At 33.1% G+C, this 144,179-nt stretch overlaps 1 protein-coding gene across 1 annotated transcript; it reads right to left on the bottom strand.

The window, feature by feature from the left end:
- Positions 1–38,065: 38,065 nt before the first annotated feature.
- svp (COUP transcription factor 2) lies at positions 38,066–141,086 on the bottom strand. The gene is made up of 3 exons (XM_068766290.1): positions 140,985–141,086; positions 109,744–110,289; positions 38,066–40,055 (listed from the first exon to the last, which is right to left on the bottom strand). Exons 1-3 carry the CDS (start codon positions 141,001–141,003, stop codon positions 39,781–39,783), a joined length of 840 nt encoding a protein of 279 aa, XP_068622391.1. The 5' UTR covers positions 141,004–141,086; the 3' UTR covers positions 38,066–39,780.
- Positions 141,087–144,179: the final 3,093 nt, after the last annotated feature.

The raw sequence follows: 144,179 nt of genomic DNA, 5'->3' as shown, positions 1-144,179 counted from the left end.
GGGAGGAATGCAAAGGTTTTCAATATTTAAGTGATGTAAATCTTGACAATATTTTAGTACATTTCGTATTGTCTCCGCAACAATAACGTGGGAACGGGGAAGTAAGAACAGTTTAGTTCGTTTTTAAAAGTTTAAATTGACCGCAGGGGTTGTCGGTTACTTTATAACACGGTATTTAAAGTGCTATTGATGTCATACAGCGTTGTACACTTCTTGAGCTCTTTAGATAATTAAATAATCCTTTAAAAAAAGTTACAATCATTATTTTCATAAAAATATTATTGATCTTTTACGTTTAATTACATTTTTAAAAGTACACGAAACAACACGATAATACTGTCTCATATCACGACTCTTACAAACTACATCGATTAAAAGTAATATCATATAGTAATAATATGGTTTAGTCACTGATTTACTAATGAAAGTTACCTAAATTACACATTGTGCAATGGTGGATTAAATGCTTTATAAGCATTCGTCTGTCAAGCTAGAGTGGTGCAGAGATAACAGATAGCCAGGTTTGTAATTCTACTGTAATTTTATAATTTTCTTTCAACGATTTACCCTGATGCAATCTTTTGAATATTGATTATTGCATAAAATTATAATAATAATTGAATCTCTTTCTTTTGTATCGTAGATAGTTTGTAGTTATTAATATTGGGTTTCCATCTTAAAGCAAAACTCGAAACATAGCCCTCTCCATCGCTCGTGCAGCCGTCGGCGGCTGGGACAGAAAGAGTTCTAAACACGGCGTGGGTATGCCCTTCGACAAGTGAACCGATGATATTATTAAGATCGTGGGAAGTCCCTGGTTGCGGGCAGCCTTAGACCGATCATCGCGACGACAATTGTGGAGGCCTATCTTGCAGTAGGCGTCTATTGGTTGAAAAGAAAAAGGAGAGCAAATTGCTATTAATTATTAAATATTGATATAGTTACTATGTTTCTAGTGATTATTTTCTCTTAAGTTATTTACTAATCTCGTAAGTTTAAGTTCATTTATAAACGGATCAATTGCATTTAAACTGTTTTGTTTGTGGTTATTTTTATTATATATGGTCTGTAAATGTTGGTAACCTGCAACTCGTCAATTAACTTGGTAGGCGTACTCGAAATTCCATTACCCGTATTATCTTTGTGTTATTTTATTTTTTAAGACTTACATAAACATTACAGTAAATATTACAATTTGCAGTGTATATGTAAATGACTATTGTAATATTATCTCAATTAAAACTACAAGAATAACAAAAAATAAAGTCAATAATAAAATAATTAATACGGTAAATTAATAATAGTAAATTAATTTACCTCTGAAAACCAAGATCTCCCTCGTACAGACTCTCCTTTTCCCCATTCTTGACTACGCTGACGCGTGCTACCTGGATGCCACTGAGAAGCTTCTAAACAAACTAGAGCGTCTCCAAAATGTATGTATTAGATTTATTTTCGGTTTACGTAAGTACGATCATATTTCCCAGTTCCGATCGCAACTCAAGTGGCTTCCAATTCGTCACCGCAGGAACGCTCATGTTCTTTCTACTCTCTATAACATCCTATACAATCCCTCTGCTCCTTCTTATCTCCGTAACCTCTTCCACTTCTCCCGGGCCCAGGACAAACCTTGTCGTACGAACGTAAGGACGTCACTGGCCATCCCCGCCCATCACTCTGATTTCTTTTCCTATTCCTTCACTGTCCATGCTGCAAGATTATGGAACGCTCTCCCCTACGAAGTACGTGATTGTCCATCATTACCTGTATTTAAAAAGCGAGTCAAAGAGCACTATTTATCGCTAGTTGTCTAGTATATATAATATTTTTAGTTATATATGTTATATATGTATTTATGCTTATATTATGTATATATATTATTTATTATGCTTATTTATGTAAGTTTATAATATGTAAGTATACATTTATGTTCATGTTAAGTATATAATTATGGTCAAAAGTCGTATCTATTGTAAATATTTCAATTTAATTATTGTGCACGTTGTGTCTGCCTTACTTTTTATGAATCTCCTTCCGTAGGCCTACTGGAAGAAATTTCTGGTTAGAAATAAGTAGTGCCTGTTGTGTCAGTTATATTTGTATTGTTACTTTAGTGTTTTTATTGTGTACAATAAACTGTTAAATAAAAAAAAAAAAATAAATAGCAGCAATTTAATAGAAACGAGTTATTTTGTAACAAACGGTGTTTTGCTATCTATAGTGATGAATAATTTAATATATAAAATGCAAGTACCAAAAGCATGCAGTCGTCATACACTGCGCGGGCGCCGGCTGCGGACACTCGACGAATCATTGTTTACTGAGTCAGATGATGCTGTGATATATCGCTGTAAACATGACGGACCGCTATTGTGAGCGCGGCACTGCAAGAGCTCGTGAAGACTGTAACGGCGGTCTCTTAGTTGATCATGGAGTAGTATTGTTGATACATAGAATGATGCAATGTTCTTGTTAAAGCTTATACTTGTTATCAAAAATGTGAAGTACGATTGTTAAGGATTTTTATACGAAAGAAAGATATAAAAAGAGAAAATAGAACAGTTCACTTTCCTTATTCAACTCATTCTTTCATTTCGCATTTGCTGTAAAACCACTTATAGGTTCCGGTTACAGATATGATTGTATCGTTTCGCCTTTCTCTCATAGATTTTTGTGATTTTTTTTTGATTCGAAAATAATGCGAAAATGAGTCAGAAATGAGATCCGCAGAAGAACTATGGCCACCGGTGTAGTTCCAAAAATGAAGTGATAGTGAGTGGCACTGATACCTTGTGCAACTGACGGCCGTTACGACCAGAAGGTTTTCGAGGGAAGATCACGAGCAGGCAGACGAGGCGTGGGTGGACCCCCACTAGGTGAACTGATGACATAGTCCAGGTCACGGGAAATCTCTAGATGTGTGCGGCGCAAAATTGGGTGGCTATTGGCTGAATGGTAAATTTAAATACAGAATATCTTCTTTCAAGCCGGCATTTACATGAGCTTTCGAATCGTCGATTATTTTAACATTATAAGCCGTAAGCTACCACTGGCTCGTAATGCTGATCTGTTGGCAAGCCGGCCAGAAACTCAACAGTTGATCTTTTAAATGAATTAAACAATTTTTCTTGTGTACATTATAATATCAATCATGTAAATGAGCCAATAAGTTCCACACATTGCGATCCACTAAAAACTCTTGAATGCTATAGTAAGACTTACTTAAATATATACTTTTTAATTTTTTATTTACACCTCAGGTCTGAAATATCTCATGGAACTATATATGTGTGTACAATCAGACCCATGAAGGATTTGTTGAAGCCTTTTTTTAGGCTTTAACGAATTTATTTTCATTTCTTGTATTTATCATGTATCTGTTACCACTTTTCATATAAGATTTTGAATTATGTCACATAAACAACTTATTACTTAAAATGTAATGAGAAGCAATAAGAAATTAATGTAGGAATATATGTATAATTGTGGAGGAACACGGTATTACAAGGACACTGACTGCTTCGAAAATTGATATTATTTCCAGCATCGCATGAAACAAGAAAAGCTACTTCTGTCTTACCTTACTGGCATTTTGAAATTTGAGGCGTCAGAGCGCAAATTGTGTTTTGTCTAAACTTAGTTTTTAGTATCAGCTCGAGAGCTTTCGTGAAAGTCTTGGCATGAACCATTCCATAGAGTTATTGTCGGTTTGGTGGGCCATCGAGCTCGTGGATCGATTAAGCGGATACTCAAGGAATCCAGGAACAAGTCATAAGGACTCATCGTGGACTCTCACTCGGATAGCATTTAGCACTAATTGATGCTGTCAAGTCGAACCTAAGCTCGATCGATTAATATTATCGGATTATCGCAAAGAACAGGGAACCAATATGGCTGTGTTCTTCTGTGGTAACTTACTTTATAAAGCAAGAAGACATTACATTTGTACAAACAGAACGGGAGTAATTACTCAGACATAAGATCAAAATTCAGCGAGGTGAATGGGAGCCGTTTGTGAAGAGGGAGCAGGAGTCATTGATGGCAATCGCGTGACGCGCTCGTGTTTTTCATTACCTTCCCTTCCGCGTCCCCTGTTCAAGCAACAAAACCAACGCGCCTTTTGTCTCTTAACCATCCTGCGGTGGGACGCACTCGAGGTACTGACGACGCAATTAAACCTTTAATTTATTTTTCTAATCAGTAACGTTTCAATTTATTATGATGTAAGTTAAACTTCATTTTGAGATATAAAATGACGCATAACAATCACTGCTATTGTTATATCGAGAGATGAGTACCGAAACATACCATAACTTTTAATATCCTAGTAATTACTTTAAAATGTATATGTGTTAACTTATATATTAATTATTTTCCGTACGTCACTTTTATAGTGAAAGAGGATTGTACTTAAATATTGTGCTCTACGATAGACGGTGGTGCCAGTTCTACCGAAACTAATTTACTGCGTCTTGTAAAACCGCAGCGAGGCGGGGGCCCAGGAAAAAAAACCATGAACGTTGTCCGAATTTATATATTTACTAAATCTGTCTGTTACTGTTAAACTTAACACCTTTTACAGCTTCATTTAGAACGGAGCAGATAGATTTAAGATTTTTAAAGACGAAGTATTTGAAAAGTCATTATTGTCATTAAAATCATTATATGATAATACTTTTTATGGCATATAAAGATTTCGTGGATTTAAGATAGCTGGGCCCAATGGGCGCCTAGCTTAAGGAATCTTTTAAAGTAGCGAAGGTTCTACATACTACTATTTGGCTGGATTAGAATATATTTATACGCTCGATAATTAGAGTATGAAATATAATAAAAATGACGTCGGACAAATGCGATGACATTAACGGAAGTGACTCGAGAGGAAAATAAAGTTTTCCCCGCGATTAGGAAGGAGTTCAAAGTAAGAGTTTTGTCATCGAGGCATTGTGCCGTGATGGGTTCTTTAATAACGCGCGTTTTGTCCCTCTTCTCGTCTCAGCCGATGAATATTGTCCGCCGTATTAATAGCAAGTACCTTCTGTTACGCGAATTGATGTTAGCTACACGTACATTGCAGTACAGCAGTGGTAGTCCAGCGGTAGAGGATTGAGACTTGCTAACGTGGGTCGCGGGTTTGATTCCGGTAATGCTATTTTAACTTATTAATAATTATATAGCATTGCCATTGCTCACAAAAAAATTTCCAAAGTTCCAAGTTTAAGGTGAGGATGCTCTGGGAATATGATAAAAAACGAGGAGTTCTAAAAGATAGTGCGAAACCAGTACGTTAACGTTACCGGTGCGAGAAGGAAGAAAGATGCTTCATGTGTACCTTTAAATATTTTTTTATAGAAAAATGATAAATGCCCTTATTACCTGCAAATGCATATTAATGTATAATATATGTGAATATATTATTCCTACTTACATAACGTTGCCTTATCTTAATTATATACTATTAAATGTGGATGATATTTTTTTTTTCCAATTAGGTATGTCATTTTAATAATTTTAGAATTTTTTTATCAGAACTCGCTTACAATCTGGTTGATATTTAATATATCATCCAGAGTCGAGGCTCCGAAGAGAGTTTTCGATCTAAAAGTATAAGTTGAGTAAAGATGTTTTAGGCAAAGCATCTTTAGACCTCTATTACTTCATGGTTAAGCTGTAAATTTCAGAAATGATATTTGTTAATAAAAAAATGATAAGTTTTTTCCTTGGTCACTCAAATTGTGTATTTTAATTTAACATAGATTCTTAGCGGAAGTTATGAAGAAATAATAGAATATGTGTAAATAATAATACACGTATTTACCGGTCGCAGAAAACGTAGTACTGCGGTACGCTGGTGCTGGTACCCGAAGGGGGAAAGAGGCTTTCAATTAATGCTCGGAAAAAGCCATCTGATGGATCACGTCCGAACCGGCGGTAATTAATGGCTTTTGTTTGTCCCAAAACACTTCGCCACCTATGGCTGGACTAAATATAAATGCTTTTATAATTTATTAAAAAATTAATATTACTAATAAAAGGAAAGATTCGTTAAACAATCAGATTACAAAAACAGTTTAGATTATTTTTCGGTTCAGAAATCAATCAAAGCGAGGTGATTTCGCACTAGATTTTGATTACAAGAAAAATAAACGTTTCAATAGTTTCAACAGTAGTATCTTCTCACACTCTACTTCACTTTGAAAGACGTCCAATACTGGACAAAGGCCTTGCCTGTAGATTTCCCATAAGACCGGTGATAAGTGACATGCATTCAGCGTATTCCGACGACTTCAACAAGGTAACCTTTTGACTTAAGATCTATAGGTACTGCCCGTTTAGACATTAAAAATGTTTTAAATATCTTCGAGTTCCAAATTTGAATCAATTCGTCCGCCTACATAATTTTAAAAGCGCAGAATACTAATCAACCTACCTTACGTTTTCAAAAGCTTCAATTCGACCTAATTATACTTTGTTCGGGAATAGGCAACGTTATCTTTGAACTTGCTTGCTTTCAGAGGATTTGCGTTGATCCTCTGATATTTCCATACGAAAACATTCACATCGTACTCCAGATATGATCTTTATTACAGCGGAATAAAATCGAGATTCGCGCGACGAGAGTAATATCTAGGTACATATTTTCATGTCAGCCAACCCTCCTTGGGTAGCATTAATAAGGAGAATTAAGATTAAAATGATATTAAATTTTGATATTGTGTTGTGTTCGGATTATTCTCAAGGAAATTTTAATATGGCCGTCTTTTTCTCTTTGAGTTTTCAGCGCTTTGAAGTGATAGTGTACTTTTGGTTTAGCATGTATGTTATGCCTTAGTTGTCTAGACAACTTAGAAGCTTTGAGAAACACTATCAAAATTTAATAGAAGTTCCAAGTTTCGATTTATTTTATGCCTTTATTATTATTATATTTTATTACATGTGGTTCGCGGCTGATTTTTTCTTCTCCTCGCACTGTATCCCTCACTACTGAGGACCGTGATCGTTCTTGTAAAGTTTTTCATAGTTTTCTTCACAGCCATCTGTTTCCATCTTTGGCTATGTATATTGCTTCGGCTACTTTGGTATTAAGTATGGTTTAGACCTGATCAGATCATTTTTGCAGTAATCAAAAGTTGTCTGTGTGATAGAAATTTCAAAAACCGTTTTGTACACAAAGTAGAAAGGAGAGTGGATAAATTACGATACACACAAGGCGTTCAATTGCTCTTTGCTACTATAACTATCTTTTTTTTGAACTAACTGTCACTGTTACCTTTATGTCATTTGCAAATTTCGCAGTTGTGGTGGCAGCTCTTTTAAAGTAGCGAAGTTCAGGGACTTCCGGAGGAGCCTCGGCACTGGTCGCTAAATACTACTATTTTACTGGATCGGGTGACCGCCTAACTCTTATATCGCTCTACTGGCACTCGAGGGAACCACGGCCTAGCGTATCATGCATTGGTAATACGCGCTTCGCTTTCCGATACAAGGGTGCTTGAGGCCGAAGCTTGGCTTGATCGGTTGCTATAGATAAATAGTCTGGCTAATAATATTACTATACGATCCGGTCGATGTGATCACGACCCATGTATAAAAATTTTCTGAGTACTATACTTTGTATATAACTTCTAAAAATGTGATAGTGAATGGTAGTGATAGTGTGGTAGTAAAAGACGTCACTCCTGTCTTCAAATGTAAGACAGCAGTGACGTTCCGTAGGCTGGACATTTTCGGTTAGTGAACCTTTTAGTAGGTGTAGAAATAAATGAATTCAGGTAAGTGAAATAAATAACAGAAAATGATTTAACACATCATCATTTTAGCAGTAGGACGATTACAGCTGGACTTGAGCCTTGCTCATAGATTTTCCAAAGGAGGGTGGACGACCTGCACTGCCTTTACCGGTAGGCGATGTGCAATTCAGAGCCTTAAGGATATAGCGGACATTTGTTTGCGCTATGTTGCTTCCAACTGCCACATTTACTCTTCAATTCGCTGGGCTGAGTCGATTTCTTTCGTTCGTTTACAGGCTTCCTCATTCTAGGTTCGTTATAATAATATTATGCTTTATTATTCAGTAAAAAAATTCTCAGAAACTAAATTATAATTGTAATTATCGATATTACATTATTGATGGAGGCAAAATTGTAATTGCACACAAACTTTAAAAAACACTACTACATGTAATCACGATAAATATTTCTCCGACATATTTAAATGCTGAAGGTACATGTTACATGATGAACTTATTATGTAAACTTTTTATAATTATGGTAAATTGATTTGTTTTTATTACCATCACTGTACAAAATAATTTAAATGCGACCGATATTTGCATGCAATGTCCGTGTTTTATTCCATTCACGAAAACTGGATCAGTAACAACAAATGATCGCAAACAATATCCTTAACAAGACGGCTTGCCGAAAACTCGAGTTTTTCCAACTCTCGCGTCCGGTGACGTATTTTGAATAATTAATAATGGGGAAGGGTCAACGCCCCCGCCACCCGCGTTTCAATCATCTCTAATAAACTCCTATTGAGACGCTGCGTTTTTTTAAAAAGCGCCGAGCTCTTGGGACATTGTTGGACGACTGTACTTTGATTATACAGGGTGATAGGTTATAGTTATAAAAGCTTAAAATGGGTGAAGGAATGCCATAATTTCTATCCATAATAACGTAGTGATAATATGTTAAGAAAAATAGTTTTTAAAATTTGCATCACTGCATATATTAAATTGCCAGAGGTTATTGGGATATCGCATTTCAATAAAGTTCTAGAGTAATCATTTCATACTGGGGGATTTGAAAATAGGTGTAAAAACTTATATACTTTTATATATATATATATATATAAATATATAGATAGATATACACACACATATATATTATGTATGTATGTATATGTACAATTATTAATGTATTTTAATTGTATGCCAAATATAAAAAATTGTGTCTTCTCGTCTTGTATGCTATTTTTAATTTATTTACTTAGAAATAAATAAATTACCAAAATATATGAAATCAATTTTGGTTTTTAATTCTTTATTTATTTGCATAAGACCAGTTAAAATGACCACTTGTATACGCCATAAGGTGAAGTCCAATTTAATAGAAATTAGAATCAGATTGTGCGATTTTAGGAGTGGCAACAACTTAAAACTACGAGGGAACCCTCTGGTCTAATATGAGTTCATATTAAACCTAGGCGGCATCTTGGAGTCATTTTTACAATATCCTTAATAGTAGAGTAATTCATTTCTAACCTTGATATCATTAAAAAATCCTTAACACTATAGTAGAAAATACATATTTTTTTATTTAATGTTATAATTTTATGAAAAGTAAAAAAAGTATAACAAGTTTATCTTTATTTATAGTACTAATCTTATTAACATAGTTATTCTTTACAAATTTATCACATAGTAATTTAGAGATATTAATTGGGATTGTATTGTAATACCGTACATAGTGACCCACAAAAAGAGTTGGTTATATTTTATTAAGCCTGGACAAAATTGCATCATGTGATAAGACCGCCCATTGCAGTTTTTTCTAGCGTAGACAATAAAGGATATTAACTAAGTAAGGTTTAACAGTCTTATCTTCATTTCTAGTGCTAGCTAATTTTCTAAATATATTAATGTTCCTGTGCATTTAGATCACATAGTCATAAATATATATAATATTAAAACCATTGCCCATTTATGTATATATGTCGATAATGTACTGTAGTAATATTTTCTTAACCTTTCTCCGAGAGCATCTCTATCTCTTGTATTACATTGTAACGCCGTACACAGTTGTCCTCAAACTTACAAAAAGTATAACAAAGAAATAACAATTAAAAAACGAACCATTTAAAAGTTACAGCTAGTAGAATATTTTAAAATGTAATCATCACAAAATAATAGAACGAGTTAAAATAAAACAACAAATAAGAACAATCGAGAAGCTCTCATAAAGTTAAAAACAGTTAGCCCTGCCAGACGACTGATTAAACTCAACCCTTTTGTTTCAAAAAAACTTTGATGACGAGACAATAGCAAATAAAGCGGATCCGCTGTGAGAACACAAAAAACTGTCTCCACGGCCGCCGACAGCATCCATCTCAATCAATTCTGCACTCCCGGAGGGACAACCCTTCGGTCCCGTGAGGTACAACCCTTCGCGGTCATAACCCAATTAATGGTGAGAGGGTATGCTGCGCCGGAGCAACCGGACTCCCTGCAAAAATCAAATTGAAATGTTAAATTAATAAGCACATAGTGTTACAATATATGCAAGCGCATTGGATTTTTTTATTGCACAAGAATTTCAACTATCGGAAACTACTACTTACTATCATAATTATTGTCAATACTGTCCGCCTACAACAGGTAAATACATTTAAATTTATGCAATATTACAATAAAGCAATAAAAAATATGCAATAATATTATAATAAAGGAATTCTATTGTAACTTGTTTACACTTTTAATCGACAAAGATAAATTATTCTTATATTACTTTGTAAATTTTAATATATGTATACGGAGATGCATTAAATATGGACTCAAATGCACGACAAGCTTGTGAAGAATGAAAGGAAACATAGTTTTGATAGCATTTATATCTCAGGACCTTCTTTCGCGTTCTTATTCAATTTAAATTTCTAATACTGGCCAGAAATAAAAGTAAAAGAATTAAGAATTGGGTCATCTTCAACTAGAAAAAAATAGATTATATTTATTTTTTAAATAGACAACCGTTAAATGTAAAATGAAGGCAGCCGAGGTTATCTAAGATTATGAAATGTTCTATAAATCGATTTAGTGTATATAATTTGAAGCAAGGACTTTAATTATCAATCAATCTTCAATATACAAGTTTTTAATGGTTTTTTAATTGTATGTCGCCAGTTCCAGTGTTAGAAAACCATTTATTTATTTACGACTTGAAAATAGAACTTGCATAGTATTTCTAATATTATTATAAGAAACAATAGGTTTTTGATAAAACTTATTCTTATTTATTAAGGTTTTAATTTATGATTCTTAGCTAGGACAATGCTTTGTCCTAGCTAAGAATCATAAATTAAAGTCTGTAAGGTGAGCTAGTTATTTGTACAATGTCATCATAATGTATTTCATTCATATATCGGTCTTATATCTGTCTTTTCCGGTCTCTCAGTTACAACAGCTTTCATAAATATTTCAAATAAATATAAGTTGAAATTTTGTTTTTTATTTGATATTATTAATTTTTGCAAGGTTTTTTAACATCAAAACATTTGACAAAAAACATTGTTTTTGTCAGACAGTTTATTAAAAACAAAAAATAAAAATTTGACAATGGAAGGCAAACGCGAAGTAAACTAAAACGCATAATAAAACAGATTAGAACATAACCGGCGTTAACTCGTAAAGTGGTTACTTTGAAACGAGCGAATAAATAAGTGCGTCGATTAATAGCGCGGGCGACACCGTGTCACTTCTCGCAACATGAAAAAAAAAACTCATCCATTTATACCGCAACCATCGCTGCTTTTAGCAGAAGCGCATGACTTGGCATCTTTGGTGAGCAGAAATGTAAGTGCGGCGGTGTAATAAATCGGTTTGTAAAGGTGTCGGATATATGAATTATCGCGTCGGAGTCGCTACGAGTGTGGTCGAGTGAAACGACACTCGGCTTTCAATCGATAACGATTAATGGCCGCCTGGTTTAGGTTGGATTTAAATTTAACAGAATAGGTGTTTTACTTGATGATATAAACTTAGCTGTTATCTAACCATTACGAATTGACCTAATATATTTATAGAAGTGTCTATGTTTTTCTTTTAGGTTACAAAATTTTAAATCTTGAACGAGACATCGTTCTTTGAGTACTCTCTCGGTAGCGTGAAGGGTATAAACTATTATACAAGCGTTGCTGGAGTTTCCTCCGCCACTTCAAATAGCGCTAATGCTTTCCAAAGTGGTAGTAACGATATTAGCCAGGCAAATCAACCAACCGAAGTGAGATTCGGCCATCTCAGGCGCCTTTGAGTCGTGATATTTAATGCGTAGTATCGTCGATTGACGGTCCAAGCCCAGGTCGTCTCACAGAGGCATGGACCAGATTACTCAATGGAAAGTCCATATAAGCGATATACTAGCTCAGCGGTCTCTAGTAATAAAGTAGTATGTAGCGGCCAGAGCTGGGGTTTCTGATGGAGCCTTCGAGCTTGCCTACCTAAAAGAGGGTCTAGGTTCAAATGCCATTTGCCATCCTGCCTTATCAAACTTATGGAATCTGAAAATGCCAAAAGAGCAACAGAGACTATCCGTCCTAAAAATAATAAAATGCTTATTTCTAGTCACCATATATTAGACCGAATATATGAATGTATACACATATAGCTAAAGTTGCATAGTAAACTATTATGGAAAACACTTTTGTATCGAAAAATTAGCTTGATGCAAACTAAAGAGTTAGATGAATCATTAAATTAGTTGTTATTGTTAATTAATCTATTAATAAATTGAAGTCGTTTCCATTACTTCATAGCCTACTAGAAATAAAATATTCATGAATTTACAATGCCCGCTGACCGCATTTTTATTTTATATTTATCATATTATTATCATAAAAAGAGACATTGCCTAATTTTTTTTTTCAAATAAATATTATCTTATTCAAATTAAAAAATAATAATACATTATATTAAAATTTTAACCAAGTAAGCTGATACTTGCGATCATAGGTCGCGAGGTTTTCCGGGATACAATCTTATATAATTCACACTTTATGCATTAATTATACAGGATTGCCACTACTCACAATCAGGTTTTCAGATTATGGGTAGCAGTGTCATCTGTGTACTAAATACCATACTACGATCACCAACCTACCTTCCAAGTGTGGCAATTATGAATTCCCCCATAAATATGTTTGGGGGAGACATATGTCTTGCAGTGGGCGTCTATCGGCTGAAAAAAAAAGAAGAAATATAGTATATGGTATAGTATAGTATAATAATAGTATATATAGTATAGTAAGCTATCATAGGTTCCGAATGCTGATCTGTTGAGATGAGCCGACCGGAAATTCAACAGTTTCTATTTTAAACAATTTAAAGTATAATATAATATCAGTCATGTATGTGAGTTAACAAACCAAGAGTCAAACATTTCGATCAATCAAAATCTCGTCAATGCTATAGCATTATAATACGGTTTATTTAATATCATAGTATACTTTTAACTTCAGATTTAAAATAAACAGGAAGGTGAAAGGAAGATCTTAGATATCTTGTGGAACTTTATTAAAATTTATTAACTTTTTGAAGACGAAATTTGGGCGTTATGAGCTTATTTTTATTTCTCGTATTTATCATATACATAGCGTATTATATTTATTAATATACATTGTGTAGTTACTGAAAAGCAGGTCCTATTTTTAAAATGTACTATAATAATATAAGAAAACATTCCTCCGTGTCTATCGAAACATACGTCTGGACATTACAATGGCGTATCGTACTGCGAATTGTAAGTTATTGAACTAAGCTAAAATTATTAATTTCAAGTCGATATTTATTTCACAAACTCGCCCGCTAAGCCACCAAAGTACGCTCGCTGTTGGTTCTAATAACGTTAATTTGATTTTGACACGCGAATCAGAAATAAATAATCAAGTTCCAGTAGCGTGATAAATAATAAATATTGTCATTTTTTGACTTAAAATTACCATTGAAACTGTAGTATAACATTAGTAAAATGCCATCTTTAATGTCTTCTTTTATGTAATATAATAGAAAATAAAATTACATGTACGTCACAGCAATAAAAATAAATGATAATATATAACGTAAATTAAGAAACTATTTTGTGTATAATCATGTAATAATTTTCAGAAGCTTATTATTCGAAACTTGTTAATAAATCCCGTTACATCGTAATTTTTTTAAGTTATAATAACTATAAGTTATTCTGAATAATCTAATGTTTAAATTAAAAACAATTGCACTAAATTTATGATCATGAAATAGTAATCACGTGTAAGACCACGGGGGACTTGGGTACAATGATCGATGATTTTATTGGAGTCTCTCGACAAATAGACCTTAAAATAAATATAGATACGGTGTACCTACTCAAAGAGTTGTCAAAAAAAACGCTCGAATTAGGAGACGATTATATTGGTAAATAATATAGGATAAACCATCCAGCTGGGTAAGTCCAACAATGAGAAAGAGACCACTCGCCGAATTCAACTGAGATGGGCAGCGTTCGGAAAGTTCCGAAACGAAATTTTCTTCTAAAATATCTGAAGAGGACGCTCTTTGACCAATATGTGTAGCCAGTAACATACGGATTGGACACATAATTGCTTACGATGGGCGTACATAAGAAGGCCCAATGTCAGAGAGTAAAGGAGAGGGCTATGCTCTGAGTTCTCCGAGATCGAATTAAAAATAAGAAGACCTGATGAAGAATCAAGATTATGATTGATTGATGATGTAGCTCGAAGAGTTGCTCGTCTAATGTGACGGGGCACTTTGCTTGTGCAACTGGTGGCTGTTTATTCCGAAAGATTCTAGATTGGCAACCACTAACCTGCAGGCATTGGTAGACTCTCTAGGTGTACCGATGACATATTGAAGGTTGCAGGAAGTCGCTGGATGAGGTCATCGAGGCGATCTTTGAAAAGAAGAAAAAGAAATAGTAACCCATTTACCAACACCGCTTGTTATACATTGATATTTATTGAATTATTTTTTAGACTAACAAAGATTTCAAAATTTCTTCTATGATGCCTTACCATGCTGGGTCCACTATTTTATTTTCACCTTCTTAATTTGTGAAAATAATGCAATAAACATTAGAAAAAAAAAGTTTTTGATATGATGACATCACATAAGTATGAAATAAATATTTGTATTGCGTTAGAAGGCTTGATTTAAAATGTTATTAATTTATTTAAATAATTACGGATTTTAAGTTTTAGGCAATCCTGACAATGTTTTTCATCGTTGTTTATGAACAGAGGTGATGTAATATAATAATTCGTATGCTGCTGGGAATTAAATTTGCTATCTATGATATTAGTAATCACAGTCCACCTTTCGGTTGCCGGTGATTTTATTGTAGTAGTCCAGTGAAATAAAATATATTTCATTTGATTGACAATTGGATATTTCGTATTTCGACGTAAGTTGAAGTCTACATGCGACGCTAGATAAAGTGACACGGTAACTAAGTATAACTAAAATTCCGCATAAACAGCTTGTGCAATCTTGATCACGCTTCCCTTTCATCGTATCTCGCTTGCACGAACTGTTTACGAGCGACTATTATTAATATTTCCGTGACTATTGCTCTTTTTGTTTGCACGTACGCAACCTTTCCTCTTTGAGACTGACGATGAATATGAAATTTATCTATAACGTTCGACATGGTTACTTGTTGCAGATGGTAGTAGAAGTCAGATAGATTGTCGATAACCTGAGATAATCCCCGGATAGAATGCGATTTGCTTTAACGTCGGCAGCATGAAATTTTTGATCTTGTTGGGAGCTGAATCAATATTGCTCCAGCCTTTCTTGGCTTTCACGTATATTGATTCAATGGATAGACGGTGGGCTATTGTAATCTTTCAATCGGTTATTGGTTATACTCCTATATTCTATATTTTTAGTCGATATTTTATACCTGTTAAAAAAACAATAATTATATTTAAATATTTGCTTATTGTTGCCTTATTAAACCCGTTATTAATAAAATCGATTTTAAGCACAATAAAAAATTATATTATTTGAAATGTCGTTTTGTAAAACATATGTAAGAATTTTCAATTTTTGTGGTCTCTTACTCCGGACCATACTGGCAAGGTTACACTCGATCGAGGAGTAACGAAATGTGACCTAAAGAACGTTTTTAGTAATTTAAGTTTCTATCTGAATGTATCGGTGTGATCGGAAATAAGTTTTAAAAGCTTCAAAGAGATGAATGTATATCTCATTTGCTTTTAAATAATGTATTACATATTATGCAAAAAAATGGTTTTAGAATTGAAACTTGTCGAATTGATATATAGAAATAAAGTTTTCAAAATTCGGATTTCTGCCTATTGAAATTAATAATCGGTTTCTGTCTGTCCCTGCAGACCAGAAGTTAATGGCATGTCGCATTCTAATAGATAAAAAATCATCTTCTACTTTTTAGCAGATAGATGCCTACTGCCAGATATAGCCATCCTCTGTCGTCAGATCACCAGTGATGAGTTTAGCCTTTCCGAGTCTCCAGATTCGTGGTCGCCACTCGAACACCTTTGGTCCTCAATGGGAATCGGCTGCACGATCTACGTCTGCAATCTTGGTTCATTTGCAAATATCCTCAGATATGATTCGATCTTGAATGAATCTTGAAACACGGAGCGTAACCTTCTCCACTGTTCTTTGGCTGACTTTGGGCTTTTGAAGCCCATGGGTAGCCATTACGTCTCAAATCAGTATGTCATCACTGGCAACACACTTTGGTCAAAGACCTAAAAAATAATCAAAATAATTTAACGAACACAACTATTAAATAATTTAAATCGTTTGATTAGAAATAGGTGTAACAGCTTTAATGGCATTTAAATCTTTTAAATCTATAGCCAATTATTATTTACAAATAAATATTTCATTAAAAATAAGTGAATGTTCGTATGTAATTTGATGTGAATTTTCGAAGGTTATAAACAATAGTTGAGAGTAATTAAAATGAATTTTAAATAACTATCTTTAACTAATATCCAATATGAAATGTTGAAAGACTCACAGAATCGACCTGCAGAAATTTTGTATAATAGTTTCATTAGGAGACATCGCGAGGAAGATGCGCCGACGGCATCATTTGTCACTGTTGCATCCCAGAATAGGCGGCCATTGATACTCTTTAGTTGATTGAATATATTTGACTAATTCTGAAAAGGCCACAGATTGCCCGACTAAGATTAAGGGAGTTGTACCAAAATAAATAAATTTTAATTGGAAATAGAATATGCCTGAGTTGACACGTATATAATAACTACTGGTAGAGGTCAGTTTGGTGGAAATGCAGGATGAAGCAGGTCCCTTCATCCTGCATTTCAGTCCAGGTGCTCTTAGCGCCCTGACCCCTCGCACTCGCGGAACTTGTAAATGCCATCGAATCAGCAGTGCAAGACAGCTTAAAAAAACTGGTAGGTTAGTAAATATATAAACAACTATCCTTGAATTATTTTATATTAATATGACTTAATAAATCAAATAAAATAATATAAATCGGAGTTTAGCTTGCACAAGCAAACATTGTTTAAAAGTGATCGTTGCAAGTAGTAAAAAATATCAAAATTAAATAAAAAGTACACAATATTTATCCGCTGTAATAATGTTATGTATGTATATAAACGTATTAACTTACTAAGAGTATAAATACGTTTAGTCATTATATTATAATGCATTAATTAAACTAATAATATCATTGAAGTACGTTTAATTTTAATGTTTTTTTTTTAATTTTTGACAGAGGATCTAAATATGAAAAAGTATTTTATTGTCTATACTTTGATTTTAGACAAAAGACCGAGAATCGATACAATGATATATGTTTCATAACAGCGTTTTATTTTTTAAAAAAATTAAAATAATTAGATATGTACAGTTTTTAACATAATTATTAATTAGTGCGTTGATATTTAATTCTCAACGTTCTTACACTATTAAAGCGGATTAGCCGTCGAGAAACAAAAAAAAAAAAACATCAAAGTCAGAACTTTTCCAATTTCCCGCCAAAACCCTCAAAAGGATTTGCATGCGGTCCAAACAAAGAGACCTTGTATTTTGCAATATTTTCAATAACGCCGCGTGAGTCCGTTCAAGTTAGGGGTCTCTCCTTTGTCCCCGGGTTTTAATATCTGTGGGAATGGACATACCGACTCCATTTAGGTAATTTATCATTCTTAAACGATTGAAGACTATCGGGTATTATACTTGTAGACTTTCTAGTCTCGAAAGGGCGAACACTACGCCCTTTGTCCGTGCATGTTCAAATTAATGGCGGACTCTACCCTAACGGGTTCCGTTCATATTGATTTTGAGCACCGGACAGCGGTGCGATGTTCGAGTCTTATGAATTATTAGCTTCTCGGGTTCCCATAAAATCTTCTGTTCGGTAATCCTGTTGCGTTACCTTTGACTTGACCCCGAGGTATAAAAAAATAACGATATTTTACACTGATGATTAGTCGGTTTAAAATGTCTTATTTTTTCAAATTTTACGCGTATATATACGTGAAACATTTTTCGATCTTTAGGTTTATGAAAATGTGTGTATGTGAATACATATTTTTCCTTTTTGAAGTAAATAGTAATTGATAGGTGAGGTTTATGTCAAACAGTGGACCATCTACAGCTGTAATCACAATAATGATGATGAATATATACACACACACACACACATATGTATATATGTATAGAGTTAAAATAGTGTGATTATTGAACACATATTTTATAAGTCATGATTGTTTAAATTTTTATTAAGGGTGTACTAAAATAAAATATACGTTGTGTATAATATAGTATATATAAATACACTTAAAAGGACTGCGACGGCACTAAGAATGGTTATTTGAATTTTCGGATCTCTCAAAACGTTACGCTGTTAGTCAAATACAAAAACATTCTCTATCAATCAATCTATATGTGCTATTAATCTTTAAATAAACATATAAACTAAAGATTACTTCTTTTAAAAAACACACACACATCACGATTTTACTTTATAAACTCACCGATAAAACACGATACAAGCGCATTGTTGTAAATATTTACATAAAGAAATTCATAGGCGCGTGTGTTGTGTCAAATTTACATCACAATTTGTTGCGTTGTTGACCAAGATACATGCGCAGCTTCCCTCGAGGTGGCAGAGGTCAGTATTAACAACTTTATAAGCCACGAGTCCAACACGCGCTTATTTTATATTGAATCATTTATAAAGACGAGGGATGAATTAAAAAAAAATCTTATTCATTCATCTTGAATTTAAAAAGAGATACACATTTGTAAAGTTTTTAAGTACATTTTTGGCTTACATTATTACAAAACAAATGCATCAGTCGACTTTTTAAAAAGAGAATTTATTAACTTAAACTTAGAATATAATATCTAATTACACATCAAATCTATTTAAAAATAGAATATGCAACTTGTGTGTAACGTTAAGGTTTAACTTATAATTTACGTCTGACTGATTTAAAGCCAACTTATCACTATTATTTCACAATTTTGCTTTTATTTTTATGCCATTACATAACTAAGTACATAAGTATCTTATTATAATAACAAAGAGTATATGACGTTGGAATACATAAGGTAAATGACCATGTAATTACTTGAGAAGCATATTAAATGGATTATCTCATATTATTCTTAATTAATATAACTGTATTTATTTTACACCGGGTTTAAAGTGATAAAAAGTTTAATGCGTGTAAGCCTGGACTACTTAACACTACGTGATCTTTAAGAGTCTTAAACCAGTGGATGTTCCGTTGAATTAGAAGACCGGACTCTCCAAGCAGAGACTGGAAATGCAAGCCTTGAGATGAGAGCATGGCCGAGCAAAAGCCTTCTATTGAACAAAAGTATTTAAAATACAACAATTCTTAAAGATAACTTTCTATAAAAATCTTTTTCGAAATTCGGATTGTTATAATTATTGTTTATTATTTGTGAAGTTCTGACAGAAGATGTCTGTGACCTGTCGAAAAAATAAATTGATGTAACATTTTTAATAGTTATTATTTATATAGTAATTGCAAATAAGTATAAAAGCTTTAAAGGTTTTTGCCGACAAATGAGCTATACATTCATCCTTTAAATCTTTTTTATACACCTTAGTAAGTGTAGAATTTTAATAAATAAAATGTGTATATATAACCACATATGATATATCAACCGCCTGTTGCAGTGCCATTAAGTTTTGAAATACAAAATCCTGGACATCGCATTGATGCTTGTCTATTCAATAGTAAAATGCACTTACCTAATCTCGCTATAACGAATTTATTTTTATTCAATAATCATTCTATGAGAAGTATTGCCCAAGTTAAGGGTAATTTATTCACATCGACTCAGTTGTAAATGTTTGGATTACTTTCCAAATAAATAATCGAACGCCTGCAGCTTGTAAATTACACGATATTTATAGGCGCTGTATGAATATGATACGAAGCTGAAGTTATTAGACGATATCTATGCTAATGGTGATGACAAAACTAATTTTATAAAACTCGTGACATCTACATTTTGTGTCGCTCCGATATCCCGACAAGAATTTTAAGAAATTCATGGTAATCCCTTTATTTGTATAAAACGTGAACCAGCCACTATCAATTTATTGTATATTTATCAAAACTTGTCAAATTTTGTATGCAGCGCCGTATTTAATCTGTGAAAGAAGTTAATAGAAAGCTGGAATTAAATAAACATTTATTATTATTTAAATCGATATCGATGAATTATTATCAATAGAATTAAAATGAATTTTAAACGTAAAATAAAATCACGAGTCCTATACGCATTAAGCAGTTGGTTGGAAACTACCACCCTACTACCACTAGCCCGCGTATTTGCTTCTCTAAATTGGCCCAAATGCAAAGACGAAGGTAACGTTACTGACAACGTCTGAATTCAAATCTTCGTTCGAATTTGAATTCAAATGCGCAAGAATTATTTTGAATAAAGAATTGTGGCGGTAGTGGCCAGTGATACGAAGCGTTTTTAATAGAAAACTACTATCCCAGAGTTATGAATCGCTTTGAAATCCTAAATTCGGTAGTCCCTATCCTGGAGAACTAATGTCTTCGAAAGTTGATTGTCAGAATTCAAATAAGTTGTAATAAGTGAAACATTTTGTTAATTAGTAATTCATAATAATTCATCTAAGTTATTTTTACTTTAAAACAAGCTACTCCGACAGACTTTGGTCATCAGAGTTATTGGTCTGTGAAAACTTTATTTTTTGTTTTAATTTTATTATAATTATCCTTTCCAGTAATACATTTTCATTATGATACTTTATGCTGTACCTTTAACCATGCCAATTTTGGTTCGGTTTTTGATACCAAAAGTTTAATAGCTAGTAATAGGTTAAGCTATTAATATATTCTATGATTTGTATGGAAAGAGAAAAAAAATATTTTCAAAAAAGCTCCGAATTTTTTATGCCTTAATGAAACATGTCAAAAATTTCTAAATTCATAGTGTCGTTTACAAGTATTTTTCATAATAAGAACCTGTCAGAAAAGAACAGTTTTCATTTATTTATTCTCTCTTGTTAGAACTTTTGTAATTGCAGATTTAATGCCTTATATAGAATATATATTCTCTACTTGTAAACTCAAGGCGATGGTCTTATAACTAGTAGTTAGGTGTGTAAATGTTATGTATATACTATTTCCCTCATTTAACTGTACTTGACTTATCGACAATATTACAAAAAAATTCCGAACGCAATGTACCGATTTCGAGTTTTGCGTTCAGCAATACATTAGACGAACATTTTTAATTTGTTTAGAAGATATTACTTCCGTAATCAATACGTAATAAAATTAATAAAAATGAAGATCCTTTTTTAATAGATGTAAAATTGAAATTTGGAGTTAAAATTAAATTTTAATAACAAATAATTGGTGCGGCTCGTCGGAAACTATCCGGTGTAAGCTCATTATTGCCGGCTCAGTATGATATAACACCTGAACGACGACGATTAAGCATAATGAGTACAAAACCCTTTGTTGCCATTCAACCACCGATGTTAATAAAAAGGGATGGTGACTAGGCCCCTTTGTATCTACTTGTTTACTGGCTGGAATGACATGAATGCTTAGAGAAAAAAAAAAAACCCTAGACAGGGAGATGTAACGGATTCCAACGACAAACTTCTTCGTGCGACTCGCATAGATTTTTTAACACGTTTCGCCTTGTCATTATGGCTGTTTTTTCTTTGTTATTCATGTTAAATATTCTTGTGTTGATGTGGTGTTTGGAGATGATCGGTGACCTCTGGCTTCTAGTTGTGTGGTTTGTTTGATTGACATTTGTTAGACTCTCGCTGCGAGAGACAAATTTTACGGGATCATGGATTTTACGATATAGTTGAAAGATTTTAAGACATTTTATGTTTTATTTATTAATGCAAAATATTTACGTCAATTATGGCAAGCTCACAACGAGGTATAAAGAGGGCTATTCTTAGGATTTTTCCGGGCGAGTCTTAGGAGAAGAAGAAGGTAGCCATAGTTTTAGGCAAGCAAATTGGCAAAGTTGAAAGCAATTGACCGCTGGGGCCTTAATGTCTTGAGGTAACCACAGATCGACAAGCATAGGATGCCCATCTAGAAAGTAAATGGCGACCATTTTAACGTTCCCTGCCGTTCTTATTGAAAATCTACTGGATCGACCTATGTCCAACAATGAACATCTTACAGCTGAAATAATTACGAAGGCAATGATCATAGCATGCAGAATATATACGCCATGTTATGTTTCTATAATTTCTTTTAATATCCTCATTACTATGACACTTTAAATGTGCAAATTGAATTCCGGTTTTTAATACGATGTTTTTTAAGCTTTTTATTTACTCTTATCACGTTATATTACTTACAGTGTTTGTCTGTATAAAATCGTACCAACTTTCTGTGGCCATAAAATCTATTTTAGGCACATCACTGTCTAAATTAGGTGGATATAATTTATTATATCTCTCATGGTGAGGTGGAGAATTTTAAATCTATACTTCATAAATTATTATAAAAAAATTAATAATATTACGTAAAATGACTGTTTCAAATATATTGCGCAATTGTTAAATTGTTTTAATATCTCTGTATTATATGTAGATATTATCATAATTAAAGTATTTAAATTTAAACACATGCATTACGTACAGTAACCAGTAGGTTATTTAAAAAAAAAAGCTGGACATGTAGTTCAGCTCCCGCATGCACAAAAGGCAGCACAAAAAAGAACAAAGCTTTCGAATGGGGCACAAAGGTGACAATACTGACAATAGAAACTATGGGAAGCGCACAAAAGTCTTCCATATTTATGCATTGTTTGTTTAACTACAGAGAGGTGACGGCAGAAAACAAATAGCACTTCTTTATAACCTACACCCTACTTAAGACGACCGATATAATTTGCTACCTTAAAACATGCGTACACGGTTGAAAATAATTGTTATAAAAGCTCTTCTTACACTGGTTTTCACGGATTTAATTGCTTATTATAATGATACTTGATACTTGCTCGGGTAAATCTAATAAAGGTTATATACAGTGCGATAAAATTTAGGTAATTTTAAAAAAAAAACTGGTCTTTAAAATTTGTTACCAAAAGTCATTGTACTTTTATTTTTGATACTTGTAAGCTGAGATAAGAAAGACTTTGACATAGTCGATCAAGATTAATAAACGTCATACGAGAGGTGAAAAGAAAAATGCATGTAAACATTAATGACATTTGTATTTGAGTTGAGATAAAATCTTAACTGGAAATATATTACGGAGACGCGTTAACAAGAAAAACGACGATTTGAAATATCGTACCGATCAATCTTTTAATGAAATTAACGTGTTTCGAATTAAAAATGATTGCAATAAACGTGATGGTATTAATCATTTTCGCGCCACCGCGGATCGAATCGTAGGATAAAAACTAAAACTATTTAATAGACTCTCGCAACTGGCCAGGACCGGTCTAACGGACTGTGCGGATGATTCATCTATGACATTAATAAACCTTTTTACGGGCAACACCTTTGTTTAACCCTTTTGTTAGCGAGCTTTAAAATTATGCATGGACCGCCGATTAACTTCTTGAGTCCGCCATTGTGATTTTTGCCTATGCTAATCTGTGTCACGGAAGTCCCGGACTGTGACTGATTAGTTCGAAAAAGTTTCTCATGGCACCGCCGCGGGAAGTATGGACATCTAATGATGCCTGAACACGGGAAGAAGCATTTGCATAATATTATATACCTAATCCGTTTTTTTTTATTAAAGTGATATGCACTTTTTAGCAACAGATAATAACTTCGATGTTGGTAGCATATGTTGTTCGTTTTGATTTTTTTATTATATATAAAAATATCCATATTTCACAGAAATTATTGCTCACGTATTGCATGTGCAACTATTTTGAACTAGATTAAACTAAACTATTTTTTAACACGCTTTAATAAATTTAATTACATTTTGATTTTAATAACTCCAATTTTCAAGTTAAAAAGTTTTCATCTACATGATGATTTGTTATAGGAGTAAAAGCTTTGAAGGATTGAAAGTATATCTACACCTAACATATTTCTAATTACTGTATTTATTTTATCGTACAATACAATACATTAGAAATAAAAAGATGAAAAATGTTTTACAAAAAAATGATTAAGAGAGAGATCATGGATAACTTCTCTTATTTTAAACTTCCCTTTAATATTTATAAACAAAATTTCATGTCATTACTTTTATTATTTAAGCTATTCTGTTAAAGGTATTTTTTAAAAAAAATCATATCTTTAATTAATTTTAGTTTCAACAGTAAGAAAACTACTATATATATATTTGAGGTGATTACTTTTAAAAACTGGACATTTATTAAAAATATTATTGATAGCTTTAGCGTATGACTCTGCATTATAACTTTACTAATAAATATTTATGAGAATAAGTTAATTTTAACACTTTTATTATATAAATTAATCTTTTGAATGATCTTTTTGTACAATTCTTTCGTTTCGAGTTATTTTTCATTTCATATGACTTTGTGTATTTTCAGAAAAAAATGTAACTTAATGTTGTTAAACAATGTCAAGCATTGTAATTAAAGTTGAAATTTTTACAAAGGTTTATCGTATTTAGAGAGAAATAACTTTCGCAGTCGAAGCTTGTGTAAAATTCAGTAAAATAAAGCTTTGCAGATCCAAAACAAGAAATGTAGAAAATACAAAGCTGAGCTGTTGAGAGACGTCTAGTTCAATAAAATGCAGATGTGATGTTCAAAACTGTGCAGTTAAGTAAAAAAGACCTGTGCAGTTTAAACCAGTGTTGATTATCAAAACAAAAAAACCGAGTACCACTATTATAGTACAAATAAAAAAACTGTAGTTAAATAAAAATCAACTTTGTAGTTTAAAATGTGTAGTTCAGTAACACATAGATGTGCTATTCACCATCGTCATCGCCAAATCAGCTATTAAGGTTCACTAAAAAGCATAGGACCTCAAGGATCGCCTTGATGACTGCTCTTGCTTTGTTTGCATCTAGCGATGCAAAGATGTATAGTTCAACAAAACTCTAACAACATTCACTGCACCTACACAACTATGCAATACTACACAGGTCGTCGCGTTTTACACAACAGAACAAAAAAACACCCACCACGCCACAACACCCGTTTTTAGTTTGCGGCCGCCCGCTCCCTAACCGCAAATAGTGTGGGCAGACTGTGGTTGGATCCGGATCCCTCTTCGGCTTGCCTTTGGTCCACGTCAAAGTTCTACCGCGAAGAGCCTTAACAACGTGCAACTGGTAGGCGCCCCACTAGCTTTTAATTTTTAAATCAAGTTCACGGACCCTTCCGCTCCGTGAAGTCAGTACCGATGAAGCTGTAAAAGCCTTAGGGCTAACAGCATTAACATCTTCAGAAACAATACAACAAAACTGCATGTTTCAGTAAAAATGTGATTTACAGTTCAAAAATGAGTAGTTCAGTAAAAATGAGGTTTACTGTACTACTACTGTATGTGTAGTTCAGTAAAAATGAGTTGTGCTATTTAAATATAAAAGTGTTCTACATATAAATGTGTAATGGGTTAATCTGTCCCAACCCTTGCCCGCGGTGCTTCAATAATGCATCCGCCATTAGCCATGCGGACGCCTCGTCTTCGGCTAATTCTAATTGCACGGAATGGCTCCGAAAGGATTACTCAAGAGATTCGCACGCCCGTGTTTTCACTTCCATCCGAACCTTCGTTTCATGTGAAAATTAATTATGAAGGGTTGTCTTATGTCCTCATACTTATTTATGCTTTTATTAACATTTAAAGTACTACAAGAGTAAAACATGTATTTCACACACATCATAGTAAATATGTCATATCACATTATAGTAAATATGTCCATCAAATTGCTGTCTAGATGAATTTACTTTTTGTGGTAAGACAGCTGAGCTCAAAGACGTTCACCGCTGAACTGGCCAATGCCTCTAAATAAGACTTCTAATAGGATTGGTGCGGACCACTTGGTCTACCAATACCACTTCAATTGCCAATCAATGGACTATGTTAGTCACTTTCGTTCGTCTATTGATCTCCTAATTTCTACCTATAGGCAAATACATGTGTATTTCAGAACATTTTTGATTTGTATATGATTTGTGTACAAATAAAAAGTGAAAGAAACCGGTCTACATAAAACGAGAGAGTTTCGTTATTACAAAGGCATTAAGTGGTCCGAAAATCACTTTTTCGCAAAGCCAGGGACATGACGTAATTAATTTTTGACGATGCGCCGCAAAGTGGCTTTTTTAAAGTCGTGGAGTCACAGGAGGTGCCCGGGCGCAGATGGGCCAGGGCGACGTTAATCTCCACCGCACTTGTTAAATATTAACGCACTCTAATTACACCACCCTCCCGCCCCGGCGGCCCTCTCTAATGGCTTTTAAAACTGATTCCCGCCCTCAGGCGATGCGTATTTGATGACAACTTTCGTTCCTCTCCTCAGTATGAGCGACAGGAATATCTTGCACGTGGTCCTTTGCACTTTAATCTCGCCGTTACCTCTGCGTACATTTCCGTTTTGGTTCCCTCTATTATAAATGGTTACAATGAAACCGGCAGTGGAATGCGATGCGGCAATAAATTTGCTTAAACAGCTTGAAGTAATAGCTTTGTAAGAATTTAAGGCTTTTAACATATGTGACTTGTTTCGGAACACTGACAGCGTTTGCAATTTTTACTTTACTCTTAAACATAAGATTTGCTTATAAAATATTTTTGGAATGCAAGCGTAAAAAATAAAATGTGTATTAAGAAGATAAAAATGAAATTTATACATTTATTCGGCTTTGGAACTTTTTACAGAAATCTTAATGATCGTCAACTTATTATTATTTTTATTCTATTTTATTATATATATAGTTGTGGAGAAGAAGCAGGAAGAAACTCCACAATAACACGTCTTTTAATAAAGTTCAACAAAGATTTATACATATACAGTTTATCAGATATTTCCTAAATGAAATCAAAATAATCAAGCGACATCAATGCCTGCCCTTGAATAATTTCATTATTATTTTATTAAATAATAAACTTTTTTTGTTAATTAATTTTAATATGCTCTTACCATTTACAAAATTCAAGCAGATTATTTTGCGGTATTTGATTAAAAAAAATGTAATCTCGATTATTACAAATGAATTAGACACTTTTTACAGTCGAAACTTTGGCACAGCTACCTTTTAAATTTATTGTAAACGTACAAAATATTATCATAAATATATCGAAGGTCTAAAAATATTGACTCCCTTAAACCATTTTCTCAATGATATTCGCGGCAATAAGCCGTAAATAGCTTCCTATGTAATATATCCGAGCTACCGTGTAATGAATTTAAGAAGTTTATTTCATAAAAACTTCGGCGTGAAGTATTTTTAAATGATTATTAAGCTTGGGCGTCACTTGCTCTATTAGCGTATAAAGAATGTTGTAAAAGTTACCACAAAAAATTCGCTTGAGTTTGTTGTAGGTTCTTCCCAGAACAGGGTTCTCCTCGTATATTTAAGCTGAAGTAATTAGTTACAAGGAAATTCAACCTAATTATAGTTCCTATTGAATTGAGCTTTTCCTAATTCTTACAACGTACGCTGTTGATGATTCTATGTGGGTAATAATAAAAATAAAAGAATAATAGCTTCTTCTTAGAGAGAAGTTTAGGTCATTGGTTTCGGTTTTTAGCTTCTATAATTTGCCCTTTGACTATGTTTTAATTTAACGTTTGGAAACTTTGTGATACATGCTTTTCACATAGAATTTAAAGATGAGAAGCGGCTTCCATTTAGCGACTTTTGACATTAACAGGGTCGATTGTCCCTCCTTTGATAACATGCCAACCTTATTATTCTTAATTTGATCATCTAAAGAAATCCCAAGCATTTCTGCGTGGCTTGTTGAATGACTGAACTGACCAATGAGGGTTGAAAGATCACGTTTCACACTTAAGACATAGTATCAAATTGTGTGCAAGCCATGTGAGAATGGATAGAATACGGAATGTAATTAATGATGTAGTGACAGATTATTTGTGCAACTGGCCGTTTAGGGTTCCGCAAACAGGTCATTCTAAAGCAGAAGGGACCGTTTAACGGTATTATACATCGTTAATGGTGGACGACAATTATTCTGCACCATTAGAAATATCATTAGCGATACGGTTTTGTTTGTTTTCTTAGCACACAGGACGATCCGGCCGTCTCAATTCATTTATCATTCGCTCCAAAAGACGTTCGCCTGTCAAAAGTTTTTTGATTGTAAAAATATGGGAATTCCGATCTGGTAGCGGGTTGTGGGATCGTCTTTGTGTGTGAAGGTTTTGGTTTAATTAATGATATGAGGAGTAGGCATGTTTGGTGTATCCTTGTGATGTTACAGGAAATTTACTCCCCCATGTGTGAAATGATCCATTTAGTAAATTTTATAGAATACGTTTGTTGCTCGTCTTGGAGATTGGTGTTTATATTTTTAATGATAATACTAATTACGGGTTGATCAAATTTTAAAATATTTGACATATAAAGTTAACCGTCTTTGAATTTTTTTATTTATTTTAACTTATTATGGTGAAATAAGAAATACTTAGGGAACTAATTGACGAATGTTTAACACAACTTTTTGAAATTATGAACAGTTTTTAGGCTGTTGAAAGTAAATTGTGCTACAGCAGCCTTTTGAAAACCAATCGACATCGTTAGAACTAGGGACGGTTCCAGTATCGCAGTGATTGCGAGCCCTCGATTAGCTCTAGATAAGCGTTTTCGAAATATCCTTTGTTACCTTTTTTCCCAGCGTTTAAGCTTTCTAAAGTGGTAGTGATGTTAGCGTGTTGGGTGTCCTTAAGTCTTAATATTAAACTGGTGTTGTTGATGGCAATGACAAGCAGAGGTTTCCCTGAAGAGATTTTAGAGCCTAGTTACTCCATGGAGCGATTGCTGAAGCTAGTTAAGACTACAGCGGCCTCCCAAGCTGATGAAATAGTAGTACATAGTGGGCCGAGCCGAGGGTCCCCGAGCGGATCTCTAGTTTCGGTACCTAGGTATGTTTTTGGCTTAGCACCGTCTGTACCTTACACACTCGAATCCGAATCTTCCAATGTCACTTTCAGCAATTTAAACCTAGAAAACAAATTTTTGCTAATATTCGAAGTAAAAAAGTACGCAAAATCACATAACTCAATTAACGCTAATACAATAAATGTTTAATATACATTTCTAAAGTAGAATAGTTTTAAAATGATACATTTAATTATTTTCCAAGAAATCTTTTTTTAAAAAAATGAGTGGGTTGTTTTTTCTGTGATAATTTAAAACAAGCCTGTGTATAATTATGTAGATAACTCTAAAAATTTTCGTCGACGTCATTCTGATATTTTGACAGCACAATAAGCCTTGAACTTTTTTATTGTCCAACAGAAAAGTGTAGAGAAACGAGTCGCGTTCGGGTGCGTTCACTTGTCTTACGCTCGTGGTACTTCCTCGTGACATCTGTCAAGTCGGGACATGTCTTATCTTCAAGGGGGAATAAAAAAATCCCTCCGGGGTGACTTTTCACCCCACGGACGCCGGCGTGGAGGCAGCAAAATGTATTTATGACTATGTAAATTGGTGCAATTTCATTCAGATTTTGAAATTCACGAAAAGTACGCACTTTTGACAGATGTTTTGTGACAGCGTTTTTATTTTTTCTTAGGTTGACAGTTCGATGCTTTAAGTTGACTCATTGTTATTTTTGGGATATTAACTTAGTGTTCTATGGTATATAAAGCGCATAATTGTCTGATTTAATTTTTGTACTACTGTGTAAAGATTTATGTGCCATCATTAAACGTATAATGCATAATATTCTTTTATACTTACAGATTTAAATGGAAATTAAAACTTTAATGTATCTGCGTTGCAACCACTGGTTAAACACAAATAAAGTATAAAAATAGATATCTTCGAAATAATGATATTTATAGTTATCCGTATTCAACTATCGTAAGATTCTCGTAATATCAAGTAATTTGCTTCATATATTGTCTATTATAAAAACTCAATTTTAAACACAAAAATTGAATTGATGATTAACATAATTGATAGAAATGAAAGCCGTTCACAAATGTGAAATGTTTATTTTTTCTATGTTTGTAAATGTGTGTTGTGTTGTCTTCTATGTATGGAAGAGTGTACTTTATTTCCTATAGTGCACTTTGAAAAAAAATTAAAAAAAAAATTATGCGTGTTAGGTTAAAGCAAACATTAAAACATTTTTGTAAAATTATTTTTAATAGTTGAGATGGAACTTATGATTTGGATTTATATTTAAAATAACAGAAAAACAAACTATTCGATTTTTAAATTCCTATTAAGGATATTCGGCGCTCTATATCATTTGAAACAAATAGTCTGTGGCAAAAGTGAAACAAAATAGTGATAGTTTCAGTTTAATTTGAAGGACAAAAGTGCGTCAAATGACGTGCTTAGTGGACAAGACAAGTGGGTGAGGTGACATTGCCGTGAAATGTATAGGTAACTGAAGTATCGGCCGCCACTTGGGTTTTTTTACGTCGTATTGACGTCGAAAGACGCACACGCTATTACTATGTCAAAGTTCTGTTCTATAACCTCACATTATCTATTAACAATTTAAGATTATTATTTATGAATCCAATTACAAATATATGAGAGTGTATCTTTGTTTACAAGTGGATGTCCATCGATTGGAGTGACGATGATGATGGTTTATAATGTCTTATATTTTATTGACCACATTCATTCCTGTATGATTTAGTACAGAATAAAAATATAATATACTACAAGTATTTGTGCAGTTTTTAAATTTTCAAACTTAATTATTACTTATTCAAAAATCCAATGTTTAAGTAATCTGAAATTAAAAATTAAGAAAAGGACTAATATATAGCTACATACACATACATGCTACATAGCGGAAGTAGATATATAATAGTCCTTTTCTTACTTAGGATGGACTTCCGCAAAGCAACGCCTGAATCTATTTTAAATATGAAATTAAAAAGTTTTCAATATTTTCCATATAAGTTTACATTATTTTCTATATAATTCAAGATCAAAAGTAGTAAGTAGCTTAGATAAATATTTGTAGAAAAACAAAATATTGTTTTATGAATTTGTCTTCGGATTTGTCTTGAACAACAGCTCTCGTGTATAGCAGGAGGTCATAAATTTCATTAGGGTCGGTATTTCAGTGGCAGGCGTTAAAACAATGTGCGGAGCGGGCGATACTTTTAGATAAATTGTCCACCGCCAGCGAGCCTGTCAAGGGACTTGCTTTTTTATCTATTTTATTCGCCGGGAAAACTATTGGCACTGTTAACAGGGCCGGACTGAAACACCACCAGCTTTTAACGGCTGCTATGGAACTTTGGTACGGCCCTGTTACGTGTTTTGTTGTCTCTAGTTTTTATGTTTTTGATTCAACTATCTCGTCTTTTAATATTTTTATCTAATGTTATGTTTTATTTTTTTATATTAGACCTTAAGTTACTCATTGGCGTGAGTAGAAATTTACGTGCTTTAACTGCACTGTTTTCTTTTTATGTCTAACACTTCTCCTTCCTCCCTCTCTATACTTGCAACTCCTTAATTAACACTGCAAGATACGGTTATTAAATAATCTTATAATAATATATCAAAAAAGTGTTTGTGTTCTTCTTACAAAGTTCGAGTTCCTGTAGGGACGATGTATAGATCGTCTAGGAGTCTATTTTGAAAATCATCTATAAATTGATACTCATTTCAAATTTTAGTATTCCAAAAACTTTTAATGTCACCGCTCGTAGTTTTTATTGTTATATCAAGCATGTGTACTAGCCCTTAAATGTAATAAAAAAACATGAACAAATAGTAAAATGTTGAGAATTATGATCAAAGCAGATAGGGGCCATCAAAATCTTTTCATACAACGCAACATTTATTCTCACTCGTAGCTGTCAAGCGCTCCATACATTACCCCATCACCGCCGACACGTCTAAGAAGGCCCAGGCCGCAACGAGGAATCTTCGGGACACCCAACTCTAGTTAGCGAACCATTCACCACAACACCGTGAACCACGACTATCCCTATCACAGCACGTTCATTGCTGCATAATAATTAAAGTGGTGAATTTGAAGACCTTATGAAAGAGTAATGGATAAGGTGTTGGGAGGAATAAAAGAGTTCGGCGGGTATATACGTGGCGCTTTGACGTGCGACTGTCAATCACAATCAAGCATGACCACCCGCGCGATTAGTCGGTGCTCCAGCCTACAGAAATATATGGAGTTATCATTGTTAATTAAAAATTAATTATTAAAAGGTATAATAATAATTTCATACAATAATTAATTTAAACTAAATTAACACTTACAAGTCATGCAAATATCGTGAATTAAATTTTTTCCATGACATGCTACTTGCTCCTTATTGATACTTCATCTTCAATGGTGGTTTTGACAAAACAATTTATATAGATTACATAATAAGTATATCTTCTGTTAGACATGACTTTCATCAAATAAAATTCAAACAAACTTTAAATTTAAACAAATTTTAACAAAATACTAAAACAAGTGACTGGTCAAGTTAGCAATAACGTTTGAATAATAAGATCATAGTATAAATATAAGCATTGTAAATTAGAAAGTCGCGTTCATATTGACCGGTTGAAGAAAGCTCTAAGAAAATAATTTTGCCAATTTTAAAGACTAATCAATTATTTGTTAAAGTGTGTGGTTAGTCTAAGTGACAGCATTGATTTATAATTTCACTATAATTGCAGAAGGTACAAATATATAAATTAAAATAATATGTCTATCGACTCCATTCGTTTCACTGTTCTACGAGCTCTGCTACGGTACGAGCATGGTCGTTTACTAGATACCGTTTGTGCGTCCGTTTTATCGCTCAGATCTCGTGCCGCACGGGAAAAGTTCCTTAAATTGTGGCCATTAATGCAGCCGCGGCTTGCACTCCCATTAAAGAAAGTGCCCATTGCATCTCCCACCTCTTACTTGTCACCAGCTTATTGCATGATTTAAGTAGACGTATAGCTACAATTATTGTAATATTTGGACATTCGTATTTGCCGCTTCATCAGGTTTGAGTTGACACAGTTCTGATTACGTTTAATCATCATCACCGTGTTCGCCGATGGACACCCACTGCATGGCAATTTTTTAATTCTCTTCTTTCTCCTTCACATTTTCTGCTTTTTTTTTCATTCTTCACATTATCTCTCACTCCAGACTTATATCTACATGCCGTTCGCCACATATCTCACAATATTACATTAAACTCTCATTGTATTTTGTTTACTTTTATTGATTGTTCATTAACTCCACTTAGGCCCTGCGCTGTGTTTGCTGATACGTAACCTTAAGACATCAGCGGCCATCGGCCTTGCGCACAATGATCACTTTTTTTGTATATGACCCTTCTTGGAGACCTTTCTTTCCTTTCATTTTTTGGGTCAGGGACTTTGATTTGACTAAGTTTTTGAGTATATTTTTTTTATTCTTTCGTCCGTCACAATATCTGGCAATCTATCTTCTTTCTTACTTCATTTTCTTTCATTCTCATTGCTTTTATTGTCATACCTTCTATCCGTCGCCTTCCATCTTTTGCCACATTTTTTACTACGTTACATGTTTCTTAAATCCTTTGCATTTTCTTTTACAATTCCCACTTGATTTTCCTTTAAAAGCAATTCAATTAACTATTCAAATTTTTGAATTTTTATTCCTTCAATATCACAGTTATTTTTATACCTGTTTAACTCTTTGCACGCTACTAATTTTTATTTATTTTTATAATCTCCTTTGTTTTTTTTTTGCATATTGCAAGAAAGTGTGGCGGTGTGCTATTTCTACTAGCCTCTTTAACTGCTGTTCACCTATTTTGAAACATTTTGTGTAATGAGGAGATTACTCGGCGTTTGTTTGCGTGACATGAGGTTAATGGCTGTTATCCTGTGTCTTCCGACGACTTTAAAAAAAAAACAAGTCCAGAACCGTATGTTCTGTGAGCTACGTGACCTTCCCACTGATACTTCAACTTGCCAATCCGATGACCTGTTATAGTTACTTTCGTTCCTCTATTGAATAGATATCTACGATCAAACTCGACAAATACTGGTTGTAAATAAAACTCAAGATAAGCTACAAAGAACATTGTTAATTGTGAATGTTTCAGTTTTATTATGAACGATGTTTTCTTTGTTAGTTATTCAGTTAATTATATGGTTGCGTGTAACATTGGTTTTCGAACAGCGCAAGGCAGGGGCGGTAAACTTTAGGCGCGGATCAATGGTGTCGTTTGCGGAGGAGCCAGCTCACCTCTGTACGTGAGCAGCCCGCGGGGTCGGGGTTCACGACCTCCGACCTCATTGGGCGACCTCTGCCACGCCTACCGCCCTTTACCTAACTTAAATTTCTACGTCAAAATATATATTGACATATTTGCGGAAACAATGATCCTACGGCGTTAGACAAAGGATCTAAAAGATTGAAGAAAGATTTGACACTATAAATTTTCCATCGCCATGTTCTTCTGTATTCTGTATAGAATCAAAAAGTCCAAAGTATAAATACTACACTAAAGTGTTACGCCATTTGTATCCTGCAGTTTGTACAAATGATGTAACTTATGAAGGTCCTATCCGCGTTTTATGAAGTGTCGCAATGAATATACTGTATTTAATGACAGTTTAATTTCACAATTGCATACTAAGTACCTTGATTTTTATGTCCATTAGAAAAGCTATTGGATTTTTATTAGCAATTAGCACAGTGCATTGATTAATGAAATAAAAATTTTGATAATGGTGATAATGATACATAAGAAAATCTTTTGATAATACTTGCTGCATATTTTGTAATATTTCAAAACTACAGTTTTTACGGAAAAAATAGTTTCAATTAAATTTTTTTGATACTTAACCTATAAGTCGACAATTACAGTAGCATTTGTGTTCACAAACTCATAATTGGAACAATTTAGAGGTTTTATCAATGCAGATCTTTATAGTATGCGTATTTGTCTATATACAGGATGGTTATAAATGTAAGAGATTTGTTGTGAATGTGCAGCTCATTTGCTGTCAATTTATATTTCACACCCTATACAAAAATCGATGGTCTCTGAAATTAAAAATATCGTAATTACAACATAATAAGAAAAAGCATTCCCATAGCAAAAAAATAATTAATGTAACATATTTCAGAGATGATTTGAATAAGCTGTAAAAGCTTTAAAAGTTTTTGATGACCAATGAGATACATTTTCACGACTTTAAAGATAATAATAACCAATCATCCCGTATACTTTATGTTTTAGTTTCATGTTTGTAATAATGATAGGAATGAAGACAGCAACAGTATGAAATACCAAAGAGCGATGAAGTTGCTTCATAACTTCAGCCAATTTTATACATTTCCATAAAATGATGGGATGTGTTTTTATTGTTACAATATCTGTAGGAAATATTTTTGTAATGTTGAATGAAACTTCAATTTCCAGATTGGTATAATGGAATTTATAGAAGTTCTCCCAATGTAATAACAGAGATCATTCAAGCCACAATTAAAAGACAGCGGTAAACGCAATACGAGTGACAGCCGTAGTCGAGATCCTCTTTCCGGAGCTCTTATGCCTATTCATTTCATAAACACTGCACAATTTTACCACCTAAAAGTAATATGACTCAAATTTGTTTTTTTATTTGTGCTATTTTTTGCGGTTTTATAAAAATTTCATATCACAAATTGCAAAAAATTAACAAAGTTATCAATAACATTAATTTGTTAGTACATGTGATCTTACATATACTTCCTGGACATATACAAGCGTCTAATGAAACAACTGTGGTCGCAAAAACTGGTCAACTATAAAAAGTCAACTCTGAACCAATTGACGAAAGCGTTTTAAACCAGATTGTCACAAGAAAGTTTGCGTATTGTTAGATTAAGCAGGATAACGGTTATAAGTTTGATCTATCCTTAGTTATTTTGTAAGGTTATAAGTTATTTTCTATTTTATTGTGAGACATTTTTGTGCTGTCCCTACTCACCGTATTCAAAATTTTTAACTGTGTTGAGGAAACTATTTTCTTTAGTCTATTCATTGTCTTTTGCGAGTCGGTATACGATCTCCACTAGGTGGACGAATACCTAGATAAAGTCGCTGGAAGTTACTAAATGCGAGCAGTGTAAGACCGGTCATCATGTCGATATTTGGTGGAGACCTGTGCCTTGAAGTGTGAGTCCATCGGCTGATGACGACAAAAGACTTTTGCGATTTTTGTGCTGTACCTATTAACCGCACAAAAACAGGTTCTAGTGTAATAATATTCTATATCAGTGTTAGTCTAATAAAATTTGGGACACACGGAGGCGCGTGGGAGCGGCGACATAGCGTGCGGATAGTAACACTTCACACGCGAACTGAGATTCGTCTTCACAACACGTGGGAACAACACAACATGCACCAGTTATAACACTGTATAATAACAGGTTTGCGTTCAAATTACACGTTTCGATAGCGTCAACACATGTTTATTTAATATCAAGTAATCTTGAGAAGCATTTCTATCAGAAACTATATACATATCATCAAACCCATCATCTTCAACAAGGTTGTCTGTCGATATTGTGGGTAACATTCCATGTTACACTTGCTCCTATGTGGTCTCAACTCTAGGACGTTAAGGCTTCGGTAGCTGTTCTACGTGCTACGTAGCCTGCCTGCTCTTACTTTAATTTACCAATTCTTTGGGTTATGCCATTTACTTTTCTTATCTACGAATCTTTTCACTTCTGATGTCTTGGATAAATCCCAAGTACAGTGTGGACTGTTGATCGATTGTGAGCTTGCGATATCGTAAAGGCCTAATACGCCTTTTGCAAAGTCATCCACTTTAGCTTTCACAAGTTAAATAGAGCCTAATTTGACATGACTTTATTAAAACAATTGTTATATCAATAATTGAATTATCATTTGGTTTTGTTACATGTTAAAATTGCAAAATTAGCGCAGTGCCGCTTGGCAGAAATCAGCTAGCAGAGACAAGACAAACCATGACAAGTTATAATGTTTGATTGCAATATTATTGTTACTGTCATTAATAGTTCTAAGTAAATGATAGTCGAAATCTGGATTGAATACATCGTCAAGTGTTGACTACAAGTGTAATATATTTTTTTGTAACGTATCAGCAATGGATAGACCACATGGCGATCGGTTCATGTGGCTACTGGGTTCAACAGGTGCTGAAGTGAAGACCATAAATCGGCAAGCGCAACATAAGTTAGCAGGCGAGTTTTTTAATGACATTTGAAGACACTAGATGCAGGCTGTTTCCAATTGGTTTAGGAAATCTATTGAGAAGCCTATGTCCAACAGTGAACATCAGAAATAATGATGATGAATATTTTTGCTGTTAATACATTGCTTTGTGATAATACAACTACGCCTGATTAATGTTATATATAAATTTCCAAGCAATATTTTTCTTTATCTAGTTGTGATCATATAATTCGCATAAAAATTTTGCATTAGTCCGAATTTAAATCTGTCGTCTTATTAAAGTTTAAATATGTAAATTTGTCAATGTGAATTGTCAAACCATCTCTCCTTCGTAATATACATTGGACAAGAGGGCTGCTATTTATTCAGCTACACCAATTCCAGAGGAAATATAGTTTCATTTACGTTTAATTTTAAGGATGAAAAAAAAAAATAATTTTATTCAAAGAGACTTTTTTATTGTTCAAGTTTACGCGTCATCATACAACAGCGCAGTCCCTTATCGTACACACCCACTCTATAATTACACCCATCACTGTACAATTATTGCAAATAAATACATTGCTTCTATAGATTTGGCAGGAGAAGTTTTATTTTGTGACAATAAATTGATAAGGAGGTTTTATATAAACTTCTGATGGTTACTATTCTTAGTGCCGGGTAGCTTTTATTAAAAAGTCGATGTTCGTATTTTGAAATTGACATTTAAAATGCATTTTTTTTAAATTACACTAAGACTGTATTTCACCAAGATTTTTTAAATTTAACAAATGTTTATTTTGTTAATCATAATGCTATTTATTTTCTTTCACAGTTTAGATATAATTTAGATATTTTTGATAATCAAATTGACAAATGTAGTTATAAATAGTAACCATCAAAAACATCACCTCCACATTTCATCTAAAACAATACATAATTTCGCAAAATTAAATTTACACGACACACCTAAAACAATAGCTTTTAAAAATTAAAATTCATTTTATTTTTGTTGTATTATAATAATATAAAAATATAAAAGTATCTAAAGAATTGAAAAAAAAAAAATTCTAAATGCTTGCACGGAATTATAAAATTTGTACATAAGTCTAAAACAATGATAAACAAAAAAATATATTAAATTTTAAAAAACTTACAGAGCACCTTCAAACAAAAATTGGCGATGGATTCTATGGTAATAAAAAAAGCAAAATACATCCAGTGTGAATTTAAAACAAATACATTTGCAATTTAATGTCAAAACATTTTTACCATTTAAAATTAGAAACAAATTTCGTAATGTTGTCATATTAAAATTAAAAACGAATATCGAGAATTCGTCTCTAACCCTGTCTTAATTCACACTAAACGTATTTTAATTATTAACATAGATTTTCTATTCAGTTTTCTTAAATTTTTCGTACAAAAAAATTGGTTTTAAAAACTTCGAAAATCACCATTATACCTAAAATATACATAACTGCACACCAAGATTGCACGACCGTTGTGTATTATTGTTATAACAAATTTGTTTCGAGCTAAAAACATCACCGCGACCTAACTAGGCCGGGAACATCGTTTACTGTACCTCGAATCAGGAGAAGGGAACGTGTTGTAGAGTCAAGCGTTCGCCCTCTTATAGAAACATCTCTTGTGCCCTATCACAATTATTATACATTAGGTACTTAGGTAAATTTACAATAATAAAACATTTTATTTACATTATTAAATATTATAACTAATCTATTTATTTTTTACAGAGGAACAAAATGAACTAATAAACACTACTGACCCACTGAACTAGGTTCACTTAATGTCCGGCAAGGAACAGGAGTCCTGACTCCTGAGGTTCAACAGGCTGTCAATCATCATCGAAGTCTTCTGGCTTTTAGAGTCCGTGGACGCCTCGAACGCGTCCGACTCGTTGGGCTTCGGCGCGTAGAACGCGGATATCGGGTCGAAGGTGCACGGGTCGGCTCTCTCGCCGTCTCTGCTCCTGTAGAACTCCTCCGAGGTCTGCTCCGCTTCGGGGAACTCGCTGGGTGACGTCACAGTGTCCTCTGGAGCGTCACGCTGGTACCTCTGGAAGGGGTCGAACCGCTGGCTCGGCAGATACGGCGGGAAGCCGTAAGGCGCGGATCACGCCGCTGCCAGCTGTCTCCACATCGTATGTCACATGGTCGCCATGTACGGCCACGAGAAGGAGCTCCCCGATAGTAACATATCCCTTATTAGAGTCTCGATGGGCGTCTTGCCAACCAGCCGCACGAAGAACAGCTGCTCGATCACTTGCGAGCTAACAGTCCGCAGCGAAGGCAACCGGAGCAGTAGCTTCCCAAACCTCGTAGGTTGGTTAGGGTACTGGCTCCTGCAGTATTCCTCCAGCGCGCACTGCGATTTCTCTTGTAAACTTTCTATGTGCGGTACGTCTGACAAGCCGCAGGCATCTGCAAAAAGAAAATGAATATCGTTAGATTATAATGTTACACACTGGTCGGAGTGGCGACCACGGATTGACAGACGTCCTTGTTGAGCAAGACGCTAGATGCAGGCCGATTCGTACCGGTCCTATTGGAATCAATGCTTTAATGGTAGAAGAGTCTGTAAATACCTTTCTAAATAAAAAAAAAACTACAAAAAAGTTCTTTATTTTAATTGTATTTTGTTAGGTTTTTAGTAGGTATATAACTATATCTCTAGCTGTTTATTTGTATATAGCTTATCCCGAGCGGCTTCCGCGGCTTAGCCCGAGAAACTTCGTTTCGCTTAATAGAACAGAGTTCCATTTGAAAAAAATAGCTTATAACATTTACCACGTTTATAGATAAATCTGACAATAAATTTCAGGAAAGATAATGGTTTGTATCGTTTCCCATTAGGAAAGAAAAAATAAAACAATATTTATTATTCGGTGGAGCAATAAATATTTTCGCTACATTTAATTCCTTTAAACTGTTTTTCGTTTTGATATCTTTTGTTTACGTATATTTGATGATGTTATTAAGCCGTGTATACAAATTGATGCAAAACGTTTGCTATATAAGCTAGCACACAAATAATATAACGAGGCTATGAAGACGTGATAATTATTTAATGTTCCGATTCCATTGCCTACATATTCCGTTTTTGTAATAAACACGTCAATGAATATATTATCGCAGTATTGTATGCTTAACATAAATTTGTTAACATTTAAAACTGTATCAAACGCTCTTCGCTCTTTTTGAAAACAAAGTTACTCTTTTCTTATTTTATCTCGTAATCTTTTTAAATCATTGCGCGTTAGGAACCTTGGTCGCTGTCTGTTTTAAATTAAAGTAAGTCATTATAAATAGTTCAGTTTGATTTTAGTTCTTTACTTTATCAAATTGGGTTCTCCTGCAAATGTTCTCATCACGAAAATGATATACCAGTGATACCAAATTTAATTATAATTGTAATGAATAGTAATCATCACCGTGTCAGGCTTTAGACGTCCACTGCAAGGCACAGGGTTCCTCCAAAGATCGCCAGGATGACCTGTCTTTTTCTGGCCGCATCCAGAAACTTCCAACGACTTCAAAATTTTTGATTTAATCAGACAAATCTTGCCTTCCACCAGTATAAATTATTAATATGTATATAGTCTTAAAAAATAAAAATGATTGTAAATCTCTTTTAAACATTTATGATTATAACCTAATATTTTATCGCCTATTATGCTTTTCAAATGCATTAATATCCTATATGGCGGTTTTAAAGAAAGCAAAAGATATCTACCCATACAAAAGATTAAAATTTGACGTGTTACCCTTTTCTCTATAAATGAATAAACGGAAACCAAGAAAGACTGCCGCAGTAATCCTTTCCAACGCGCCAGTACCCGAAATAAAAACGTATAAACATAATAGCCCGTGAACGTCCGCAGACCGTCTTAATGCGATTAGCATCCCCTCGGTACAGTCGCCGACACTGTACACAAAGTGACATTAATATTTTTTATTGTCACACAGAAGGAAGAAATGACGCGGTAAACAAAAGGGTCATTAGGTTCCCGGGCAGATGTCGCTCGGATCATTGGCGGAGTGCGTTATATCTCATAATTACTACAACACGGCTTGGGTCACGTACTCACGAAGATGGCTTCTGTCTTATGAGAAAACTATTGTTATGATCGTAACAAATAACATGTTATGGCTCTATATTTCTGTGAAATGAGATGTATGTATTAGCACTAATTATTAATTAAGTATTAGGGCACAGATACACGACCACAGCCAGGTATAGGCTTCTCCCAACGGTCATCGCGATAATTTATCTTGCGCTGACCGTATCGCTTTGCCGTGACCTTGTCGTTCGGAATATTTTCTGTATGCTTTAGCCTAAACCTCGACTATGAGGCTGCCAAACACGGACCTCCAGAAGAGACCTCAGCTTCGGCTGTCACTCAATACACATTTAATATTAAGAATTAAGAGCGCCCGAGAGGGCCGAATCCCGACTTAATCGATTGCCATTGCCTGGTTAACAATAATAGTGTAAAAATATCTTAAGATGAAACAGTAATAACATACTGGCGACAATTTTTCATTTAAATTGAGATCTAAGCTTTGATGGGTTTTGTATTTCGTAAGATTAGTAAATATACCATAACTATCATATAAACATCTTGCATGTTTCTATATAATATTAAGAAAAGAATAAAATTGATATCTTTTGAAAAAACACGGTACATCTGTGTCTTTTAAAATTCTATTTTTGTTTTATGAACTGTTTAAAGCATATACAATTAATAATAGAAATTTAAACAGTAACTTAAGTTCTGCGTTATGGAGTAAATTTATAAAAAGTTTTTAAAAAATATAAATATTTATTTTACACCACAAACACACATATGTACATAACGATTACAAAAAAAGAACTGAAAAAAATAGTTACATTTAAACAGAATGTGAAAAAATATAATAATTGATGTGTGTCGCAGTAGTGTGAAATAGATAATGATTCAGTGACAAGAATCACTCAGTAAGAATAAAAGTAAAAAGAATCTGTATTTTAAATTGAAACTGCAAAGTTAAATAATTATATAAGAGTGTTCGAGACAAACTAAGTGAACTTCAAGGCCTCACAGCTAATTAAAATTGCTTCAATCGGGCCTCTGTAAACATCGCTTCGGCCAGCCAACACGGCACTACATATAATAGAAACACGCCAGTTGCGATGGTTCTTTAGTAAAAAAACATATTTTTATTATTTTTAGATTTATAAAGATATTTTGCAAAAGAGATTATGGCAGGATAGAATTATCAAACAGCTGAAGACCGAGACCTTTATGATGTTTAAATGTAATGACCAAAGATGTGATGGATAATCAGTACTAGAGGGGAAGTGAAGCTGATCACCCTCCGGACGGTGAAAACAACGAGAATCTCGAATCTCAAGGAGTAACTCATCTTTTTATCTACTACAAGGCCTTGAGTATTTTGGTCAAGTTAAAAAGACAGAAAACCTCGTCAAAAGACCACGATGAAAGCCTATTGCGTGTGAAGACTAAAAGACCATAAATGATGTTGGAAACCGCAACCCATAGCCTAGGATCGTACAAAAATTTATCTAAAAAGAGAGTCGTGGCCGTCAGCAATAAAGGATACAATGTAAAGAGAGAGGAAAATTTTAACCCTGAAATTGATATTTATTAAATACGAACGCTACTGTCAAAAAATTGACATAGATGGCGTTGTGAAAGAACGATAAAAGTCTATAAAACCTTTTTATGATTATTCGGCACTAGTTCAGCGTGCCGAATGAACATATTAAATAACTTTCTTAGCAGCAAGAGTTGTTTAAGTATATTCTGGGGTTTGGATCGTCAAATACTAACACGTTTTGATAAAATGGTGTAACATGTTAAATAACCATCGAAAAAATACATTTTTATTTGTGATTAACCTCAAAATTTCAGTATTAAAATTAATACTTTTATGGAATTTATTAAAGATATTATATTCAGTCAATTGCTTACGGTCCGTTGTTTGGTAAAAATTTGAGTCAAAATGGTGGTAAAAGATATGGCATCTATATTCGTGATCGGTTTTATTTTTCATTACTGTTAAATCAATAATACAAAGTTGAGTATTTTTTTTAATTTTTTATATTTGTATTAATTTCCATATATAAATAATAAGTTTTATTTCTTATTATATATTAAGATTTTTTGTGCTTTCCCTACTGCTTTGAGAAGTATGGCCAATTATCTTAGCACCCCTGGCCTAGAGCGACCCAAGTTTTCATTTACGCGACTATCAATTCTAATATAAGGACCACGCCTTCCCCGAGGAACGGGTGACGCAATGGTAATTGCGCTCACTTGCATTAATTGCTCCGCCGCTCTTAACAACTGACAGCTGCTTTTGATAAAACATGTAATTGGTGCGGGGAACGCGGAATCGACCTTATTGCGTATGAAGGAACATTGCTTGCGATTCGGATTTTGTTTGTATCTCATTGAGCGCTTGCAATGTTTTACGTTTAATTGATGACGTCATCGGTTTTAGATTCGTGTTTCCTTGATTAGGGCCCCGACGTCATAAGATCTTACATATACATTCACATATATACACATTAAATTGATTCTAACATTGTTTCATAAAAGACAATTATATATTTTAGAAAACAGAATTATAAATTTTAAATGTGATCTTTAGAAAGTATTTAAAATTGTAATATATTTATAGTTTAAAACCAGAATTTTTAAAAGTGAAATGGATTTTGATTTCGCGAAATTTTCTAACATGGTTCAAAATCAAACGCTGTCGATTACTGAAAGTATCTTCATAAATATGTCTTGAGAATATGAAATTTGTTTCGACGTGAGATCGTACCGCATACCATTTGTAAAAAAGGCAATTAGAAATAAGCTAATCAAATTATTATTATGTTATACATAACTATTTTAATATATCTGTTTTATAATATATTACAAGTAGTATACACATAAAATAGTCCAGCGGATTGGCAAGTTTAATTGACATTAGCAATAGAAGGGCAAACAGCGCGCAGAGCAAGTCATTTTGGTGGGTCCTGGGGCAAAGGTTTGCCGTGAACACCACGGACCAGCAAACGTATAGAACATCCATCCACAATGTGGACAGACCACATCGTCGGAAGATACTAAATGCAGGCTATTTCATTTCAGCCCCTACACCCCCACTGCAACGTATATGCCCCTCCCAAAGATATCTATGGGGAGATATATCATAATCGCCCTGCTTGGAGACGGGTTGGCGATCGCAGTGTGGTTTTATGTTACGTAGAGGACAATGCTGCTCATCTTCTGGAATTTATTTTTTGTGATCAGAGGCAATCCTGTTATATAAGACTGTGTCCCGGAAATCGAACCTGAAACCTACGATTCCATATCTTAGTCTTCTATCTCAAGGCTACCACTGCTCTAGATAATGATAACATTACTAGAATTTAAAATGATTAAAATCATTTTAGCGCGTAGTTGGTTGTGGATCTTATAGTAAATCAGTATTCCATATTCTTGTTTTAAATTGCAAGAACTTCATTCAAACTTAATTTAATAAATAAAATGAAATATTGAATGAAAGTCAGAAATTTACGTCGTAAATAGCGCGCGTCGTTTATTGGTTAGAGAATGATTTTCAATTTGCACGCGCCGACTGACAATATACTCATTTTATAAGGTACTAACAGAACACTGCCTGCTTCGCGAATTTAACGAAAGCACTCCTAAATCACTTTTTTTGGTAGAATTTTATAAAATCCATTCTTAACTGATCTTTACTTAGTAATATAAATGTTTTCGCCAAATTTTAAAAACCTAAGCTTTATGGTTCCAGAAAAATCGTGATGAGTCAGTATATAGGTGGAAATCTCTAATATATGTAGATGACGCCAGTAGGAACACAGACAAATAGATGGAAAGGTGTACAACAATATTTTTCGAGACCAAAGATCAGTGTAGACGGTCCAACGTTATTAACCCTGTACTTCGGTCGGCTGTAACAATGTAATATAGTTTAATTGAAACGACCCGTTGGTGCCCCGCAAGCGTACTGCAGCGACAGTCAATGACGAGAATACTGAATGAAATACACTGACACAATTAGGCAAAGGAAATCTTCGTACACGATCCACAGAAAAAAATACGTAATATGTAAACTTTTTTATTGAATTATATTGCATAGCTACTCATATTTATTTAAGGTAATTTATAACTTTTTGTGACTTTATTATTATTTGTTTTATATTTTGTTACGTTTCTAATATTTCGTTGTTCCTAATTTAAACAAAGATATGCTATGATTAACGTATGTATCCATTTAAGATTTACTATAATGATCTTGTTTATAGGTAGCTTGGTTATAACAGCTTTTACAACAGCTTTAACGGGGTGAAAGTATAGCTTATTTGTGAGCTAAACGCTTTATAGTTTTTACATATATTTCCAGTTGCCTAATAAAAATAAATTGATCATGTTTTATTTTTCTATCGGAATATGATACGTTAATAACACTTGGCAGTAGTCTGTAGGGACAGAGAGTAAACGATAGTTAATTATAATATGTAATGATAACAATAAATCTCTCTAACTAGGTAACTCAATCTTATTTCAAAAGTTAATGGGTAATTATTAAACTTTACATAACTTTTGTTGTGGAAGTTTCAGACTGTAGACGCATATTGGAAGACGTATGCTTCGCCAAAAGATATCTTTATAGGGATACTAGCTGATCCCGCAAACGTTGTTTTGCAAAAAAAAATTAAAGTTTTTAATTAACAAATGTAAGATAAGGGTTTATCGTAGAGGGGTGAAAATTTAGGTTTTTATGTATTTTTGTATGCTGTATCATAATAAAATAAAAACCAAAAAAACTTGTCTAAAAAATTAAAAATAAAATTTAGGGGTGGACCACCCTTATCACTTAGGGGTATGGAAAATAGATAGTAGCCGATTCTCAGACATACTGAATACGCATGTAAAATTTGGTAAAAATCGGTCAAGCCGTTTCGGAGGAGTTCAAGTTCGAACACCTCCATAAACGCGTGCAATGTATTATGGTCAGCAAAGAACGCTGCTGCCTGTTATATAATTAATGCACAAAGTGTTAATTATATAAGAACCTATCCTGGGAATGGAACCAGCGACCTGCGTCGATCTATTAATATTTTTTATTTATTATTATCAGAATGCTATCTATACGTTCTAAAACATTTTGTTCGAATGTTAACAATATGTAATATATATTTTCTAGTTCCGTTGTACCTGGTAAAGTTTATGTATACTCTTAATGAATATACATACATATATTGTATTCAATAGATTACGAAACTATGTTTACAATTATAATTAATTGAAGTATTTATTGTAAATGCGTTATATAATAATGGTTTGACGAATCAGGACCTATAAAGCACAATGTTTAGTAGCTTAAATAGTATTGATGGTAATGTCAACAGATTTGACCCGGTAAATCAATGTTCCATCAGTTGTAATGAACGCTTATGATGCGATGCCGGCGCGTTGGCGCCTGTGCTGGTCGCCGACTTCACGGCCCTAACGAATTGGGCGAACAATACAAAACGGAACCAAAAAGTTATTCACATCACAATTCGTTAAGACCTTTGCTTACCTAATTACTGGCCAGTAATTTATTTGTTTAAAATTTCAGGATATATTATTTCAGTGCGTAAAAAAGTTACTTCTTACATAGTCAAGGTTGCGTGATCGCGCTTTCCGCGGGCAGTGCAGACCTAGTCATTATGATGATCTTTTGGGGAAGCCTTGCATTGGGTTTCTGATCATCATGATAATGATGACGTCATTAGCAGTTGTTTTAGTTATAGTGTTACATCTGACAGTGTACTTAAGAATATAACAATAAACATTCAAACGTGTAGAACGTTAAACAACAAGAAAATAAAACACAAGTTAAAAATTGCTCGTAGAATGTGTTTTAAAAGGAGTAAATTTAAATAAAATAAAAATATATTTTTAATAAAAATAACGATGGGCAGAAACGTCATTCATATGATAAATGAACTAATCATTTTTTTTATATTCACTAAGAACTTTATATACATTATCGCTGGCCAGTTAAATGTTTTTAAGATTTAATCAACAACATATTTTTTTATTAAACGTAGTCTGTGGGCACGAATGCATTTCAATCTTTTTGTATTAAATCAAGATGTAGAATTTCTATATCAAGTAATGTAATTTTTTTTTACAATTTTGGCAAAGGAAAAAATTAAAAACAATTCTTAATAAAAAATAAAAAAATTTAAAATGAATTTTCCTTAATAATATTTTTAGTTTTTAATGTTGAGTTTAATATTATAAGATGTTTACTAATCGAAATATTCACGATAAATAATATCGATTTTATTTCGATTAATCGAACACAAATCGATTCTCCCGCAGATTTTAGTGAGCATGACGTATTTGATTACAAGTTATTGAACACAGTAAAGGGTGATGGCGGCCCGCATTATCGCGGTCTGTATTTATCTTATATAAAAATAAAATAATTGCCACTTATTAATGCTATAATGCGGGTGCTGTATGGTAGACTTATATCAGAGAGTTTTAAACGCTTTCGTTTTTTCCTTGTTGTATATTATCATGTTGTAGCCTTACGTGAACTGAATGTTATGTTTTGTGTTTGGTATGCTACATGTGGCGATCTATGGGGGAAGCCTGTGCCTTAAAGTGGGCATATATCGGCCGACATAATGATGATAATGGTGATGCTATATTGGATTATAAAACGAGTCACCAGGTCTGTCTTTTGTTCGTGTTACTATCCACATAGGATTATTTACAGTGAGTTGCGTACATCATAAGAATAGAGAAAAGCCTATTTTGATAGAGAATTGAATCAGATTCAACTAACCTATGCTGGCAAACTAACTTAATGATACGAGGATTTCAACGCTACCCGAAAAGAGCTCTCAATAAACTCAGACGGATTTTTTTGTGGTAACTTTTACAATATCCTTAATATAGAAGTTGGAGTAATTTATCTTTTAGCATTTTTTTATTTTAAAATCTATCATACTGCAATAAGATTAAAAAAAAATAACTTTTTAATTTTAGCAATAGTAATTAAAACATGGGAGTAATTTCATGACAGACGAAACTGTCACAGACCCACAAGCAGTATCGATCGTTTATACTTGCGCAACGAGTTACTGATTTTATGAAGCCTAACGAAAGATATGACATGCTTATATTTAATTCGATTGGAATATATAGAGACTATGTGCGAACAAAATATCTAATCTCTAACTTGCATATTAAGTTATGTATTATCTTTAAAACCATTGATTTTTGGATGAGGTATACTATCGAAAAAAAGCAAATGAACTTAAATGTACCTCTATAAAGCTTTCATACCTTTTATACCAATCATCACGTAGATTGCAAAGTCTATACGTAAGAAATTATACAGATGATGAAATATTGCATAAAATTAAAAAGGTAAGTTTTAATATTTCTGTTAGCAAACGGTAAAATTTTTTTTTTAAAATTAACGACATAAAAGATGCACAGATAACCCAACGACCGTTGGAGCTCGATGGAAATTCTATGAAATAAAATTCCATTTTATATCTACCACGTCGTTAATTATTAAAGCATAGTTTTTAAAGTCTCATCATAGTCTAAAGCTATGATTAGGCCGCATTATTCACAGATTATAAATCAGCGTTCAATCGGAGGTACAGATAACAAACAGGCCCGGCTCACGGAGCGAGAGGCGTCTCGCGTACCGTGGGCGGGGAGCAGATGTTTACACAACGCGCCAAAGAATCAACGCTAGGCGAACAATGAACGAACGGACATAATGGCGCTCTATTCGTCCGAATCTTATTATAACTGACGCGAACACGAGTATCGGGAAAGACATTTTTGATTTGTTTTTTTTTTGTCTTCACCGAATGTCGCTTGCACATTTTTCAGACTCATTGACTCATTGAATTCGTTTTTATATTCGCTTCACTACTCGCATCGTCAACTGATGGTAAGCAGCTAGATAGGATTCTTCCCAGTGCCGGCTTATATAGTAGCAACTCATTAAGATGGCATGTCGAAAAAGGCGTCTAGATTATATCAAGATAGAGATCTACTTCAAAAGCTTCGATTGAGTTAGGCTAGGTAACCATGACAAGATTAAATTGACTTTAATTATAAATTTCATAGCCGGTGGAGCCTTAAGGTTCTGTAGTGGAGACCACAGACAGCCTGTAGAGTGAACAGACCCTGTTACGGTCGTTGGAAGAAGCTGGAGACAGGCCGCTTGTAACCGGCCCTTTTGGAAATTTATGGGGTAAATCGATATTCAGTTGTGGACTTCTTATGGCTAAAATTAGGATGAGGATAATATATAACATCAGAATTACTTTTTGTTACCATCAATTTTTTTTCTCAATTGTATCTATAGCTCATTTCTTCGACGTTCAATTTCAGTACAGTACCTTATTTCTAGGTTGAATAGGCAATATAAAATTTGAAATTCAAGTTTTCTAGAAATATAACAGAAAATCAAAATTTCTACGAAATCTGGTAATAGAGTATAAAGTTAATGCATTTATTTTGTTTTAACATTAAATTAAGATACATACAAGTATAATTTTAAACAACACCTTTTAATAAATTTCTTTTACTACTTATTCTTTTGGAAAGAATAAAAAAAAGGTAACAATTCATGTGTACAAAATGTTTTTTTAATTTTTAATGTATATGTATGTAATTATTTAGATGCAAAATAAGTTAAATCTGCTAATAGCGTGTTAATCAAAGTAAACAGTAGGGCAAACAGTAGCACGTTGTATAGAGCGATCTGTTTCTGCGACAATGGCGCCTTTACAATCGTAAAATAATCTCGTAAGGAGATCGGAAATAGCGAAACAAATTTAGCGCCCACAATGGCTCCCCGATGTTTGTCACTGAGATTCCAATCTTCAGAATAAGACCCCCGCGTTTATCGGCGCTAGAGATGTTTGTTTGTGTCAATTATGCGAAGCAGTACTCTACTGAAATTTGTATTAGGATAACGACAACGACGACTAATTCTGAACGATTTATTTTCTATCCAGATACATTAGGACATTCTAGGTTATAAAGATCGCAATGTTAAAGTTCGCGAACTTGCTCGACGTCAGCGATACACGAGCAGACTTTCTCATTCCATACAGCAGTAGTGAATTATAAGTGAAAAAAATAACTATATTGCCTATATTTAGGAAATTTTTCGTTAAAAATGGAAAAGCTTTAGGGATGTGAATGTAAAGCTCATTTATGGTGTACTAGTTGAAAACAAATGAACAACACTTAATCCAAAATCTTTTTATAATAATTACGTAGTGATAATACAGCAAGGAAAAAGCATTTTTAAAATTCTAATTACAGATATATTTATTAATTATTTTTAAAATCACATAAATATATAACTTAAATGTATACAATGTTTCTGTAGTTCGCAGTATTCCTTTGGATAAAATTCAGTATGGCGCTTTAATTAGTAAATATATTAAAATTATATATTTATCGTTTCGAGTGAAATGTACAGTTATATTTTGTCTCACATACATTTTTACAACTTGGTACCTTTTATATAGTGCTGTTTGTATAAAAACTTGAAAGGTTCGTGAATATAAATGCGATAACATTGAAAAGTAATAAATTCCGAATGCTAACAAAGAGTCAATAGTCCCAAATTGGACGCCATAAACACGTGTTTGTAAAAGAAAGGACTGTAACAAAAAGCCGAAGGCAAAGCTGTTCACTCGATGTCTGGGTTCAGTACATATTTAATCAGTCAAAAAAGTTATAATTTTATACGAATAGTTATTTTAATTAATGTATTGAATAATAGAATTTTTTTTTCATAATTATTAAATATAGAAAAATTTTTTCAATATATTAGCGCTTTTTTTCACTGGGCTCACACTGCTATCTAAATAGCATTTTAATATTCAGCGAGCTCAGGGGGGCAGAGTAAAGAGGGCGTTTAGCTAAAACCTTTTTTTAGTTAATGAATTGAGAAGGCTTTCGGGGGAGCTACATATATATAAGTAAATACAAAACCGTTGTAAATTTTTCTTTCGTGGTTGCCCATAGTAAACAGAGTAGTTTTAAAATTCGTTAAATTGTAATAAAAAATTTTGAAAAATAAATTTTTAACAATGAACCCCAAAATGATAAGTGAAAAATATTGAGTGACAAAATTTTATAGGAATCAAAAATGAACTTTATCGCTTTGGTTTAAGCCACAAATTTTAATACACATACTCATATTGATATTTGAAAAGAATGCGATGCGTTCTAATGATTTGAAATAGCATTAAATGGCGCGAAATAAAAGATGGCGCTGTTATTGTATAGCGGAATTTTAAATAAACACCTTTTGAGTAGGCGGGTGAGCGATTATTTGTAAATAGGTTTTATTATATTTCGACAATGATTTTGTACAACAGGCCGCATTTATAGAATTTAAGGCATTATGGCGACATTTCTTTTCTACTTCGTAGCGGTTACAGTGTAAAAAAATATTTAGTTAAACCAATATTTTCTATCCAATTCGGATAATAATAATAAGATTCAGAGAGCATATGTAAAGGTCAATCTAGGAAGATACAAGTTCACCGCACAAGTGATTGATGTTTTTAGAAAGGATTTGAGATATGTTTTCAGGCATTTAAAAGGCACTTTGAAAGACTTTTTCTAAATTCAAGCGCCTAAGCAAAACGTACATTTTCCATATCAGTGGCTCTATTTAGAACAGTCTTCGTTCAACATTCCAGGTTCTATATAAATTCTTATTTATACAGATTGGTCATAGGTAATAAGTGTTAAAAGAACATGAATGTTTAGCTCACTTGTCAGAAAAGATTTAAGGCGTTTGCACATATTAACAATCACCCTGTATAAATCAATTACGCTGAAATGTAACAATTATATATTTTAAAGGAATGCGACAGACCAAAAACTTCCGGCAGTACAAAATCTGCAATGGCAGATAGTAAACAATAATTTATTTTAGTATGCAGCAATCGCTTTTAACGTTTTACTTTGTTTATTACATTTGACAAATATAAATTTTTGATAGGGTGTTCCATATTTAACCAAACACACTGTATATGTTGTATTGTTAACATAACATATTTAACGAAATTCATAAATTTTACAACCTAATCTATTCGTAATTTAAATATACCATCACAAAAGGATAATTAAATAGCTCTATTAATTTTAATTCACGTAGATTTCCAAGCTATAATTTTCTCACTTAGTATAATAGATGTTGTTTTGACAACGATGTCTTGCTAAATGCTCAATATTGTTATACATTTGAATTTAGAACAATAAAAAAAGTTGTTAATGTTCTTGAATTTGAAATATAATAGGAATACTGGTTGTGTAAAATGCTCTAAAGTAATTTATAAAAACAAATACGGATAAGGAAGTCGGCTCGAAAAGGCGCGAAGCTGAATTATAAAGGCGCGTACACACAATACGATCGGCTGGTATCATGCGATCGTATGACATAAATATCGCGACGGGAGGCGATGGTGTACACAACCCGTTAGTTTACGACTACAAAAAACATTTTCTCGGCTACTGTCGAGATAATTTTTACACGCGAAAGCTTACACACGATTTGGAATTAAGATAATTTATTTATTTAATATACCGCGATAAAGTAACAAAAGTACAGTATAGGCCATTAAGTTACGCGGATTTTAGAAATCATAGAAAAAAACTGCATGGCTTAGAAATGAAAATTTATAATTTAGCAAATATACGAGCAGTTGTAGCCAAGCGGTAAGGGATGAGACTTGCGATCGTAGGTCGCGGTTTCGATTCTCGAGATACACACTTTATGCGTTAATTACATAGGATTGGTACTGTTCACTAACAAGTTTCCAGAAGATGGGCAGCAACGTTAACGCCAAGGCATATGTCAAGTGTGGCGATTATGGCATAACCCCTATAGATGTCTTGGGGGAGGGAGGGGGGGGGGGGGTTTGAAGCGAACAAAACGCACGAGAATTTTATTTTTTAAAAATTGCATCATAGACGTGTCTGCCATCTAAACGAACACACCTCGAATCTGGATCGCAAATTCTTATGACATATCGCTCGTTGGATAGCGGACATTTCTTAGTGAATGTTGTTTTTAAACCGGCAATTGTTGTCTGTTTATGATGGAATGTTCCGTCGACATGATATCAGTTTTCTAGTAAACATTTCACTAAAACCGCTAAATACTCTTTGGATGTATAAAGACTTTAAAATTATGCATTTCTTGTAAGAAAAAGTAACTTAAAACTTTTAAGTTCACGGACCTTTCCACTCCGTGAACTCAGTCCAGATGAAACTGTAAGCCTTCGGGCTAACATCACGTACTTCTAGAGAGAATAAGCAAGAAGTAACTTAAAACTGATTGCCTCATATTTATGGCCCACGCTGTATTTTAGCTTACATACTTATTAAGATAGGTAAAAACTGTTTAAAACAATGCAAATAGTACGCCAATATGTAAAAAATGTACATTAAATCTTATACTTTGCATACTATGTTAAGTCAAACGGTATATGTTCATATTATAGCTTTAAAAATGGCGCCCGCAATGTCCACAGCAAACCATTTCACTTGACAAAAGAACAATGCGAGGCAGCTTTCAGAACTGGGTCAGAGTGTCGCGACACAAGAGCGTGGTGTCAAGAGTGTCGCAGATAGTGCCGGGGTACGTGAAGTTCACCGCATAACGGCTTGTCAGGTGTTACGTCTTATCTGTCGTGCGGCTGGCGCGTGAACGTACTGGCAATTATATATTTTTTTAAACCGTTTATAACTTTTGATTTACTTTTTTTTAAACCATATTTTACTGGTGAATGTCTAGCTTATTTTCTGTAAATTAAAGTATGATACACCCCGTCTAAAAATAAAGCGTAATAATTAGAAAATTATAACAAAAAAGATTTACAGTTTTTAATAATACTTATTTATTTATGAGGCTTATTATATAAAATTTAATAACTATTTATTATAGTCAAAAGTTTTACAGTTTTACCGGATTTGATTTGGCACAGAGCTAAAACAGCTTAGCATTAACTTTTTATTTAGTATCTAAGCTAGGATGCATTTCACTGGATTACAAAGCTCTTAGCTTGCTTAGATGAACGCTCTATAAAAGCACAAGGCATAAGGAACGAGCGGAAAACCTCGGCTGAGCTGTTTCTCGAATCGTTTTACGAATTTATAATCGAGTTTAACCATGAGAGACGAACCTGATTTGCAGTTCTATTAAAAAAAAAAAAAACTTAAAAGTTAGGGAAGTTCAATTCAGCTTAGTAAACATGTAAGGCGTAACATTACAGTAGATTTAAAAAGGCGATATCTCGCGATAGAAGCACAAACAAACGCTATGCAAGCGACCGGACGATAAAGTGCGGAACTATCGAAATCGCATAAACACCGGCTCGACTCACTCGCAAACCATCGATACGTGCTCCGACCCTCCAGGGTTGTCACACGCGAAAAAATGTATCGATATATAATTAACAATTTCATCATCATTATTAAATGTATGCATAAAAATCAAAGACTATGTATCTAACAAAAAACATATTAAAACATACTACATATAAACAGTCAAGGTGAGTCATAGAGAGGACGATGCTAGAAATTGCTCCAGCAGAGAGAAACAATAATGAGTAGATCAGTAATTAAATAAAGATAACAGGTATAGGCTAGCGGATTAGCAAAAGAAATACATAACAGATGGCCACTGGGGCCTTATGCTCTGGCGTGGAGACCAAGGACCTGGAAGCGCAGCTTATGACGTCCTCCCATAAGGACGATTCTACTAATAAAATGATGATCATGACTGTATTATAAAAATGTCCAAAATGAAAAAAAATATGTAAAAAATATGTATCAACTAGTTATAACGAGTATTGCATATAATAAAAATTAATCTCTAATTAACATTTATAAAATATAAATGTGTCCATATAATATAATTGGGTAAAACAACCATCAATAACGTGAGCTAATCACTGGCATGTTCTATATCGTCGGAACGAATTCCACAAATAAATCCAGTCCCGACAACTTAATATTACCATCGTCGGTCCGTTAACAAAAAGAACGATGTGTATTTATCGGTATTAATTAATTAAATTAACATTATTCAACCCTGTGGCGGACTGCGACGGTCGTACGGGCCATCCTTGTGATAACATTAATGACGTCGTAAAGTAGCCGTCGGTGCGAGCGAGAAGGAGAATAGATAGGCGAAGAACGCGGAAGAATTAACTTAGTCTAACGACGGAGTAAATCACCTGTACCAGGCTCTATCTGTGTGGTGAGATTGTAGTGCGTACTCCTATATCAAAATGATTTCAATAACCTGGAAACGCTGTACTCGTTTCTCCAATCAGGGGACATTTTTAATTGTTGTTCCCGGATGTTCTTAATTTAAATTTTCACACATAAATACTTTAAATTTATCGTATGTTAGGTCGGAAAAAAAAAGTTTTCAGTATATTACAAAAAATACTGTTGCCACTGTTTATATCTGACCGGTTAAGATGGCACACATAAATATATAAATAAATAATATTTCTAGTTGTAAAAATCATAAATTAATGCGATGTTTTGTTTTTTTCTTCTTTTTAAAGTTATATTTGTGACGCGACATGTTTGAAAATTCATTCTCGATTGTCATCATACAAGCGTCGCGTCTGTGGGATAGGCCTATGTCCAACAGTGGACGTTTTACGGCTGAAATGATGACGATGACGATGGTCGCATCATCACTTATAGATTGCACTGACATTATTAGCATTTCACAAATCCATAATAAATAATATCTCTTTATTTTTACGTTAATTATCCTTATAGAATTATAATTAATAATCGTGTTTAATAATATGACCTTTACGGAATTAAAATTTTTATGTGTTAATATGTTAAACAGTTCGTAGTTTACAATTGGCTATTTTAAACATTTTATACTTGGCTTCATTTAGTGAATCATATCACATCATGTCTTAAAGATATTAAACAAAAACTCGTAAGCGATTTATTAAGTGATAATAATGCTTGGTAATTAATTTTTGTGATTACTCTAGTTATGGATATTTGTGAAAGTGATTACAATAAAAAACTTTTGAGTTTATTGTGCGTTCTTCTAAGATAATGGCGGGGAATTTTGTTTTTTATGACTGGACGTCTTTTAAAGTATTGAAGTACAAGGGCGCCCGGGGGAGACTCAGTACGGGTCGCTTTGTACTACTATTTTATCGGATTAGGAGGCCGCTGTGCTCTTAGATCGCTGCGGTGAACGCTCCATGAAGTGACTAAGGCGAAGCACCCCCCCGTGGGGAACTCGGCTAGAGCTGTCGCTCGTCGATAATAGCCATTTAGCATTCTGCTATAAGGGTGCCTGAGACGACTTGGCTGGTTGCTATACCACTTCGAAAGGGTTAGCGCTGGTAGAAGAAATGGCAGAAGAAATGACAGAAGAAACTCTAGCAACGCTTCTATCTTGTATGAAGAATTCAGGTAGTTTTATAGTGAAGCACAATTTGATTATTGTTTATATTAAATTGCGTTCTCGTGCCATTCTTCTCATGATAATAATATTAATAAATGAATGTATTTTGATATATTTTAAAATAGATATATACATTTCGTGTTAGCAGCGTAAAATGTCTATGTTTGTTATGCGGGCGTAGTTGTTTCCATTTTAATAACGAAGGTAACAATGAAGCGCTTTTTAAAAACCACCGGCTAATTATTCACCTCCCGTAGCCAGATGGGCAGGTCCCCATTTGAATAACAAAAGAGCGCTGACCGATGCGTGCAGCGGAAAAAGGAAAGACTGACACACTCCCGGACGGGGGGCCAGGCACGCCTAAAATGGAGATGAGCTTTAGGATAAGTGTTTAAAGAGCTGATTGGATTTTAAATTCACAATTTTATCATGCGACGTGTGAAGGGTTGCGTTCGATCGTGAATGGATCGTGTTAAATGATTTCATTCAATCATTTCTATTCGTCGAGTTTCAATTTCGTGTAAGCAAATTGAATTTCATGTTTATATTGAAACATTATTTAAAATTATGTATAGACGTTTAATAATGCGATTATGAAAGATAATTGCAATACAATTATTTCACAGCTGGAACATTGATCTCGCTCACAAATTTTCAATAAGACCGCTTGGTAATTCTGAATAAAGAGTCTTCCGATGATCTTAATAAAGTATTTTGTCCTTGTGGCTAGATGACGTTACAAAGGTTGGCGAGTTTCAAATAATTTGTAATGTAACTTGCTTCGTATTTCACTTTTATTGTGCATGTTGTGTTAACTTCTCATGCCATTGGTAAAGTTCTATTTCTAAAACATTCCTTTTCAATTTATTGTTTTTGTCTTTTTTAATCGAAGTGTCTATAATCTATTAGAATAAAAATCGTAAATACTAAAAGCGTCAAATATCACCGAAAATGTTAGAGATTAATTAGTACAACTCAACAAACGCAGAGCTAAACGGAAAGTGTAAACGCGCTTTATAGATAGCTCATAGATATAACCAGCCGATAGCAAGCATTTAACAGCTAGCTAGTTACTAACCTTCATAGCTAACATATAGTCTGCTTATAGCTAGCTAATAGCTATCCTAAATGTAATCAGCTTATATGAAAGCTTATCATCAGCTGATATTCAATATATTGTTAACTAATAGCTGGAATATAGCCAGCTTATAGCTATAATATAGTTATAAGTATAGTTTATAGCAAACGTATAGGCAGATTGTTTTATAATTATATATAGTCAGCTTATGGGCCTACAGCGTATGCAATATGTAGATAAATATCCGTTAAAGAAAATCAGTGACGGAACATACAAAACAATATAGATTCGTTCGTCCACACCCGCGAGTTTTAATATGAAAGCTTCGCGTCGCGCCACACGCGCCGGCAGCGGTTTTTTGATGAATGAACACATCACGGAGGGAAGCGTTGAGCGATGGGAGAGACAAGAGCGCGGAGTGTCCTACAACAAAAGGGCCGATCTTTGCACTTTGACATTTAGCGATTTAATCACGTACTACAGCCGGCATCGCGCCTCTTGACATCGACGATGCCTCTCCACGGAGTCACTTCGCTCGGATCTCGGCCATTGTCTGCGCTGAAGCCTCTTTTTTTACAGTTTTAGGGTTAATGGGTGTGAGCTGATTGGATCGATGGTCTTTTGTGCGATCTTTAGTTAACGTAAAGTAATATATTTCGAACTATGACTTTTATTTTTTTTTTTAATTTTTTTTGTCGTGATATCGTCCACTGCAAGGTCAAAGATCGCAACCATGCCCAACCTCCCTCTGCCCGCATCCAGAGACTTCCAGCGACCTTAACTATATAGACGTTCTACCCATTGGTCGGCTTTTGTAAACCTTTAGCAACCGTGATATCAATAGACTAATTATCTGATGAAATATAATATAAGTGATGGCGAAAATAGAGTTCTTTGTACACTTTACGGGTCATGGGTAAGCCCCCTACCAGGTGATGGTGACAATGATCAACATGTCAGCGGATAGGTGATAATGATGACCACGCATATTTGGTTTAAATTACTTCTGGATTCTCCCTGTTCATCACAATTACATTTTTTTATTAATGTTTTAACAGAGATTTACACCTTTCGAACTAATATTACAGGAATAAATTCAACTATCATTGAACGCCTGTCTGTTGAAGCGATCTAGGCTTCCAGTGGTAATATTGATATATAAAAAATGCCCGAGTCGCGGTTCCCGAAGTAGCTCTGAAACTTTGTTATGTAAACAAAATTTAGGCTAGCTACCGTTTGCGCTCTGTTCACTCAAGTCTGCAGAATCTCTTAAAGTCATGAGACATGGTAAAATATAGAACGTTATTTATTAATTAAGTAAAGACCAGAAATGTTTGGTGACATGTTCTTATAAATTGAGCCTATAAAGTAAAGTAGAAGGAGTTAGAAAGAGACTTATAAAGAGTTGAATATTAATTGTAACTTCAGGGTTGTCAACATATAACATATTCATAATTATATAGATAGTTAAATATTGTTATATTTTAAATGATTTAGTAATTATATTTCAATTTTATAATTATGAAATTATTATTGTGAACAAATATAGTTTCTATTGTGAATCGATATAAAATATTCAGTGTATAAAGAAGTAAATTGTTATCAAGTGTTCATCCCTAATCCAGCAATAGAGGGAAATAGAGCCTGAACGTCATGGACGACTGGATTGAAAACATTTCAGTTCAAAAAGCCACGGCTACGGCCGCTGGCAAAAAGTCGCCATTGTCGTGTATGCCAGTGATATATGTACGAGGGAATTTTTTTTCACAGACTAAAAACTGTCTCCGTCGAACTAGAGACATTTGCCACAGAACATAAAGCTAAAATCAGATAGCAAAATATAAAAAAATATTTAACCTTTATTATCGAATTAAATTACGCATATTGGTTGAAAAATATAGTAGTTTCAGCCCATAGAAGCAAACTGTAATGCAACTTCCTCCAAAGGAGTAAGTTTATGGGGGATATACTATAGTCGTCGTGATCGGCAAGCAGGTTGGCGATTGGAATATAATGGTTGGCAGAAGACACTGCTGCCCATCTTCTAGAAACTTGTATATATATATAAATTCCGGGAAACACCCGACGACCTACGATCGCAAGTTACAGTTCTCTACTGCTGAGTTAGTTCTGCTCGAATATCGGTATATGATTTATTCTGTATGCGTAGATATAGATAAAACTAGATAAAGTGGAGGATTTTCTTATTAAAAGTGTTTTCAAATAGTGGCATTTTAAAGTTATTTAAGGTAAGTTATTGTTCTTTTGTCGAGCAAAATTAAGTAAATTATTGATTCGTTTTTGTGTTTTGTGTTTATATTAAATAAAATATGATTGTATCGTGTTGTTTGAGGTTTGTAATTAATTGACTTTTGGTCAACTCGTGTTGGCGGTTGGTGATCACTCTGTGTTTGGCACTAATCGGTGTAACATAACTCCTGAAGATGCCTAAAGATGGGTGAAACACGTGTTGAGTGATTTAACGCAATGTAATTCGCATTGTTTGCCGCATTCGCATTTATCAGTGGGCTGGCGGGCGGTGCAGATTGTTGCACGACTACCACTGCATGTGCGGAAGTGGCTAAATATTGGTCCTTTTCTTACTTAGGATGGACTTCCGCAAGGTAACGCCTGATTCCATTAAATAATTGACTTTTTTATTCATTTCCCATTTCTGTTTCAAAGTATACTTCTTTAATAAGTTATATCATCATCATCGTAATTATTATGATGCCAGTTGATAGACGGCCAGCGCAAGGCATTGGCTAAGTGAGTTATATGCCAGGGGTTGCCAACCAACCGCGACTCGCGACTAAACATGCGACTGTGAAGGATTTTTTGTGGCTCTAGATAAATCTACCCGAGTTTCCTTTTTATTTTTGTGTCATTATTTTAAAAAAATGTTTTATCCTGATAATCAAGAACTGGCCAGTAATCACTAACCAGCGTTCGAAAGAATTAAACAAAATTCCAGTCACCAATTATTCAATAAATTTTAAAGTATAAGCATGAAATTTAAATAAACGTGTGATTATTTTGTACCGCTTTTTATAATTTTTTCAATAAATATTTAAAATATTTTTCTGTAATTTTTTTGACTATTTTGAATACCTTACGTATTTAAACCGTATTTAAATGCTCTCGATTGGAAAATAGCTCGTCCTATCAATGAGCTTGACCCTTTTATTTAATAACAATAACATTTATAATAATATTAATAAAAGAAGTTGCGGAAATCAGGTCGTTGTGAAAAAAATATGTATTTATTTACTTATTTAAAACTAAACGCTAGAAAAAATATATATAATTGCAAAATGGTAAATATATAAGTTCAATAGTCGGTCTTATCACAGGAGGCAATTTCTTACAGACAACTGTAATATAGAAATAGTAGAGTGATAAATAACGAGTAGTAAACATGTACATATAGGTAAAACGTGCATATATACACGTCCGTACAGATGTACATATTTATTTGTATGTACTTATAAATAAAACAATAAACTAACATGGACAACACTTGCCTCAGAAACAATAAAGAAACAGAGAGGGAGAAAAAGGTAAATTAAAGTATAAATAATCAATGGTCTAGTAAATATTTCTTAAACATTTACTTAAAAATAGGTAAGTGATCTAGTTAACAAGTTATGTTCAGTGGTAACATATTCCACAATTAAACGGCCTTTATGGTGAAAGATTTTGACATGATTGATGTAATATAAAAATATTTTTAATCATAAAGTAACATATTCAAATATAGGAAGAATATTAAACTATTTTTGTTATATTAGCAAATCTAAAATGTATGTCTATTACCACACATATTTCAATAAAATATAATACTTTATATCTGATTATAAGTTTCATCCTAACCAACAATCACGGTGGCGTTCATAAAGCGATGTAATGATAGATAATCGATGGATTGTTCAAACGGGGGTCCGAACAAAGCCCCGGCCTGCGGGATTCAAAAACCGAATTTTTTTTCGACGCGTGCCGTAATCTGACACCGTAACGACACCCTCATTAAGGGTTGTATGCGTTTAGTTAATGTATTTACTATAAAATAATCTAATATATAAAATTCTCGTGTCACGGTGTTCGAACTTGAACTCCTCTGAAACGACTTGACTGATTTTTACCAAATTTAATATGCGTATTCAGTAGGTCTGAGAATCGGCTACTATCTATTTTCTATACCCCTAAGTGATTAAGGTTGTTCACTCAAATTTTTTTATTTTTTTAACGAAATTTTTTTTTATGATACAGCATACAAGAATACATACAACCATAAATTTTCACCCCTCTACGATCAACCTTGATTTTTTAATTGTTAATTAAAAACATTTTTTGCAAAGCAACGTTTGCGGAATTAGCTAGTTTATTTATAAAATTATAAATAACACAAGACCTCAGAACATTTTGGATACAGGCTGCTTCCAAACAGTCCTATCGGGAATCGATGGAGTAGGTCTACGTCCAGCTGTGGAGATTGGGGCTGAGACGATAATCATAAAACTATTCAGTTAACACGTCTTTTAATGACCTCGATAAGGTCGTCTGGCTACATCGTGGGCTGGCGTCTGGTCCATATCTCTACTCCAAAACCTGAAAGCTATAGTAGCCATATATATGTCTGTATATATACTACATATATGACGTTCCTTCGTTTACAGTTTTTCTCATTCCCGATTTGATGTTATAGAATCTCATTTGTTTAGGATTTTTTTGTAATTCTGACAGTCGAGAAAAACATTTTATATTATTATTCACTGAGGTTTATTTTAATTAAATCTAGCTCTTTTTTGAAACAATAAAAATAATCTTTGTAATTTTAAAGCTATTAACAATATGCTATTTACATTGTACTACAATAAATAAATTTTAAACATAGAACTACAATTCGAAAATCAAACCATAAGTGTTCAATAATCGTGATTGATATAACAAAAAAGAGCATAGATTAATAAGAAACTGGATTTAATTTTTAATAATCATCATTGGAATTAATAAAAACGTCAGGCGTAACGAAGCGTTATGGCTGTATTGGCCGCCATGCGGGCTCCGGGACTAAAAAGCGTAATAGAATTGCGACACCGTGAAAAAAGAAGATGGCGTCTCACCCTCGCTGCCGGGGCGTCGAGTCAGCGCTTTAGCAGCGAGCTCGAACGCTGAAAACCCAATTTGACGGGCCGATTAACACGCTCGTTTCCGAAAACACGTCACCTGATTGATTTAGTCGCAGTACACTATACTCATATAAATCGGCTTACTTTCGATATTGCTGCAAAAACGAAAATGTCAACTAGAAAGAATAAATATATGTCAAGATACGGACTTGTAGTATAATATATAATATATATATAACATATATATATATATATATATAACATATATATATATATATATATATATATATATATATATAACATATATATATATATATCTTTTTACACATGCCAATACTATAAGTATAGCACACGTAAATGAATCTATTCACATATGTTTTTTTCTGCATTATTTATCATTGTTTATAGATACGTTTGCAGTTACCTGTATAAAGTAGATTCTGTTTATACCATATACCTTCGCGCCATTTATACTACAATACATATATATATATATATATATATATACAATACATATATATACAATACATATATATACAATATATATATATATATATATATATATATATATAGTTGTATCTATTAAAGCTGATTATATAAAAGATTCGTAATTCCATACATTTGTTTATATGTAGTAAAGTGTATAAAAACAGCTATGTGTAGATTCCTACACGGGGTAATTGTATCTATTTTAACATGTACATTTATAAAAAATAACTGCATATAGATGCGTGTGTGTTGTTATCTATGTCTTAAATAACTGCATGTAGGCGTGTATAGGTATGTATGTGTGCTTGTGCCTAATAAGGCTGAATATAAATTCGTGTATTTGTATATATCCTTAACTGTTTGCATTTATTCCCGGCAAAACAGTCGGCTCGTATATCTGGGCGCATCAATCCGCCGACACGGCGCGTTGTCCGCCATCCCGGGCGCGTGTAAGTCGTGCCCGGGCAGCCCATTGTGCTCAATTCGGGCCCGGAGTTAATTGTTTTTAATTCGCGGGCCCTGTAGGTTTTAATTACGCCCACGGCGGCTCGCTAATGGTGCCATCGTGAGCGTACGCGCCGATCGCGATGTACTTCAGATCGACTGTACACTTGAGTGCGTAATTACTTAGCGTTGTTGTCAAATTAATACAAGGAAACTAGAATAGTCTATTTACTTTCGAGAAGTTTTTACTGTATGTATGTATATATTTGTGAGGCACCGTTTAAATATAATTAGAACGAAAGTTTAAGAAAAGATCGATTCAATTTACGCATAATTTATCTCAGTATTCATCAAATTATTTCACCATCATCATCATATTAGCTGATAGACTCCCTTTACTAAGTTGGTACTCCTAGCGAGAGCCTATCAACGTAGCGTCCGACTGGATTGTGTTCGCCACATGAGAATTTATCAGTTCCAACGGCAATCTGCCACACCCACTCCACTTCAGACGAGCAATTCTTCGAGCTCAGTGACCTAGGTTTTTTGCTGATCTCCTCATTTTTGGTTCGATCTCTTTTTCCATTGCTCTTTGGGTGACCTTGAGCTTTCTTATGGGGCCTGTCGTAAGTGACCACGTCTTGGATCTCGAAGTTATCACCGGCAACACACACTGTTCAAAAACCTTCGTCTAAATTATTTTCAATATATATAAGAAAAAATAGTAGGAAGTAATGCTAAATACATTGCTTCTTTTGATAAGCACGGTCTTTTTAATTTAAAAAATGCATATCACGTGTACGGTCTCCGCAATAAAAGAGACCAAAAGGTCCACCAAAAGCAGACCAAGTGGAGGTGCATGAAACAGAAGAAGAATATTTAGTCAAAAAACTCTGTACGTTATATATTTTATATTGAGAACGGCGTAAAATATTTTATAAAATATATTGTAATATGCTAACGACTGTACCGAATGTGCAGGTAGGCAAGTACAGTCGGAGACCGGGCTCATTTGGTTAATTCAGTCTCTGTTCAGAACCTCAATTAAACAGGGACAAAAGAAAAACTTTGCGTCGAGTGCGCATGATATCACGACCGCCTCAAATTAACGGATTCGCACAACTTTTTAATGAGCTCAATACCATGCTCGAATTGAAAACATAAGCGTTTTCTACTCCTTGTTCTATTAGTTTCTATAATTATCATTTAAAATAATACATGCAACAAAGGCATAAAAGTTATTATCAACTTTGAAACATATGTGTACTTTATAATCATCTAATATATAAAATTCTCGTGTCACGGTGTTCGAACTTGAACTCCTCTGAAACGGCTTGACCGATTTTTAACCAAATTTTATATGCGTATTTAGTAGGTCTGAGAATCGGCTACTATCTATTTTTCATACCTCTAAGTGATAAGGGTTGTTCACCCTTAAAATCTTTTTTTATTTTTTTGACGAAATTTCTTGTTTTTATTTTCTATGATACAACATACAAAAATACATACAACCCTAAATTTTCACCCCTCTACGATCAACCCTTATTTTTAAATTGAAAATTATAAATATTTTTTTGCAAAACAACGTTTGCGGGATCAGCTAGTTTATATATAATTACAGTATCCAAAAGGTATGTACCATGAGCAAATAAGTACATTAAATAAAACTTTATTTTGTAAAATTAAAAAAAAAAATAATAATCATCATAGCTTGCTTGTTTTAGCCCGGGGACTTTTACAGCTTCATCAAACGCGTTCACGGATTGAACGGGTCCGTGAACTTCAAAATGTAACAGAAGCTGGACGTATTCCAATTGTACGATGACGTTCGCAGGAAATAAGCCGCTATATCCGAGTAGAGCTATGTAGTGTTTATGTTATATAGTGGCTTGAGACGGTAGCATTGATCACAGGCGAGCCAAGGAGGGATCCGGATTCAACCTCGGTTTGCCCACGCTGTTCGCGGTTAGAGAATGGGTGGCCGTTTGCAAAGAAAATCGTCATTATCACCTTTTCATCTGTACGACATTCACATAAGCCTCTTTCAGTTTTTTCCAGGATCCTTAACGAAGTTGTCTGTCCAACTTGTGAACGAACATCCTGTGCTGCTTTGCCAGTCCGTGGTCATCACTTCGGAACCTTCAGACCCTAGTGACTATCTGTTCTGCGCGCTATGTGCACAGCCACAATAATTTGTCAATATGCTGGACTATGTCCAGTTACTTCCGGTCGTCTAAGGATCTTTATATTTTATATGTATCTAGTTTAAATGCTTACATTGCTACTCCGTCAATGTTTAAACTTACATAGAAACTTTTATACAAAAATTTGGTTACTGATAATGTTGTTAAAGATGAGATATCACCAAAATAAAATAAGTTTATTAACAAACATTAAAACAGAAACACTTTTAATATAAAAAAGTAGCACTTTAAAATGGAAGAAAAGGGTTTTTTCTAAGTTTAAATATTTCACGAGCACCCGTCATCGGTTAAGTTAAGCAAAGCAATCCGATAAGCAATCTGTGACAAACGCGAAGGGCGCGGGGGTTACCCTAATCCGGTCCGGACCGCAATCTCCTAACAACCGCGACTTTTGGCTTCACGCAACCCTCCGCTCTGATTGGGCACAAAAGAGCTATCTTGCCACAGATAAGTCCGAAGATAAATGAATGCGGTATTTAAATTCATAATTAGTTTCAACTGCAGTAAAGGTTTCTTGACTTCCGCTGTAAACAAATATTATTAATATTGCGCTATAACATATTTTAAGTTATTTTTTCGGTGTTAATTATTTTGGTATACCTAATTAGTTTATAACACTAACTACAAATAAAAAGTGCACATAACCAAACTAGATGTACGACTTTCTAGAACTAAACACCACATGCAATAAAAAGTAAAATTCAATAATCGAGCAGTGGCAGCCAAACGGTAGAGGAACGTGACTTGTGATCATACGTCGCTGGTTCGATTCGCGGAATCTTGTTAATCACACTTTGTGTGTTAATTATACAGGAATGCCACTGCTCGTAAATAAGTTTGAAGAGCATGAGCAGCAGCGTCCTCTGCGTACCATAATAACACACTGCGATCACTATACCGACTGCCAAGCATGGCGATTATGTTATTTACCCCCATAGATACTTTCGGGGGAGGTGTCTATGGGTTGAAACGATGACGACCAAAAACTGAAATTAGACGGGAAAACTTTACCGAAAATTTAAGAAAATTAAATCTTAGTCTCAGTAAAATATAAACATTATCTTTAATATATAGATGCTTATGACTACGTATTTACTATCATTATCTTAGTAATAGGATGTCCAGTGCTGGACCAGCTTGAAGCGGCCTGCATCCAACATCCTCCGGCAACTTTAACAAGGTTGTCTGTCACTTTGTATGTGTTGACGACTGTTGCTTGATTTATACTCTAGTCAGGCACTAACTAAAAAGTTATTAATTAAAAAAAATAAACAAATGGTAATTAAATATTTTTTACTAATTTCATGCCGTCATATATTTTTTGTCATTTCTAATTGACACGATTTTCTGTCGAGACTTCTTTCAATTGTCGACAATCGCACACTAACATAAAATTGAATCGTCAGATTTATCCGAACAATGTATGTCATGTGCGTCAGTCGCAGCATCGCCGAGGGCCGGGATAATCGTATCAGCACACACGTCACATTTCAAGCGCATTCAGTTGACACCCCCGCTTCTGACCACTAATAAATACCCCGCAAAAAACGTCAGCGCACTCATTTCAAGTTATTGAAATGAAAATTGCATGCTGCAGTATATTTAGGGGCCAAGGTAACTTATAACCATAACAAAAACCGCGAAACCTGCTATCTGTAACCCGACACTAAACATATCCTACCACCGTCAAAATTACTACGTGTATTAAATTATAACATATGAAATTTAATGATATTGTTCTCATGTGTAATTTGTTTTATTAACTTTACATACACGATGGCTGGTTGTAGGTGTTAAAAGGGTGAATGCATGAACAAATAGGTAATTTACACTAACGTAAATATGATTAAATTCTACATCATGGATAAAGCAAGAAAGTGTCTTAGTTATAAGATTAGCGGTATATTAATTTTAATCTAAATACTTTCAAAATACTTGTTACAAAGTTTGAATAGTACAACGTGATTGGTAAAGTGTCTGCAAAAAGATTTAAATCTTTACACCAATTTTCCAATAAATATGTATAAAGTGTTCACTTTAAAACTAGTGGAATGCGATAGACTAATAATTTCCGGTGGTACTAAGTCTAGAACAGCAAGTAGCTAGTAGAAAACACCTTTACTTACTAAACATTATTATTACATCATTAATTTCTGAAACCATCGACTTTTAGATAGAAATTATCGTGTATTAATAAATAATAAATCAGCTATATATTCGCCCCTTTATAGCTTTAACACTTGACCAAACACTGTATAACGCGTAAAATTTTTTAATGTCGTAAAGAGTTTCAAAATGATTTTGTTTCTATTTTTATTTTTTATAAATAATAATTATACATTATAGCTATTGAACCTATATTTATTTTTGTCTTAAATGTAATCTATTTACAAATTTTTATATCTTGTCTTTTCTTAAGTAATATTTATGATCAATAATATTAATGAACCTTCGCTCTAAAATCAATTATGTTAACAGTATCGCATTATCATTATCACTTCTACCACAAGTCGTCCACAGCTGGACGATGTCGTCGCTGTTTCACCCATAGACGCCTTGCAAGGCGTAGACCGCCCCTAAAGATAACTATGGGAGGATATTCAATAATCGCCTTGCTTGGCAATTCTCTGGAAACTTATTTGTGGGCAGTGCCAATCTTAAATAATTAATTGATCTAAGATCTTGACTTGAGCAGTAGACGTACTATAGGACTGGCAGGTGGTGCCTGTATCCAGAGTGTTCCAACAATATAAGTAACATTTTTATATAAAAAAGAAAGGAGATACTTTGATTAGATAGATTAAATACCCTTAAATAGTTACAAAGTTTAAACATAAATGATTATGAAATGTTACGTTGAACGCGCATCACGTGTCGAGTGTCAACGAAAATGAATCCGTTGTATCGAAGCGCAGGACGTTGAATATTCATCTGGTCACAGCTCGTTAGGTCGTCGCCGGTCAGTATTAACAATCTGTCGACGGCGAGGGTTCAAACAGAGATTCGGTAATATTTAAATATACAATTCAAAATTCTTTTAATAGATAAATACAAATTTTGAAACACATTTTCTTACATGTTTTGATAGATTATAAAATTGTTTAAAATAGACTATATCATTCTTTTAATGTAGCATTTCATAGAACGTACATCTTAACTATGCACCTACAAGGGACACGACAATAAGGATCGTCAAAAGACACAGTATGAAGGCTGCTTTCAACCCTATTAAAAGTCCTGTTGAAAGTCTATAAGTCTGAAATAATATCGATGAATAATAATCTATTTTAATATATAGTAATCTAAATTTTGAAAATGTTTTTGCTCAGTATCTTATATATATAGTTTGCTGAGTATATTATATCTTTACATGATTATTACTTTTGAAACCATTGATTTTTCAACAGGAAACGAATGTATAGAACATTCATTTCGTTAAAAATTTTAAAGCTTTATATCATCGATAACAGAAAATAATACACAAGAAGGCTTTTTAATATGCTAAAACTATTAAAAAGAAATTCTTTATAAGGCTTTATATACGTGTTAGCGTTCGTATATATAAGTACAAACGGTTTATACTCCCGATGTTGCTCCCTTCGTATCTCACTAATGAGCAAACAGGCAAGCTCAAACACAGGATCTACGGAACTGTTCCGCTTTGTCGTCTTGTATGCATTCGGCTTCCACTTTGATATTTACTACATATGTACCATGTCTCTATTATCCAATAGTTATTAAAAAGATTATCTGAAATATGTTACAGTTTTTCATTTACAGACGTTCATAATTATAATCTTTGTGAAATAGGAAACTATTATTGATAATTGCAATTTTTGTCATAATATGAATATGGCCTTTACTTCATTTAGAAAGTGTGTCTCCTGAACAGATCCTTTTAAGGTAGTCGAAAGACGCTAGAGGTAGGCAACTTGCAACTAGACCAGTAGGAAATCTATGGGAAGATCTTCGTCTAGCAGGTGTCCAATGACTAAAATCATGATTATGACGTTTTTAAAAATTGTATAATTAATGAAAAAAATTATAATTGTCGGAAATATTTTGAAAACATCTAACTGTTAAAGTGTAATTGAGCGAGGAAGAATATATGTAAAATTCGTCATTGCATAGTTGGTGGATATAAATCCTTTATATATATACTATCACCGTAAAGATGAGTTGCCTTATTGATGTTTAGGATATTGTTTGGACATAATATGAGACGATTCACCAACACTATGTTATATTGGAAGTGTGTAGTATCCAAAATAATGCTAAGAATGCCATCGTTGCTCACATCACACTTTGTAAACTTTTTATAATTTTTCTAAGTACTGTAATTCATCGTAATGCATCGGATATAATAGAATTATCGATATTTTATATTACATAGAGTACATTTACAACCTATTAATAATTATAATTTTCAAGTTAATTCATGCATAATTAAGAATAATATTTATTATGTTTCAATAGCTCCGAATTGTCAAAGATTTCAGAATTTTAGAAACCATATGCTTTGAGCATCAATTATTCTTTAACATCTCTCAAGATTAAAACAAAGTAGTAAACAATTTTTACTCGTGAGTATTTTTAAAAAGCATGTTAATAATGTATAGAATTACATTTCATACTTTTATGTTATTTAAAATATATTTTACGGAGATAAAAGAGTAACTCTGAACTTATATGTTATTACAGAGTTATAAAATTGATTCATTCAAACTTTATAATATCGTTAAAAGCAAATGAATTAAACATTGTAATGTTTTTAATTATGACGCCACCGTCTTCATCCCGTTGAAATTAATTAGTTATTCTCTACCCCGAGATATCAAGGAATATAAAATTATGGAGTCTTGTTTTGATAAGTATCATTAAATCAACATGATCACAAAAAGATTAAATGATGTTTTATTATTATTACCGAGCACAATGACAAACTTATTTTTTTATTCGATATTTAAAATAAACATTAGAAACAAAAAGATTTTATTATATTTTGGAATATTCAAGGGTAAAAATGGATTTTAAATGAATAAAAAAAAAAAAAAAATTTGATTGGTGGTTTTGAAATATAACATCGGTTGCAAAATTTAAAATGAAAATGGGAGTAAATTGTTTTGAGAGATGGACAAGAAAAGATTAATAAAAAAGAAAAATTAGGAATATCATGTGTCAAAAATAGTAATTAATACGCGTCAAATCCGTGGCCATCACACGAGGCAACTCGATACGAAATAATTATAAGCGGTGATCCCTCGACTGTTGGACAAACAGGCCCCCTCGAGGGTGACGTCTTTTTATCGGGGACCGCAAATTTCTATTTGCATATCTCTGCTCTCATAAATCTCTGTTTCACTTATTAGCCCCTTTTCCCTAACCTCGGGACGAAAGGACCCGCGTTTGGTTAGTAGTGAGGTTATAAAATTTGTTTACAACTTTCAACAGACGAATATATATTACATTCATTAAATATTTTCCTTATTTTGATGTTTAGTCTGAATATAATAAACTTAATCAAACAAACATAATTTTTATTTACTATTTCAAATATGTCATTTCTAATTCCCGCCATTTTAAAGCATTTGGCGGGAAATCAAAATCTGTTAATGTCAAGACACATGCATTGATATTATGTTAACAATAATACTAATATATTGCAAAAGAAAGTGAATGTTAAAAATGCGTGAGAAAATAAATGAAAACAATATAAAATACTTACATTTTGGAAGCAGGTGGGTGGACCCCGTCGACATACGCCATTGCTCGATGATTAGTGACAACAAAATGAGGTTAAGTGGTCGTTACTTTGGAGGAAAATTTGCTCAGAAAAAGAAATGAAAGGTTAGTAATGTGAAAAAAGATCGTGACACCAATAGTAACCTCCACCGTGACCCAAGAAAAAACATGCAAGCACAGATAACAAATCATGCAATATATATTTAAAGGCATGCGTAAATACAGCACTTAAAGTAAAAAATAGCTTCAATATTGATATCGAAAGTAATGGAACGGAGAAACCAATAATTATGAAGTGTTTATATTTTTTTTCTGCATATGTAAAGTTGACAGTGTTAACCTCGATTTTTCATATCAGAACAATAAATGTAGTGTGCCAGTATTGTAAAACAACAGAACAAAAATAATATTAATGATGTCAAGACTGAACGTATTCTGTCTTGGCATTTGGAAAATAATTTAGGAAACAAGTGTGCACGGAAGAGCTAGTCACCGTTTGAGATGAGGCTATGAGACGAGCGGGTGTGATTGACAAGACGCACATGAGACATACTATCACTATCTTTTGTTTATCTTTACACTTTAACATTGTGAAATGTAAATTATTTTAATTTTAAATCTTTATATACACGCAAAGGCAGACATAATAAAGATTAAAAATATAAATTTCTCTTTAACAAGGCGACTATGTGCGCCTGAATATAACTACCGAGATGGGGAAGAAGACAAACGTCAAGATATCCGTTCTTAAATATCTCGTGTGCGTCTTGTTAGTTACATAAGAAGGTGACTAGCACTTGCGCTCACAACTATATTCATTTATTCAATATCCATAATCTTTTTTTTCTTTAAATTGTGGTAAATAAATACGGCCCATGTATAATAAGGACTGCAGATGTACTGTTTAGATTTTTGTCTAACAAAAATTCAAAAATGGCACCTCTCCAGCTTGAAATATGTGAGAACATATGCCTGCTAGTCTAGTAGGAATAAAAGTAGGTTTATATTGAGAATATTAATCGATAACCATAATAATAATAATAATGAAAACACAAAATGATGAAAAATTGAGTCTTAATTGGGAATTAATTTTGAAATACAAACCTTCCGACTGATCTCGAAGCTTGGACAATATAATCAAGATATAACAATTAAACATTTCATACATACTATACAATAACTTATTTAAGTTCATAAATCTACTAGTCCTTATTTTAAAGGCCTTATATAAAATTTAATAAAACCTTACGCTTAAGAACACGGTCTCCAAAATTGATAGATGAATATATTACATTACATTCGTCAATAAATGTACTCGTAATTATCCTTAATAAATTATTGTACTTAATTTTACAGATAACATATACATATATAAAATTAATATTTTTTTTTCGAAAAATTAAATATTTAACATAAATTTATTGTTTCGCATAATTCATTGTAACTTACAAATGACCTCAACCTGTTGACCCGAAAAAAAAAAATCGTGCCAAGCGACTGACGAACCAAAAAACACAAACGACAATTAATAAAACCTTAATAAGCACTAATATAACACATAACTGAGAAAACTGCTAAATTGATATCTTTTTACCTATGTTATTGGTTTTGAAATAAAAAAAACGTATACTTTAGTAAAAGACAAATATATGTACATCAAATTTCGAAACTTTTTAGTGGTTTCAAAAAATAATATTTAATAAGACGTCGTAGTGAGGGCTACAAATTTTTAATGCCTTTTTTAATTTAAATTAAGTGTAAATGATTTTGAAGTACGTGTTTCTGATCTAGTTAACCCTTAGAAGCCTGATTTACGAAAGTGTTTTTTTTAATATTACTGTGTTTGCTTGAGGATCTAGATGAAGGGAAAAATAGATTTTTTTTAAATTTCGTTGGAATGAATATTATACAGTAAAATACGTACAGCCAACCTATAAAAAAACTAGTAATGTGAACATTCGGTTTAAAATAAGGGTTAATATATGGACGTCTAGTTTGAAATGATGACGACGGTTATATCGCTTAATCTCTTTATATTAATTACTAGCGTTGTATGTATTATCTGATATCTATGTAAACAGGAATTTTATTTATAACGAAATAAACTCAATCGATAATTTACGCATTACAGTCGCACGCAAAAGTCATTTTTTATTTTTTATTTTCAAATACACCCCGTATTCAAATACGGGGTGTATTTGACAACACAATGTAACAAATGTGTATTCTGTCGAAAAGACTTTGCTAAACGCCTTTGAATAATCCATACATATTAATATAATGTTCATTTAAACAGTATTTTATATTATCAGGCCATTTTTTATAAGCTACTGCTACCGATTTCGGAATGTTATGTGGAGAACATGCGCAAATATGTCGACCACTCGATATCAATTTGTCAAAAAAATCAAGGTATCACAGAATAGGTAATTAATTCGATGGTATCGGTCCCGTGTCGTATATCCGCGGCTACGCCCTCGGCGCCGCCTACGCCGTGTTCGCCGATTTATCTACCGATAATCTAGCGTGCGACAAACGCGGCCATCGGAACGTAACAGCTACGAAATATTTCAAGATGACATGACGGCTAATAATTCCTTATGCTTCCATTTATGCAGACTTTTTTAAGATTTGACAAAACGTTGTCATTTCAGAATTCCCTAAAAGAAAATTTGTTGTGTGAGATTGGAACTACTGCACTATATTATAATTGAAGATGTTTCAAGATGTTTGTGTTTAACTCTGTTTTCATTTATGACCTCATTGTTTATTTATATGTTTTAGAAGTAGTAGTAGTAGTAAGTAGTTTTAAAAGTAGTGAAATTTATTTAAAACGTAACTACAGCAATCCATGGATTCACCATGCGGGTGTCAAGTCCATTGTTGAAGTGGGACCGAGTGCGGTGTTTGCAGCAGGTTTAGGAAGGTTCTCTTGTAATGCATTGGGGTTTATCTGTATTAATCAGATTCCTCTCCTTATCTAACCAAATTTTAAATAATTTCACCAATCCTGCTTTAAAATCACGTTCCAGAAACGAGCTGCTATTCGTTTGTGACAAATCTATTTAGACGAGAGAAATCTTTTAATTTCCTTCATCGGGTCATGGTGAAATTACAATGTTATATGAAAACCTGCACCGCATACAAATTTAGTGTAAATTAAATTAATTATAAAAAAGAAGATTAGACGTTTTAACAATATATAATATTAGTGAAATTCAACATTAATTAAATAATGTTAATTATCTATGTCAAATAAATCTTTTCCAATACTGAAGTAGTCTTGAAACAACTTCTTACTGAGATACGTTGAGCTAGTACCGCGATCTGTCCACTCACACTATTTAAAAAGTTACAAATAAAAAAAAAGTTATTGTTAACTTATAATGTACTAGAAAAATTATATTATCAATGAAATTACATAATATTGACTATATACAAACTCTTTCGACATAAATATAAACTTATTTATTCTATTCCTCTACACACATTCGCAGTGTCATCAGTCAAAGCTAAAACCGCTCAAACAAAATGCACACAAACATTTTAGTTTCCTCAAAAGGTTTCATCACTCGAGTGCCTCTATTCCCTTTTTTTACTTTCATAAAATTGGACATCCCCCACACGCTTTCACACTAATAATATATCTCAAGCAATTGGAACCAGGCGACAAGAGGCCAGAAAATAAAACGCTTCGGACCAGAAGCTGAAAGCTATTACTCCAAAATAAAAAGACCTCTCTTGCACATATCATATATTCAATCGTCAGTACTTTAATATGTTCGACGGTAATTCCGGAGGTCGATGTTAGCTGGACGTTAGTTACGACGCCAAATAACGTATACAGTCGTCGTTGAATAAAATGAACTTTATCGCGTTGTAATAAAAAATGTGCGTGTGTTTATAGAAGTTTGTAAACAGTTAATGTATATCAATTTCAGCAATAGGTGCGGCGACATGCGGGGGCGAACGTGACGTGAATGTCTATTGGTGGACCTCCGTATTGTTATTGAGTGACCGCGGCTAAACGTAGGCATGGGACCATTCAATTATCGATACTTCAACAAATAAATACTTATGTATCACGTTAAAAAATGAAACAGTTCTAAATTGAAGATATTTTTGTTTATGTAATCAAATAATACAAGATATAATATTTCAATTTTTAATCGTATCATAATAAAAGCTTTTCAAAGTTTCTTCAACCAAAACAAACATCGTAAATTTTAGTGCTTAGAAATATGCAAAGAGTTCAGTATTCTTTATAAGGAAAGATATTTTTCATTTTTTTTAAAACTGTGCAACGGGAAAGAGATAAATTATTTTATTTTATATTATATATAGAACTTTATCGATAAATGTATCAAAATTGTATTCCTGACTTGTTAATTCTAAAGGTCGTCCTATTTGCAGACCGTCTAGTTTTAAATTTTCGTCCATTTCGTCATTTCCTGATATGTATCAGGAAATGAACGAAATGCTTACGTCATCATTATTGTTTCAGCTGTAAGACGTCCATTGTTGGACATAGGCCTCCTGAATATCTAGAGTCAGTCGACGATCTTAACAAGATGTGTCCAGATTTTTGGTGCACATCCTACGCTGAGCTTTGCTAGTCAATAGAACCTCCACTCTAAAACCTAAAAGTCCCGACAGCCATCTGTTCTGCGTGCTATATGGCCTATTCATTATCACATCAATTTCCCAAACACATTCATCCTCAGATCTTCTTATACCTACTTCGCTCTAGTAAAGAAATCCCTGAGTATTGCCTTAACAATTTTTAATTGATTTTCTGTAAGCTTGCCATCGAAACCTGTGATGAGACACCACATTTCAGTATCATAAGTCATCACAAACATAGATTAGTCACAGAGCTTCGTCTTAAGATACTGAAAAATTTTAGACGGAAAGTTTCGTAATGCATATATAGTCGATAATAACTATATACACATCCCTTCGTACCGATTATATTATAGCAAGTATCGATACATCGTGCATCACTCATTGTAATATAAAAACAATTGAAATGGAATGAAATACATAATGTATGTAAATATACATGAATTTATGTGCCCACGGAGGTAGCTGAGGACGTTGTACTTTGATTTCTAGAAAATGTATTCAATGTAAATGAATTAAACGAATGAACAATGTATACGGTATATTTGATTGGACAGTACATATAACATTAAGGTGAAATTCTAAAATTGTAATTCAAAATCTTTTCTTAAAACAATGCTCGTTACAAGGTGGGAGGAAGCATAAAGTGTTTTATTATAATTTTGACGCAGTTTAGCGGCAAAATATATCCAACAAGACAAGGAAAGAGTACTTAAATAAAGAATAGAGAATCTTTTTTAACTTATTCAATGTATTTCAAATTATTATTAATGCATTATATAAATGTTCTAAATAAAATTATATTAAATAATTGGCTTTGGCTTTTAATGATCTTGTCTTTTTATTAGTAAAATCCCTTTTAAAATGATTCTTTAAATGATAATAAAATTTGATATAATTTAACAGAAATAATGATATTCAAAAAACGTTCATAAAAAAGTCTAAGTTTGTTGTGGACTACGTTGGGAATGTTTGTTGCTTTTATTAGATTCTTGTTCCATCAAAATGAGCTGTTCTTCAATTATGCTCTTCGCGTATTGAACTGACAATATAATGAACATATGAATAAATAAGTAGAGTCACTAATTCTTATTTTCACAATTCGTGTTTTAACGCCATAGTTACAGTGTCATATTTTAAATATAAAAAAAAAACCATTCAACTTTAAAAAAGTATTCACTATAATCGATTTCAGACTGGTAAGTTAATAAATAAAAATTACTACAATTTTGTGTTTAAATCTATGACGTATACGTATATGTTTAAATTTCGAACTTTATTTGGCGGGAGAAAGTTTGAAGTCTTATAATTTATAAAATAATACACACAAGCGTTCAAGCTAACGTAAAAAGTGAACAACCGAATCTAGTAGATTAATTGGGCAATAAAAAATCAGTCCATACATTAAATGGGAGATGTAAGGAGACGACGAATGGGGAACAGGGCAACACTTCATTTCACGCGTTTTATACGAAAAGGGCCCGCGCAGTAAGTGAAGGCACTCGATAAATCTTCCGAAGGAAACATTTTTTTGTACGACCAAAATAGTTTCCTCTTGTTTAGGGTGGAATAGTTACGGGGGTGGCCGCGGTTGCTGCAGGGTCTGTAATGTTTTCAGTTATTAATCTTTTGCTTTAAGGAATTTCGTTTACAATATATCATCGGAGTCGACAACTGTAATGTATTTGTAATTGCTTCGCGATTTTTTATCGCATAAACACAAAGAACAATGTTAGCCAGTAGAACTAACATTGTAAGTCTTTCATAAAATTTATTTTTAATGTAAAATTAATTATCAAATATTTTAATTACAAATTTATTTTTAAAATACAAGATACGGCGTCAACGAGGAAGACGTAGGATAAAGGTCCTATTGAAAAACTATGAGGAGGTCTATGTCCAGCAGTGGGCGACCTTTGGCTGAAAAGAGGACACTGATGACATGACATAATTAATCTACAGATAGTGCGAAGTATTAAACAGTGAAAAAATGTGATCTAAAATATGTTTAATTGTACAGGGTGATTAGTTACGAGTGTCAAAGCTTTCAAAGAATGAATGTACAGCTCATTTAGCAAATATATTTAAAGGTGGAAATATGTAACTTTTTTTTTCTATTGCGACTGGCCAATAACTCTTTTCAGTACTAAGTCAGCCGGGACAAATAATATATATAATCAGAATAGCATCGATCGATTTACATTTTACGTAAAATTAGACATCTTTGAAGAAAATATTCCCTCTTCAGTGTGGTGTCATCTAAATATAATTAGAATAAGATTAATGAAAGAGACTAATAAAGACTATTAGAGAAATAAATGAGCAACTGGGTTGTATATGTTCTACACAGACGACCACCGTGGCTTCTAATAGTGCCAATACGATAAGACCATTCTTTTCATCGTTTCAGCTTATAGACGCCTACTGCAAGAAATAGGTCCCCCCCAAAGATATCTATGGTGGATATACAATAATTGTCACCCTTGGCAAGTGGGATGGCGATCGCAGTGTTGTATTATCGTACGCACAGGACGCTGCGGCCCATCTTCTGGAGTCATTTTTATGAGCAGCAGTATCAATCCCCAGTTATTAATGTACAAAGCGTGAATTATATGAGATTGTATCCCGTAAATCGAATCCGCGACCTCCGATCGCATGTCCCAGTCCTTCTCTGACTATAGACTATACTATTTTTCGCCTCTTCATGCTTTGTAAGTTTTGTGTTTAACATTGTTGATTTCATCTAAATTATCATAAACATTTTGTGTTATTAAGAAAGTGAAACAGACTTAGTTCATAACTAATGTAGAATTTAGTGAAAAATTTAATACAGGCAGTGTAGGTGACATGTTTAAAGAAAAACGCAATATAAAAGAAAAAACTATACTGAATCTACCACTTCTCCTACCAAAAAACAAAGATAAATGGGCAGTTTATAACGGTGGTACTTTATTCATGCCAGGGGTTGGACCAAATAAATCAGATGCATGTCTGTAACAATTCAGACATCGATCTGGTCAATACGTAAAAATATTCATCTAAACTTTGCAATGAAAAATCTGTAATAATTACATATACAAAAATGAATGTGTAGCCGTGAATTTTTTTTATTAGTTTGTTTGAGGCATCAAAACTGTGTATTCAGATTATTACACGCATAACTCAGCATCGTTTGAACCCTTACATCCAGAATAAAATAAAGAATTGATGTGACAGCAGAATACTAGTATACTTTTAATGTGATCTCTTTACTTCTTACAGATGTAAATTCTTTCGGAGAAAAAATAACGACGAAGGTATTATGACTTATGACTACGGTATACAGTCGATATTTGTGTGAATATATATATATATATATATATATATATATATATATATATACCATATACCATAGATACAATTTCTTGTCGGCATGCGTGTACATGACATATATGCGTGTACGGTATTAAAATATACACATTAGTAATGTCTCTAAATTAAATTAAACAAAAACTTGAACAAAATCCTATTATCGCGTGAAGGATTTTTAAGGGGACAAAAAAGATTAGAAATGATTTGCTTATTGTCGTATTAACGACGATAAGCCCTATCTGAGTTAATTCAGGGGTTGCGTCCAGTCACTCTACAGGTAGAGCGTTCGACTAGACTTTTTTAGAGCTAGTCGATGACCTAATTAAGCGAAATGTATAAAAATATTACATTAAATCCTCTATAAGAGGCGGGCCAACCTGCGGCTTTGGAACGAGAATAAAGTTGCCGTAACAATTACCACAATAAAACACGTCTAAGTTTGTTTTAGGCTCTTCCCAGACCAGGGCGCGTTTGGAACCCTCCAAGGTTTAAAGTTAATTATACCATCGGCAAGTTTAATTCAAGTTAAATTCAATATAAGTATCTAGTTTCAAACAATAATTAATTTTAATAACTTTTAATTTGAATTATGAAAACGCATTTTCTTATTATATTATCGATACCTTATTTATTATCGCTAAAACCATTGATTATACTAAATAAGTTGTATATTCACACCTTAAAATTTAAGTTTTTACTCTTGTAACCAACAATACTATGTAATGTAAATAAAATAAAATAACTTTTTATAAAACTTGATAATACACAAATTTATAGTTAAATGGACTGTAAAAACAAAAGCTCTAAAAATCAATTAAATAAAGTCAAAATATATCTGAGTGAGAGGTCAGCTTATAATGGTATATAACTGCATACTGGTTGTTAAATTACTTAATGACTTTAAAACGATATATAAGTTATGAAAAATAACTTAATGATAATCTCCAACTGTTCATTGAATAATTTAACGGTTTAAATTAATTGATTGGACCACATTTTTATGTAAATACATATCTCTATTGATTTATATTGGACCAAGACGCTAAACAGATAAATATTGATGTTATATTTTAATCTGTTATATTAATATTTATTTAAATTGCTACTAACCGTGTTGAATAAATCACATTTTATAAAGATGTCATTAAATAATGTTAATGTGGAAGCATTTTTCTAAAATAAACAAGAAAAATATTAGCCTTAAAATTTCTGAAAGATAGAATCAATCACAATACATAAACAATTGATATAATGAAGTATTTAATTTAAAAAAAAATCCCCGTTCATCTATAGACAGAGTAATATGGTAACGTAAAAGATAAATCAGAACCAAAAAAATTAAACGTGATTGGTGAATTAAAAGCTATAAAGTGTATGAATAGTTAATTAGTCATAAAAAATCTTATACACCCACTTTTCCAATCATTCTGTATAAATTGATCATTCTGAAAAAGTTACAATGATTATTTTCTATTAAAATAAAATAGGCAAGTGACATCTAGCGGTACAAAGTAAGTTTAGTTTCAGAAACATTTATATTTAAGAAACTACAAATTTGATTGCGAATGAGTTATATATTTAAATCTGTAAAGATTTTACATCTATTATCAATCATCCTATACATAAAAAAATGCATTGCTTAATTTGTTGCCAAGCTTAAAACATAAAAACGGCTTCATCAATTCAATGTTATTTTATATTTATAATTCGGAACGTAAACAATTCGTACGGGAAGAAAAAAATTAATAAATACGAAAATAGAAAAAAAAGACCTTTCCATGAATATCAATCTCTAGGTAGACATATTAGGATGTAATCAAACAAAACCATTACAATGAATAGCATTATAACTAAAGTTTTGAAGCGTATGATATAGAAAACTTATTTTTCTAGTCATATTTATCGGGATACTTAGTATTATAATACATTACTTATATATTTAAAGTTACAACATGTAATTCTAGTAAGTCGTTGGCAGTTACACCGTCATCGTCCTTCTCCTCCAAAAAGTTACATAAAAACAACCTAAAAAATTAAACTCAAGTTAAAAATTGTCTTATCACACTCGTCCATGCAATCATGTTAGCTGATATACGCCCACTATAACTTGTAGGCCTCTCCCAAAAACATCTATGGCGGATATACTATAATTGCCACGTTTTAGTCGAGTTGGCGATAGCAATTTGGTATTATAGTGCGCAGAGGACGCCACTGCCCATCCTCTCGAAACTTGTGAGCAGTGCAATCTTATAAAATAAATGCACAAAGTGTGAATTATATAAGACTGTATCCGCGGAATTGAACCCGGGACCTATAATCGCGAGTTTCAGTTCTCTACAGCTGAGCTACCATTGCTTTAACTAGAATGTGTTATCTAATATATAAAATTCTCGTGTCACGGTGTTCGAACTTGAACTCCTCTGAAACGGCTTGACTGATTTTTACCAAATTTAATATGCGTATTTAGTAGGTCTGAGAATCGGCTACTATCTATTTTCTATACCCCTAAGTGATAAAGGTTGTTCGCACTTAAAAAAATTTTTTATTTTTTTAACGAAATTTTTTGTTTTTAATTTTTTATAATACAGCATACAAGAATACATACAACCATAAATTTTCACCCCTCTACGAACAACCCTTATTTTTTATTTGTAAATTAATATATCAATTTTTTTTGCAAAACAACGTTTGCGGGATCAGCTAGTTATAACATAAAAATGACGTAGTTAAAATCCAATTGTCTTTTAAAATACATCTAACCTTTTAGAATTTACATAAGGATTTCTTTTTTTAAATCTGGCGATTTATTACGTTTTTTATAGAATGTTGTTGCGGCCGCCCCTCACACCGAAGCACAATAAATAACAAGAATCTAGCAAAGTGAAACGCCCGCGATACCGCACGTACGAACTCGCGGTAAGCGTCAAGGGTGAATAAGAAATAAGCTCTTGAGTGCGTTTTCACACAACATCCATAACTAATACAAAACTATAAATCTGCGTTACGAGCATTTATCCAATTTAGCGAGTCGTATTTCTTGTTTTAGCCGAAGCAATATTTTATACTACCTGGCCTTTATATCACCGATTGGGAATGTGATAATCATCATTTCAGTCGCCGAACGTCCACCATTTCTTCACCCCAGCGCTAACACTCTCGGAAGTTGTATTAGTGATATTAGTCAGGCAATAGCAACCGCCCAAGGTTCAGCCCTTAGGCGCCCTTGCGTCGGAATGCTAAGGAGTTATTATCGACACGTAACAGCCAGAGCCGAGGTCCCCTCGTAGGGTCCCTTGACCTTAGGCACCCTATAGAACCTTCACCGAAGAGATCTAAGAGCTCGGCGGCCTCGCAATCTAAAATATAGCGGCCCGAGGAGAGGATTCCCCGCGAGCACTCGAAATTCATTACTTTAGAAGTGGTCTTAGACTACGCACAATCTGCGTCTTACCACAGCGAGGGTCCATAAAAAAACATCCACTAGTCGATATTGAACACGTCTATAGATTTCCCAAAGTACCGGCCGGAAGCGCCCTACATTTAGTGTCTTCTGTCGACATTAACAAGGCTGTCTATCCTCGTGTGATCACATTGTACAGACTTTTACTATATACGAGGTACATATTCCCCCTTCAAGGTTTTTACACTAGTCAAGCAACTTGCTATGATAAAAAAGATATTAGACTTGTTATTCGTCACCAAAACGTAAATATAGTGACGAGTCTATGAACCTTTCAACCTTATGTCCTGACACAATAAATTAAAAGTTTTTAATGTTTCTAATCATTGTAATATTGTTCGTCATATATGTCAATAAATTTAAAATGAATCGAAGTTTATTTATGGTTTATAAAAAAACTTTCGTATCCATTGACTTCAGATGTAAATTTCGCCTTTTTGTGGCAATAAATTATTTATATATGAAACGTGCAATGTATTAGTAAGGCAAGCAATATAGCCGTTTATTCGTATTGTTTCATACTCTATTAGGTGAGTATGAAACGCCGCACCATGTTAGCTAGCCGACACAAATTTATAGGTAAAAGTTCGCGACCGAACCAACCGGTCTACTATCTACTGTTTTGAAATAATCCCGCCTTTAACTGTTTGGAATAAAATCCTTTTTCCCGTATCACATTCTAAAGCTTATCAGATACTTTCTTAATTGTACTTTTAAACACTTGGTATGGGAATATTGTCCTTATTACAGTGTGTTAGATTTTATTTTCAATTGAGGCGTTTTCTCGGCCTTGCCGATGGTGGATTGCTCTCACCTCTGGGTTCACGTGTGAATCTACAATAACCTGCTATATTAAGCTGTTGAGTCAGGTGTACCGTGCGCTTTCTTTGTTGATGACTTTTTTAATTGGCGGTGTTAAGAGATGTCGTGGTGAAGGTACAGGGCGTGAGGCATCTAATTCTATAACGTTCATTTACTGTTGTTCGTACTGGGTCATGCCTCGTGTTTTATGGCCATTTCTTGTTTTTAATTAATTATCTATGAACTTTACTAGACAGATATAAATCTATGCTGTTGTTTTAAATATCTTCATTAACATGAAACGAGTTTTTTACTTAATTCAATAATTGATAACTGGTATCAGACGAAAATAACTTTATGAACCATTTGATTATCGAGTAATAAGTTTATTTATTGTTTATAATACAAAATATACGATTATGTACAAGATGACCAATTTTAGGAACAAAAGCCTTAAAGATTTGAACTTATAGCTCATTTGCTTTCAAGTAATGTATAGTATATCTTGTCCAAAAATATTAAAAACGCAATGAAAATGTAGTAACAAAGTGTTTTCAAAAACTGAATAACCATAAGTAAATAATTAATTATTTTACACTATTCATAGACTGTATTGCCGGAAGTAATAAGCATGTCGTAATAGAAAAAATAAAATGCTTTTTGTTTACAAATGAGCTATAACTTTACTCCTTTACAGCTTTTACAGTCTTAACCAGTTTTCTATTTTTAAAAAGGTCCCTTTTTACACCGATTTATCACCTATGTATCACAATAAATACTATTTAAATTTAGAATATAATTCACAAAAGTACAGTTAAGTTACAAATAGAGATATTATTAAATGTGAGAACTAAAAAGGTCAGTTTGTCCTATAACAGTGCAAGCGAACATATACAAGAACATTGCTTAGTCAGATATCAGTCGAGATATTGCATCAGAGCATACGTGATACTCCTCTCTCTCTACACCTGTCAACACTGACTGAGGTACGGACGCAGGAACAAGTTTCAAGATATCGACGAACGTTATCAGCTATATCGAGCGAACGAAGTACAAATTTAACGGTAGTTAAACACGCGATTATCTTGCTTGAGCAAGTATCACACTTTCGATACATTCGTAAATAAATCGGTGCTTGCACGTACCTTTTTAATCACTATCACACAAATGATTCATTCTATAATAAATCAGAATTTAATTATAAAAGTTGTCATATTTAAATTACGTAATGAATTATTAAGTATAAATTTTATGAAAGCTAATGAGTTTATAAAATGAAGAGTTAAAAATAATAGATAAATTACGAAAATAAAAAAAACACAAAAATAATTTTCAATTTATATCTTCGTCTATAACATATGGTTATACCAAAAAATATTGATGGTGTAACAATTTAAATATTAAAATTATGAATTAAAACTCGCTTCCGCTAATGAATTGCGCCAGCGGTGAGAGTAAAACTCAAGACACTGGCACCGTATGCTGATCGAGATGAGATAAAAAACGTTTTGAGTAATTAAGTGTACGTTATCTTACGTTTTGTAACACTATCAAACGTGTCAGCCGAACAAAAGCTCGATTTGTTTTGTAATTAACGCAAAAGAGAGACCGTAGTTCTACAAATATAGAATAAGCGTACGTTAAGGAAAGCGTACGAATTATTTCTTTCCTCAACTGCACAATTTTAATATCTGCTGCGGCTTGGCGACCTCTATTTTTATATTAAAAAATGCCCATGTGCCTACAATAATAATAAACTATTAATAAATGTTCTTTACTAAGCTTTGTAGTTTTTTTTTTCTACAAATGATCCCTTCCGTATATTCCACGCATACCAATTCTTACGCATAGAGTGGTCGTCCATTATGGGCAGAGCTAAATATATACAAATGTTTACGTTGAACATTATTGTAATTCCAGTTCATCGAACTATGTCAACTATTAGTTGAAATACAATTAGTTAGATCTGTTTACAAGCGCATTAAATAAATACCTGAATGGCCGACTTGCAACGTGTAACCAATTTCCTACATTATTATTGGATTAAAAACCATTCCTGACATAACAGCTACATAACTTTACTATTTTTAATCTCTGTTCGATTTATGTACATATTTCTTAAAATATTTAATGGCGCTAAGTAGCCAGTACTTTTCAGTTTTTTTTTCTTTTTGATATAACTCTTTTGATCAGTTATATGTGTCCCATAAATCAAAGTCAAGTATAAATCGGGTAACAGGTCAGATGGTTAATAACTCCATAAAAAAAATAAAAAAAAACAGTAGTATATTTTTACAGTCAGATTAAGGATGTAGGAATTGTTTTAAAGGCTGAGCTTTAAATAAAATGAGGCGAAAAAAAAGAGACTTACTCTTTTAAACGGCATTAATTTTTTAAAATAATTTGCATATATTTGTTTGATTATTTTATGGAATTTGCAATCAGCACCTGCCCTATCACACGATTTATCTATCATCTTGGCTATGGGCGGGATACATCGCTCGTGGAACTAACGGCCGTTTAGGCCGAAAGGTTGTCGAGTGACCACCAGCCGGTAGATGCTGCATGGGCATGTGCCTCGCACTAGTTGGACTGACCACATAGTCAAGATTGCGGTAAGTCACTGGATGAAGACAGCGCAAGACAAGTCATTGTCACGACCTATAGGTGGGGCCTATGACTTGTAATGGCATCTATCAGCTGATATGTATGTATCTATCATTGCTAGTAAATTATTGATATTTTTTCTGTAACGTTTTTTCTTGGTATAGTAGATTCGTTCAAGAAACTCACACCGAGTAAATCTAATATATAAAATTCTCGTGTCACGGTGTTCGAACTTGAACTCTTCCGAAACGGCTTGACCGATTTTTACCAAATTTTACATGCGTATTCAGTATGTCTGAGAATCGGCTACTATCTATTTTCCATACCACTAAGTGATAAGGGTGGTCCACCCCTAAATTTTATTTTTAATTTTTTCGACAATTTTTTTTGGTTTTTATTTTATTATGATACAGCATACAAAAATACATACAAACCTAAATTTTCACCCCTCTACGATCAACCCTTATCTTACATTTGTTAATTAAAAACTTAAATTTTTTTGCAAAACAACGTTTGCGGGATCAGCTAGTATCTTATAATCGTATATTTGTTTATAGAATAACTTAAATTAAAAAATAGTATAAAACTAAAAATAAGAGATAATAAATGCTTAGATAAGAGTAAAGAAAATCTTATAGAGGATCAATAATATTGATATAAATACGTCTCAAACCAAAAAGGCAGTAGACAAAGCCTACCGCTTCACAAATCGAGCGGTTCATGAAACGTTTGAACTTAAACAATGCATAACTGTTATCGTGTCGGTATCTTCGAACAAAGGTAAAGATCTAAACCGCCCTTTATATCTGCGGTGATACAGTATCGATATTTCTCTCTCTTTGAAGCATTTCTACTAATATAGTATTAATACGCATACCAATCTTATTTGACCAATAAACATGAGTTATTGTTACAAAATTTTGCATCAACATATTTCCAGTACTAAAAAGTCCATTGCTGTGCTAAAGAGACCCTCATCCAGCGTCTTCTGACGACCTTCATCAGGTTTCTTAAGCCCACCTTGTCAAGTGGACTTAAGAAATAAAGAAACAAGATAAAAAAAGCTTTATTATTACAATTTGTTTTATTAAACTTTTAACTGTAATTACGTATTTGCATTGCATTAATATTTAAAGAATTCGTAGAATTTATCCTTAGAATATATTACATATATTCACAGATAATAATTATTAAGGTATTTTTATTACAATAGTATTATCTGTTAAACGTTTGAAAATAAAAATTATCAAATTATTTAAAAACTTAACATTACATCGAAACTACATCTGAACATTTGACTCTTTACTCGTAGTTATATACGGTTTAAGCAAATTATAAAATTTGAAATATCTTAGTAAAGGCAATAGATTTCTTGTATCCGTTTCACTGTGTATGTTTTACTGAGATACAAAGATATCAATCTAATCGACCGATTCGTATTTATCGTGATCATTGAATATGCCTGCCTATCGATTTTTTATTTATTGCGCGTATATAGTACTAATATAGAATTATTTAAGTAGATCGCAAGTATATTACGTCATGATAAATAAAATAATAGATTAAATAAATAAAAAATATTAATACATCTATTCATTTACGGTTTTCATTTTAATTGTTAATTATATTTTAATAGACAAATATAATAAACGCTTTCTCGGTCCAAAGACCTAACTAAATATTCGCTTGACGAACATGGTGTCTGTCCGCCATAGGTAACGCCATCTACTCATAACAACATTATCTTGGAACTAAGAATTTACTTGCTACGTATGCCTGCAACTGCATTTACAAGGGAGGTAGTCAATTCACACATTCAATTCACGAGGGAGGTAGACGAATATAAATCTGTCTGAAATATCTCCTGTGCGTCCTATCGTTCGCTTCTTCACTGTAACCTTGAACTTCCGCGGACACATACGAGTTCACACCAAGTTGAAAAATAATATTTATCACCCGCTACCGATGAGAGATAGAAAATCATCACTATTTTATCTGTAAAACGTCTACAGCCTTACACAGACCTTGCCCTCAGATTTACAAAAGGAAGGTATAAAGCAGCCTACGCCTTTGCAGTTAGATAGCCAGAACCTTAAGGTCCCAGCGGCTTTGAGATAGAAATTAGCATGGTGACATCTTCCATGATGGACTACTAAGCCGAGCTACGAATCAAAGAGCTAAACGCTGGTCGAATAAATCTATACTAAGGTCCTCTTACGGTTTGTCGATAGGGTCGCCTAATTGACCCTAGAGGTTGAGGCCCCCCAGTGAAATAAATAATGTAACAATTGGAGCCGAGGCTTTCAAGAGAGACCTCTATGTTAACGCATTTTTACATCAAACCCAATAAGGCAAAAATAATTTCATGGAAATTACGAACATATTAAACAGTTTTCCATTAATCACCAAAACATTTGCTGTTCAACTTTGTTAGTCTTAAATATAAGACATACTTCACCGTGCGAAACTGTTCTGCATTGATAAGAAGTTAATTTGAATAATTACAAAATGCGGAGTTTCAAAGATGAATGGGCCTGAAATAAGGACGAGTTCCGATCCCCCTTTGCTCGTAGGAACGACTTCGTTTTTAAAACATATAATTTTAAAATATACCTTTTAGATTGATGTAGATAGAAAGATTCATTGTTAATTGTCTATGTACATAAGAATAATTATAGGTTTAGGAAAAATAGTCATCAATGCACGTAAGGTGAGTACTAGAAATAAAGATAACCTTGTTAAACCTAGAGTAACTGGTTTTTATAAAATTGGAATCTTTTTTGTGCAACTAAACTATGTACAGTATTTCCCACACTGTATACACTTCCATGTCGACATCGTAATTAAAACCATAATCGCTACTCTTGGCAAGTGTACTTTGGCGATCGCAGTGTGGTATAATGGTACGCAGAGGACGCTGCTGCCCATCCTCTGAAAACTTGTTTTTGACCAGTGACAATCCTATGTAATTAATGCAGAAAGTGTGGATTATATTAGATTGTATCTCGAAAAAGGAATCCGCGACCTACGATTGCAACTCTCAAGTCCTCTACCGCAAGGCTACTATTTCTCTCTTGGAATGTTCTTGAATTATCTCGTAATAAATTAAAGAGGTTCATAAGACAAAAATTTGTAAAAGAATCTAATATTTTAAGTAATAATAAAGCTTAGGATTTTTATGACAGTATTAAGGATATTTTAAAGTCACCATTGAAAAGAAATTCATTGAGTTAATTGTAGATGAGGGTGCTTTGGGAACCTTCTTATCTCTTCTCTTTTTTATGACAGGACTTCCACTCTGGCCGAATGACATTTGCAGATTTTTGTGGATAGGTTTATTTATGATAGGACTCTTAGTTCTTCTCTTATTTCTATCAATTGGAATTTTCTGGCATTCTTCTTATAATGTATTTAAAGTGGTCAATTTAAATGATCTATGTGGATAACAACAGTAATATTTTTTTTAGATTCTATTGGACTAATCTCTAATATATTTTCGTCTTAGACAATGTAATACTTTAGTTCTTCTCCTGTATTACTAAAAATATACCTTAGTACAATTAAAAAAAATTTAATATCAACAGCTCTGTTTTCACTATGATTATTTCGAAAAAAGATCCAACATAGCTCCGGAGATCGGCAAGTTTAAGTAGCAGTGTGCATCATGTCTTAAAGGTGTAGAGTGGAAACCAAAATGTGGACAGACGACTCTGTTATAATTGTTCGAAAACACTCAATGGCCGCTTCAAACTGGTCTCGATCCGAGTCTTTGTATCTAGTGGTGAACATCCTACGGCTGAGGTAATGATGATGAAATAAGAAAGCCGTGTATACATTAACCAGTTTAAGTAAGTATATATAACAGCTGTCCCTAGTTTAAAGCGAATGCACTATTTTAAAGATTAATGTAACGAGCAAACATTGAATGGGTTGGAAGTGGCAATTCCCGACACTCGACGCGGCAATCTTAAGATGTATCTACAAATTGATGCAGTATGTATACGGCAGCACGAGTGGGGACATTAAAATTCATCCCGACGTCACTAAGGGCCGGCTTAAACATCGCCTAACGCCGAGATCCCGCCGATAACCATTAGGATCCCTTAATTTGTTCACCAGGCCCTTCACCTATCCCTTCCGTATCCCTTTACAAATCGTTAAACGTTGAATTAACGACACTAGATGTGGCTTTCGAGTTAGAAATAACATTGTTTGTTTTAGTATACCATATATTTGTTTTTTTTTCCACACCATTTTATATATTAATTGTTATGGAAAGCTAAGTCAAGTCCGCATATTTAAAACACTTTATTGTATACAGATAAAACTCAATGACATGTAATAAACAACTTGTATATAGATATATTTAAATAAATAAAATGTTATTTTATTACCACTGCGATGTAATTGATCAATTGATCAATAATTTTTTTTTAAATATTTCACTGACCAAATTTTTTTTATTTTTTATGTTTTTTTTACGCCGATTGTTGGAAAGATCAATCATCATCACCATATCAGCTAATAGAAGTCTACTGCAAGTCATAAGCAAGATCGGTTTCTTGGCAATCTTTGGGGGAGAAAAATTGCCAAGAAATCGGTCTAGGCATTGTTCGCATCCAGCGACTTCTTTCAATCTTCCTTCTCTTCACGTGCGGTGATCTCCGCCTACTGCCAATTCAGACTGGCAATGACACGAGCTACATCGAAGGTGTAATATATTTAAGCTATATCACACGCTATTTTCTAATTTAAGTTCATCGTGATAAAAACGTGTACGTGAAAATAATTGCGCATAAATAATAGTGGATGCAAAATAAAAATCATAATTTTAACTTAAATACAGTTGACGCATCCAGTATGTGTTAATCTATAAATTTTCAAGGCCGTAATGTCACTAAGCCCTTTAGTTTGCGGCGTATCAGATGCGATATTCTAATGTTATTGTGGCCCTTACCACCGAGATTGAATATCTCGCCTGATTTGTGTGTTTCCTTGTTTACGTGTTTCCTCATGTTGTAATAACCGAGCCCATCTTGTTGTTAATCGTCGATTATGAAATCATACATATCCTCTCCAATAGATTTACTATGACTACGTCTTTTATCGACCTTAACAAGTATGTTTGACTACCTTGTCGTGTTCTTCATTCCAGAACTCACAGGTCCCAGCGAGCATCAGTTCTGGCTTGCTCATTGCCACTTGCCAAACCGCTGGACAATGTCAGTTACTTAAGTTTGTCTATAGATTTACTTCTTCCTCGTAGAAAAATCCATAGTATAATGGTGAATATGACGTAATATAAAATACTAGACATTTCTACTTTGTTAGAGGCGATCTATAAGAAATGAGGAATTCCGCAGAAGAATTAAGATCACCAATGAGCTTAAAGAATTGCTCGTCTGAAGTGGCAGTGGGCGGGGCACATCGCTCGTGCAATCAATAGCCGTCGGGGCTGAAAGGGTTTCGAGCGGCGACCACGCACCGGTAGACGCAGCGTGGATATGCCCCCCTTTGGGTTGACAGAAGACATTATTAAAGTCGCGGGAAGTCATTGGTTGCGGGTAGCTTGTGACCGGTCGTGACAATCTTTGGGAGAGACCTATCTCTTGCACTAGATGTATATCGCCGGAAAAGGAGATGTAGAACCACTTCATAGGAAATTGTACTGTTTTGACTTGACCTTTAAGGTACTATAGTTACTATCTATACTTTAAGGTACCAAAGGTACTATCTTGTTTGTGTGTTTGCCTAACTTCACCGGGTAGCATAAAATAGTGCGCTGTAGATAATTAGCCTAGACTTGTTTACAGAAGCTAATAGAGGTGACTAGCATTTACGGGAGAACTTAGCCTTGAGAGCTTCCGGAACCTCGATTCGGACCATTGTATTACTTATATCATGGGATTACTAAGATAAAGTTAAGGTTGTTTATGTGGAGTAACTGAACGCTAGAGCCCCGAGAGCGGTCTTAGGAGGATGTCACACGATAGGCTTTTATTTTAATCCATGAGAGAACCGAACCGCTATGTAAACTTTTACGTAATCCACTAATAGTAAAATAAAACAATCTTGTATTTTTAATGTTCTTTTTGGCAAAATTGACATAAATTTAATAACTTTCTGTATTCAATTTTAATTCTGTCAAATCTCTGTTGCAGAGGACTATCTAACTTTGAACCGTTCTGGCAATTTCTATCCCTCGAAGTCGGTTCTTCGTGACTTGGTGTGAAGGACGCTATAGATAATCAAATTGCTTGGCTAATATTACATATCTTCTTAAGTCATCTCAAGCATTGGTTTTGAGCTGATGTTATTTCTATTTCACAAGCAATTCTATTACTATACTGTAAATATTGGCCGTCAATAAAAGTAATATCTATCAATACATAACGGAACTTTTTTAAAAAGCACAGATAAAGTATGTTTTAAGCCAACCAGTTATCAACTCACAGCAACAAGCTTTTTAGATAAAGAACATTCCAGATGAAAAATCGTTGACGTGTTTAAGTTAATTCAAAATAAAAAAAACTAAACAACTTATCATAAACAAAACTAAGTAATATTAGTAATAATAGATAAAGATCTTTAAAAAGCAATTTGCGTCTTATTCGCAATAGAATAATTATGTTAAAATTATGCAAGTGGCCAGACACATTAATTAGTGTTTTTAAAAATGAAAAATATAATAAAACAGCATCTTCAAGGATATAACGAAACTGGAATAAACACAATAATTTACCATCTAATTACTGTTTACCAATCTTTAATGTTGATAGTTATTTAATTATCATAAAGTAATAGTTGGCCGAGGTGTACGGAGGCACGAATCTAAGGGTCAGCTAAATAGGGATCCTCGACCTGTGCTAACAGAACAGCGGTAAACAATAGCGCTGAGTTGTGCAACAATCGACAAACAATAGGGCTGCACCGGTTTGGTTTATTTAAATCGATAAATAATTAATTTAAATCGATTCCATTCAACCAACTGACACTATTTTTAACCATAAATATCAGTTCGATTTAAATTCTTAAAATACTTGTTGACTTTAACGACATCGTCACCATCATCCATAAGACGTTCACTGATGGTCATAGACCTCTCCCTGAGACTTCCAATAGAACCAGATAGAAGTGGTCTGCGCTGCGCGTTTTTGACGACCCCAAAAAGGTCATCTGTCCACATTATGGGAGTTGCTCTCGCTTATCTTTGGTCTCCAAAAGAGGAGAGGCCTGTGTTCAGCTGTGGGCATCTTGAAATGATTATGATGATAATAATGAGTCACTAAGCAAATTAGAAATACTCTGTACTATACTTTATTAGAATCTATATTCAGGTAGACATTAGCCTCCGTGCCTTTGTTTTTACAATAACGTTTAATGTTTCCGAATATTTTTTTTACTTGCGTTTTTGCTTGTTAGAGTTTTAAGTCTTAAACTATTTAGTAACTTATATCGTAAACTATTTAAAACTAAGTTGAAGACAACTTATTATTTTGATTATATTTTTTTCAAGTTTTTGGTGCTTGTTTGTTTTTAATGACGCCCTTAGAATGACCAGTTTTTAAAAATACTGTTCATACGACTACTTTCTCATCCCTACTCTTATTTAAAAAAAATAAACGGTATTAATCTCATGTCGTCGTTTCCATTTCATTATGTAATATAATATAATATAGTGAAATAGAAACGACGGACAACACTAATTTCACCATTTTAACATGACCTCTATCGTACAGAGTTTGGTTAATAATTTTGTTTTACTAAGGGTAAACCGCCGGTTAATCTGGGGTCTTGTTAGTGGTCATTAAATGTTTACAACTGATAATAATATCGATGTTAATGTAAGTCGCTCCGGGGCGCCGTCAGCACTTATGTTATCCGCACAATACAGACGTTTAATACACATTGATTTAAGGTAAATAAAATGACGTTACTTGTTACTTTACAAATGTTATGTTGTTTATGGAACGGAGATATCGATTTTGATTATATATACGTTCTTTAAGCTAAACATTTTTTCGAGTTAATCGATCGATTTAATTTGATCGTGGTGAACTTTCCAGCTATTCAAAAATATTTCTCAAATAACAAAAAAAATATTTACGAAATAGATTTTGCATGACAGCTAAACGCAGCGGTTGTATCATTCGATTTAGATGTACTCAACACCAAACCACTTCTTTTTTTTCATCTATTTACTATTATAAAAAATCAGGTTGTTATTTGTACTAACAAATTAATAATTTATAACAAAACAATACAAAAAAATAAAACTTATGCTAAACTATAGCTGCGAGTGAAAAGATATAATAAAGAATTGTTTGTCCAAATGTTAAGTAGCGATATTATCAAATACATTGTATTGTATTATTTTTAATAAATTAAGGCTTTCGTCGCCTGTTACTCTGACGCTGATGTTCGTTTTGAACAGGCCTAAATTATTTAATAGGTTATAGAGAGATTTCATTATCATACCTCTCGCTCCCACCTCCACTGTTTCAATTTATTCCTAGTTATTTTATTGACTGAGTCGTACCATTGTGAGGGATTTAAATATATTTGCATCACGGGGAACATTTCGTTAAAATAGCACTAAACATTTAAAGTTTCTGAGGTGAGCAATAAATCCAGTCTAGAAGACGTTACTGTTATATTCAAAAGGATTCTGAAAAGTTTTTGATTCAAAAAAAAATTTTATGCAATTTGCGAGGCAAAATAGCGACTAATGATAACTGTTTAGTGTGAATTAGAAGTATTTTACTCTTATATGAACTGCATTAGAGACCACACAGAGGTTGTCAGACATTGCCCCATGTCTTGCCATTCTCTTGTAGGCAAAGTTGCGGGCAGATAAGGAGACAGGGGGACAATGGATAGGTCCCAAGTTTGTGCGAGGGGATTTGAAAGCCACGCGTCGGACAGCCGTGGATTGAATAGCACTCCTTTATCAACCTTTATATCGATTTGTGTTTCAGACGTAGTTACGGAAGCCTGATTGAAATCATTACCTGTGTTATTCGAAGTTATAAAAAAAACTTTTTTTTTTAATTTAAGAATAGTGTGGATTTAGGTATAAAAGATTTACAGAGGTAAATATATAGCTTATTTGTCATTAAAAATCTTTAAATCTTTTTACACTGATTTCCAATGAATGTATATAAAGTGATCACTCTGAAATATATATTACTTTGATCTATTTTATTCTATTGGCTGATTAATTATTTTTAACTGATTTATCATTTAAACCATTAGATTAGGATAAGGTATACCATTAATGAATTGACAGCAAATATGCTATACATTTAGCCTGTTTAATTTTTATTTATAACCTTTCATCTGATATTTTAAAAAATTAGCGTTATTATTTCTATATAGGTTTCAAAAATGTATATTTTCGAACCTAATATTAATCAAACAGAACCTATCAGAACCCTACTTCATATCACGTTGATAATAAGAAGAACTAATTAGTATTAATAATACATAATCTATTATTCCTGAAGGTGTTCTTGCTGTTAGTCCGGAGGCTTTTACAGGTTCATCGGAACTGAGTTCACGGAACGGAAGGATCCGTGAACGTAGCAAAAATTATTACTTAAAGTCTTCAAATCACAGTGTTTTACTCTAAATCTGATAACGGTTGTAATGTTTTTGAAAAGGCTAAAATTTAACATATTATAATTTTCAATTGGTTCCAAGATTAAAATCAAAAATTTTAAGTATATTGTCAAATAAATATTATTATATCATTTAATAGTGTTTATTTGATCGAAATGTGTGGAATCTAGTTTATTTTTTTCATTTACATGATTGATAGTTTAGTGTATAATACGTCAAACATTGTTAAATTTCATTGTTCAACTGTTTTTTGTGAGTCGATGGTACTTTACTACTTGTATTTTTAAAATAATCGATGAATTCAAAAGTCCGTGTAAATTTCTATATAAATAAAGGTATTTTGAATTTGAATTTGACCAATGTTTTTCTATTTATTTAATTTGTAAGACTTTCTTTTTAATAGTTAAATATCATGACATAATAAAAGGGAGCTACAACACGATGGTACCGCGTAATTGGTAGCGACACGTAATTGAATTAACCCATCCCCAGTCCCAAGTCCCCAGTGGCGAAATGATCTCAGCATCGTCCAAAAATTTATCACTGCACTCGTGTGCCGGCTATTTGCATATCTCTCGCCGAGTGGCCACGGTCCGCGTGAAGAAGGACGCAAGTGTGATCACGTAAAGAATATCATCGGGAGATATTTTTTTTAATTAAAATTACACTTGACTTCCTTTTTAACTATACTCATTGCAGAACGCTCTGTTCTTTTTAAAATAACAACATAAGCAAGATCGGTCGCAAGGCGATCTTTGGGGCAGGCCTAGGCATTGCAGCAAGCATCTATCGGCTTAAAAGGAGAATCCATAACAATCGCCTACTACGTGAAAAGACAGATGACACTATCCAGTCCTATTGGAAATCTATGGATGTCTTTGTCCATCACCGGACGTTCTATGACGGCTGAAATGATTATGATGAATGGCAATAAAGGTAAAGAAAGAATTTGATTTGATTCTCGCTTAGATTTTTGGTCAGTAACATAAATGGAAAGTTATTCTTAAATTCTTTAATCAAAGTTAAACAAAATATTATTTTTGAAATACAATTATTTCATGTTATACTCTAACTGATACGTCTATTTTAATATTTAAAATTCATAAAAGCATTGTTGCCGTACTATTTCTTTACCAATTTTTATTATCGTATTATTTATTTTACAAAATAGTATCTGACAATATTAAACAACTTATGAAGGCGCTTTCGCCGTCTTTAGGGAATCATAAATTCTTTATTTAACTTGTATACATAAGTTAGGTTACAGGTTAAACTTTAGCGGTAAAATAAAATCTGACAAAAATTCAGATGCGAATTTATTAAACTGCGCAGTTAGATAGGGTGAGGGTTAAAGATTAGAAAGCGAGGTGGCACGCCGATAAACAACATCTGTGACCGCAACCCGACGCCATTGTCTCTTCGGACTCTAGGCTTTTTGCTTAATTTAAACAGGACAGTAATGTAAGTGTTTTGTTAGTCTGTTATAACAAAATATAGTACATATAATAACCAACTGTCATCTGTGTAGACAGACTATACACAGTAGAATACGAAATAATCTAGAAATAGAAATATAAAAAAATATAAAACAAACATACACAAAGTGATTAGCAATAGAGTATAAAATGATTTATAAGATCTTGTAAGCATTTGGCCAACATATATGTTACATGCTTAGAATAATCAAAGTGGTTTTTACTTATTAAACATTAGACGTAACAAACTAGCTAGTTTCTGTAACCTAGTTCTCCTCACATCAGGGTAACAAGTATAAAAAAAAAGAATTATAACATTTAACTTCTTTTATTTTAACTCTTACTGGCTGTTTTTTCAGTGACTTTAAACATATCATATATAAAAAAATAAAAAGGGAATATAACACTTAGTATCTGTGAATGATCGAAGTTAATAAAAAAAATGTCTGAACTGTTATTCTAATGTGAACGAGATGGTATCAGAACTACTTGTCAATGTCGATCTGAAAGCGAATCAATCATTATCTGTTTACTTTTGTAACGTTCTCCTACAGCCACATTTCTATGTTTAGATTTGAATAGAATTATTTATAGTCTGCAGTCATATGGTCAATAAAATTATTTTTTATCTGTATCAGTGTTTTTTTGGCGGGAAGAGCGCTGTCAAAACAGGTTTTAGTAAACGTTCTTTAACTTCTTTTAGGGAATTCGTATGAAGATTTTAATAATAACAGATAATGTTCAAAGTAGTGCGAATACAGTAGTATTAAAATTTTATATCCTTATTAATGTTACGTTGCAGAACAATGCTCAATAAAACATTCGATACATTCAACTTAACGCACGCATTACCGTGTCGAATTGAATTCATTTTATATATTGTTCATAACAAAAAATAAATCATAATATCAGTCAAGTGTGTAATAAAATACAAATTATTGGAATTATTTTATATTGTTCGGAGAATGCTGAACTTTTGCTGCATAGCATACAGGCTGATTGCAATAGATATAAAAGCTTTAAGAGTGTAAATGTGTAATTGATTTGCTGTCAATTGATATCTGGTACACCCTATACAAATTTCTATGGTTTTAGAAATAATAAATAACGGTTATATAATAAGAAAAAGCGTTTTAAATTTCGGATTAATAATTTAATCAAAAACTATTATTGGTCACCATCTGTTAATACAGACTTTATAATGCCAGAAGTTATTGCCAGTCGCATTCCAAAAAAAAAAATCATTGATCTAATTTATTTTAGAGTGACATTATAAAAAAAATTAGAAATATGTGTAAAATATTGAAAGCTTTTTGCTAGCGAATGGCCTATGCAATCAACTTTAAAGATTTAACTTACTTTTTAAAATACACACACTGAGATTAATGTATATATAACAGATTTCAGCTATATAGCATAATAAAGCTATAATTATAAAGCTTAAAACAAATCATCTTTAACGTATGCTATTTATAAGCTATATTGCTCATTTAAACAAGGATATTACGATATTATTTAAGCTGTAACAGTGATAGCGTTTACAGAGAAATGTTTCTTTACACAAGTAAATAAAGTAAGTTTTCTTATGACAGTGTAAGTATCTAAGTAACGGTGTATTTCGAGCTAAGTTAAATAGCGGTGCACAGGGTACAAAACGGCTGTAATGCGTACCGATTAGCATCTGCTAATTAATATACTCTGTGGTACTGGAAACTTTATGAGCTTAGAAAATTCTTTGATCACCGGGTTTATAGATAAAACTTTATAAAAATCTTAAAATATAGCTTCTATTTAAATTTATTATATTTATTTTTATTCACTTTAAATATAGTTAATTTTTATTTAATAAAAAAGTATATGTCATCAATTCCGACTTTAACATAACAGTATTTAAGACGTAATAAAATTTATTAAAAATCTAGCAATAAAATTATATAAAGAATGTTTGTAGAATAGTATATTAATAGTAAAACTACGAATCATATACTATATAATCAACAGTAAAACTACTTATATATGGAATAATAATGATTGTATAAATTAAAGGATAGTCAGACAGGTTTGTTTAAAGTTTTTTAAGTTAATTTTTAAATATCTTCTGCATTAGTTAATTAATATAAAAAATAAGCAAAACAAAATGGAGTCATTGACGACGAATAATAAATTTCGTTTTCTTTATGGCAATTTTCGCAAGATGTTTTCAAATTTGTTCATTTGACACGCGCGGTTATGACGAGGGTTCCCGCCGTTTCCAATCGGCGGAATTTCAATTTTCGCCATATTTGTTGCTTTTTTTTTTATTAACACAAGGCCGAAGGCGCGCGGGTGATTCGGTACGCATCTGTGATCTGTTTATTGATGTTTTTGAGGTCTTGTCCCTTCTGTTCGTCAATATTGTTTATCGTCTTGTTCGCTTTTCATAGAGCGAAACAACGTTTGCTTTACAAATACGAATATATTTAGGCAAATACGCTTTAGACCAACACAATGAACAAATAGTGTTTAACTATATTTAAGTTTTTTTTTTATTGGTCACCTAATAATGTACGAAAAACTGTGAACTTTTGTAATATCATAACGATTGTTGTTTATCCAAATTATCATGATATTTCAGCTATAGGAACTCCATTGCTGGTAATAGGCCCCCCCATAGATTTCTGATAGGATCGTTTGGAAAGCATTTACAAAATGTTCACCTTGTAGGCGTACATTCTATACTGCGTGGGCTCCGGATGATGGTACTCACTCAATCAGCGGTCATCTGTTCTGCGCGCTATGTGGTCAGCCCAATACCACTACAACGACTGGTCAAATTATTGGAATTCAAGCCTGAATGCATTCTCTCTTATTTATAATTACATTTTGTAATAATTTATAGAAAGAGTTTGTAAATCTACAATAAAGTTTAGAACTATTTTATCAAAATGTTTGCAATGAAAATTGTAGAATGATTGTAAATAAAAATTAGGTATTATTAAAATGTGTCTGAATTAAAATATTTTTTTTAGTAAGTATTGTCCGGAAATGCAAATGTCGGTTGTAAAATTAAAAAAAAGAGCAGAGATCCTCGAAAATAGCCGCTTTGAACATTTGCGTCATTTACCAAATAAACACATAGTCATAGCTCAACCATACATCTTGACCGTTAGCCGCACATCGCATGTCATGTTCAGACCGCTCTAAAATTGTTAAGTAATAAACCACTTTCGCGCGTCAATGGATTGTATACAATGCGAGAAAAAAGTCTAACGTCGTTGCTCTAATAAAATTCGCAAGTAATCCAGACACAATTGGAAGCTGATTTTCTGCAAAGACGAATAAAGTCTGCGAATGATTTTAATTTCAAACGGTGTGACAATGCGGAGAATTAAGGTCGAATGTCCATGACGATGATTTGCATTATCAATTTATTACAATAAAATATCACATTTCTCTGACTATTGTATGACATTGACTACTTTTAATATAAAATCTCTAAATGAAACTGTAGCTATACGTCAACCAATTAGAAACAAAAAAGAATGAAGATTATATATATAATAAAAGAATAAAATATACTATATATGGAAACAGATACATACTATAAGCATTGAAAATAAAAGAATAAATTCAATTAGAAAAAAAAAACAATGTATATGTTATAAAAGCGGACACTCATTTTGGGTCTCATTGAAAATGACAGTCGCTGAACGAGCCATGGAATGGGCTATGCTCAAGATTTCTCTACGAGATCAAGTTAGAAAGGAGGAGATCGTTACAAGTTGTAATGGTAGAGGGCAAGGCATATAGCATGCAGGAAAGATGGCCGATGAAGGTTCGATAGAGTGAGTGAAGACCAGGAATCGGCAAACGCAACGAATGACGTGAGTCATAAGATCTTGTCAGGGTCGTCAATAGAAGCTGCATGCAGGATACTTACAACGGGTCTTATTGGAAAACTATGTTGAAAGCCCATGATGGGAATAATGATATTTTATCTACTAAACCAATTTGCTATTTAAGCAAGTCATTGATAAAAATGTCGTATATGTAATTCGTGAGTAAATATTAATAATTGGATTTTCGGGAATTTTTCGTAAAATGTTGAGTACCCCTGTCATACCCCTGAACATAACTTAAACTAGCTTCTAGACTTAGATCTAAGTCACCAGTTATTACTGTATACAAACTTCTACAAATTTATTGAGGAATTTTTAATGCAATGTTTTAGTATTTAGAGAAATTATTTACAAATATTTTTAATAATCAGAAATTTTACCGTGGTTGTTAATGATGAGAAACTATTATTACTTTAGATTTATTTTAAGTGGCAACATATATTTACATTTTAAATCGAATTTGATTACTGAGTATTTGGGGTAGTATTAAAGAACAAACAACAGAAAATGTTTAACATCTCTGTTGCTGAGAAAGAGCGACGTGAAATAAAACATACCGTGTAATACATTGATATAGTGTATGCATTATGCAAGCAACAGGTGCAAGTTATAACAATCAGCGATATTTTTATATCATATTAAATACAATATCATCGTATTTATTATTTAATGTGCAATTTTGCTAAGGCTAAATAGCACCTTACGTATCCAAAAAGCAAAGATATTAAAATTTAAAATATGTTATATGACTCTAATTTAAACTTCTGTTATATATTGCTATTGGCCTGCCTATTTAAAGTAAACAAATAAATAAAAATAAAGGCGTAGGATGTCCACAACTTGACATAGACCACCCCATAGATTGTATAAAAGACTGGTCGAAAAAAATTTACAATGATTTTTATTGAGTATATATTGAAAAAAGAACGATAGCAAAAATATTTGCAACACACAGCCAAAACATTCTTTTTTAAAAAAAAAATTTTTTTCAATGGACACATAATAACTGGAAAATATCTTAATCAATTTCATTCATTTTATGTAAAAAAAAATCCTTTGTTACTTGAAAAATTTCCGAAAATATAATGACTTTTAAAATAGCGTATTTGACAGTACGCGTCACGTTTGAACTTTGCAATCGCTTGACAGTTCACAGACTATAAATTTACATTGTTGTTTATAAATAATTAAAATAATTATTTCACGTTTAATAAACAAATATAGTGATTATTCTGAAATATGTTACACTTTTTACACTGGAATGAGACAATGGAGTATACATACTTATAGCAGTACAAAGTTTGACAGGACAGTTATTAAAAAAGTAAAAAAAAAAAACTATTTACTTAAAACTGTGCTTGCTATAAAGAGACCTGGTCGCCCGGTCGGTGGATATGCCGATAGGAAAGTTCCCCGTTTTGTCGTTTGACGATGGTCGTTAAGGATTGAGGAACAAGAGAAACTGGCAATATTTTTCATTTCATCCGACGGACTGGTATATTGATCTTTTTTAAGTAAAGTCATCTTAGAATATTTAATGCAATCAGGCGCTACCTTGCGGAAGTCCATCCTAAGTAAGAAAAGGATCAATATTTAGCCACTTTCACACATGCAAATGCACAGGCATGTGCGGAAGTGGCTAAATATTGGTCCTTTTCTTACTTAGGGTCATCCTGGAATTTAAGAAACGATATTATAAATGCACTCTGATTTAAGAATAGTCTATAACAATTCCGTACGCGCTTTTTTTGGGTCTCTTTCGCAATATTCTTAATACGGCAACACAGTACAAACTAACTTATCCTAAAATATGTAAACATTTTCTGTAAAAGAACTTCACTTTTTTCTGTCTCTGTTTAAAGTATTTGCTGTTATTAACTTTTTAACTTAACTAAGTTTACGTTGTAGTGAACTTTCGTTGTCGTGGTATAGCACGCAGACGACGTTCCTGTCCATCGTCTGGAAACTTGTTAATTAGTAGTGGCAATCCTTAATAATTAATGCACAAAGTGTGGATTACATAAGATTGTATTTTGGGAATTGAACCTGCGACTTACGATCACAAATATCAGTCCTCTATCGTTGAGCTACCATTGCTCAATTGATGTGAACTTTAAATATTTTTTTTATAAGACGATAAGATTTAATAAGTTTAATATAGTATCTGTGGTTCCAACGTTGTTTATCTTTTTTTTTTAAATTTTGTAATGGAAGCTTTCTGAACATTATGTAAGGTTCTATTGTAAAAAAAGGTTACATTGTTGATTGAAAGATTTGCTAAATCTATTCGAGTCTTAGGTACAAATCACTTGGTTTTTTTTTTTGATAGTTTATTAGCGTTCATAAAATAATAATTATATTAAAATAGATGTGTAAGTTTGCACCAAACACCCTGGTCTCGGATCGCGGGCCAGGCGTCGGACACTTTTTCAAAATCGTGACTCGCTATGGAGTCTCGCCGTCACGACTAGGTACCGTTACGCGGACCGCGCCCCTCCCTCTCCCACCTATACGCCACTAGGTACGCACGACAGAGACAGGTGCACTTTCGCGGGACCGATCGCGGCCTGAAGGATAAGTCCGTAGGACCATTACTTTTTATTCTCGACGCATTTTTACTCTGTGCCTAGGATTTTTTTAGTAACTAAAATTTCATTTTTAACCTGCATATCGTCGCTGTCAAATATCTGCTATATGTAAATTTATCTTTGAGATACTGATCGAAAACTTTACGTAAAATTTATATTCTATCTAAATAATTAATCACAGTTAACCGTACACAACTTAGTGTGGCTTATCGACTTTTCTCTAAAAATTAATTAATTTAAATAATCAAAATTCAAATTGACACTAATGTTCAGTTATATTTCATTTTGTGCATCCTATTTCAGTGATTGCATAACAATTTTTAAAAATTTTTGACATATCGGTAATAATATAAATAAAAATATAGTTTACAAAAATACCATTATAACGTTAAGCAACATGTTTTGTTAGTGGAATGGCCCCTTAAATAGTAAACCGGGTATCATGATTGCTAAATTAGTGTGTAATGACTATATAGTGATGTAATAGGATTCCTAAAATCTCTGTGAGCCGTGACTAAGCATAACATAGGTTGCGCTTGAATATTTTACATGTCCGATGTACAATAACCGCCTAGCGTGCTCTTAACGGAATGGCGTAACAGATTTTAAATATTTTATATCGATATCACCAATGAGTTCACATAAATTGGCATTACGTAACTACAATTGCGATTTCAAAATAACTTTATTCAAATAGGCACTATATATACACTTATTATTGTCAATAATATTAAAATTTTAGTAAAATAGATGGCCAGAAACTCAAAATTAACCAAAGTTTATACGTCAAACTTTGGTTTGTCACATTCTGTCAGCGTCAACTAAATATTTCGATCGACTAAAAATTGAATGCTATAACAAGATTTATATAATATTATATTCTTAATTTTAAATATTATAATATAGTGTCATATACATGTTATTCTGAAATATAATTAAAAGTTGTAAAATTATGAAGTGTAATATTAATTAATTAAAAAAAAAATGCAAAATGGTATTCTATTTTTAAATAGAAGAATAACTCAATTTACAAAGTGACAGTAATGCTTATGTTACGAAAGCTACACAATGGAACAAATTATCTCGTTTGTTCCAACCGCGGCGTTATGGCGCGAAAGAAGGCGCATTTGTCTCTGCCTCTCTTGACACTATGAACGGGTACAGATAATAATTTAAAATATAAATAATGATTTTCAAACTCCTATACCTATTAATTACAACCTTTACCATAAATAAATACACTAACATATATGGTTTATAAACTAGATCCTTTATTATAAATATGGATATCACGTATTTTTGATATTATGGTACCATTATGAAAAAATAAATTTATTGTAGGTCAATTTTTACGATATTTAGCAGTTATTAAAATTACATATTGTAATTTTAAATAAATAGATTTAAAAATTGTCACATTGTCCGAGCAGTAGCGTCCTCTGCATACGATAACATGACACTGCGATCGCCAACATTCCAGCCTACCGTAGCGATTCGAGGTCTATGCCTTGCAGTTGGTGTCTATAGGCTGAAACGACGTCGATAAAGGGACTTTATAATTTTTTTCTTAGAAAATGCTTACTGTTATGGCGAACTTAAAATACTGGTTTGTAATAGCTGCACAGGGTTTTGTTATTCGAAAGTCTGTATTATATCAAACATGCCCTCGTCACTTTGAAAAAAATGTATATCGAACATGTATAGAAACGCTGCGGTGATAATGTCTTCTACGGTCTGAAAAGACGAAGACGTAAATATTTTAAATAAAAATTAACACCTGGTTTTTATAGAAAGACAGGTGAAGGAAGAGCATCCGTTGAGAAGATGAAAATATAAACAGATGTTAAGCGATGAAAATCGAGATCTAGCCAGTGATTTCAAGGGTATGTCTGAGAATATTGCAGTAGGTATAATATAGTCGAATCGATAATTAAAATTACGAAATTAGAATTAGGTAAATCACAGCTTGGGAATTGTGGTAAAATCACAAATTTAAATCGTTTAAGTCGCTTTCGATTTAACTATTAATGCGATTGAATTGCGATATTGTGTAATATGAATTACGAATTATAAGTCTTGCCTAGCGCTCCCATCGTAAACTTTCGCCCGTACCATCGGTTCTCACATAAAACTCGTCAGGTTGCGATAATCTAGCGCAAACAGACGACGCCCGATGTTTCCGACGGGCACTTTCGCCACACATTCTTATACTACCCTATACATAGACGCATAAGTATAAAAAGGAATAAAATTGAATTAAATGAAGATGACTCAATTTATTTTTAATAAATTCTCTTTTTTAATTCGCGCAGGTTTAAATGAAACTTGAAAAACATTAGAGAAAATTTCTAATTAAAATTTACTCTTACCAAATTACGATTGTTTCGCTTAAATTAAGTCTTTTGAAATGTGATGTTGGGAGACAATTGTTAACCATACCGCACAGCAAGACACACTAATAAGTCCACACTTCCAGCTTAAGATTAAGTTATTCCCAAGTTACTCAGGCCACATAGCAGACAACTTGATAACCATCACGGATATATATGTTAAAAAGTCGAGTATGGTCTTAAGAGATTTTAACGTAATGATTTTAAGACATATATTAATCTTTGTGCATATATTTTAATTGCGATAGTGGAAATAGATTATTTATTTTTGGTTTAAATATTTATCTTTTAGATATTAATCTGTATTATATTTATTTTAATAAAAAAAACTAATGGCGATTGTTAAATGTTTATAAGTTATTAGTGGGTGTAATTTGTCGTCTCACTAGCCTACGCTTACCTTGAGATTTTATCAATACATAAAAGGCTTTACATGAAAAGCCAGTAAAAAAATGGTAAAGAAAATGATTTTTTTTCGCATAGTTCTTTGATAATTAAATATATATTCATTCTTTCAAATAGGCTTTGATAAGCACTATTAAAAAGTTAAAACAGTTAGAAATGTATATAAATATATAGTCTATATATAAGGCTACTGTTAGGTTTGAAATTTTGATTTTATCTAGACGAATCTGACAAGAAATTCGACAGTTATTCTTTTAACACCAATTTTACTTTTTTTTTTCTTATAAAAAATTTTTTCTTCAGTCTTTTTGGCAGTTTCATCTCCTATATAATCTTTCGTCGTCGTTATTTCTGCCTATAGATGCCCAATACAAGTCAAAAGCCGCCCCCAAAAATATCTATAAGGTGATGAACCATAATCGCCATGCTTTTTAAGCAGAGTACTATTACCCATCTTCTGGAAATATGTTTGTGAGCAGTGGCAATCCTATATAATGAATACATAAAATTTGTATTACATAAGATTGTATCGTGAATCTAATCCGCGACCTACGATTATAAGTTTCAGTCGTCTACCACTGAGTTATCAATGCTCGATATAATTTTTAATACAATAATGTTTCGATCTTGCCTTAATATGTGCTTTAATTTTTTTATGTATTAATTTAAAATTGCTTTATGTAAACTAAAACTAGGTGTTACTATTTTTTTTTGTATCAAAAGGATGTTAATACAAAGAATAAAATACAAGTTACATATATAATATAATACAGTGAAATTCGTTCAAATTCAACGAATAACTTAGTCGCAATAATATTTCTATCCCAGTCGTTTCTATAGTTTTAAAACAAACTGGAGTAGAACACAAATATAGAGGCATAACAAAAAAAAAAAAAAACAACAGGAAATATTTAAAAACGGTAGTTCAAAGCATTGTACACTGGATACCCAACTCATAAAAGGAGTTACTAATACATTCACTACTAAGCCACCGACTAATGTAAGTTGACCCCTCACGTTCCGCGTGTACGGATAGTGACGGCATAGAATGAGGTGCTCAGATACACTGGCCAGGTGACTTGCGCCCGGGGGTACCATGAATATGCAATGCCAATAAATGTAGTTTTATCCGCGCTAGTAACTTTCTCCGGTGATGGTCCAACTCTACCGTCACACTAGACAACTAAATGTACATTCTAGATTATCATACATTGATTATTTATGAACGCTATTATAACTTCGAGAACTTATAGTAACGAAATGATTATGAATACTCGCGTCGATAGTGATGTAAGTTATATCGATTATCATCTAGTGACGATACGTTTATATCGATTTTAAATAGTAATCTTTTAACTACATATTTACGCCTCCATTTTAGTATGTTTTCTTTATAATTCTTAATTAAATATGATGCTTGCGTATGACATAATATTTTTACTAAACAGTCTATTAAGACTCACAATTTTGTCATGTACACTATGTATTAAAATGTGTGTTTTATTTGTTAACACATTTAATAAGTGTACAGATTAAATAAAAAGGAAGAAATGAAAGTTCATAAAAATAAAACAATTTTTTTTTCAATAAATTAATGTGATGTATTAAAGAATCAATAAATTAGAAAAGTATTTACATGAAATTAATACGCGTGAATAATATTTACAAGTTACAATTTTTTTTTAAATCTAATATCTATCACAAATTTCTGACTCCTTATCGAGGTCAATAAGTCGCTGACTCCCCAAATTGTCAGTTTAACTGTATTCCAAGGAGTGTGAGTTATTATCCCCGCATACAACGAAAAGCCTAAACTCTCCCTAATTCCGTAAACCGACCAAATGCCAAACGGCAAACGCAAACATCCAATAACCCAAAAATTGGTCAAAAACCCTTCACGTAAAAGCGTCAACCTCCTTGATCTAACTTCGACTTACTGCCACCGTCCCAAAGTTTAAATGATGTACCCGGTTCCGGCATTCGTGGACTACTTGTGTAGTTTGGCGGTAGACGGGGAGGTGTTGAAAGAAAGCTTCCGTAAGATAAAGAAGAGTTGACGCCCAAAGACGTGTCCAGCGTTGAATAGTACCCGGATGAAGCGGCAGATGGAGGTGGCGGCGCTTGTGGTTGTTGCACCCGAGTGGCTTCCGCGTAAGCATCTAGATGCGTTCTCACCAACACCACTAATTCGCCATAATTGGTGACAGAACCACAAGCGCCGGCAACCCTGTAAAGCAAAAGCCGCGCTTCCCCGAAAAGACTGTCCAAAATTTTACCTGTCGTGAAGAGGACGATCGCCTTCAGACAGGAGTACTCCGCTGAGTCCACGTGGAGCGCTTTCAGCTTCTCCACCTGTTCTTGGAAGATTCGTATGTGGTCCATGAAGGCCACCACGCGGTCCGCAGCCATGGGAGAGGCGTGCAAACCCGCAGCGGCCAGCAACGGGGCTACATGAAGGGGCATTGAGCATTGGGATGCGTTCAGGACGAACAGCTCCGACCAGACGAGCCGTAACAACGCGACCTGGTCGGTTACTTGTAGGTCAGGGAAGAAGGGAATGTTTCTCGCCCATTCCACTGCCGAGAATAGTAATCTCGCAGCCAACTCGCAGATGTTGTCGATGCCCATAACATTTGTGGGTTGGACGCATTGTCCATATCGCGAAGTCGGGTAAGGTTCGGCTCGGAGGAGAAGCGATATGTACGAGGAGAGATACGGGTGACTGTTGAGACCACTGGCTGGGTCGCCATTCGTGAGGGCGAATTGGCCAGGTAATGACAGACCGGCTGGCTGTGTCGGTGGCACCCGACCTCTTTGTACAGCTGAAACAAAAAAAAAATAGTCGTGAGTTTAATTATATTCGTGTAAATAGTCAATAGCATCAATATATCAGCCGATTGACGTCACTGCAAGGCTTAGACCTCCTCAAAGATCGCCAATATGACCGATCCTGCGAGATTTCGCGACTTTGACTATTTTTCATCGGTCAACCAGCCTTTCGGCTCCAATAATCAGAAACCATAATTAAATTTATTTATAATTAGACAATACGGTTTCTTGGTTTCACATTTCATATAATCTACAATAATGTCACAAAATATTACTATAATTCAAGGGTACAAGTTCCGTATACATCGTAGTATTTAAAGCAGTAGTTGGCAATTAACGTGTGAGTACATCATTATGGCACGCGCGTAATGGCGCAGTTTATGGCCTTCTAACAACTGTCAGACGAATGGCGGGAAACACGTAAATTAATATGGCTTCCCATTGTGACGTCTTGAGAAACTTTTGTGTTTATAATTATTTTATGTATTGGGGAATTGCTTTTAAAGTATGCAAATGAATGGAGTAAGACATATTGTATTAATTATAATACACATCAACATGTTTTATAAGTGTGTAAAATCTTTAAAGGGTTGAAACTACAGCAAATATATTGTGAATTAACATATGGTACACTCTATCTAAAAATCGATATAAATTATGTAATAATAACATAGTAAAAGAAGCATTTTCTAAATTCAAATTACTACATATTTAAATTATTTATTGCTCAATTTTATCTCTCGAGATTTTGTACTGTCAGAAGTTATTGACTTATCGCATTCGAATAGAAAAAAATAATTTATGTCACATGTTTCTCAGTGATCACTTTATACAACGTGATTGGAAATAGGTTTCAAGCTTTAAGCTGTCAAATTAGCTGTACATTCACCCCTTTACATCTTTTATGTAACAAATCACGCTTTTACGTAATATTTTTTTAAAATACAAATATGTTTTCGCTTATGAATTGTGTAGATGCGTTTTAATGTGTATTGAACCCTTATCATTATGTACGCCGTCAAGGAATGATAACAAGTAGCGTTTTGATTGGTCGGTTCTCTCGATATGGTTCTACATATATGTTTCAATTCTATAATATATATATCTTATTATTACCCACACCGATACACTCTTACTGTAAAAAAATTTAACAAAATCTAATCGAAATTATTGTGACATGAAATTAGAAAAAATATCAAGTTATATTTTTAACTAAGTAAAGATATCTAAATATGTGTACTAGAAGATGAAGATAAAATTCACTTATTCAAAATTGGAACTTTTAAACCAAATTCTTATTGACTGTCAACTTTTTTTATCTATTTTATTTTTGACACTGCTTCACAAGGTGTTATAGTTGCGAAGAAGAAGCAGGATGAAAATCCACAACAACAATTGTTTTAATGATTTAACAATACTGTTTTATGCACATAAACTTTATAAGTTATAGCCTAAATGAAATCAAAATAAACAAGCGATATCACTGTCTACGATTCTGATCGTTTATTGAATAATAAAAGTTCCCCGTTAAATTACTTTTAAATTTGATTTAGATTTCACAAATGGCAGTCCATTTTATACTGATGACAGCATATATTCAATTATTCATAATGAATCGGTAAACGTAACTATAAAATATTCAATTACGCATCTCGTAAGTTAATCTTCCGGGACATATTGAACGCGAGTGTTTACATAGAGTGGACCGTTATGGAAGTAAAAGCTTTATAACGTATAGCTCATTTGTCAATAAAAAAGCTTTTTAGCTTTTACATCTATTTCAAATCATCCTAAAGTGATCACTCAGAAATATGTAACGTTTATTTTCCATTGAAATGCGACAGGTCAATAATTTCTGACAGAAGAAAGTTTAAGCAAGAAAAGGACCAATATTTAGCCACTTCCGCACATGCAGTGGTAGTCATGCTCAGACTCTGTGATTGGCACTAATCGGTGGCGGTTGTGTGATTCGCATTGTTTGCCGCATACGCATTTATCAGCGGGCTGGCGGGCGGTGCATTTTATTGCATGACTACCACTGCATGTGCGGAAGTGGCTAAATATTGGTCCTTTTCTTGCTTAGGATGGACTTCGCGAGGTAACGCCTGATTCCATTAAATATAGAAGAAAGGTTGCAAGAACAGATAGTAGACAATAACTAATTTTATTATGTAGTAATGCGAACTTTAAAAACGATTTTATTACATGCGTTAATTATTTATAATTTCTGAATAAAGTGTAACATACATTAATTGACTGCGAATGAACTACAAATATACCCCTCTCTCAAATGTTTAATATATATCGGACAACGAAAGGAAGCGTTATAAAAAAATATTATTTATAATCTAATTTGGTAAGTTACATTAGTAAGATGTAATACAATACATTCCCATGTCATGTATATAAATTATTATAGTAATGTATTTAAGAATTTAAAACAGAAATATGTAAAATATGTCTATTACAGCGTTAAGGATTTATTGATCAACTGATACGGATGTTTAAAGTGATCACATTAAAATCTGTCAACGTTTGTTAAGGGTTTTTATGATATCAGGGTGCGTTTGGAATTCTCTTAGTTTTAAGATGAAGGATACCGACATAAGGCAGTTCAGTGTATAGTTTTTTTTTAAGATTGAATACTTCCGGCATTCGTACTTAGACGTACACCGGTGTTCACTACAAATGATTCATATTCTTTTTCTTTGTCGTGCACTCTTCTGAGTGGTGGCGGTCGTGCCCTGGTCAGTGGAAAGAAAAAAAAACGCAGATAATAAAATTTAATGCTACTTTTCTATTTTTATTTTATTTATTATTATTATGGTTTACATTTTTATTAAATTTCGCTCGAACAAAGCTCATAATGTCGCTGGTTTAACGATTCGGATTATGGTTTCTCCGTGTTCCGTTGACGCAATGATTTAACATAGTTCGGTCGAGTGTTATTTCTATTAATGCGATTTAAATTGGTGACCGGCTTGAATCTGACCTCCATACACCGCTATACAGTCGCCACGCAGTGTCGGGCGTTTTTTTTTTAATTTGGTACACATTTTACTTTGCACTATTGTCTTTGCACGAATAAAAAAAAAAAACATACACTAATTGTCATTCGAATTTTTGGCGGGTTAATTACTTATGCGTGTGTTTAACAATTGTTTCGTAGTTTTTGTATTTTGTTTGCATAGTTTTAATTACGAGAAGTATTTTTAAAATGTTCTTTATGTTAGTTATTGATTTTCTTAGTGTTTTAATTTTCGTTTAGTATAAAACTTTTACATTTAATTTCATGAAACGATGGTAGGTACATTGATTTTACGTGGACTGTTATTACAGATATTAATGGTTTCAGAAGTAATAAATAAAATAGAGGTAACGTAGTAAGAAAACGCGTTTTGATTGTTGTTTACTATCAGCTCCTGCAGGCTTTGTATTGGCAGTGATAACTGTATACAGATTGATTAAAAATCGAAGTAAAAATATTAAACCTTTTTACTTTTAAATGTGACACATTCAGTTTTTAAATGTTCATATCCATAACAAACCACTCTGTATATGTATTTCCAAAAAATTTTAAATTATTTATTACATAACAACTACTATCACGATAATACTTCTTGTATTACTAACAATTTTGCAACGTAAACTGAAATTGTACAGTTGTTAAATCATTTGAACAGCAAATTCTTTTCATTTTATCTACGGTTTGTTTTTTATACTAAAATGCCGTGACATCGCCGCATCGTGTCGTTGAGATCAAGTGAAGTCGTATTGAATCGATTCCTTTTTTATGTCACGACTTAGTCGTTGAACAGGTGTAGTGGGTAATTCTATTATTGATGTTACCAGTTTAAATATTTATAAATAAATGGTTAATCATTGCATTTGTAACACTACTGTGAATATAATATTATGGTATTTGCAGAAGCAGGTACTAGGGGGCAGGGAGCGGGTGGCGCTTATCCTGAAAGCTCTTTTAAGGTAGTGAAACTTGATAATTCCACCGGAGCCTCAGTTAAGGCTGCTACATACAACAATTTTACTGGATTGGCAGATTGCCGAACTTTTAAATCGCTTAGAAGAACGCTTCATGGAGTAACAAGGCCTGTAAACCCCCTCGTGGGCAAAGGCTGTTGACTCGTGAATGATATATTCGGTGTTAAAATAGACCAAAGTCGCATGTACACTTCCTGAAGAGTTTACTTTAGTGGTCAATGTGAATACGGCTTTATAATGTTCGATAATCAAAGTAATCAAATGTCGTGGCTATTTACTGTAAAAATGGACACAGATTTGTGTCGATTGAATACTTTTGTTTGAGAATCGATGTTACAACTCAAATAAAATATTCCGTTACGTACCGTCTATTGTCCTTTAAAGTCAATATGATGACGTGTAATTTTTTTTTTTTTTTTAGAAGCTAAAACTAATGTGTTACGGTAGACTGTATAAATGTTGACCTACTTGTCTCCGATTTAAAGTACAAAGAAATACTTTAAATTTGTTGAATTCCATTTCGATCGTGATAGCATTAAACATCAATTATTAATTGTATCGAATTTTCGTTTAGTTACAGTATCGTCTAATTTTAACGAGAACCTTTCTCTGGGCTTCATAAAACTGGTAGCTCTTCTGTCGGCAACTTTATCCAGTATTAAAATTTACTTCCACGTAATGCCTGTCTATGTAATAAATTTAAGAAATTTGTTAAAGACTTGTAAAATCAAGAGCTTTTATAATTCCGCTTCGCGTCTTTCCGACCGATTTTCTTATCCGTGTTTTTTTTTAAAATTACGCCAGAGAATTATACACGGCCAATATTCCTATTTGATTATCGAAGATGTTAACTACTTTTTTTGTTGTTCTAAATTGAAATATATAACAATATTGCGCGTTTAGCAAAAAGTCTTTGTCAATACAACATCTAGTTTGTGAAAATTATAAGTTTGAAATGTATGTAAACAATTGATAGACGAATTGAATTATTATTTTGTGATTGTAATTTAAATTTATCGATGAATTATGTGGTAAAATTTATACGTTAATAGTACATCATATACAGTTACAAGTGTAAAAACTTTAAAGCTTTTACATCTAAAATTAATCACCCTGTATAAAGGATAAGGTACGCATCAAATATGCCCGACGCGCTTGGTATTTCGAGAGTACACGTTTTTTGGCGGGAACGAATGTCAGTGCAAGCCGAGCCGAATGCTTAGGCACGCGCTTCGAATGTTTTTTGTGTCGATAAAAAATTCAACGCGTGAAGCAGTTGTCTTCCAGTTATTTATAAAATTCGAATAAGAAATATCTCTTACGATTGTTAATTGTACAACTCTGTATTACTTTATATTCACATATTTATTTGTATGGAAGACTTACAGCTATAGGTTTAATATATGTACAAAATAATAGTGTTATTAAACAAGGTGTCAATTAAAAGTCTTCACATCTATCAATATTTGATATTACAAAAACTAATATGACTAGTAGTTCTTTCAACCTATAGACGCCTACTTCAAGGCATAGGCCTAAAGATATATCTATGAGGGGATATTACGCAGTGTTATATTACGGTACATAGAGGACGCTGCTGTCCATCCTCTAGAAACTACTTTGTGAGCAGTACAGTAGATATGTAAGGTTGTAACCCGGGAATCCAACCCGCGGTCTCAAGTCTCAGATGTCTACCGCTACACTACCACTGCTCAGACTACCATATTTCTGCTACTGCTATAGTATAAGTAAAACAAAAATTTAATTTTGTACAAGGAGGTGAATGAATACTCATCATGTTAGCCATAGGATGTCCACTATTGGACAAAAAATCTTAAGCGTCCGCTTCAGATTTTTTATCGGTTGGGAACGGGTTAGCGTCTTTCAGTTACCATAACAAGGTCGTCTATCTACCTCGTGGGCGTACTGGACTCGATCTTTGTTTGCAAGTACGTGTTCTCCACTCCAGAAATTTAAGACCCTAGCAATATGTTCTGCACGCTATGTGACCTGACCTCTGATCACTTAAACTTGCTAATTTTCTTGGCTTTGTCAGTTATTTTTGTTACTTAATCTACTCTTTAAAAATTAATAAGTAAAATTAAAAAAAAATCTTTATTTATATTATCAAAAGTGTTCTCAATGGCAGTACAAAAATTATAACAGTTTTTTATTATATACGATCTTTTCGTCAAAACCTTCACGGAACAAATTGCCTTGTCAACAAAATTTGAGTGTATTGGGAAGCGGCCATTAGATCATCTGCGTTACGAATTACAGCTTCATCTTACATCAACAATTCAATTAAAGTGTTACGTTGCTACAAGATAATTCCGTTTGAATTAGAGTAATTGCGCTTGTGATTAGTCAATAGTGATGTACATTGCCGGTCTAAACCAAAAATAGCACGAAGGTACCGTAAAGTAATAGTTAATAGCAACAACAATATACTTTGTTAAAAACGAATTAGCTTTTAAAGATAACTAAACGCTATAAGTGCTAATAAATTATAGAACAATTAAAACAGTTTTAAATGTCGTACAAGTTGTTGTTGTTGATCTATACCAATCAATATATGGTCAAATATTAGATTAAGACAAAAACATCGTGTACTTTATGTATAATTTAGCTAACTTTGTATTAAATCTAAAAAGCCTTTTAAGTTAAATGCTATTAGTGCTATATATTATTTCTTTGACGATATCGCAGAGAGAAAACATTTTTAATCTGTTCTTAAATGTAGAAAATTTTTGAATAGGTTATTAAAAAAAAAAATGTCTGGAAAGCTACAGAACGCTAATTTTGATTATCTAAAATACAGGCCTCGTCTAGTATAGTATCGCAGTTATTTTTGTAGGTTCTAGTAATTATAATTTATATTGTAAAAAGTTATGCTTTTACGTAAGGCAGATTTTTTAACCGTCATTACTTCCACCACACCCACATATATTTCGAATAATACCTGGTATTTTGTTGTAAATAAAACTATTTATTACTGTTGTAAAGAAATAAACTGTTGTAAAGAATTGTACTGTTGTACTGTTGTACTGTTTAACTTACTGTGTACTGTTGTAAACTGGCGGTTAGGATATAATTTATAGCACTTTGTATTAACGATAACTTTTAGTTAAAATATTATATTTGATAAGAAACAAGAAAGAGCACAGATTAATATTTGGTTTAATGATACGACGCACGTCACTACGGTCTGGCTCGACGAATGTAGGCCGCGCAGTCTCCCACGCCGCGTCGACACTTCGGCTAATAGCGCCGTCATTACGCTATCTGTCGATACATCTACCACGTCTCGACATCGGAACATCACTATCTACAATCGATGACCGCGAGCTCGGACAAAGCGATTGTTTAATATCGTTTAGAAACTAATTATGATTTTAATTTTAAACGCTCTTGAAAGCTCATAATGCGGCCTGTCAGATGGTTCGACACAGGGTTCAGTTCATCTGATGTTCGATGTCACAACTGTATTCATTCAGTGAAGTTTAGATCAACGACAGTTTATTATGTTTTTACAACCAATGCGTCGATACTTTGGAAAATCCGAATGTCCTCTAACCTCTCTACTAAATTTACGAAGCGGATTTTTGAGTTTTTCGGCAACATAGCTAAGGAAAGATTTGATCACTAGAAAGGTGGATGAACGTTGACATGTGCCCGCAGACACCGGAGTATCCGAAGCAATACACACCGACCAAGACCAAGAAACTAAAGGTTCACGATCCGTAGTGAGATAGGACGTAAGTATTTAAGTCACATTCAAAATCAAAATACAGGGATTAGTATTAACCCAATCCGTAATACGTTAGATTATGGTAAGAAAATGTTCACCTAATAAATTAATTTACTTCGATCTTCCTTAAACAAAAGTATATATCTATTTCGAAATGTTTCATTCCATGTAAGTTTAAAAGCTGTGAAGAGATAATTTTAACATTGATTTTTAGTAACAATTATTCTATATAAAAAAATAGTTACATTGTAATTATTTTTTTCTATTAGAATGCTACCAGCCAATAACTTCTGTCGGTACAGTCTGCGATGACAAAAAAATACTAATTAATTTTTATATGTATTTTCATTTTACGTTGCCATTAAATTTTTTATTATTTCTGAAATAATTGGTTTTTGGATAGGGTGCGATATATTCACACATTTAAATCTTTAACACATGTAACCAATCGTATATATCTACGTTCGGAAAAATATGACGAACAAAATTGCAACGTTTTTCGTCATGGCAGTATTTTTTAATTCGATTATATCAAGATTGCAGTATTCTCTAGTGGGCTTGCTTTATGATAATGCAAATTTTATTAATGACGGGAATAAGCTTCAATAAAAAATAAAACAATATTGGAACTGTAAGACTGTGATAACTGCTATTTTCAGATAATAAACATAATTTAATTTCTCATTTGTTATTTTTAAAATATAAAAGCTATTATATTATGATTAATTTTGCATATTTGTAATGTTGACGAATATCGGGACTAGCGTATGAGAGATTGCAAAGTTTATACAAATGTATATGTCGCCTGCTTACTTTATAGAGTTTTGTAAATGTTAAATAAATAAATGAACGAGAACATGTCTAAGTATCAACTTGTTTATATTATATGCAATTTGCATATTTTATTGTCCTGTAAGATTACAGGACAATAAATTATGCGAATTGTATGCTTTAGTTTTAACCTCACCTTTCATGTAACTGTAACTCGTGTATGAATTTAAAGAAAGAAAAAATATGAAATAATTTCCGAAAGCAAATCACGCTTGACCCCTTTACGTGGACAAGTCACTAAACTACCAGCTTATGCCTCAAATTGGTTTAATTCATATCACGTGTACAATCGAGTATTATTTATTTTTCTCGGCGCTTTAAAGAAAAGTGAACCTTATTAATGGAAAATAAGGTTAATTTGTATAAAGTTGTAGCTTGTCAGGTTCATAATTTTGCTCTTGACATAGATTGCGCGGAGGAAACGATTTGTGATGTGTTCTGAGATGGTCCATACATCAAATTCCACTGTACGACGAAAACTGTGGTTCACATTTCGTTAGTTGAATTATAAATAAATGGCTTGACACGAGAGAAAAAAAATTATTCTATATTTAAACCGCAAAGGAAGTTGGGGATGGCTACATTAAAAAAAAAACTTTTTATTAAACTTGGCTAAATTTTATTCAGGCATGTCGAAAGTTACCAAGAATTAATTTTATGTAATTACGCCCACAAAATGCAATGCGGACAATGCGAAGTGGAAGAGGGATAGTTAGTTTAATGAAAGTGTTATGATTACTCTCTTTCACTACCTAATTAAATTAATCTAATATATAAAATTCTCGTGTCACGGTGTTCGAACTTGAACTCCTCTGAAACGGCTTGACTGATTTTTACTTAATTTAATATGCGTATTCAGTAGGTCTGAGAATCGGCTACTATCTATTTTCTATACCCCTAAGTGATAAAGGTTGTTCACGCTTAAAATTTTTTTTTATTTTTTTAACGAAATTTTTTGTTTTTATTTTATTATGATACAGCATACAAGAATACATACAACCATAAATTTTCACCCCTCTACGATCAACCCTTATTTTTTATTTGTAAATTAAAATATCGATTTTTTTTTTGCAAAACAACGTTTTCGGGATCAGCTAGTATTATATAATAAATACGGTCAAAGTGTAAATGCAAAGACGCAAGTGAAGTCCAAGGCAAGCATCCGTAACAATAAATAAAAGAGAAACGAACAGATATTGAATAAACCATTATTACTAGAACATATGCACAATACAGGCAATCATTCCGTGACGGAATAAAACCAAAAAGATTCGACGCATTAACTAATGGCGAGGCATTTATTACAATACTTGCAATTTATTAATATCAACCCACAGTGTAACAAATATCTACATAAATATAAATAAATTGCTGTTAATTTGTCTCTCTAAAACACGAGAATCACTAGACGGTATTTGCTAATTTTGATTTACAAATATTTGGAGAAGTACAAAGAAGGTTTAAATGAAAAGTTTTGTTTCAACAGAAAATTTAATAAAAACGTCTATATTATTTTCAAACAAAAAATGTTCTTGGCTGTAATGTCATTGTCATGTCATTGCTCTCATTTTTAAAAAAAAAATTGTTTCATAGCTATATGAGGTCCAATCTCTGGTTCGTCTTGTTGAAATATAAAATAGTAATGTTTCACAAATGAAAAAAATATAATAGTGATAATTTGCAAGTGATACGAAGTTCACCGAGTCATGTAGTTTATTAATAAAAAATGATTTATACACGCCCATTAAATACATTTATTTTTATTCCATTGTATAAGTGTACGTTAAGATATTTACAATGATTATGAATGCATGAGTAATTATTGAGAAGGACTATAAGATAAGAAACAGGTTGAGGCAATAAAAGCATTCCGCAATGCAATTGACTTGCTTTGCCTGTAATAACCGTGTTCTTATTTGTTAGGATATTGGACATCGTTAATGTGTTTGCTTTATTCATAATATTTAACACTATTTACCGTTTGATTTGTAATTTTACCAATGTTCAAATTTAAGTATATTAATATCTAATCACCAAGCTCAGCAGGCTGGTTGTCGATCGCAAAATTATGTTACGCAGAGGACTACACAACCTCTGGCAACTAATGAGCAGTGGCAATCCTATTTGTTTAAAACACAAAGTGTGAATTATAAAAAATTGTATATCAGGAATTGAACCCGCGACCTACCATCGCCAATTTCAATCCACCGCTTAGCTACCCCTGATCAATGCTGCATTTACTTACTGGTCTTTAATTGTACTTACATTGCAAATTATTTTATTACTTGTATCTTTTAATTTGCAAATAAAAATACGTGTTGTTTAATACAAATGATTCTGCAACTTTGTTTTAATAGTTATACACATGCTCATAAAAAAAAATAAACATGAATAGATATACATATAAATGTGCTTATACTTTTGTATTTTAACAATAGTACCTTGGTTAGTATAATTCCGCATATTGATATTATTATAGCAAAACTCTTTTACTATCCAATATAAGTTTTTCAACATTTTTATATTACAAATCGAGTCAATTTGTTACTAAAAAATATAGTACATAATGAGATTTTTTAATGAATAGTCTTTTACATTACTTCCACTGCATATTCGATAGAAAGATGTTTTATTAATTTTTAATATCAGTAATGTCGTGTGATCGAAAATTGCAGATATCACAAGACAAGTATTCAATAGAAAAACCATCCGTAAAATCACAGAATACCGTTCTTGTATTTAAAATAGTAAAGAACATTAAATATATAATGACATGACATTTTGAAGGCTCATTAGCAAATGTTGTTAATTATTTATTGAGTTCGTACATTTGCAACGAGACTATAAACATACGTAGAACTGTTAAAGATAGATGCTTGAAACTTGAGATAAAGTTAAGTGATACTGCTTGTATGCATTTTACTTCGTACGTACCGTACGCTAAGAGATATACTATGGTAAAAAATATCCACAGATTAAAATTGTCCAATAGCTATTCCGAAATTCAAATTTGGATTTACAAAGTATTCCATATTTAAAATATGATACGATTTAAATTTTTAAATAAATTTAAAACTAATAATGTATACGTTTATTTTCTGTTAATGGTGCTATTTTTAATTAAAATACACAACCTTTTTACATAGTAATTATGTTACTTTAAAAATCGTTAACACTATATTCATCCACATTAGACAGCTTTTTTTTAATTTAACTTGTGGTTTATTTACTTTGGCACTAGAATTCCACCCACCTTTTTTAAAAAATTGCCCCCCGTTTTTAGGGGCCTATAGTTTATCCATATCGTGAGAGGCTTGTTATCCTATTTCCAGCAGTGGATGCCTTATGGCGAAAATAATAATTAACAATATATCAACAATATAGTTTTACAACAAAAATTCTTAAAAATTGATAATAACTTAAAATAATATACAAGTAATGTTTAAGTGCTGTTTTTAAGGCTTTATTATATAATTCATCGGAATTAAAGTGATAAAAATACGGCACGGAATATGGTCTGAAATGATTTCTAACTTTTACGAATTATGTTTTGTTATCTGCATATTATTAAAAATTGGCAATGCAGAAAATATTTTTTACGTATTAAAGGTTAATAAAATCACTTTTTTTATATATCTTATGCAATGATAGTACCAGCTAAAGTTTACGTGACAGAAAAAAAAAACTATTTTAATTTGTTTCTTTCGAACAAATGTGTCAAGGAAACTAGTTTTATTAGAGTTCGATTAATGTAGTTATAAAGCAATTAAAACGAACATAATGTACTTGTTAATTACAGTGTAATATTACAAGTGGTACACCTTCGGGTGAGGCTTTATGTTAGTCTTGGTTTTGAAGCAACGTTAAAAAACGTTAAAGGGATTAATACGTCCATTAGAGCCAAGTCCTCGGGGCTCGCGCTATCAAAGACGTTACTTCTCTTACGAGATTCGTAAGATACATTCGGTTGTGTGTACTCATATATCTCAAAAACGTGCGGTCAGAGTGTTAGCGTTAAGCATAAGCGACAGCGATTTCAGGTATATTTTACTATTAATATATTTTTTAATTTATCTGCCATTATCCATTTATTAATATCAATACCTAATGATCAAGAATAATTAAAATTTCTTATTAGTATCTCTTCTAAATTTTATCTGATATATATATATATAAATATATATATATATATATATATATATATATATATATATATATATATATATATACACCCCAACAACCAGTTGCACTAAATGGCATGATTTTGTTAAGTTCTTTATGGTTGAAATTGGTGATCGATGCCAATTTCATTTTTTAATTTTTGGTTTCTCAAATTCATAAAATATTAATATATTTATTAAATTTTCCTTAAGCTTTTATTTAAGTCTTTGTTGTATTTTGGTTACAAATGACACTGTGACTGCTTTGAACGAATGGTATATTTATATTAACACGTGTCCATATTTGTAACAATTACAGATAGTATTATCATACTCCCTATAAATAATTCCAATGCGTACTATTGGTAGCGGTTTGTAGCCTGTTTCTTCCGGAGATTAACTACTTCATCTGTTTGCTTTGCGGGTAGACGTTCTATACTGTGCTTGCCGATTCGAGCCTGCCCACCATCAGTTCTTACTAGTCATTCTTCGAGCTAGGTCGGTGACATGATTCTTTTTCGCAGAACCGTATTAAAAAATAAACCTAGCTGCACAGAGAGTTATGACGAATATTTTGCAACATTTGAGTTTGTTAATACACTTATATGTAATCGCTGATAGTGACGCCAACCGACGAACGTCTGCCGCCGACACCGTCGTTTCAAATGTATGTACGCTACACAACTTCATTTACCGTTCGCCTATTTATTTTAGTTGTTAGCCGCTATCTCGTTATGTCCCGATACAACTTGATAATCCGTTATTTATGTCGGCCATTTTTCAAACGGCCCAGCACGCGACTGACTGTCGCCCAACCGCGTCCCGTCGACAAATGGTGTACCATCCACCTTTTGTTGCTCTAACGGTGTGTTTTGATATCATTAGGAATTTCTCGAGTTTTACGACAGCGAGAAATATCGTTACTAATACTTGAGATTAGAGATTTGTTTGTGAGGACGTTTCGAAATTTAAAGAAAAGGAGAAGACTGATGGGGAGTCGGATTCGAATCCTCGTTTACTTTTGATTAATGTCGTGCGCATGCGCACCAATGCCGGAGTGCAGACAACGCGAAACAGCCATGCTAATAGACGAATCGTAGATTATAGAAAGTAGGTGTCAACAGTAACGGAGAACCGCCCACCGCGTCGCTATCTAAACCGTCTTAAACCGATCCAACCGGACGCGGATGTAAAATTACCTCATAATTAAATTCGAATGTTTGGAATTCGTAGAAAATATATTGTATAATAAAGCCATTGGCTGGCGCGTGCCGGGAATTTAAGACGATTTCGAAACATAATAAATGTTTTTTCCTACTTATTTCTTTTATTTTAAAATCTCTGCTTTCAATTGCAATTCATAAATTCCGCGATGTGTTCTGAGGGAATAAAGCACGAAGGATGCTTAGCCTAGTCTTAGCTAAGGTAATGTAGAGTACGAAATACATAATTTTTCAAATAATATACAGGATGATTGGTTATAGCGGTATAAATTTTAAATGGGTATAAAATTTAGCTCATTTGCAGTCAATTAATTACTGGTTCTTGCCAAAATTGATTGTTCCAGAAATATTAAATAATTAATGATAATATTGTTAGAAAAAGTTTTTTTATAATTCGAATTGAAGTTTATAATTATTAACTTCCGCTCCCTGCAGATTTGTATTGTCAAAAGTTATTGGCTGGTAGCATTTGAACAGAAAAAATAAATTAAGGTGACATGTTTCAGAGCGATCACGTTATACATGATTATTTGAAATAAGTGTTAGCTTTCAAAATTAAAAACTTTCAGTCGTGCAATAAGCTAGCTGTACATTCACCCCTAACCCTTAATAACCTAGAGTTTCAATTTTGATACCAACCTTTTAAACCGAATGTTCATATTACTATTAGTTTTTTTTGTTAGTTGGCTGTACGTATTTTACTGTTGTATAAATATTCTATCCAACGAAATAAAAAAAAAATTTCCCTTCATTTAGACCCTCAAGCAAACACAGTAACATTAAAAAAAAAACACTTTCGTAAATCAGGCTACTAAGGGCTAAACAGCTTTTAGACAAAACCAATCATCCCGTAAATGGATAGTTTAAACATATACTAAATAGGTTGGTAGTGAAGAATATGCAACGAGTCAGTGACCACGGCGTGCGAGCAACGAAGGCTTGCGATAATCATAATACGCTTGCAGATATGTGATTAACCACGGGGTCACAGAACGGTCGGTGTTAGACCGAGAGGATGCTCTACGCCACTCACACTTCAAAACAAGCCAGTACACCCGTCCCTGTCTAACAAACGACTGCAGGTCGACTGAACCGCTATACTAAACTGTGACCTCACGAAATTCTACTGGCACGATAGCTCGGATGATTCACTTGACGGACGTTACTGACTGATACACGGAGATGTGAATGCTAGATGAATTCGAAACGCGTCCCGATAATGTTTCGTCTACAAACATAACTGATACACTTAAAGAGATACGGACACTGTCCGAAAACCTTCAATCGAGACATTAAATAGATCATTACTATATTAGATAACATCATGTAAACGAAGAAAATATTTTTAACACGTTAATTACTTAATTAAATATATGAAACAAATATTTTGGTCAAAAACAACTGTAAAATAGTCAAAATACCTAAGATACTTTGTTTATAATTAAATTATTTCTATAAGTTAAAGTATTTTACTATAAAGCCTGTAGATGTTTATATCAGCGGATAAATAATATAATAACGGTAAATGATCAAGCCTTGAGGTTCTGGAGAGGAGGCCATAGACCAACCTGCCCAGCGCACGATTCACCCAAGATAGACCGATGATCTTACACCACCATGTCCGAACACCTGGAAGTTTCTTACCAGTCTTATCGGAAATCTATTAAGGAGTCCTATTTTCAACAATAGACGCCCTAAAGCTGACAATTGAAGGCTTAACTATCCTAGAATCGGAATTCTAAACGTCTGTCTTAATACTGATCAGTTTATATGGACTGAGACTTGTATAACCAATAGTAGCCCAGTGGTTAAGAATTTGCAATCGTAGATCGCGGGTTCGGTTCCTGGGATACAATCTTATATAATTCACACTTCGTGTAATAATTATAAAGGATTACCACCGATTACAAATAAGTTTTCCGTGAGCAGCAGCGTCCTCTGCGTATCATAATATGACACTGGGATCCTCCCGTAGATATCTTTGGGGAAAGCCTATATCTCGCAGTGGGTTTCTTCGGACTGAAACGATGACATAGACTCTAGCAATCTGTATCTTTATGGAGCGTCTACTTGTGTGACCTTTAAACATAAAAGCTTTCTCATTCCCAATACGGTGTAAACTACCAACTAGAACTTAGTGTAAATAGATATGTCATTTCAAACAAGATTAAAAATGCTATATTCCGAATTGAAGGAAATATAATTAATGCTGTCACTGAGGTGATAAAAAGTCTCATTTTTCTATCGTTAAATAACATCCGATACTTTCTAGTAATAAAAAGCTATGCTACAGTTAAAAATAGTAAGGCGGGTCTTCGTGAGTGGCGTAGATGTAACAGGTGAACAATTCCGTTGCTAATAAAATATAGCTCCTTAAAAATCGATATAGGTATAAAAACACAACGATTTCTATGAAAATTACTAAAACATCATCTAAAACGACTTCTAATGAACGTTTCAATGGACCGTCAACAGCTTCGAACAGTAAATTAACGTTCGTAGCTGGGTGTTCCGTCGGAATCGTTTTTTGTCTCATTATGCGTTAATAAATTTCGATGTTTATTAGTTTTAACGCGATTTTCGATCGGTTTTCGATCCAGAAATGTGTTTAATGGACATTCAAGAAGGCGTTCTCGCTAAACGCGTTGTAAATTTTTGAAATACCCGTTAAAGCTTAATCGTGGGTAGCCGAGGTGAAACTACATGCGGCCGCGGATACAATGTTATAGGAAGGCGCGGGACAGAGTGCAGGACCGACCCAACAGGTTTGGTAGGACTACTAACGTAGTAACCAACATGCATAAGCGTGCATTACTCTGCCGGCTATGCGAGCTTACGCCGGCCTGTGAGAAAATTTCACTTGTTAGAAATTCCGACAAATATACCACATTCTACATAAATAGAATTTATATATTTCAACTATTATAGATATTTAAAAATAGAAAACATTTCAAATGTAGAGTAGGATTTATTATATATTCTCCTTTTTATTCGATCATGTTAGATCTATTATAAATAGATTAATTCATAAACTAAATGTGACTTTTAAGATTTATGCGAGAATTAAAATTATTATTAAATAGCGCAATTGTAAATTTAATTGGATCTCATTTTAGAAATAAATTCACTTGTTTAGTTTTACTTCGGTTTTTTTTATCTTCTTTTAGTATTTACGGACATTATGACCACAGCGTTCATTAATCTATTCTGGTTTGGGAATTTACCGAGAGCAGAAGTATTTTGCAAAATGGCGACATAATTGTAGATATTTAACCATTACATGGTCTGGATTAAGAACAGAAATAGCTAATGAAATTACTGTATTAATGAGAAATTACATTTTGTTTCGTAGTGACTGCTTAGTATAATGCAGAATTTTGTATTACAAAACCCTGTACAACTATTAAAAACCAGTATCTTAAGTTCGCCAAAACAGTAAGCATTTGCAAACAAGAAAATTATAAAGTCCCTTTAATTTCGTCGTTTCAGCCCATAGACGCCCACTGCAAGCCTTCTCCTAATATTTTTATGGAGGAATATACCATAATCGCCACTGTGCAACGTAGAGGACACTGCTGCCCATCCATCCTTTCGAAACTTTTTTGTGAGTAGTGGCGATCCTACATAATTAACATACAAAGTGTTAATTGTTTAACACTGTAACCCGGGAATCGAATCCGCAACCTTACAATCGCAAGTCTCAGTGCTCTACCGCTGGGGTACTGTCCTTGTCCATTTTATAAATAATTTTGATAAAAAATTCTCATTCAAGTAGACTTTCTAGCTTTGATTTGGAAGTGTAAATAAATACAAGTGAACAAGGATGAAATAAATGTTTAGAGATAGTTTAATGGTTAAGGATCACTTGATTGCGGGTTATGGATTCGAACTCAGATAGTACAAGTAATGTGACTTTAAACAGCTGTCTTAATCACTGACACAAAATATCCTGTGATACAAAGGTAGGTTTGAAGAAACTTTAAAATAAATGTGACGTCATCAACTAATGCTATCATCTGTGTTAAGGCTTGCGTTTCTTGCGTAATGGAAGTCTTAAAATACTCGTAGGAAGCTAAAGCGATTTGAATAATCAAATATAAAGTCAACAGCGGGCATATAATTACCAATATTTATACGATTCTAACGAAGACATAATTTAGAGCTGCACTCAAATGGTAATCTTCATAAAACTTAAACGAATTTAGCGAACCAATTAGAATCCGAAAGAAAAAAAATCATCGATGTCACATTAATTTACATTAATTATAACATAATTTTAATTCCATTTAGTGCTTTCGTAAATTAGTTTTATAAACGACGTATTAAATAACAAGATAAATTTGTGAATCGCTGATCAACTTAGAAATGAACGGTGAAATTGAGACGTTACGAGCATTATTTCGGCGTTAATTTATGTTGCATTTTTATTATTCTAATGCTTTAAGTATTCATGGATTATTTCACATACTGCTAGTATATCTTCCATAGAAGTAAAACATATTTTTAACTGTTAATTTCGTGGTCTACCAGGACTGTCCTAACCATTACCATTTATTCTGAAAAGCACTTAAAATTTCTAGAACATCACAAATCAATCGCAATGTAATGCGTTAAAAATATTATTTTTATTTCAATAACACATAACAGTATAATAACGAAAGAAATGCAACGTAATAGTGTTTCTTTGATGCCTTCTTTTTCTTTTTCTTTTGTGCCTCGGCAAGGCCTATGGCCTTCCACAAATATCGCTCCGATGACCGATCCTGCGCTGCCGGCATGCAACGACTTTCCATGAACTTTACTGTGTCTTCCGTCCATCTATTGGGGGTTTAACCCACGCCTATCTACCGGCTCGTGGTCACCACTCCAGAGCCTTTCGGCTTCAACGACCATCGGCTGATATAGCACCATGAGTGATATTCCCCGCCCACTGCCAGTTCAGACTAGTATTCGAGTAAATCTAAGTAATCACTATATCTGTTATATTGTGACCATAAGGCAGGTTTATTGGTAGGACTTTTCTGAATAATCTTTGAGCTATAGCAACTGTTTATGCTGCAGTAAGCCAATAATGCAGTTTTATGATCGATCTATAGCCATTAGACGTTTATAGCTAGACATTGGCCGGTTGGAAGTGTTCTGCAGAGCCATTTCGACGAACTGAACATAGTATTCCTCTTGGTAGGTGGATATCCTATGCTCCTGTCACGGCATGGTCTACACTCCAGAACCTTAAAGTTTATTTACCTCTTGGCATTTAGCTGTAACCTATTTATAATAATTAAATTCAAAAGCTCCACGAAGAGCCTTTTTTTGGGCTAGTTAATACATATTTAACTCCTAGTGATCTAAGTGATCTAAGAGCCCAATAGGCTTATCTATTGGGCTCTTAGATCACTTAGGTAGAGGTTCCATGGAATGGACGAAAAGGCTCCCAAAACTTCAGCCTGGGTACTCTGAGCTTGAGTGAAATTATTCCCTAGTACAGGTATTAAGGCCACTTTAGTCTTCAATACGTTTTATTTCAATTTATAATTGATTGGTCGAATTGAAAATGGAAGACGGATTTGAATTCGGAAACTAACAGTGAGAGAGTCGTTACTATAGTTGTCGAGTTAATCGTTATTGTAAATAGCCTTTGTAATACTAAATATGTTGATCACTGGCTTCTATTTTATCACCAACGGAGAAGGAAGAAATACATGGTTTATGGCGAATTCGCGTTTAATGAAAAATGAAAGGTAACAAAAGTCACAATATGGTGATGAATAAACGTATTACTAATAGCCTGGTTAAATTAGTCATCATCATCACTATTGGCCACCTCCGAAGATCTCACCGATGACCGGTCAGCGAATTCCCGAGCTTAACTAGTTTTAAAGGTAGACGTATTAAGTTTACGTTTAAATAGAATAATTTTCTAGATCAATATAGATATAAGCAAGCCGGTGCTAGCGCGAATGAACGCTGGAGATGGTATTTAATACAGCAATATTTCTCGGAACAGCATCACACGTCGTAAACGAATTAGAACCGGTGAGGTAATGCGGTCCGCGCCGATAAATCACGGCCATAGTTCGTTAGGCGCGCTGAGAGCACCGCGGGGTACCGGCTTCGATTCCCGCCTCGCCAAGTGGAACGCCGATCCAACTAACCCCCTGTAGGTGGATATTTTGACGTGCTATATACTACGCCGTGTTTGAATGATGGATCCATCGGAATTTATCTTCGCTCACCTTGATTGTACAGATTCGCTGCTTTCTCTCAAGCTTTATTCAATTGTAAGCGCAGTTCTAAATTCAAATGCTGCATAAAAATAGTATGTTATGTATTTATTACCATTTATGTAATAATACCATAGATTATAAATAATGTTTTTATGGCATTCCATGATGTCTTACAGACAGCCTATGAGAAATAGGATCTAATTTAAGGATGTAGAATAATATTAAAAAAGAAATATAATACGTAAAATATATTTATTTACCTGTAATAGTAACTACTAATGTAAAATATTAAATAATAAATGTATTGTATGATGAAATACATAATAGTGCACATAAACTAATTTAAACAAAACAAAAAAACATATTAAAAAGAAAATCCAAAAGTATTTAATATTTCTAAATATACAATTCTAGGAAGTACAGTTCACTGTATTTCATTTTTAAATATAATAATTAACAGTAAAATTTTTGGTTAAATTTAATTATAAAAATATTATTCATTAATTATAATTTTTTCAATTGATTATTTCTTAAATGGAAACTTTCACACCAAATATTATTTTTAAGCTATAAATAAATTATTTAAAATTAATTTTAATGAAATGCTTGTAATATTATTCTCCTTATAAATATTACATAAAAAGTTATAACGATTTATGCAATCTTGCATTAAATCAGTTAAAAAGTTATTTTTTTTTATTTAGTTATGAGTCAATATATCGCGGATCGTTAAAAGCTATGCCGGCTGCTGTTATTTATGCTAATTTAGACAAATAATATGCTAACACTTTAATTTAATAAACAGATGAAATGATATCTTCGATTTTATATGATAGTTATTTATAGACGGAATTCCGCATGCCGAAGTGTGAAATTCTCAACCAATTGGTTTAATGGGTTTTTGGCGGGTTTTGCATTTGTATATATAAACTTTTTTTTTAAAGTAAATTATCGATATTTATTTTCTGCCAGTGCTAAAAATGCAACGAGATATATTTAAAAAAAGTTTCTATTCACATAAGAATAATTATAATTTATTTGATCAATATCTACATTCGTTTTTTTATTTGAAATGAATTTTAATTTACTAAATATAAAATATATATTTTATTATTAACAACGAATGTTTTTTTTGTAATATTCTCTTTTTAGTGTTGGTGTTTGTTTTTAGATTGTTTTGTATATGTAATTATGTGTTTGACATTGTTGTGTAATAAATGTTATGCTATCCAATTGAGAATTTGTATAAAATAGCATAAAAATTTTTAATTAATCCTTTGGTATAGATGCAACTGGGTAATTTCACAGGTGTCTTTATTATAATTGAACATACATTTTTTTTATTTTTTTTTCTTTACTTTAACTTTATGGTTAATTGGAAATTTATTTAAAATTACGAATAAAATATCAATGAATCGTTTGACGTAGATGAAACTGCGTAATTTCGCTGATACGTTTATTATTATTGAACACTGTTTATTTTTTTTTTAAATATCATTGACTAATATTAGAGTAGAGATTTAATTGGAAATATAAATAAAATTACATAAAATCTTAAATAATTTAGAAGTATGTGTCGCAATAATTAATTAACGTAATTTGTTGATTCAGTAGTTAATGTTTTCGTTAATCCCGTCCGCGGGATGAAGGTGTCTGTCAAAATTCAAAAAGTTAATTAAGGGATATTTTTTTGAGACGGCCGTTGGGCCCGGGTCCAACACGATACATCATTCCACAGAATATAAATCACTGGTTGATTGATAGCGCTGGATATCTCACGGTCGTTCGCCACTTCCTTTTTTTTTAATCCGATATGATTTTTACACTTTGGTTCGTTTTGTGACGCTTCTCTATGCTTAATGTGTTAAGATCTTTGTATCATTGTTTGTGATATTTATATATTATCTGTGATAAAAAATATTTAATTTTATCTACATAGTGATATGGTTATAGCAGTAAAAGCAGTGAATGTATAGCACATTTGTTGGCAAAAATCTTTAAAGGTATAACTCTTATTTCCAAACAATATGTATAAAGTAATCATTGTGAAATATTTCTTTTTTACTTGAATACGGTAAGCCAGTAACTTCTGGCAGCATAAAGTCTGCAGAAACATACAGCAAATAATAATTAATTATAATATATGTATTAATGCAATACGAGGAAGTGGTAATGCTGTTGCATTTGAAAAAAAAACTTGTGAAAGGTTCGAACAATTTGAAAATTAATAATAATTCATGTTTTCGACAGGGCGCTAAAATGGTTCTCGTGAAGAAGAAAAAAAATTAAAATTTAAAACTTCACTTTCCATTTCATTAAACACAGAATAAGTTAAAACACCTATTCATTGATGTCAAACATTTGACGTCATAAAATAAAGATGATGTTTTAGTACTGTTTTTCATTAAAAATTGTGACTGTATTCTTGTAGTGTACAAAAGGGTAAACTTAAATTTGGAAGTAAATATGTTTTGTTTTTGTTCTTTTTATTTGGCTTGCAACTGGCCAATAAATTTTCACGGATCGAATTTGCCAGGGCAACTGATGGCGTTATAAAAATGTATTTTTTTCTATGCACAAAATATGTCATAGGTTACATATTTAATTAAAGTATTTATATTAAACATTAGAACCGCATAGCCGATATCAAAGAAATCTAATACATCCCTTTGTATCGCTGCTAATGGTTCTAGAGTAAAACTATCAAGTTTCTAACAGCTATTGACCCGTCCATATTTGTACATTACCTGCACTCTACGCACCTTTAGACTTTTGTACTCTTCCCCCCAATTCTCATGCAAATGTGACGGACAAAACGTGCGGAAATATAATTAGCACGGAGCGTTTTGTCGGAACTTGGTCAACCGGTCGTCTTGTTGTCTATTTTTTAATTAATGTTTTCACTATTTGGCGAAGTTTGACCAACGTCCGAGGGGTGAGTGGGTAAACCTTTTTCGCTGCACGTATCGTGGGAACGCGAGACAAGCGATGGTATCTTTACGATGGACGCAAACGGGTCGGTTTTCCTCGAATATGCACCATTAAGCTCGGAGGCCTGTAGACATGTCACAGTTATTATGATCACTAGAAACGATAATATCACGGCCCGTGAAGACAAAGTGGGCAGCCGTACACGGAGATATTCTCGACTGTGTTCACCGCCGATTGTCGACTTGATTATGACGCCGGATTAGTACCCGAATTATCTGGAGTTCGTTGACCTCGCCCTCAGAGTCAGCTTCTCTTTAAATTTCCAACTATACATATAAACTTACAAATCTATATATTGTGACCGCATTGTAAAATAGCTTGATTTGCTAAAAAATAATTATCTTTAAGTAAACACACAGAACAGTTTTTATTTTATATACGGGCAACTCAAGACCGGTTTTTGTGGCGGCTTTTGCGGAAGGCGATCTAGATATACGACCATAATCTTACCGACAAATATTACACAAAGTATTAGAAAATTTGTGAAATAAAATATTGATGAAATCGACAAGTTCTCAAGTTATGTGATCGAGAGAAACAAAGATTATTTCCTATTAATGTGTATATATGTGCATTTACAATTTATTTATATAGTATTTTGATTCTGAACAATAATAAGTTGGCAAGGAAATTTGAATATAAATTCTCGTCAACTTGTTTGTGCTTAAGATCGTAGTGTTGCTGACCACAGGCAACGTTTGCGATTGCATGCAATTTTACGTTGCATTTCTCACGGTGTTACAATGTTAGACAACTGGACGCCGCCGACCAAATACACCCCAAGGCGTACGGTCAGTCGGTCAACAATGCCTCCACCTGGCTCAAGACGCAAATTGACACCCTTCTCGAAAACGCAACGCCGATTCCTTTGACGGGCCCATTGTCCGACATAGGCGTGCGATGGGCATTGGCATTGTCGGAAATAATAAGCGAAGCAAACATTGCCGTAATTTGCGCCCTTGGGAACCATTCAAAGCGGATGACGCTTATGACAGCTCTTGCGGGATTTACATGGGATATGCTTATGCATGGTTTACGCTATTAGAAAATTCCTATTCACAGACAAACTAAGGAATATTAAAGGGTACGACATCATATCGATTTATTCTCAAATTCGAAATTCAATTCCGATAATAATGACGTAACCATTTAATTTAAAAATAATAAATGCATAATTTAACCAGATACCTTAAAATACTTATATGGTAGAGATTTCCGAAGTACCGACTCATCACGATCTCTCTGGGACCATAAACTTTAGAGACTTGAAATTTTGATAAAAATATTCCTTATGTTAAGTAAAGATCAGCTAAGATCGTATTTTATACAAATTCCACTCATAAAGATTTAGGAGAGGAGTTTTGTTTGTAGCTGAGAGCAGAGTGGATTCTTCCTTAAAGCTTTTTGGCTTCTCATTGAAGTGCTGTTTTATTACTGCTCCTGCACAGGTGTCTCATGAAGCATGGAAATCGTTCTGATTTTACTTGAAAAAATTCACAGCAGCACACAACGCTATAAAGAGGTTGAAGGGGCGTTGCAAAGAGGGCGGGGGATAGCTAGTTATAAATATGTAACAGCTAGTCATGTTTACTAAATTACATAAAAGAAATGAAAGCTTTTTTAGCCGCATAAAATATATATTCCGTGCAAATTAACTGCTAGCTGTGATAATAAACAAGGAATCTTCATAATTGACCAGTCCGGTACGAGGTTATTAAGATATAGCAAACAAAGAGTCCTGATTGATGTTCGCAGAACAAAGCCGATAGCGGCCATTGTTCACGGTGACTATCAAATACACTGCGCATATTTTTATTCGTCTATTCAATAAACTGGTTACGAATAGTGTTAAATTAATCAATCCTTACCCATTGCTTGTTATGCGATTACGTGAAAGATTTTTTTAGCACTTTAAACTCAATGGATAACGGGCACATTAATATCGTTAACTTAATTTACACATTGGAATTACTGTGATAAAGTTCAAATTTGCTAGTAAATTTTATAATACGGAATAACAATAAGTTTGTATATTACGACGTACATTGCTATTCTTTGCGATTTTGTTGGTCATTGGAAAATGCTGTTTGCTCTTTATCATTTAGGATTAGGCTTTATGAAATGATGAAGTCCACTATTGGAGCTAGAACTCCTGTAGATTTTCAATAATATAGGAAATATTCTCCGTTCAGTGTCTTTCAAAGACCTTGACGAGGTTGTCTGTCCGGATCTTTCGTATATTCAGTTGTTATTTACATTAATAATTTCATTTAATTATTAATACACACCCTATACAAAGTATATAGTATAACTTAATCTCTAAAGCAGCTACTGACAACCGACAACAATCAGTTAAACATTTGACCGGTGCGTTGATTTTATTTGTTTTCACATATTTTCACGGCAAATTTCGATAGTTCCAGTAAAAGAGTAAAGTTTACTAGTGAACAAGGTATGTAGCGCGAAGTCTAACAAATGGTGTTTCTAAATTTCATCATCATTATCATTCTAGCCGTAAGCCGTCCACTGCTAGATATAGGCTTCCCCCAAAGCTTTCAATAACACTGGTTGAAAGTAGCATGCATCCAATGTTTTCCAACAATCTTATCAAAGTTATCTGCCCTTGTGGGAGGAGGTCCTCTTCTGCTTTTGCTGATCTGTAGTCACTACCTCAGAAACTTTAAGCCCCAACCATGCGCGTTGGGTGGCCTGCTCATTGCCTCTTCAACTTGCCTTTTCGCTGAGCTGTGTCGGTTACATTCGTTTACTGATCTTCTCATTCCTAATTGGATTTCATTGCGAAATCACAAACAAGTTTTAAAATTTTATTCAAGTAATAAATTGAAACGGTACCACTCTACAGTAATTTTATTTCGCACTAAAATATTACGCAAGATCATTAACAATAGATATTATAAATCGTCTATTACGGTAGTGTACAAAACATATATCACTTATAATCCCGTTGACCATTAAAGGGTTTTAAAACTGACCACTATAATTGTTACCAGTAAAAGTGAAATAAAAAATGCACGTATCAGTTGCAGGCAACATCAATACGGAACCCTTAAAACATTTAACAGAACACATAACCTCTAAACAATAAGAGCACAGATAAAAAAGGTCCCGATCTCGTCACCGCGCGTTAAGACGATTAACGACAAAGGAGATTTAATATTTTTTTTTATAACTTTTTCTATTAACTGTTAATCTCGGAAGGTGTTGGGAGTTTGATACGTTTGCACCTTTCTTTTGTTTGTTGACAGCAAACAAATCGTTTGTTGTAGATGTTAGGATCGCGGGGTCGAGGTGTAATGGGGTGTTCAAGGGTTGAAACGAGAGCAACGGGTCCTTTCCGGCGGTTTCGACCGCTTTATCTATGCTTGGGTCATTGTCATAGTTCCGGTACACCGGTCAGTCGACAGCCGCAAGATCTTTTGTTTTGATTCGGTAGTTACATTAAAATTATCTTTAAATAGATATGTCTAGACATTTTCGTACATTTAAAGTATTACCACATAAGGTACTACTATACAATTTCTGGTTTAAGAAATCGTCTTTGTCAGACTTGTATATGCTATATACCTTCACTGCCGAAAGTAGAGATAAATGGAAAAAAATGAGGAAGACATTCATTCGATTTACCAAAATAGTCTAAAAAATAATGAACGAAGTAAAAATTTTATTATCTTTATTAAACATTCAATAGATACGATTATATATCTATATAGCCAATATATTACGTACTCATTTATTTAGGTTATATATTATACAGGCTGTTAAGCTACATTTGTAAAAGCTGAAAAGGGTTGCATAGATAATTTAATACGCTATCCAACATTTATCGGTGTCAGAAATAATAAACAACATAATGTTAATATAGTTAGAAAATGCATTTTCAAAATTTGCATTACAACATATTAAAGTTAATTATTTTTGTTTATTATTTGTTCTTACATTGTACAGCAAGATTGGCTTGTTGCATTCCTTTAGAAAAAATTAATTAATGTAACATATTCCAAAGCGATTACTTAATACAAGTTTTTGCAGGAACAGATAGTAAACATTAATTTATTTTGTAATGTTGTAATTCGAATTTTGAAAATGCTTTTGATTACTATAGTGATAACAGTAATTATTATTTTCGAAATCGTTGATTTGATACGTATACGGAATCGCACAATCGCCAATCGCCCTGTTTATTATATATGTGTTTTCATAATATATTAAAGTGAAACTTCATTCAGATAAAATTTCTTGACAGGTGTACAAAGTCAGAGATAATCGCGACTCACACCGCGCGTCAAATATGTTATGAACTTTTCAACCTTTACCCCGCAAGACCATATCCTTAATGGCGCGAGGGCTTTACGATGTCGGTTATCTTAATAATTTTGCACCCTGTTTTGAATGCGAGTTTTAACTTGATTTTTCATAATGCAATTTTGAATTACGCATTAGGTTTTTATCTTTGATAACTCGTAATATGTTTAGATTTATACAATTACACACACCCACAACCAGATAAGTTTGACAAAGTACTGGTTGTAGGGAAAGTAGACGACAAAAGACCAAGAGGGCGATCATCTATGCGCTGTCTGATCAACATCACCATGTCTGTCGTAAACCGTATATTGGTGGTCACAGCCCTCCTCCAGATAACAGGACCGGTTGGGAGCAGTCTACGATGCATTTTCCGGATCATGGTCTCCACTACAGAACCTAGCGGCAATTTGAGCTGATCAATTGAAGTGTATATACGTATGTATATATATATATATATATATATATATATATAACTGTTGCTCAAAGTGTATATTTGTGTAAATGTAAAATACGTTAACAATTTTAATTAAAAAATTGATACATCTAATATTATCTGTGCATTTATCTTAAAAGTTTAGACTATAAACACTGATTCTAATGTTGCCATGTTAAAATATTTTTATTATAATCATTCTAAATATATCTACAAGATTCCTATATAAATGTTACATACAAACTTTGCATTTTATAGAGGATGATTGTAAAACCATAGATAAAAACTAACAGAGCAACTTGCCAGTTTTATATCGCGCTATTAAACGCTATAGCTAATAAACGTGTAGGCATTAAGTTGACATTCTATGAAGTTATTCGAGAGGCACAAAGACAGCGATTACTTAAAGTCGGAACCTTGGCATCGTTCTATTGGGACGCATTTGGGTAAGTTAAATCGTAAGTTACCCGCCTTTGATCATCAATTGATGGTTGTCGAAACTAAAAATTTGAACTCGTGAAGGCCATTTACTGAAGTAGAGACAGGTAAACTGAACTATTACCTATAGTGGAGAAAACAGAAACGATTTTCATACTAACATCTGAAACAATTATTTTCATGTTCTCTTTCTTAATATAAAAAAACAGATGTCAAGTAAATTATGTTATGTATTCTTTTTTATATTTTACACATAAGCAATTGTGTTTAAAAATTATATTTTAGTTACATACTCGACGTCTTTTCTAGTGACAAAGATGGTTTCTTCAAAGCAATATTGCGCTCATTTTGCGTCGGGAACATTCTGGATGTAATGTAATAATTCAGTTGTGTAGATTTTTAAGGGAAAATAAATTGTTCTTAATTACAGTATAAGATTAATATTAGAGTACACGATATGTGTCTATGTACCTCAATAATTTTTTTATTATTAGTATCTACATTAAAGTTTAATATTTCCTATATTTTTTTTGCTCACTTTATTGCTTGTTACAGTGTTTGTCTCTTAATCTATTTACTAACTTAAATCGTAAACTATTTAAAACTACGTTGAAGTCAATTAATTATCATTATTATTTTTTTAAATCATTTGTGTGTTATTTGTTTTTAATATAAGGTTCGTACGACCACTTCCTCATCCCTACTCCTTATTGTCATCTTCATTACTTCTATCTTTTGTCTTTGCTCTCCTCGTAGAAGATCTGTGTACCTAATAAATAATTAAAAAATGGAGCACAAAACATTGACAACAAATTACTTCTTGTATATTAAGTGTAACTGGCAGGAATAATTTACAGTTTCACCGTCAATTTGTTTCATTTCGATTCGAATCTCGAACTCAGCTAGTTGACTGCTAACCACGGCTCGCTTAAGCACGCCGGCTAATACGAGCGGCCATCAATATCATTAATCAAATCTGTCTTTAAAACAATAACCGTCCATATTAATTCCTCGGTAATAATAACCTATTACGGCACATAACCGATCGTCAAACAGTTATTTAGAGTATGGCCTTGGGCGGGTGTCCAACTAATGACTCGGCAAGATTAATGAATTCACTAATTACGTACGCGACAACTGGCGGCTTGAAAACGGTTTTTGTGCCGAATGCCGCAAGTTTAATGCGTAATTGAGATTACAAGGATACCGGCGACACGCGGATCGAGAATCGCAGATTTATAAGTCCAGAGGTACTTGTTATGGATAACTGAAGACATGGTTTAACGCATCCAATTAATTTTATCGAATTTAAATTTAAGGAGGCCTTCCACTGCAAGACAGAACACACGCTATAAGCCTTTATCTAACAACGTCCATAAAAAATCAATCATTACAATTTAATCGGATTGAATACGAATTATGCCAATTCCCAGAGCTTAGTAAGTAAAGAGGTATACCCTTCGTATCCGTAGCGTAATGTTATGTCTAAAATAGATGTAATAGATGCTACACAATCATAAAGAATCAATTAATATTAACAAATCAACACATCTTCAAAATGCGTAAAGTTAATACCGTTCTTTAATTCCCATGTTAGTATCCACTTAGGATAGTTTGAAGTAATGTACGACGTAGTAATGTATGTACGAGTACTAAACTCTAGAAAAGGCCCAATTTGATATAAAATAGAATCAAATTAAGCTGATTTTAGTAGAACCTTCAATAAATACAGACGTCTATTTTGCGATAACCAACACAATATCCTTAGTACAATAGTAAAGTATTTAATTAGCTCTATCTCTGAAAATACGTTTGAGGGCATATAATCAATGCACAAATTGCGAATTACAAATAAGATTGTATCAGCAGGAATCGAACCCGCGTTCTATGATGCAAGTCTTTTAAAGATGAGCTACCCTCGCTCATTTACAATACTATTTCGATGAAATCGAGTCTTATACATACAAAGTGTGATTGTATTAAGTAAAGATATGATTAAACATTCAAAGTGTTAGGCTTAGCGAGAAATAAAATTAAAAGTAACTTGATTTTTAAGTAAATACCGCGCAGAAGTGTATAAGTGTCATAAAATAAAACTTAGCTTACATAGTACTTACAGAGTCAAGTTTAGTACCGGCGAACAAAAAGAAAACTTTAATAACATAACATTCAAATGTCTCAATATAGGCATGACAGTTAGTCTAAGACAGTAGTTATAATAAATACATTTTTATTCTGTGGTTAGTAAAATTTTCTTTGTAATGGTTTCGATATTCAAAAATCGAATTTAAACATTTCAATCAACTCACCTTCTCTCCTCATGCCCATTTTGAGACATTTTCTTAATCTGCAGTACTGGCATTGATTTCTATGATGCTGATCAATCGGGCAGTTTCTATTACCACGACAGGAGTATGTCAGGTTTCTTCTCACTGATCTCTTGAAAAACGATTTGCAACCTGTAAATAAATATCGATCTTTGAATCGTGTTGAAACGACAATTTTTGATATGAAGAAAGTACAGAAAATCACTAAAGTTAATAACTGAATAAAAATTCAAATTGAATTTTGAAACGAAATGATTAAAGTCATTCAATAATTGAAAGTATGTAACGTGGTTAAATTTTTTTAAACATTATTGTGTATATTAAACTTGTAATTCAAAATGTCCGACAATAATGGCGTTAGACTTACACGCCATGTCAACTAAGGTTGTTATTAGTATATTACTATATATTTAATTATATTACCATAATCCAATATATCATTGATCGCTCTATACTTAATTAGACGATTTGTATGGAAAAATCATAACGAATCGATTCTATAAAACATTTAAAATACACCTTATCGATTTTAAAAATGGTTATGTTATCTCATGAATATCTTATACGTAAATATTAGAATAAGAAACAATTTGAATTAACACAGATTTTGGGCGTTGTGTCGTTGTATTTTTTACGAATATCTATCAAGTAATGTGTAAATAAGGTTTAAAATATAAATCTGGTTAGGTTAGAAATAATGGCGGGAGAATACGTTTTGGCGGTAAAAAATGTCGGTAGTCATTTTCGTGTAAATAGAGTGTCAATGCGAATTATTAGTGTTAGTTTTAACAGATTTTTCGTTATTTATTATAGAATGCTTTTCCTATATTTATATTTACATAATTTATTAGGGACAATTATGAATAAAAATATATATATCGTCTTAACATTTGATTGGTGGTACAAACGACGACTGTTCATATATAAGGATTATGATTATAATATTCAAATATTTATTAGAAAGCGCTTAGATGGTATATTTAAAGTGGCGTGTTCACACTTGCGTGTTCTTACGCCATTAGTTTGTTGTCTTAATACACATTGTAATGACTTGGTTAAGAATAAATCTCATAATATGATATATCGAATGGCTCGTTTTATTTAAAGTAATTATGATGAACGTGCTTTACATGCGTTTCCTTTATGTCTTGTTTTATTCGTGTTAATATTTAATTTTATGATAGAACAAAAATGTCCGACATAACCTCAAAATTTTACGAGTAATTTTATTGTTGTTATAAACTTGTTTATAATGCCGACAAAGTAAGAGCTATGACCACTCATTCTAGTGGACCGTTCGTAAATAATAGAATAAAAATGTTTTTATTTATCGCAGAATGTCGAGGTTTTTATGTTAAGTAGACAATTCTAATGTTTTTACTCTGAGTCTAGGATTGTGTGATAATCTCGACTCGTGTTGGTACTTCACATATACGGTGAAGTAGACGATATTTATTATTTTGCTTCTATTACAATTTATCTCAAGGCGGTCTTAACGTCTTACAGAAATTCTCTACCAGTCTATCACAAAACAGTCGTTCAGGGATAATCAGTAGGCAAATGCGTTAATGTACTGGAAATATAATATAAAACATATAAAATACTATATATACATAACAAATAACCTATATAACTAATATATATATATATATTTAATACATAATCATCATTTCATGCATAGGATGTCGGAAGTGGTCTACATCCAGCGTCTTCCGAAGATGTTAACAAGATCCTTGTGGCTTTCGCTCAGGAAACTTAAGTCCTTAGCCACCTATTCGGCTTACTATATAGCCTGCCGACTGCCACTTATATATAGGCAGTGAAGAACGAGGTTGACAAGACGCGCACGAGATATTTAAGAACAGATGTATCTATCCTTCCAGTAGTTTACAATCCTGAGAAGGTGAATCAGTTGCGCGCACACTATAAGTCCGCATATTGAAGATCATTCAGCCGTACTTCTATATTAAAAACATATTATGATTTTAAAGCGACGGTTTCAGAAGCGAGGTTATAAGTATAAATAGGCTTTAATATACATAATTATAATAGAAATTTTACGATTATCGCTAACCATTACTTTTTAATTTTGTTTGCACATTTTATATTATTTTGCAATGCAAACGAACTTTAACTTCGCCACACAATACTACGGTATCGTAGCGTAAAATTATTAGCGATGCACCTCTAACACCATTTATGTATAAATCGGCTCCGTACAGATATCCGCATTCAGTTAAACAGGCACGAAACTGAAAATGCCTCGGCGCGGATTCCCGCCAACAATGCCGGCATATTTCCCCACTGCGGTGCATCTCACGATACCGTTAGCAGAAGCTCCGTGCGCGTCGTCGGAGATAAGATTAGGCCGCGGACACAACTAGCGGTTTCTCGGAGGTTTTTTAGCCGCGCGTTTTTTTAGACGCCACGATTTTTAGCTTCAGCATTTTTTTGCATAGTTAATTAAACCTTACCAGCATTAAGTATAACAATTGACAGCTTTTGAATTATAATAAATTCACCATAAACCATTAGATACGGCGTGGGAAGCTTAACTGATATGATGATGAAATTAAATTATAATAATTAATTTATTATGTAATTTAATTATTAATTATTCTAATACTTCATATTTATTATATTTGCTTATGTTAAAAATATGTTGAAAGATATTTAATTGTTTTTTTTTTAATGTTTAGCACAGATTAAAACGTAAAAGTGTATAGTATTATTTGAAATAAAATAATTTTTAATTTTTAATTCTCTAGTTTTCTGCTTTATTTTTTTCCTTTCTATACTTACGGTCATTTTTTTATCTATTTTTCGGAAACCGTTATCGAAATTGGTGACTTAATCATGTAAAATAAATATTAATAAACGATTATTCGTGTGAAATAATGAAAAGAAAAATAAAAGGGTAAGATCACGAATATATTTAATAAATCCATCATAAAAAACGCCGCGTCCGCTACCCCTGTGCGTGTTCTAGCGAAAGCACGCTGCCTCCCAATTACCACTATCGTTGGGAATATCAACTCTTGCAAATTGTATTCCGCGCGAGATGATAACGGGTGCATTGACATCGCCTTCGAGATTTGACTCGAAACACGGAACAATGGTAGGGGATTAAAAAGATTATGTCGGAACCGCGAACGCCGGGGACTTTCTAAATACACA

The sequence above is a fragment of the Battus philenor genome, unplaced genomic scaffold (genome assembly GCF_028537555.1).
Source record: "Battus philenor isolate CCGP_79_NKW_IND1 unplaced genomic scaffold, ilBatPhil1.0.hap1 SCAF_21, whole genome shotgun sequence".
Classification (NCBI taxonomy): domain Eukaryota; kingdom Metazoa; phylum Arthropoda; class Insecta; order Lepidoptera; family Papilionidae; genus Battus; species Battus philenor.
Note: the sequence above shows the minus strand (reverse complement) of the source record. Positions and strands in the feature narration are given on the sequence as shown.

Coding starts and splice junctions, on each gene's coding strand:
- svp (XM_068766290.1), bottom strand. Junction 40,056..109,743: donor GATCGTCCTCTTCACGACAG/GTAAAATTTTGG, acceptor TTCTTTTTGCAG/ATGCCTGCGGCTTGTCAGAC.